At 42.5% G+C, this 130,278-nt stretch overlaps 3 protein-coding genes and 1 non-coding gene across 7 annotated transcripts; 2 read left to right on the forward strand and 2 right to left on the reverse strand.

Annotated features, from left to right (window-relative positions):
- Positions 1–751: 751 nt before the first annotated feature.
- trnar-ucg lies at positions 752–821 on the forward strand. The gene has a single exon. It is a non-coding gene; the product is annotated as a tRNA-Arg (tRNA).
- A 6,404-nt stretch (positions 822–7,225) lies between these two features.
- blvra (biliverdin reductase A) lies at positions 7,226–32,798 on the reverse strand. Of its 2 annotated transcripts, none has more exons than XM_007897620.2 (7): positions 32,740–32,798; positions 25,370–25,498; positions 15,249–15,368; positions 12,680–12,777; positions 11,701–11,808; positions 8,825–8,996; positions 7,226–8,237 (listed from the first exon to the last, which is right to left on the reverse strand). In XM_007897620.2, exons 1-7 carry the CDS (start codon positions 32,781–32,783, stop codon positions 7,979–7,981), a joined length of 930 nt encoding a protein of 309 aa, XP_007895811.1. In that variant the 5' UTR covers positions 32,784–32,798; the 3' UTR covers positions 7,226–7,978. The 2 variants fall into 2 exon arrangements, with proteins under 2 accessions (XP_007895811.1, XP_007895812.1); XM_007897621.2 differs by lacking the exon at positions 32,740–32,798 and adding an exon at positions 27,007–27,119.
- A 248-nt stretch (positions 32,799–33,046) lies between these two features.
- On the forward strand, positions 33,047–70,958 carry LOC103181266 (cytochrome c oxidase assembly factor 1 homolog). 3 transcript variants are annotated; one of them, XM_007897622.2, is made up of 6 exons: positions 33,047–33,209; positions 57,556–57,659; positions 63,404–63,522; positions 67,031–67,182; positions 67,845–67,921; positions 69,373–70,958. In XM_007897622.2, exons 3-6 carry the CDS (start codon positions 63,429–63,431, stop codon positions 69,458–69,460), a joined length of 411 nt encoding a protein of 136 aa, XP_007895813.1. In that variant the 5' UTR covers positions 33,047–33,209; positions 57,556–57,659; positions 63,404–63,428; the 3' UTR covers positions 69,461–70,958. The 3 variants fall into 3 exon arrangements, with proteins under 3 accessions (XP_007895813.1, XP_007895814.1, XP_042202725.1); XM_007897623.2 differs by lacking the exon at positions 57,556–57,659; XM_042346791.1 differs by lacking the exon at positions 57,556–57,659 and having other exon boundaries at positions 33,077–33,096.
- Positions 70,959–71,281: 323 nt separating this feature from the next.
- stk17a (serine/threonine kinase 17a) lies at positions 71,282–120,790 on the reverse strand. The gene is made up of 7 exons (XM_007897619.2): positions 120,665–120,790; positions 97,041–97,253; positions 85,537–85,681; positions 78,800–78,926; positions 75,906–75,954; positions 75,642–75,821; positions 71,282–73,488 (listed from the first exon to the last, which is right to left on the reverse strand). The coding sequence occupies exons 1-7, from the start codon at positions 120,766–120,768 to the stop codon at positions 73,191–73,193; spliced, it is 1,116 nt and encodes a 371-aa protein (XP_007895810.1). The 5' UTR covers positions 120,769–120,790; the 3' UTR covers positions 71,282–73,190.
- Between the last annotated feature and the right edge of the window lie 9,488 nt (positions 120,791–130,278).

A 130,278-nucleotide genomic window follows, 5' to 3' on the forward strand; every position in this document is an offset into this window, starting at 1 on the left:
CGAAATGTTAGGCAAGTTTCTGTACTCCACTCACCTCTGTTTACCTTGTATTAGGTCGGAACTCAGTTGTTTGTCCAGAATTGAAGAAAGGAGTAAATAATCCCTCAAAAAAGGTTGGTCAATGCACAATATATTCTGTGAAGCACTTTGAGGCATTTTAACGTTGTGATAAGACAGTATATCAAATGCAAATGCAAGGATTATTTCTTATTGTAAATCCTGTGAAGGGCATTGAGATGTCCTGCCGATATGACAGGTGGTCTACCAAATATAAATATTAGTACTAAAACGCCTCACCCCTTCACCAGGAACCATTTCAGTGGAAGAAAATAGTGTGACGGTACATATTTTCTCTTTAGTTTATAGATGCTGTTTCCAACAATATTAATAATTGCAATGTCGAATGTGCTGGAAAACTATATTTGCTTTCTCATTTCTGCAGCACACAGCTGATTCTCATAATTACGGTAAGTAAAATTACTCATCTGTACTGCTCATTATCCTGTGCTTGAACTGTTCTACATTAACTGTGTGCACTCATCCATCTTCATCTGCAGTTCCATGTACATCCAAAGCTTGGCCTTTACTGGCATTCTATTAATCAAATTCTATCTGTCGCTGCTAACTTCAGTACAGGATGACCAGAATAATATTGATGAATGAATGTTACCCACGGGCAGGACATTTAGCCTTTCTCTTTCTGCCTGAATGGTATTCCTAATATTACGGGTACCAAAGTGGATTTTTGTGGAGTCCTGTAGCTCAGTGGTTAGAGCGCTCACCTCGCAAGAGAGACCTGGGTTTGATTCCCAGCAGGGCAAAACCTTGGGCAGTTTCCTTACTCCACACGCCTGATAATAATCCTTCAAGAAAAAAAACATTAATAAATTGGTCACTTCAATCCACGACTGTTTGTGAGATACTGCTGTGCGCAATTGGCTGCCACATTTCGCCCACAACTGTACATTCAATTCTCTTAACAGTATGTTCTGTGAAGTGCTATGAGATGTTTAGAAGACGTTAAAAGTGCTATATCAAATGTAAGAATTATTATTATTATTACAGCATTTTACAGTTCATTTAGACTCTTAAGCATCCTAATCCTGTTTGAAAAGAGAAGAAAGTTTCTCCTAGTGTCCCACTAAATCATCCTTCCGATTCACTGGTTATTCACCACATGGCTGTTTATGGACATTGCTGATGCAAATGACTACATACAAATGCAGTCACTACACTCGACAGTAATTGACTGTGAATTGCATTTGGAATATATGATAAGGCATTACAAAAAGGCAAATTCTTCTTAAAATCCGTTATAATTAAATATACATGGCAATGCCCCATTGTTTATTTTCTGTAGTGGTAAGTTTAACAGCTAATACCAATAATTAATGCAGATCAGAATATTGTACAGCACACAGATAGGGACCAAAAATCATAGTACATAATGGTTGCAACAAGACTTTTAACAAGAACAGCAACAACTTGCATTTATATAGCCTTCTCACGCTGTCCCAGAATGCTTTAACACATACATCTAATACCAATAGTGATTCCAGCTCTGGATGGGAATTGTAAAAAAAAGTGGAAAACTAAAATAAAAATAGAAATTGCTGGAAATGGTGAATAAGTGAAAGCAACAGTAAAGTTTAACAATTGAGGTGTGACCTTTTATCAAAACTATATGGGTGAGTTAGAGGAGCCACTTATAGGACAAAGCAGATGGACCCTATTGGCAAAGCAAAGATATAGGACAAGGTTTAAACAATGAATTTATACACAAATATGTTGTCCCCTAAATGCACAGTTGTCCAACAGATAGATGATTTCTAATTTTAGATCTGTAAGAAATCAACAGATTGTGTGCTAATAATGATAATAATAATGCTTGCATTTGATATAGCACTTTTCAGGTCTTCGAGACGTCTCAAAGAGCTTCACAGAATATAATGTAAAGTAAATTGACTGTATATTTGTGGGCTAAACGTGGCAGCCAAATCTGCACAGCAGTGTCCCACAAACAGTCGTGGATTGAAGTGATCAATTTTATTATTGTTTTTTTTTTCTTGAGGGATTATTATCAGGCGTGTGGAGCAAGGAAACTTGCCCAAGGTTTCGCCCTGCCGGGAATCGAACCCAGGTCTCTCTCTTGCGAATAGAGTGCTCTAACCACTGAGCTACAGGACTCCACAAAACATGTAATAACATGCATTCCTTTGTGAAAGTCACCCAGGACAGAAAGTGGTTATTGTTGATGAAAATGTAACAGACCAAAAGTGACATTTTGATTTTTATTTCAGATTTCTCCTTCCTTGTACTTTAGAGATTTGTGGGAAATCTGAGGAATTCTACCTTGCTCTAAACTTCGACCATTCACCCATAAGGACTATTTGAAGGCACATGTTCACTGCACTATTATTTATTTATTAAAATAATGTGCAGACTGATAGGAAATATTCCTACATTACAATGGAATATTTGAATCATAGATACTTGGGAAAAAGGCAGGTAAATGGGTTTAAAAAATCTACCCCAATATGCCTGATGCGTAAAATTGCCTCCTCTTGTTTCTATGTTTCTAATAACATTTCAGAGATTGCACATTTTGGACAATTATTAAATTCAAAATGAAGAAGGAATTAAAAATTGTCCCAAATTTTCCCTCTAAAATGCGAAGAAAAAAGTCTTAAACCTAGGACTCGTGTGGAATTTTATCTCCCTGAAATGCAAAGTAAAATTGGTTATTCACTTCACGGCTGTTTGTCGGACAATGCTGTATGCAAATTGGCTTCCTTGTTCTCCTTCAAATACAGTCACTACATGTCACAGTAAAAAAAATCTTGTGAAGTGCTTTGACATGTCTCGATATGTTAAGGTGTTGCATCAAACACAAGGATTAATACATTATAATAATAATAATAATAATAATAATCCTTGCATTTGATATAGCGCTTTTCACGTCGGGAGGACGTCCCAAAGCGCTTCACAGAATATACTGTAAAGTGAATTGACTGTATATTTGTGGGCGAACGCGGCAGCCAATTGCGCACAGCAGTGTCCCACAAACAGTTGTGGATTGATTATATATTTATACTAATAAAAATGTAATGTCTGTATCTGTGCGTCCACTAAGAACTCCAAAATCGATTGGCGTAGATCATGATTTATACCTCATCGGAAAGGTCTTGCATGGGGGAGTGTCATGGACATATTTTTGAGGGATCTCCTATCGTTGATGAGCTATGACCTAAACAAGCTCATCACACATGTATGACGGTTCCATGTACACTGCAGTTACACACGGTGGCTGTGCTGACTCCCAGTGGCGCTGTGGCACACAGTACATGCGCCCTCAGACAAAGCCAAGCGGTGGGAACAAGATGGTGGCGGTGCGGTGGCTTTTCCTGCTGCTCCTGGCCAGTCCCGGGCTGGGCGGGGCCATGTCGGAGCTGGGCTGATGGTGGGTGACGGTTGGCTCGGTAAGGCCGCTGCGTTTCCGGGTTCTTCCGCAGCCTATCCGGGGAGGGTGAAGGCTGGGGCTCAAGTTGGGGCCTCACCTGGGCCTGGGGTTTAGCCCCTCCCTCCCCTTATGTATATAATTTTATATGATAATCTATCTATACTAATAAAGACAAAATGTCTGTCTGTGTACATTCCATGTTGGATCGTTTGGTTGTAAGCGAAGCTGCATCAAGTACAGTCAGTTATAATATAAATGGATTTTTTTTATTTGTCAAATGTTAGAATTGTACAGCAGGTGGATCAGCTTTTGAAACAACAACAACAAGTTTCCATTTATAGAGCGCCTTTCACGTCGGGAGGACGTCCCAAGGCGCTGTACAGTTGGGTCAGGACCCGAGCCTTGGGGGAAATGGTCAGGGTGAGGGGAGGGAAGGGAGGGAGTGAGGAGGGGGAAGAGAGTCGAGAGGGGAGCTGAAGGCACGGTCAAAGAGAAAGGTCTTGAGACCGGCCTTGAAGGAGGAAAGGGAGGAGGCGGCGAAGGCACTGGGGGATGGAGTTCCAGAGCATCGGGGCTGAGAGGCTGAAGGCCCGGCCACCGATGGTAGGACGATTAGGGCGGGGGATGTGGAGCAGACTGGAGCCGGAGGAACGGAGGGTACGGGCAGGTAGGTAGGGGGATAGTAGAGAAAGAGAAAGTATTGGTGTTAAGCATGACTTCAGCAATCACTGACTATGTTTTAGAAACCAATTTTGAGAAATTAACCACATATTGAAACTATCAACGACAAATTACATTCATACAGCGGCTCTCACGTTGGGAGGTTGACCCAAGCTGCTGGACAGTCAGGGATTTGGACCCGAGCAGGCGGTTGGATCAGGAGGAGTGGAGGGCAAGAAGGATAGGGGTAGGAGAGTGACCGAAGGCGCAGTTGAAGAGAGGGTCTTGAGACCTTGAAGGTGGGGTGGGGGGGGGGGCTGGTTAAGCACTATTCCAAGTTCTGCATTTCGCAAATTATCATAAGTGAATTTTAAATGTGTCATTTATATGTTAAAATGACTTTAATGTTATTTTAAGTGCACTGGTCAAGTTTGGTAAAAGTACTGAATGGAACAGAATGAACCGTAGTCCTCAGTAAAAATGATTAAGAGATTAGCAGGCTGCCAAAAACCCAAATCTACCATCTACATTTACAAAGAGGCATCAGCAGAATATGAAATGTTGGCACAAGGTATTGCAGTGCTGTCTGAAATACAAAATTGATCTCAAAAGAGAGTGGGTGGGAGGTATCAGATATGCAGGCATTTAGATATACGGGAGAAAAAAGAAAGCTAGTCCATGGGAAATTAATAATAATAAATAATAATCCTTGCATTTGATATAGTGCTTTTCACATCTTCGAGACATCTTAAAAGTACTTTACAGAATATACTGTTTAGTGAATTGACTGCATATTTGTGGGCGGAACGCGGCAGCCAAATGCGCACAGAAGTGTCCCACAAACAGTCATGGATTGAGTGACCAAATTATTATATATACTTTTTTTCTTGAGGGATTATTATCAGATTTTTGTAAGAGCTATGGAAAATCAATTGTAAAATTAAGAATGAACTATAGAATTTTCTATAATTCCATGAATTAAAATTGTGAGAAAAAATGATCTTGCAGTAAGTAATTAAGTACGGGAAGCAACTAAGATGTGACGTTAACATCCATATGCAGATCATGGTAATGGTAGTTATTTAGTCAGCTTTGCCCTTACTTGGCATCATCTGCACCTCAGTAGCACTGGTGAGCCAGCCAGGCTGTTAACCATCCACAGTGCCTAGGATTATTGTGGACCTGCCTGTTTTTTGTCAGATGTATCGCCTCAAAGCCAAATTCAGTCCCAGAGAGTTCCATTTACCTACCCACCACTTGTATAATTTTACACATGGTATTTCTAAGATCACGAGAGGTTTGGATGAAGAAGGTACTTTGCCTCATCGACCTTATCTTTCCAGAATGTACATCCTACCATTCTAGTGTTTGGTTTTCCCAAGATAGAAACTATAGCTTAAGCGATAAATAGGTATACATATGTAAGTCACTGTATCACAATGGAATGAGGGCCTACAGACAGCAGTGTGGGAAGGAATGAAGGGAGAGCCACTTGCTGTGAATGCAAGACAAAAGTATGTGCATCTGGCTGAGTTGGTAGCACATTTTCTTGCCAGAAGTTTTTTGGTTTGCATCCCAAGTTTGGATTTTGAACTCATAGTGTAGACTGACAAAATAACAAAAAATTGCATTTATATAGAGCCATTTGTGCAGGATAGTGTCTTGGGAGTGTGAAGTGCTGCTCCACCTTGAACTGAGGGTGTGCTGTATTGTTGGAGGTGGGTTCTTCAGATGAGATAAGATATTAAACTCAGACTTTAACCTCTTGGTGGGAAGTGCATTTCACCTTCCTGTTTTAAAGATAAACATTAATTTACAGCTCGGGCATATCCAATGTGGGTGTAAATAACTAATATTAAATGGAAAATGTTACAGTGTAGCCATAGTAAAGGGTTAAGAATTGAGGCCAGGACTGTATACAAGTTCGAAAAACATTTTTATTTTAAAATTCCACTTAGCAGCAATTGAATCTGCAAATTAAGGGAAGGCAAAAATATCATTACGTATTTTCTAATAAAATTAGAATGTTTTTCCTTTGAATATCTCCTATGCGTTAGTAGAAGAATGCCACTGAAATCTACTATGCATTAGACCATGATTAAAACAAGGCAAACATCTTTGTAAATTAAGTGATTATATGACTAAGTTTAGGGAGGCAGGAGAAAGACTACTGGAGTAGCAGGATATAGTCCCAACTCCCAAATAACCTGAAAGCAGTTTGCTAATGAGAATGTAAAACAAGTTCTCTATTTTTAAATAAAAAGAAGTGCTTCCGAACATCTGGCCCATCATACAAATACATTACATGCATTTCACTCCACTCCAGTGCTAATAAAAGTGGAACATTCAGACTTAACAGTCTGTTAACTGGTTTATCTTACGGAGTGTTTCATTTATAGCAGTGCTTATTCTGGACATAATGAATTTTCACAATAACAAAAGTAGAGAAAATAGGCAACTCCCAGATTAATAATGTCATGATCGTACTCAACAACAACAAGATTCCATTTATAGAGCGCCTTTCACATCGGGAGGACGTCCCAAGGCGCTGTACAGTGGGGTCAGGACCCGAGCAGGGGGGAAATGGTCAGGGTGAGGGGAGGGAAGGGAGGGAGCGAGGAGGGGGTACAGAGTCGAGAGGGGAGCTGAAGGCACGGTCAAGGAGAAAGGTCTTGAGACCGGCCTTGAAGGAGGAAAGGGAGGAGGCGGCGAAGGCACTGGGGGATAGAGTTCCAGAGCCTCGGGGCTGAGAGGCTGAAGGCCCGGCCACCGATGGTAGGGCGGTTGGGGCGGGGGATGTGGAGCAGACCGGAGCCAGAGGAACGGAGGGTACGGGCGGGTAGGTAGGGGGATAGTAGGTCGGAGAGGTAGGAGGGAGCAAGGCCGTGAATGGCCTTGTAGGGGAGGATGAGGATCTTGAATTCGATCCTCTGGGGGATGGGGAGCCAGTGGAGGCGAGCGAGGGTGGGAGTGATGTGGTCCCGAAGCCTGGTCCGGGACAGTACACGAGCTGCAGAGATCTAAATGACCTGCAGCTTGTGGAGGGAGGTCCCGGGAAGGCCGGCGAGGAGAGAGTTCCCATAGTCCAGCCTTGAGGTGACAAAGGCGTGGACCAGAGTTTCAGCAGCGTGAGGGGTGAGGTAGTGCCGTAGTCTGGCGATGTTCCGGAGGTGATGGAAGGCAGTACCAGTTGTGGCGCGGATGTGGGGAAGAAAGGACAGCTCAGGGTCGACAGAACATCGAACAGAACAGTTTCAGCATCACTATTAAGGCAGTTTGTGCATTAGGGGAGGGGGATTTTAGAATGCTCATTTACTGCTGGAAAGAAATGAACTCAGTCTCCTAGCATGCATATTGTCTAGCACAGCGACAGAAAACAGAGACAGGTCTGACTCAGTACTTTGTGCTACTATAGCAAAAGTCAGATGAATTCAAACTACAACAGTCAGAGAAGTATGCAGAGCCTTAGAAATAAGACTTAAAAATAATTCTGGAGGCATGCTTTTTTTAATAACTTTTCTCTCCAGTTAATTACTAGACCATTGTGAAAATTAGAAAAATTGCACGCATAAAAACAATCAAATTAATTCCAGTTACCTCCAGCTTGAATGATTAGTTGCACCAAATGTTAAAACAAAAATAATTGAAATCCCATTGAAATAAGGCAGCTTTGTACATCTGATTGCTTGCCAGAGACTGATTCATTTGGTTAGGATATTAATAATGTAAGGGGTGATAAGATTTGAAATAAGCAAGTGAATCAATTCTATTTCAAACACAAGCTCTAAAGAAAAAGCTCCTAAGCAACTATAACAATAAGCATTATTGTTTTCACAGGATAGAGTGCGATTGTTGGTGTTAATTTGCTTCACAGAATCCTCGGATCTTCTCTGCCAGATCCAGACAGAACAAGGTATGTTTCATTTCAGAGTTGACATGCTCCAAGGGTACTTCACCCAATAGCTTCTGGGCAAACAGATTGAGATCTTGCATGAAAATTCCAACATTCTCCTTAGGTGCATCAGGTATATGTTCCAAAATGCCACATTCAAAATGGAAATTAATATTTTTGCCCCGTTTTAAATCTGGTCCTCTCTCTTCAATCCAGGTTAAAGGCCTAAAAACAGAGAAAAATGTGAAATCTGTTTGTGGTTCTGTTGATTCATATCCCACCTCACAAATCCTTATGATATGTTGGATGAACAAATGTTACTCAACATGGAATCAGTTTTGTTCTGTTTACGGCCCCAGGCACAAAATTCCTCAAGATCTTAGCCTTAAAAATTTGACATTGTGCAGAATCTCAGTGGGGAAAAAAAATCTTCATTTTAAGTCGTTTTTNCATAATTGTTCAAAAAGAACTCACAGAAACCACTTCTAAATAAAGATCAAGTTGAAAAATTTTCCAAAAATTCTACAAGATTGTAAATTTTAAGGCAACTCTAAAGTTAAAACCAGATGAATTTCAGGTCTAAGGTTATCATTGTATACATATAACAGGATTTAAACACCAATATGGGAATACGTACAAGCAAGGGATGGAACAATTCCTACAGGAGAAAAACTCTTCCACTTCTCTCCAGTGAGAGAGAATAACGTCAATTCAGCACAATATAAATGCCGAGTTAAATTTAGACCCTTTATCAATCGACTTCAATCAGCAAAATAGTACACCATCATTTGAAGTGCAATACAATTACTCACCGGTTTGTTTTAGTTTGGAAATGTGCCGTCAGCTTTGAGTAGCGTTCATTTTGTTGCTCTTCCAATGTAGCAGACGTAACAGTGAGTTCCCCAAAGAGGTCTACGAGCCATGAAATACGAGCTATCCCACTGAAGGCAAGGAATCCAGTGCGTTGCTTATCGAGAGCACTCCCTAAAACACAACCAGAGCTACATGTATGGCCTATACCTTGGACTTTTTTCTATTGGCTCCCATTGTACTCCTTCAACATAAGTGGACAAAAGTAATTTGATTGGCATAGCACCAAAACACAGCTTTTAAAAGAGTATTAAACGTATATTTGAAAAGGAGATATATAAAAAGGTATGTGAATAAGGTGGGGATAGGACAAGCTCTTTCAGATATAAAAACAGTAATCGCTGGGAACACTCAACAAATCAGGCAGCATCTATGGCGAAAGGAAAGTTTTGGGTTCACGACTGGCACCTCCCTCCTGCTCGTCCCTCGTCCCACCATTGGAGGTCGAGCTTTCAGTGGAACTGGGGAATGTTGGGAGGGAGAGGTTTTAAGGGCTAACAGAGGGGGGGGGGGCCGGGCAAGGAAGACAAAGGAGAAAATGGGGTAGAGGACAGGGGGTGATGGGTTAAAGAGGTGTTAATTATGCAAAACAAAGAAGGGCAGCAGAGGCAGACCAAAGAGAGAAAAGGTGTGTCTGGGATGCAGATGATGTGCTAATGGTCACAGAAGAGGGGGAAGGGGAAAGTAAGCTGTTATGGGAGATGGGAAGATGGAAGCTGTTCTTATGGTATGAAATTGTTGAAATCAATATTGAGACCAGAGGGCAGTAAGGTCTCTAGCAGATAAATGAGGTGCTGTTCCTTGAGCTTGCGCTGTACTTCATTGGTACAGAGTAGGAGACCATGGATGGAGAGGTCAGAGTGGGAAGGAGAGTTTAAGTAGCAAGAAACCAGAAGCTCAGGGTTGTGCTTGTGACCAGAATGGAGGTGTTCGGCAAATCGATCAACCGATCTGCATTTGTTCTCCCCAATGTAGAGGAGACCATATCCTGTGCAGCGAATACAGTATACTACAACAACAACTTGCACTTATATAGCACCCTCCTCACAGGGCACTATATAGTGTCTCAGAGCGCTTAACAGTGGCAGAGCCATGGGTGGGGCTGGGGGGAGGTGGCCGCAAGCACTGTTGAAGAGGAAGGCTTTCAGGCGGGACTTGGAAAAGGGGAGGGGGCAAGGCGGAGAGATTCGGGGCATTGTGTCTAACAGTGCGACGAGGGATGGTGGGACGAGGGACGAGCAGGAGGTCGGTGCCAGAGAGGTAGGGAGGTGCCAGAGAGTGAAGGGATTTGAACACGAGAGTGATGATCCGTTTGGTGATGGGGAGCCAGTGGAGCCTGGGCCAGAACTGGTGAGATGTGGGCACGGAGTTTGGTTCGGGTCAGTATGCGGGCGGCAGAGTTCTGAATGAGCTGGAGCTTTTGAATAGTGGAACTGGGGAGACCGATAAGGAGTGCATTTGAATAATCCAGGTGGGAGGTAACAAACACATGTACTAGGGTTTCGGCTGCATTTAGGGTAAGGACGGAGGTGGGCAATGTGGCGGAGGTGGAAGAAGGCGTCCTGGTCCGGGACCGGATGTGGGGGAGGAAGGGTAGTTGGGGGGGGGTGGCAATCGAACCAGGCGCCTAAATTGCACATTGGTTCGGTGAGTCTGAGGGAGAGCTCAGGGAGGTTGAGGAGTTTAGATCCGCACGTTGACGGGAGCCAAGGAGTATTCAGCTGCAGGAAGTTGAAGGTTCTACTACATTGGTGGTAGTACACATAAATCATTTTCTCACTTGAAAACTGTGTTTGGGGCCCTGGACAATGGTATGGGAATGGTACCACCAACACCTGCTCTCCTCACCCTGACACATTCCCAAGCCAGCGCAGGAGATGCAATACCTGCCCTTTCACCTTCTTCCATACCATTGTCCAGGGCCCCAAACACACTTCTTTAACCCCAAAACATTTTTAAAAAATAAAATTGGTCACTTCAATCCACGAGTGTTTGTGGGACACTGCTGTGCGCAATTGGCTGCCACGTTTCGCCCACAAATATACAGTCAATTCACTTTAGAGTATATTCTGTGAAACGTTTTGAGATGTCTAGAAGACATGAACAGCCCGAATCAAATGCAAGGATTATTATTATTATCCTCGGTCCTCCACCCATTTTTCCTTTAGTCTTTCTTGCCCTGCCTCCCCCCTTCTCTGTTAGACCTTAAAAGCCTCTCTCCCAAACATCCCCAAGTTCTGATAGTTCAACTGTTTTCAAGGGTTGTGAGTAATTTTGATATTTTCTGGATTTGATAACAAAATATCATTCACAACTGGTTTAAGATTTAAATCACTTATATCACTCTAGTGGACTGACTTAATGTGCCTTTCCTAAGCTTCAAATGCCTGCTGTTGTTCATCTATGTAGCCTAGTTCCTATGCCTCTGTTTACCCAGCAGTAAATAGGAACCCAGTCGTTAGTCGATTAGCGGATCGTTTTTTCGGAGGAAATAGTTCCTTAAATTTTTTTTTAAAAAATCATAAATTGGTCACTCAATCCATGACTGTTTGTGGGACACTGCTGTGCATAATTGGCTGCCACGTTGTGCCCACAAAATATACAGTCAATTCACTTTACAGTATATTCTGTGAAGCGCTTTGAGATGTTTCAAAGATGTGATAAGGCTCTATATCAAATGCAAGGTTTATTATTATCATGATTATTATTACTGCCTTAACTGATTTTGGTCATATCATTCAGATGCAACTAAGGAGTTTTCACTTAACAGACAGGATTTTTGTCATTTACAGTCCAGGGGTTTAGCCGCTGCAATCACCTGTGAAATGAAGCGTTCCCTTCAACAGCTCTTTCCCACTCACTTCCCGCTTCAGTTGTTTGTAATCTGCTGTCAGTAGCTCTATGTGCTCCTCGTGCAGAATCTTTCCTGGGTTTTGTAAAGAGAAATAATATCATACACACAGCATACATTGCAAGCCACTCGTCTACGCCCTTATCCATATCGACTCATGTTACCAGAATGCAGCTGCCCCACTATTTGCCAGAGGAAATGGGAGGATTGAACGGGCTCCTAGAGCAATTCTTTAAACTCTAACTGAGACAGTGACTTGTTTGAAAGAAAAACAGATTGCATGGCATATGTCTGGTGGTAAGGTGCTGTTGTTTTTGGATGTTAGGTTTATATAAACACTTTTTAAATGTAAATCTATCAAATTAAAACTACTGAAGGAAAAAATGGCCAAATCAGATTTTAAAACCAGACTGATAGCATTTCTCCCTGTTTCACTGTCCTTTGCCTGAACTTTTATAGCCTTGAATAGCCATCAAGGCAACTCATCAATAATCACTATGACCTAGCATGTCTTGCATTGCGACTGTTATAGATTGAATTATTGGAATTCCCATGCAGATCTAAAGATCACAACTAGGAATAACTTGGCAATGGCAGCAAGTCATGAGCCTATCCTCCCCAGCTGCTTTGAACTGCAATTTGAAAAGAACAAAAACTCTGTGAGAATGGTTACAAAATGAAAACAGAAGCTGTAAAGCAAAATTATCTGAACCGTGACATGTTGGTTAAACGTGTAAAAATCGTCTCTGCAGTATCGTATTCAAGTCGAGATTTTTTGCAGCAAGGAACAAGGGGTCATGCAAGTCCAAGGTTAAGTTCCCTGGGTTAAGTTCCATGCTTGTAATGGCTACCATTAGCGCTGACATATTTTTAATTCTTAATCCACAGAGAAGCGGGGTGAGGCAGTTGTCATATGACTTTTTAGTCCATTACTTCATCCAATTACCTTTTGCAGCAGCAAGGTCCCACAGTTCATGGGCAGCAGCAGCTGACAGTGCCATGGGGTATTCCACACACACATGCTTCCCCGCTTCCAGGAATTTCCTTTTCAATAATAAGAAAACACTTTGGAATTAATTCATTTGTTAACAAACTGAAGCAGCTCAGCATTTCTGCGCTTTACTTCCACATGTGTAAGGTATTATTTTCTCCTTATTCGCTTTCTCTTGATCTCACCAAACCTCGCATCCTGACACAGTCAGGCAGGCCATCTGCTCCAAAGCCTCCGCTAATAACCAGTTGCTAGGAGACAGTCAGAGAAGCCTGAGGGCAACTTATTTTCCAACTCATCTCTCCAACCCTGCGACCCGCCCCCGCCCCCCGCGGGAAATTGCCAGATCTCAGTTTGTCGGCTCTTAAAAACAGCAAGGGCGGAGGGGGGGGCAAGGTGTCACCATGCGGAGATTTACAACGGGAATTCACGTCCTGTAATGTACTGTCATCCTGTCATCTACTGGGTATGCTAGAAATTCAAGTGCAATGGAGGCAATTTGTGGAGATTATCAGGAATATTAACCAATTACACGCATTAAAGTACCAATAGCAGATATTAAAGAAATTGATTTTAATTTAAACCGCTCCTCTTGTCAGTCTCTTGATTTTTTCCAGCTGAGAGGAAAGCCATATAATCCCTGGTTTCTACTTATTCTGCAAAAGAGCAGCCAAGGGAGGTATGAGAGGTCAGCCCAAGGAGGCTGATCAGCCAGTTTACTGGGCAAAAATTCAGCAAATGTCAACAGTACTTTGCCACCTTAAGACTTGATCTCTTTAATGCTTTCTGGGTCAGCTTTTCTAGATTATTCAGAACTCTGCAGCTTGTATGTCTTAATAATAATAATAATAATCCTTGCATTTTGATATAGCGCTTTTCACGTCTTCTAGACGTCCCAAAGCCCTTCACAGAATATACTGTAAAGTGAATTGACTGTATATTTGTGGTCTTCCCAGTATCTTCTTCCACTCTAAGCTCCCAACCCCATCACTTCAACCCCTCCTGGCTCCACTCCAGCACATCAACTTCAGGATTTCTCTTTCTGACTGTCAAATGTTTTCACCTTAACTCAGCAATCTCTTCTAGCTCCTATACCCTGTCCATTCGCTCTACCTTCAGCCACTATGGACCCCATTCTCAGGAACTAACCAAATCCTTCCACTTGCACCCTTCCTATTTGCCTTGAAAATTCAAATTTAAAAAATTGCGCCTTCAGTCAACTCCTTCTTTACTCCTCCTCGTTCCCACCTTGTTCAGGTTTCCACTCTGCCTCTGTAAAGTGCTTTAAAACGTTTCCTTATATTGAAGGATGCTACAAACATGTAAGTTGTTGTTGTTACAGGTTGGTAAATGAGGGAAGAATCTAGCCTTGGAGTCTTCCGCAGACAACCAGAGGACCATAACCCTTTGTTCTGGGATCAGAATTTGCAGGGTTAGAAATTTTGGTCAAGTTAAGTGTCGTCTTTTAACTCTGCTATGCTTGATTGAGAGAGGACAGCTGAGCAGGCCTATTTTGGGCAGGAAGAACTATCTCCAAGTGAACCTTGTTTATAAGCAGGTTATAACAGTTAATGGAGTTCTCCAATGGCTGAAGTAAGTGATCCAGTATCATGCATTCTGATAGATATTCTTTTAAATTCGGGAATAATTAATTATTATTATTATAACCAATGAGATACAAGAAGGAAGTATAAAATGGATTCTGGGAATGTAACTGGAGTTGTAGGGTTATGGCTGGAGCAATGGACTATTGGGAGCTGATAATAAAAGAGTTACTTAATATACCAGTGTTATGGATTGAGAATCACTCCATCTTAAAGTTATGGAGTTGTGGAGTCCTGTAGCTCAGTGGTTAGAGCACTTGCTTTGCAAGTGAGAGACCTGAGTTCAATTCCAGGCAGGGGGCGAAACCTTGGGCAAGTTTCCTTACTCCACACAGAGCCTAATAATAATCCCTCCAAAAACCCCAAACAATAATAAATTGGTCAATTTCCAATCTACGACTGTTTGTGGGACACTGCTGTGCGCAATTGGCTGCCGCGTTTTGCCCTCAGGATATACAGTCAATTCACTTTACAGTATATTCTGTGAGCACTTTGAGACGTCCTCCCGACGTGAAAAGCGCTATATCAAATGCAAGGATTATTATTATTATTATTATTATTATTATTATGAGGTTTTCAACTAGGTAGCAGCTGTGGTGATAGAAAGGAACCTTGGTATCAGGAAGAGCCTCCCCCTCTGGGTTTCCCTCATCCAGACTGTGCTCAGTGTTTCTCCTTTCCTCCGCTCCTGGATACCTAGGTTTGTGTGTAGAACTGTGGGCTAAAAACATGCTTTATCTAAAACACCTTACAGCGTATTAGGAAATATAAAAACAAATGGATGGGCTTAACTGCACTTCTATGTGGAAATAATTGTAATATCAATCAAAATTGAAGAGCCCATGTGGTCTCTTTAACAGCTTGTTTTGTTGGCTTGTGACCCACTGTAGCCCTATTAAAACAGGCCTGGTGCTCAGTACCTGACATACTCCTCATGCAGCTGGTTCTCCAGGCAGATGATGGCAGCCTGCACTTCACTGCTTTCGAGAGCTTCCCCCAATGAAATCTGCTTCAGCTGCAGGACACTGCTCAGCGTTTGCCTATTGATTGGGCGAAAAGATCACAGCAATATGGTTTAGTCTGATAAGACCACAGAACACAAACTGAGCTTCACCACAAACTTAGCAAAATAATAACTGTAAAGTGTTGATGAATAAGTCTAGTCACTGCGCTTCTCTGTAATTACTGTAAAGTTTTTAAGACACTAATATTATCGGAGCTAGATTAAATGCAAGGATTATTATATTTTCCTCCTCACATCCAGTTCCTTTCATACAATACATTTTACATTTATTTCGCACTTTTCATGTCAGGAGCATGTCCCAAAGCACTTAACAAGTATACCACAATAGGTTTCACCCACGAAATATACAAGTCACTACACTTTACAGTATATTCCATGAAGCACTTTGAGACATCTCAAATATGTGATAGGAAGCTATATCAAATGCAAGGAATATTATTATTATATAGATTACATTTGTATAGTGCCTTTCATGTCGGGAGGACATCTCATAGCGCTAGGTTGATCTTTTCTCCCATTAGTGCCATTAGTGGTGCCACCTTCCTGTCACTCACCCTGCTGTCTCACACCTCCCACTCCGCTACTGATTTCCACCGAATATTTTTTTAAGATTGATCTAAAAAAAATGTAACTTGCGACTGGTTTGCATATCTGGTGGGATAACCCAATGCATGAGCTGAATGTAGTTTCCAACACTAGACCAGCAACCCATTCAAGAGTCAAGGCAGATACTTAAGCTTTTTGATTACAAAACTCTCAGTCACTACAATTTGCAGTATATCCTTTGAAGTGCTTTGAGACATCCTCCTCATGTGAAAAGAGCTATATCAAAGACAAGGATTGTTTTTTTCTAGTACAGATAAAACACCCCAACCCTGGAAATCTGAACTAAAAGCAAAACATGTTGGAACTGCACAAGTGAAACATTATTGAAAGATGATATGCTGCCATTTTTGGCATAACCTTTCCTTACATTCTTGAGAGTCACTCCTGCAACATTAACTTATTTTTCTCTTAAAGTTTTTTCAGTCCAATTCTGTAGCGAGAGAAAACGAATAACAAATTTTCACTTGGGGAGTGCAATTTTTTTGAAAGGAGTATTGGAACATCAGTGACATTCTTTTTGAAAAAGATGCAAAGAAAGACATAGCTTATGTTTGAAATGTTGTATATAGGAATACAACCATAAAAGCAAGGGAGAGGAGAGAGGATGGAAGAACGGGGAATTTATTTGTTAACAGTAGTTACAATATAATAATTCTTGCATTTGATATAATAATAATAATCCTTGCATTTGATATAGCGCTTTTCACGTCGGGAGGACATCCCAAAGCGCTTCACAGAACACACTGTAAAGTGAATTGACTGTATATTTGTGGGCGTACGCGGCAGCCAATTGCGCACAGCAATGTCCCACAAACAGTCGTAGATTGAAAATGACCAATTTATTATTGTTTTTGGAGGGATTATTATTAGGCGTGTGGAGTAAGGAAACTTGCCCAAGGTTTCGCCCTGCCTGGAATTGAACTCAGGTCTCTCGCTTGCAAAACGAGTGCTCTAACCACTGAGCTGCAGGACTCCACATAGCGCCTTATCACAGCTTTGAGAGTCTCAAAGAATACACTGTGAATTGACTGTATATTTTGTGGGCGAAACACAAAATGGCTTAATTTTAGCATTTTTCTCCAGTCTTGGGAATTTGAACATATAAAATCCAGGCCAGGGTGGTCCAACATTTTGGTTGCTGAGGGCCAGATGCTAGTTTTAAGAAACATCTGCGGGCCGCATAAGCAATATTGTTGTTTCCCTTCCAGGAACAACAATAGCAAATTACATTATAGGGCCTTTCCCGTCAGGACATCCCAAGTTGCTGAATGCTACGTAATGACATGCTGTGCAAATTAGCTGCCATGCTTGCCTACAAATTATGCAGTTACTACTCTTTACAGTAGTTGCGTATATTCTGCAAAACACTGAGTTCTTCTGATGTGAAAGGCACTACATCAAATGTTATTATTATAATATATACCCATTGGAAGATTTCAGAAATCGGAATTAGCTCATATCATCCCGTCTGCTAATGTAGCTGCCGTTGGATATGGCTCACAGACAATAAATCAGGGTCCTGCAAGTTTTGCCTTGAACGAGAAGACCACTTAGGAAAAGAACATTGTGGTCTATCTACCTGGCTCCAAAGTAAAAATAACAAATTATCCTATACTTCTCTCTCATACTCTCTTATAGCCCTCAATTAATATTTGTTAACAAATAGCTATCTAATTCTACCTCATGTTTGCTGACAGGACATCCTTGCTATAATTAAGCATTTTTGGGGACAGATTGAAAGTTGTGCCATGACCTTTTGGCAACAGATTTGGTGTTAAGGCCATGAGTGGGTCCTGGGGGGGAGCAAGAGGAGGGATGCGGACCCATCTATGGCCTGATGCTATCAGTTTACGTGCAGGATGGAGAGATTCTGGGCTTGCTCGTAGCCTTTATACCTGCGGCTACTCCCTCACCACCTGACCTGGCTTCTCCTGGTTGGCCAGTGAATGCCTGCCAGGTTATACTCCCTGACAGTTACAGGTCAATCTGGTTTCTCTCTTTGGTTAACCTGTAGCAAATCATACAAGATGGAAGCAACCTTTGGTCTTCCCTTCACTAGCACGTGGCTGGGTCAACAGTCGGGGAAATGTCCTCTGTCATTAACAGTAGCAGTGAATATTAAACAGTATCACTGCAAGAGTCTGCATTGCGGGTTCATTCCAACATGTTTTGTGCCAAGACTGCTGTGCCAGCCTAGATTCAACCATTCATCCAAAGGAGAAAAACAAGATTGAGCGAGGATCTTGGTCAAACCTCTGTGAAGTGCTGCCCTCTGGTGCTCTTGTGTCCCTTTATTTATACAGCACTCATTGACTAAAAAAAACTTAAATAACAGCGTTGCCCCTTTATAAACGGAACATTTATTTTGCCTACAAATACAATCACTACATTTTGCAGTAAATCATGTAAGGTTCTTTGAGATATTTCAACGATGTCACAAGGTGCTCTATCAAAAGCAAGAGTGACGTTTTTTTTGGTTTATTTTTAGTGCAACATCCCAGTTGGAGTTTTTTTCTTTCTGACACAAAGTGGCTGAAATCAAATTGAATGCAATTTTCCCAGAGCATCTAGCAGCACATTTACCATCAGCAAAAATATCACCACCATTTATTGTCACAATTAACTTCAGGTTCAATGCAGTAGCAACTAAACGTGGGTGATTTAGTACAGGTTTATAAAGATTCCAGACAGAATGAAGCCTACTTATCAGCCAGACTGCCATCTCTTGTGGGCAAGATATAACTTTTATTTAATGATCACCCAGCAGAGGTTAGGTACTTATAATGGTGACTATTTCTCAGCTGCCACTGGTGTGTTGCCTTTGGGTTGGAAAAAGTCACTTCAGGATGTGGTTAAGAATTGCAATTTCACATGATTTGCTATTGGTTGGAAACAATTCCTAAACTGTACGGCTAGAGTCACTCTGCCGTGAGGCTGGATTAATGGCCAGAAAGCGACAGTCAGTGGCTGTGGAAGGGATAAAACAAGCTCATTTTCACTGGAGGCAGGGCTTTTTAACTGTATACTATAACCCAGGGTAGTCCAACTGGCGGCCTGCGGGCCACATCCGGCCTGGGGGATGGTTTCATCCGGCCCACATACCCAGTCGCAATACAGGCTTGGTCTGACCCAGGAGGAAAAACAGTGGCGCGAGGCACCAGTTAGCAGCAGAACCTGTCAATCACCTTCAAACCGGTAATGGGAGAGAGATGCACATAGACAGAGAGAGAGATTCAGAAACAGACAGAGAGATACAGAGATACACATAAATATAGATAGAGGGAGAGATACGGAGATGCGCACAGACAGACACCTTGCTGCTGGCTGTATCTTTGTTTCAAAATTTGAATTTTTGCATTGCCTATTTAACGTTTGCATTATAACTAAAATATAGTGAAATTAAGTAACGCAGTTACACAATTTAAAACATGGGATTTATATGATTGTTACCAGTCGGTTCTGGAAAGAAACAAAAATATTGCGTATGTGGCCTGCGGTCATTTCTCAAATCCGCCGTCTAGTCTTTAGCAGCCACAAGATGGATTAAACTGCTGTAATCAATGACATAACCGGAGAGGCATTTGTAATAGGCCTGGTTGCTAGGAGCCCGGAAATAACTGTTTGAATTACATTGCAGTAGGAATTGGCACATTACATATTAACTGCTAGGATTATATTACAAATTTCCTGGAATACAACACACCTTCCAAAAAGCCTGATTCAGGCACTCCACTTCGGAGACTAACTTGGAGCAGTCCTTCCTACCTTTCACACTGCCTCCACTTGGTCTCAGCAAACGGCTTCTCCTCTAGCCGCCACACCATCTCGTGCGGTGTTACTCAGGGCAACCCCAGGCTCCTATTCTCTACAATCAACCGGCTCCTCCTCGCTCCCCGCCACGCCTCTCAAATTCTTTCCTCCGACTCATACAGCAAGGAAATGCTGGATTTCCTCGTCCAAAATTGAGGGAATCCGGTCAGCTGCCACTGCCCTCCCAACTTCCACCCTCTCCCTACCCCCCACCACCCACACTCCGACCACTACCCGTCCCTCCTTCCACACCTTTGAACCTGTCATCCCTCCTCTATCATCACCACCATATCCTCCATGAAGCCCACCATCTGCTCTCTGGATCCCATTCCCATCCCCACCCCTCTCCTTAAATCCTGGCTCCACCTCCTTGCCACTTCCGGAAACTGCTCTGGTCAGGTGACAAATGACATCCTGACATGTGTGACCAGGGCTCCCTCTGCCTCCGCATCCTCCTCGACCTCTTTGCTGCTTTTGACACTGTGGACCATTCAATCCTCCTCCACCACCTCTCCTACCACCTCAACCTTCAAGGTTCTGTCCTTGACTGGTTCAGGTCCTACCTTTTACACCGCCTCCACTTTGTCTCAGCAAAACGCTTCTCCTCCAGTCCCTGCACCGTTTCATGCGGCGTTCTTCAGGGCTCTGTCCTTGGTTCCCTCCTCTTCACCCTCTACATGCTGCCCCTCGGTGCCATCATCCGCAGACATGGAGCAAATTTCCACATGTATGCGGATGACATCCAACTATACCTCTCTGCCTCCATCCTCAACTACAGGATTACTGGTGTCCTGACCGACTGTCTGTCCGACATCAAGTCCTGGACGAGGGACAACTTTCTCCAGCGGAACGTCAGCAAGACTGAGGCCCTCCTAATTGGCTCACGCCAGCGCCTCCACACCTCAGGCGCTGGCAGCATCAGCCTCCACGGCTGCACATTCAACCTCACTAAGCCAGTCAGGAACCTGGGTGTCTTGTTTGACCCTGAACTGTCCTTTCTCCCCCACAAACCCGCCATGACTGGCACTGCCTAACACCACCTCCGCAACACTGCCAGACTCCGCCACTGCCTCACCCCTCAGGCTGCCGAAACCCTCACCCAGGCATTCGTCACATCAAGGCTCGATTATGGAAATTCCCTCCTCATCGGCCTTCCCTCCTCATCGGACTTCCAAGCCGCAGAGCATCCAAAACTCTGCATCTCATGTACTCTTGCGCACCAGGCTCCGTGACCCCATCACTCCCACCCTCTCCCGACTCCACTGGCTGCCCATCCCTCAGAGGATCAAATTCAAGATCCTCATCCTCACATTCAAGGCCATCCATGTCCTTTCCCCATCCTACCTCTCTGTCTGACCTGCTGACTCCCTACCAACGTGCCCGCTCCCTCCGTTCAGTGGGCTCCGGCCTGCTCCATGTCTGCCACCCGACCTGTCCCCACACTCTGGAACTCCATCCCACAGTCCCTTCGCCTCGCTTCCTCTCTTGCCTCCTTCAAGGCCGGTCTCAAGACCCTCCTCTTCGATCGTGCCTTCGGTCGTCCTCCCACCTCTCTGCCTTCCCTCACTCCTACCCCACCCCTTCCCCATGCTCGGGTCCTGATCCCTGGCTATCCAGTGCCTTGAGACGTCCTCCCGACATGAAAGGCACTCTATAACTTTAATTTTGTTGTCGTCGTTGTTGTAACTTTGCATTTAGATTAATGCATAATGACTGTGGTTCAGGTAATAATGTTAACTGGGAGAGACCCCAACTGGCCAGAAAAGTGGACTATATGGCTTTGCTGTTGCCTTTATCCTGGATTTATAATCCTGCATTTATATATCAAAATGAAGGGACTCCGCAGTGACTGTAGGCTGCAGATACAACTTACATATATATATAGAGCCTTTTACATCAGGAAGACGTCTCAAACCACTTAATGCCGATTCTGTGGATTCATAATCACAAGATCGCAAGAAGGGTTCAGATGAAGGCCCTTCAGCCCTTGATCTCATCCTTCAAGAATACACTCTAGTATATGCAGCTTCAAGCTATTTCATAGGAACAGGAGTAGGCCATTCAGCCCCCCAAGCCTGTTCCGCCATTCTATTAGATCATAGCTGATAAATGATTTCATAAATGAGTCCAGGGTTCTGGCATTATCCACCCTTTCTGATAGTCATTGTTTACCCTCTGGGTCATCCCCCAACCCATCGCAATATTTCTGATTTGAAATTACCCTTCACTACCTTAACCAATGCCCTCTTGTTCTGCTGACTCGACATAACTAAACAGCTACAGCACTGGGGGAACACATAAGCTTGTGCTCACTGATAAACTCACCTTTTAGCCAGGGTGGGCAGAACACAAATCACAGCCAGACTTAGAGCTAAGGATAATTTCTGAAGTTAAGAGTATTGCATGAGTCACCTTTCTTCTTCAGAGAACTACAGAGAAGATCATGTAACTATTGATTTGGGGTCTTCACGGTATTACTTGAGAGGTTCTCAAAATATTATACAATAGAATCTAATGCTTTGGTCTGGCAGTCAAATGGGTTTCAATGCAGACAGTGCAAGGTTGAATCTGTCACAAATATCAAGTACTAACAGATATTGAAATTCAGTGGGAAAGCAAATATAATCAGCAGTTTTGCCCATGGGTCATGATTTCTTGGGAGAGGGAAAAGGGGGATGTTGAATGTGGATGGTAGAGGACTAGAATTGCTAGGTTAATGGGTATATTTTAGAGATTTTGTTTTAAGAGAGATTGGAATGCACGTCTGTAATAAGATAGAGGAGTGGAGTCCAAGATTGTTTGGGGTATGCACAATTTATGGAAGGAATAGGTTTGAAGCCCAAATGTACTTTTCTCCTTCAATGCTCGCTTGCATTCTTAATATTCGATTGTCGTGTTTTTCAGGTATGACATGAAATAAGATTTTGTTTCAAAAACTGTGAAAGCAGACTGGGTTACAGGCAACACCTAAAATGGTAACATAATCTAAGTAATTCAAGCACTTTGAAACAAAGCCAAAAATCTATTTCTCAATCAATTTTGTTCAAAGAGCTTTGACCAATATGAAAGACCACTACTGCATTATGCATTTTATTGCAGTGAGGTGAGTTTTGCTTTTTAATCACCTAAATAATAATAATAATCCTTGCATTTGATATAGCGCTTTTCACGTCGGGAGGACGTCCCAAGAAACAACAACAAATTGCAGTTATATAATGTCTTTCATGTTGGAAGGATGCCCCAAGGCACTGACCAGTCAAGGGTTTCCACCTGAGCTGGGGGTCGGAGTCGAGAAGCGTTGAGGACAAGTGGGGTTGGGGTGGCAGGGTGACTGAAGGCATGGTCAACGAGGAGGGTCTTGAGATGGGCCTTGAAGTAAGCAAGGGAGGGGGTGAAGCAAAGGGATTCTGCGATGGAGTTCCAGAGGGTAGCGGCAGAAAGGCTGAAGGCTTGATTGCCAATGGTGAGGGGGGCAAGGCGTGACTAGCTTTATTTTGGGGGGATTGTTGGCCAGGACACTAGAAGAAACTCTCTTCTCTTTTCAAATAGTACCGTGGAATCTTTAGCATCCACCTGAACAATCAATCGCGTCATCGTCTGAACTCATCTGAAGGACGGCGCCTCCAACAACGCAGCGCTACAATGAAGTATCATCTTAGATTATATGAGTTCCAAGTTCCATGGGGCTTGAACCCACAACCTTCTGATTCAGAGCATAAATTGCTACAAATCTTGCAGCCAGGCTGCAAGATCACTTGATATTGCAAAACGAATATTTGCAGCACACAATAAATCCTGTAACTAAAATATAGTTACCACTGTCATTTGAGCTGGATTGGTACATAGAAAATCTGTTTAGTCTGCATTTACACTTCGCCAAAATCATGATTTACTGCATTCATTCCTTATTGAATCCGAGGAAGTTAAAATGACTACAGTAAATCTTTTGTCCATGTCAGGACTCAGTTTAAAAACAGAACAGATTGATTTCCTGTATAACAGCTGTATACGTTCAAAAGACATTTGTGAAAATTTGATGAAAAGAAAGTGCAAAGGCTGGAAATAAACAGCAGATGGTTCAGCACCTCAAAAGAGAAAGTCAGGTCAGTGTTTTTGGTGAGGTTCCCCCCTTTTAGAGCAGAAATCTCTCTCTCACCAGAAATCTCTCTCAATTTGCTGTGCATTTCCATCATTTTCTAATTACATTTTAAAATTGAAAAATTATTGTTCATATATAGCAACTCACTAAAGCTAGGCTGAAGGGTTTAGAAACCAGTGTCTGTTTCTTTTCAATTTCTACCAAATGATACTGAGTAATTCCCAGATTTTTAAAATGATTTTAGTCTGCATTTCCTTATTCCCACTTGAAAGCTGACAGAATTATCAGGTTGTAGCATTTGTTGTTGTCTTGGATAAAGTTTGGGCTTAACAGAGGATTAAGTGCTATTGAGGGGTGAAGAAAGTGTTTGGCATGAAAAGGGAAAATTTGATTTCTTCGAGGCAGCTTTAAGATGGAAAAAGAGTGAAAACTCCATTTGAGGTTAGAGGAGATAGTGAGGTTAATAATAATCCTTGTTTTTGACGTAGAGCCTTATCACGTCTTCGAGACATCTCAAAGCGCTTCACAGAATATACTTTAAAGTGAATTGACTATAAATTTTGTGGGTGAAACAGAACGTCCGAGGATAAAGGATACAGGAGGATCAAAAAAAAAGCAACTGGTTAGACTCACAAGAGACGCAAAGAATCATGGAGATAATCCACCTACGTCTGCATGAACGTCCCCCACCTCCCCCACTCTATTCTCCCCCCCCATACTCTCCATACTCCATACTCCCCCCCCCATATTCTCCCTAATGATATACATTGAGGTTCCTCTTAAATGCATTATTACTTTTCGTTTTCACCACTGCATTTTGCAGTTTGTTCCACATTCTCACCCTCTGTGTAAAGAAGATCCTCCTAAACCCATTAAAATGTTGGAACTGATTCAATTGTCTGTGGCTGTGTCCAGTTCCTGAGCCAGGCAGGTATACAATACTCGAAGGCACTGTTGTGACCGATCAGACAGTCTGCCTCATCAGCAAAATTTGGAGGGAGCAGACCAGTCAGTGGGATTCTTGCCACTCAACTATATTAACCCTGCAAGTCAAAGCCTTAATGGGTAGAGTGGTGCTCGCTAGACAAGCGGTGGGAAGTTTGCAGCCAGTGTTCTTAATGGCAAGTTATGTGTTTTTTACTGGTTAAATTCTAGCAGTATCCCAATGCACCCTATAGGGGGCCGAACTTATGTCTATTACTCACTGGAATTAAGTAAGGAGGGTGCATCCCTCCAAGGAGAGCATGTGCATTCCATTCTAGACATAGAAATAGACAGGGAAATTCAATTCAGCAATTGTTGCATGAGGCTGGTGCTGTTCACTGCACCCTTTTTAGAGTCAGAGCTCATATTGCCTATGTAGTCGTTTGTGCTACCTCTAGAATGTAAGGATTGACCCTGGAGCAAATGGGCATGATAATTCCAGATACATACCTCACACAATTGAGACATTTATTTTCACTGCAGCAAACTACAGAAGCACAAGAGCATAGTTTTCATACCTGGAAACAAAGCCCAAAGGTTTGAGCTTTTCGACAGCACTTGATGGCAATGGATTCAGCAGATCCCGGATCCGAACTTTACCCACGATGCCAATCCCGACAACTACAATGCCCAACATCTTTGAAGTTCTGAAGGTAAACACAATAACATATTTAATATGTTATATCTTAATAATTTAATTCACGTTCCATTTTTCTCGAATGCATCAAGAGTAAAGCTAATCTCAGAAATGTGACTGATTTGATGTTCTATGATGAACAACAACAACAAGATTTCATTTATAGAGCGCCTTTCACGTCAGGAGGACGTCCCAAGGCGCTGGCCAATTGGGTCGGGACCCGAGCAGGGGGGAAAAGGATTGCATTGAACTGCCATTCTTCCAGCGCCTTGGGACGTCCTCCCGAAGTAAAAGGCGCTCTATAAATGGAATCTTGTTGTTGTTGAAATGGTCAGGGTGAGGGGAGAGAAGGGAGGGAGCGAGGAGGGGGTAGAGAGTCGAGAGGGGAGCTGAAGGCACAGTCAAAGAGAAAGGTCTTGAGACCGGCCTTGAAGGAGGAAAGGGAGGAGGCGGCGAAGGCACTGGGGGATAGAGTTCCAGAGCCTCGGGGCTGAGAGACTGAAGGCCCGGCCACCGATGGTAGGGCAGTTGGGACGGGGGATGTGGAGCAGACCGGAGCCAGAGGAACGGAGGGTACGGGCAGGTAGGTAGGGGGATAGTAGGTCGGAGAGGTAGGAGGGAGCGAGGCCGTGAATGGCCTTGTAGGTGAGGGTGAGGATCTTGAATTGGATCCTCTGGGGGATGGGGAGCCAGTGGAGGCGAGCGAGGGTGGGAGTGATGTGGTCCCGAAGCCTGGTGCGGGACAGTACACGAGCTGCAGAGTTCTGAATGACCTGTAGCTTGTGGAGGGAGGTGGCGGGAAGGCCGGCGAGGAGAGAGTTCCCATAGTCCAGCCTTGAGGTGGACCAGAGTTTCAGCAGCGTGAGGGGTGAGGTAGTGCTGTAGTCTGGCGATGTTTCGGAGGTGATGAAGACGGTGCCAGTTGAGGCGCAGATATGAGGAAGAAAGGACAGCTCAGGGTCGAACAGAACGCTGAGGTTCCTGACTGTCTTTGAGAGGTGGAGAGTGAAATATCCAAATATCACAAATAGGTTAATAAATACAACCTTCTTAAGTAAAACTGTTATTCAGCATTTCAGTTAATTTAGGTTTTAAATTTTCTGTTGATTTGGATTGAAGTAATTCCATTATGAACAAATGCTCATAAACCCAGGGCTTGGTATCCACCTTGCCTGGTATACAGAGAGGTAAGCAGCTGCTGAAGTTCCATGCAACAACAACAACAAAATTTCATTGGTATAGCACCTTTCACATTGGGAGGACGTCCCAAGGTGCTGGACGGACAGAGTTTCGGACCCGAGCTGGGGGTTGGACTCGGGGAGGGTGGAGGGCATGGGGGGGAAACAGGGAGATCGAAAGCACGGTCGAAGAGGAGGGTCTTGGGCAGCACAGAAACCCGATTGGAGGGGTTCGTGACGGGAGAGGAAGGAACGAAGCATGAGTGTTGATTCCAACTGATAGAATCAACACTCATGTTGAGGGTTGTGTATCCGAACTGTGGGCCTTATTGTAGCTTACACTTCACTCCTCTAACCGCCCCTTCGCTCTGGCCTCCTGCACGTCCCTCATCTCCTCAGCCCCATCGTCGGCAGCTGTGCTTTCATTCACTATGCCCCGAGATTCTGGAACTCTGCTTCAATCCCTCTGCCTTGCCCGTCTTCAGATCACATCTGAAGACCTTCTTCTTTGACTGTGCCTATGGTCAACCCCTCTCTCTCCCTGGCTTGGTGTCAAGCTCTGCCACTGTTAAATGCTTTGAGACACTAGCTGCGTAAGGGCACTGTATAAATCCAAGTTGTTGTAATACTTCCTGTAATTAGGTAAGCAAGGTTCCACTTTCACTCAGATTTTAATCCGTAGTTAATCTGCAGGATTCAGACAGACAGGACTTCAGTTTAACATCTCATTTGATAAACAACACAACTCTCTCCAAGGATTGCATTGAACTGCCATTCTTCACTATGAACTCATGTCCTAATGTGGGACCAGGCAGGTCCGCAGTGCTCCAGGGCACTGTTGATGACAGCACAGCCAGACTGGCTCATCAATAACAACTTTCAAAAGGGAATTGGATAGGTACTTGAAAAGGAAACATTTGCAAGGATATGGGGAAAGAGTGTGGGAGTGGGACTAATTGGGTAGCTCTTCCAAAGGGCCGACACAGGTACAATAGGCCGAATGGCCTCCTTCTGTGCTATAATGACCGAAATACTAACTCTCCAGTGCCTTGGGACATCCTCCCGACATGTAAGGTGCTATATAATGCATCCCTCTAGTAATACAGTATGCCTTCCATTCTAGACACAAAAACATTTCCATGCATCGCATGCATATGTGGAACTACCATGGCATGCATGTGTGGATATCTTAGACTGGTATGAATACTATTAAGCATGGCAATGGGTTTTCGCGAGTGTCAGGCATGCAGCTGGTCAAAAAAACTCAACCAAATTCACAAATCAAATGAAAATGATTCCTCATATCACATTTTTTAATAATGGATTGTTTCACTTCATCTGTTTCTGATCAGATTTTGAACACTTGTCATCGATAAAGAGAGACATTCAGACAAAGGGAACAAAGGGTTTTGACGTGATCACTGCAGGTTTATCAGTCACATTTCCTGGAAAAATCCTAGTTAATTTGGGGGAAAAACCAACAGGATCATTGGATCAATCATGGTGCGCATACTTCTGCCAAAAGATTACTGAGGTTTATACTTAGGAAAGTATAGTAATCTGATGAAGGCAATTACTGCAATCTCCAAATTGCTTCCAACTTATTAGGTTCCATGAAAGTAGCCAATATTACATAACCTGATTCCATTGCATCTGAGGCATTTCCATTAGATGTGAAAGGCGCTATATAAACATAATTGTATTCAATCTCTCCAAATTTCAAGGTACAACTTTCTTAAAAACAGCCTGAAAATAATGTACCTAAAAGACGAGGGTTTCCATCTTCTTCCAATAAATTGACATTGTTAAGGTTATAATAATAATCCTTGCATTTTGTCATGTCAAAACATCTTGAAAAGCGCTTCCAAGATTTTTTTTCCTATAAAGCATTATCTTCTTAACCTCATTCTTGTGTAATGAAATTCTGAGGAATTCCTGTTATAATAAACCTTGAATTTGATATAGCACTTTAGTCACAGAGCTTTTTTTTGTTGAGTATAGTGACTGCAGGTGAACGTGACAACCATTTTTTTTACACAGCAATGTAACACAAACAGCTAGGATGTAAATGACCAATTATGTGGAGTATGGTTGGCCAGAACAAGGGAGATGCTCTTTTTGAATAGGACCATGGGATCTTTAACGTCCATTTTAATACACAGATGGTGTTAAATATCGGTTTGACACTCGTTCCAACAATGCAGTACATCCCAGGGCCACTTTCTCAGAAGCAAACTACGTTAGCAGACAGTGGGCATCATTTAACAACAATTTTCAGAAGACACTGGAGACACGAGTAGAAAAGGAGAAAATGTGGTAAATGGAAAAAGCTCTATTTGGGTTTGGACAGCAATGATTAAAAGAACCGAGGGATTTATTCTAGGTTACTTGCTGGTCACACTATTTAGAAGGAGGAGATGTAGTACAATAGAATGGTGGTTAAGTGCTCCAGCATACTACCCTCCTCGAAGGGCGCTATATAAATGCAAGTTGTTGTTGTTATTTGCAAGCCAATTATCTGCATGTCTATTCATCCACATGAGGTGATGCTCCAGAAGTGAACTCAGGGTTTTACAAAGGATGTGCAGCAGGAATACAGGCCACTTGGCTCAACCAGTCCATGCTGGCATTTTATACTCCACACAAATCTTCACTCATTCCTTACACCCGCCTTATCCTGTCTTTGCGATGCATCAAAGCTCTTCACAGAATATACTGTAAAATTAATTGACTATATATTTTCTGGATGTTAAAGATCCCAAGGCACTACTTAAAGAGAAGGTAGATCTTCACTTCATGGTTGCTTGTGGGGCAATACCATGCACACGTACCCGTACTTGGCTGCCATGTTCACCCATAAAACATAGTCACTCCAGTTTACAGTATATCCTGTGAAACGCTTTTACATGTTTTCCAAGTGAAAGGCTCTATACCAAATGTAAGGATCGATATTCTTTCTTCTTTTTTTCATGTCCATGCCTTGATTCATTCAGCCTCTCCTGCACCAAGCTCCCGTGAGCCTATCAACCCCACCCTCGCCCAGCTTCACTGCCTTCCCATCCCCCAGAGGATTGACAAGATCCTCATTCTCACTTTTGAAGCCCTCCACGTCTTGCTCCTCCCTACCTCTGTGACCTGCTAAATCATTACCAACCCACCAACTCTCTCTGCTCGGTGGGCACTGGACTCTCCAAGGCCCCCGGCCTGCCTGCTTCACCATCGGCGGTTGGACCTTCAGCCTTCTTGTCACCATCCTCACCACCATCTCCATTCTAGAGTCCCTTTGTCTTGCCCCTTCCCTCCTTCTAGGTCCGTCTCAAGGCCTTCCTCTTCGACTGTGCCTTCAATCAGCTTTTCACCCCCACCCCACATGTCCCGTATCCCTCTTGCTCCACACATCCCTTGAATCCAACATCCAACTCCAAGCTCTGGTGCAAACCTCTACTGTCCAGCGTCTTGGGACATCCTCCCGATGTGAAAGGCACTATATAAATGCAAACTGTTGTTGTCGGTAAGGATGCCGAGTGTGTCTTATCATCCACACACTGACACAACAGTTGTGTGTGAAATGTCCGAGGCAATTCAGAGATAAAAGACCACTCTGCACATCAAAACATTCTGGGTTTGTGGCTACCATTTTCTCATCTGCAGCTCAGTTTCAGAGATTAATCATAAACATCTTAGGCATTCTCACTTATCAGGGGAACAGGACTAATAATAATAATCCTTGCATTTGATATAACGTTTTTCATGTCTTCTCGGCGTTTCAAAGCGCTTCACAGAATAGACTGTAAAGTGAATTGACCGTATATTTGTGGGCGAAACGCGGCAGCCAATTGCGCACAGCAGTGTCCCACAAACAGTCGTGGATTGAAAATGACCAATTTATTATTGTTTTTTGTTTTTGGAGGGATTATTATTAGGTGTGTGGAGTAAGGAAACTTGTCCAAGGTTTCATCCTTGAATTGAACCCAGGTGTCTCACTTGCAAGGCGAGTTCTCTAACCACTGAGCTACAGGACTAAAGACACAGTTCTTGGAGACCCAGCATAAGCAGTGACCGAAAGGTTCTATAATTCTATGACTCGTCCAAGCCATTTAAAACTACTTTCAGCAAGTTTGGATGTTTTTGATTGAAATTAATAGTTTGAGTGCTGTGAGAGCAATCCAGTCACACATTAGCCATTTATAGTTTCATTTTTACTAACAGGTTTCCTCATCTGACAACCAGTCTATTCTACTTGGTTCTTCTTTTGTTTCCAGATTGTCCCAGTAGTGTTGAAATGTGCTGACTATCACCTCAGAGTGCCTTGGTTATTTCAAACAGCAATCAAATGTTTCAGAAGGTTTGATAGTTAAATGCTTAAAAGTAGCTTTGCTGGACGGGCTGAGGTTAGCTTCTGATTACATTTCATATTTTTCTGGGAAGATGTTCACTCCGCTGAGGCAATGAGCAATCGGGTCCTTTAGCATAGAGGTAAGAACAATGGACCACAGAAAGAAAAGGCTGCAGCCTCAGGCACCTGCCTATATCAAGGGTGAGAAACAAGCAGGCTGTGGGAGGCTGCCCAGAAAATGTCCATATCTCTCTGTGCAAAGCAGCCTGCGAAGGGTGAGAGCTATCTCTGTGACCAGGGGAGGTGGAGTTAGAAACACATAAAAGGAAGTAACTTTGCAATATTTGGAGTTGTGTAGAGGGTCAGCACACTTCCCAGTGGAATCAATAGAGATTCTACTGTATCTATGTATATGTACAAGGGTGAGGGAATTTACCTCCAGTAAGAAAATGACCATTAAAAGTGAAAGAGGAGGAGCAGTGGGTAATATGTTTTCAGTTCTGTCTGCTAGGCATAGAAATAATAACAGTAGTAGTGGTTGGGCCATTTGAAACACAAAACTCAGGTTAGGCGGCACGTGTGAGGTGCTGGGCTAAGAGCTGATTGTTTCTGTTGGGTTTCCAGGAGCCACTCTGTGATTCTGTGTGATAGTTCTGTGATCTCTCCACTGTATATCAACAACAATAATAATAATAATCCTTGCATTTGATAATAGTGCTTTTCACGTCTTCTAGATGTCTCAAAGTATCAAGGTACGTGTTGTCGTCTCTATGTCGTCAGTACTAAGGGCTGTAAGGTACTGTGAGGATCAGCTATATCTGAGGGGCGATTCCAGAGGCTGAAATCTGTACCGGTGCCGGTTAAAAGATAGTACTGGGGATTGCCTGTCTTCCGAAGTTTTGTGTTACCGAATCAGTTGTCAATAATCAATAAATTCTATACTCTTACCACCACCTGTTGCATCATCAGAGGTGCCGTTCTTTGGATGAGACATTAAACCGAGGTCCCATCTGCCTGTTTAGCTAGATAGACACTGAAGATCTCATGGGCTTTCAAAAACTATTCAAAAAGGGAAGCAAGAAATCCCCCAAATAAAATTGGTCACTCACTCCATAACTCATTGTGGGACATTGCTATGTGCAACTTGCTGCCACATTTCGCCCACACAATAAATACACAGTCAATCCACTTTACAATATATCTTGTAATACACTTTGAGACGTCTCAACGACATGATAAGGCACTATATCAAATGCAAGGATTATTATTATAATAATCTTATGATCTTTTGTTCTGTTGGGCTGTGCTTTCACAAACCCCAGCAAAACATAATAATAATAATAATCTTGCAATTGATATAGTGCCTTCTTATTCTTATTACAAAGCAAAATCAAACAAAAATCCAAATCAATTTCAAATGTGAAGGGAGTTTCTCCCAGTGTCCTGGCCAACAGTCACCCAGATAAAATTGGTCATTCACTTCATAGCTGTATGTAGGACAGTGCTGTGCACATATTCATGGCTGCAATACATGTTCATCTACAAAATACAGTCACTACCCAGTGAAGCAACGGGGTGTTGTTGTTGCATTACATAAATTACAGAAGTAAAATTATATAAAATAAAATTATGTAATAGTATACAATGGGGGGGGCAATTTAAAAAGATTGCAACCGTTGCATTATCCTAAATTCCTAGAATGAACTCACTCAACACTGCAACAAGATGCTCACTCACCCTCTGCTGTGCTGCAGCGCCTCAACCCATCCACTGAGTGACATAACAGCTCCACACCCCCACCCCCCGGCACGTGATCAGGGCCGGACCAGCGGGTCCACTTGATGCCGCGCGGCCGCCATTACTGTGCCGCCGCCTCGCGGTCCCTCCCCCCCCCCGGCACGTGATCAGGGCCGGACCAGCGGGTCCACTTGATGCCGCGCGGCCGCCATTACTGTGCCGCCGCCTCGCGGTCCCTCCCCCCGGCACCAACCGTCAACCCGAGGCCGGGCACCGGGAGAGAGGGGCCGAGCACCGGGAGAGAGGGGCCGAGGCACCGGGAGAGAGGGGCCGAGGCACCGGGAGAGAGGGGCCGAGGCAGGTGGAGGCTTCACTGAGACGACTTGACCTTTCATCCTTTACTGAAATGATCAGAATGACGCTCCGCCCTCTTCACATGTCAGAGCAGCAGCTCTGATGGTCATAACACAGTGAGTGAGTGTGTGAGTGTGTGACAGCCCACATGTTGGTTGGTAATAACACAGTGAGTGTGTGTGTGTGTGTGTGGACACCTCCCTCCTGGCTCAGCCACTAGCACTCTGGCCTCTCGGTCACCAGGGCTGTGGCTTCACACCTGCCGTGGGCGGTACTCTGAGCCCACAGTCCAGGCTGACACTCTATTGCAGTGTTGGGGGAGCGCTCGGTCAGATGAGTTGTTGAACAAGATACCGTCTCTTGTGTGTTCAGGTGGTCCACCTCCTCCAAGTAGGACCACCGTATCCGTTAGGGCTTTGGATTGCAGGGTTAACAGGAGCTGGGTTTGATGCCTCCCCGCCCCCCTGACTGGTCTGCCGATGAGCCGGGCTGGTTGTGCTGTCATCAGCAGTGCCCTGGAATGACTGACTCAGGACCCGGACTACCGAGCCCGGCAATTTTAGGAGTCAGCCTGGTGTTTGACACGTGCAGAAACCCATTGTTATTGTTGAGTATCCAAACCATACCGGGTTGATTTTGTGCGGGCTGACCGTGTCCCCCTCAACACCTTGCTCACGGTCTCTGCGTGCGTGTTTTCGCTGCCGCTCCAACCCGAGCTGTGCCCTTCTGAAAAGGCTCCCCTTTCTACTCCGCACACTTTGCTACTCCTAATCAGTCCTTCTCTCCCACCGCCCTCCTCGCCTTCTCTCTCCTGGGCCCCAGTAGGGTTGATATTCTGGAAGGACCAGGATGAAGCTTATTTGACCAGTCACTGGGTGCAGGGAGTCATCCCACTCAGCTGTTAACTCTGCAAACCAAAGCCCTAATGGGTAGGATGGTCTAAGTTGGACAAGCAGCAGGAAACTTGCCAGACAGCGATATTAATGGCAAGCTATGAGGTTTTAGCTGGTTAGACCCAACTCACACTCTGTAGTCCCCAAACCTTGGCTCTTGCTAACCTATACCTAATACGATCCAGGATTAAATAATCAGGATGTGTCCCTCCAGGGAGAGTGTGTGCATTCCATTCCAACAATCTATCTCTGGGATTTCCATGTGTATTTGGGATGTATGGAACTCTCAGTTTGGTTTGGATACTCTTAAGCATGGAGATGGGTTTCCTCATGTGTCAGACACCCGGCTGACCAAAACAAATTGATCTCTTGTGATTGTCTGCTAGATTTCTGGGAAAGTTACAACTTTTGTCCATTTGTTCCATTCACTGTAATCAATATCATGGTCTCTTCAATGTAGACACCAACAACAACAACAACAAGATTCCATTTATAAAGCGCCTTTCACGTCAGGAGGACGTCCCAAGGCGCTGCACAGTTGGGTCATGACCCGAGCAGGGGGGAAATGGTCAGGGTGAGGGGAGGGAAGGGAGGGAGCGAGGAGGGGGAAGAGAGTCGAGAGGGGAGCTGAAGGCATATAGACACGCTCACAAATGACTGGAATCTTTTGAATTGGCTAAAGATGACACAGGCAACATAATTTAGGCAAGTTAGGTCATTATGTGGTTTTCTTTACCAAATACTTTTCCTTAAAGCTTCTAGATCCCCTTTTTAAATGTACTTTTTGAGAAGGTTTAGCTTTTCATATAAATTCTTATTCAGTCAGAGTGATGGCAGATAACTTCATTGCATGTTACTTCACTGTATAACCAACATTTTGGAGATCTCTTGCTGCAGTGTGGTAGGCCTGAGCCTGCTTTGTTTAAGTCTGCAAACTGCAGTATTTACAGGCAGACATACTGACTATACTCAATGAATGGGAACTGGTATAATTCTTGTAACAGTACAAATAAAAATATACATTTATATCCCTTTCATATCGGGAGGATGCCCCAAGGCGCTGGACAGTCCAGGATTTGCAACCAAGTCCAGGGTTTGAAAAAACAGGACAACTGAAGAGTTCCAGGAGAACAGCGTGGTAGAGAATGTAATCCTTACTCAATAGTAGCCAAGACTAACTTCATATTATTTTCAGCACCTTGCTTCTGAGGTACAAGACACTAATCCACTGTTCCACCAGGAGTACTGTGCCAGAGTTGCTTGTCGAACAATATTCCATTATACAACAGTAGATGTGGCACTGTTTTCACTAAAGGAGTTGTTTGGATGAGGTGCGGTTAGCAGCAGAGAGCATTGGTATTCTATCACAGCAACGTGAAAAAACAGGCTAGATTTTTTTTAGATTGCCTCCACCTTATTAATACTGTACAGTTCTTCCATATTTTCAATTTTGTGAATACACACTCTTATCCAGGAATTGGTATCCACCTTGATTGGTATGCAGAGAGCTATGGTTTGCAGACAGCAGGCAGCTACTGCTCAAGATACACATTTCCAACTAATGGAACCATCGTTCAATGGGTGAATGGGGTCTCCTTGTGGCTGAATACAGTCAACTCTCCAAAGAGGTCTTGGTAGTGGAATTTTTTGGAATTCATGAGGGGTGTCCAAGGCAAGGTTTGATGGCAGAACAGCCAGCCTGGCTTGTCAGCAGGACTTGGAGGTGGCAGACTAGCTACTGGGGGTAGGAATGTGCAGTATTCTTCAAGGCTGAATCCCAGTTCTCTCCTTTTTCTTTTACACATATTCCCACTGGGTCCCATATGGGGTCCATTTCCATATATTCCACTTCCCCCGCTCAGCTATCAGTGCCTACTACATGCCCCCTTCCTGATCCACCCCACCATCAGTGAATGGTCTTTCAGCAATTCTGTCCCCACTCTCAGGAATTCCATTCTGTCCCCAGTCTCAGGAATTCCATCCTGGAGTCCCTCTGCCTCACCTCCCCAACTTAACACAAAAAGGACTAGGTTCAGTCCAAAGATAGATACTTAAATCTCAGACTATTGGTAGCTCTTCCTTTCATTTTCAATATTTAGGGGTAGGAAAATGACAATACATTTCATAACAATACAATCCTGTAGCTCAGTGGTTAGAGCACTCTCCTTGCAAGCAAGACATCTGGCAGGGGGAAACCTTGAGCAACCTTCCTTACTCCACACGCCTAATAATAATCCCTCCCAAAAAAAAAAATTGGTCTTTTCAATCCACGTTGTTATACTGCTGTGTGCAATTGGCTGCTGAGTTTCGCCCATAAATATAGTCAATTCACTTTACAGCATATTCTGTGAAGCACTTTGAGACGTTGAGAAGACGTGAAAAACGCTATATCAAATGCAAGGATTATTATTAATACCCATTGTTTGCCTCCAAAATACGGTCACTCACTGTACTTTATAATAACAACAACAAAATTGCATTTATAGAGCGCCTTTCACGTCAGGAGGACGTCCCAAAGCACTGAACAGTCAGATGTCGGGGCCCGAGAAAGGGGGAGGGGCAGTGTAGAGGTGAGGGAAGGCGGAGAGGTGGGAGGGAGACCAAAGGCACGGTCGAAGAGAAGGGTCTTGAGACCAGCCTTGAAGGAGGTAAGGGAGGAAGTGAGGCGAAGGGACCGTGGGATGAAGTTCCAGAGTGTGGGGGCAGAGAGGCTGAAAGCCCGGCCACCGATGGTAGGGCAGGTCGGGCGGGAGTCATAGAGCAGCCTGGAGCCTGATGAACAGAGGGAGCGGGCAGGTTGATAGAGAGTCAGCAGGGCAGAGAGGTAGGAGGGGGCAAGGCTATGGATGGCCTTAAATGTGAGGACGAGGATCTTGAACTCAATCCTCTGGGGGATGGGGAGCCAGTGGAGTCGGGCGAGGATGGGAGTGATGGGGTCACGGAGCCTGGTGCGTGAGTGTACACGAGCTGCAGATTCTTGGATGATCTGCAGCTTGTGAAGGGAAGAGTTGGGAACGCCTATGAGGAGGGAGTTCCCGTAATCCAGCCTTGAGGTGATGAATGCGTGGGTGAGGGTTTCGGCAGCCTGAGGGGTGAGGCAGTGGCGGAGTCTGGCAATGTTGCGGCAGTGGTGGTAGGCAGTGCCGGTCATGGCGCGGATGTGGGGGAGAAAGGACAGTTCAGGGTCAAACAAGACACCCTGGTTCCTGACTGGCTTAGTGAGGTTGAGTGTGCAGCCGTGGAGGCTGATGCTGTCAGCGCCTGAGGTGTGGAGGCACTGGCGTGAGCCAATAAGGAGGGCCTCGGTCTTGCTGACATTGAGTTGGAGAAAGTTGTCCCTCGTCCAGGACTTGATGTCGGACAGACAGTCGGTCAGGACACCAGCAGTCCTGGAGTTGAGGATGGAGGCAGAGAGGTAGAGTTGGGTGTCATCTGCATATGTGTGGAAATTTACCCCATGTCTGCGGATGATGTGACCGAGAGGGAGCACGTAGAGAGTGAAGAGGAGGGTCCGAGGACAGAGCCCTGAGGAACACTGCACGAGATGGTACAGGGGCTGGAGGAAAAGCCATTTGCCGCGACGAAGTGGAGGTGGTGTGAAAGGTAGGACCTGCTACTGTCGTTGAGATGACTCAAAGCGCTTCACAGAATATACTGTTGTAAAGTGAATTGACTGTATATCTTGTGGGCGAAACCTGGCAGCCCGATAAGATGATCCAGGTAATATTCATTTCATGTTCATTTCACACAATACTATTTGTTGGATACTGCTGTGCACAATTGTCTGCCTCGTTTTGCTGACAAATTACAGACACTCCACTTTATCATGTATCCTGTGAAGTGCTTTGAGATGTCTCAACAACATGATAAGGTGTTATATCAAATGCAAGGATTATTATTATTTACCTCAACTGTTAGTAACTTTTTAAAAACATTTCCATTACTGGACTACATTGCACTGTTAGCGATTGGCATTCAATGCTGTGCTGTGAAATCGTCCACCGTGATGTGGTAAATATATTGTGCAATAGTTGTTGCCAGTCATTACCTGCAGATGTCACTGTTTAACCTATATCTCAAATGTTTGATGGAAGTGGCAAGTCCACGACTTCTGCAACAGTCTCAGCAGTTAATTCACAACTACACAATCGCATCCACTAAGAACTATTGAGTATTGAGTAATTATCCTTGCCAGAGGTATTCAATAATTATTAATTCAACTCTCTCATTAGATTCCTGTAGTTTCCCCTGTCTCCTATTCCTGTGGATGGTTCCCTACTTACTTTGCTCCCTAACTTATCTACTTGTGAGGTGACCGCCTCTCAAAGCATTTTAGGAACCTTTCCATTTCACATGTGTGACAGAGTGTCACCACCTGCCCTTCAAGATAGACATTTTAAGTTTGAGGGAAAGCAGCTAGAGACCACGCCTTGGACATAATAAGCATCTCAAGAGCTCCCACACTGTGCAGGTTCAACACAACAAAGACATCAGCCATTCTGCAATACTCAATAAATTAGCCTGAAATAAAAATCCACGAAAGCTTCATAGTGAACCAGAGTAGAAACCCCAAAATCATTCTGTTGCCTCTTGAAGTTTTTAAATATATGGTCTGTGATGTCCTAACTCTGGGCCAATCACTAAACTGTTGAAGTCCACTCTGCTAATACTAACATTGGGAGCCTGTTGGGAATGGCCCAGGGCTTCTAACGCTTTTCACATCCTGATTGGGTTCTTATTACTTTCGAGAAGGATCTAAACTGTTCGGTTACCCAGAACTTGCAGATATGGGTTCAGGCCCAGGTTGGACTGGGCAGAGGGCACATCTTACTACAGACTAAAGTGCAGTTCTACAAACGTATCATGGTAGTGTGATGTTACGAATGATATAATTTGCATTTGAAGGTTTAATGCTTTGTTGGAATAAAATAATTATCCATCATTCGTATAAAGGTGTCAAGGGTTTAAAAAGAATACCAGATTTGGATCCTGACCCTGATCTAATCCAATGACATGGATTCCTATATGGGTGGCCAGGTCACAATTGCACAGAAAAGTTCAAAATTTTAACTCTTATCATAGCATAGTGTACACCAATGTACACAATATTGTATCCTGAATACACAGTGTATTAATGCTCCAGCAATGATAATCATACAGTAGCTGTTACCATACACCGCCTTCAAGGGGCACTGCAGCTATAGGGTGAGTGTAACATGTCAACTTGTATTGTGCCTCAGCGTGATAGGACGAGGCCTGGATTCTGGATTCCACCACCTGTCGGGGATCCAGTCATGATCGTACCATCAGGTGAAACTGCTGAGCAGACATTAAGTACTTTGCACAAATCAGATACTGTATCACATGCCTATTAACATTTAACAATGAAAATCAGTATTAATTATCAGTGTGTGGTAGAGCTAACAGTGATGGGAGAATTTTTGGAAGGTTGAGATGAAAATGGCTGTCTTCTCAAGAACAATCATTTCATGCGATCCTCAGTTGTTTGTATCATCTAGTGTTTGGCTGCAAGCAGGATTTGAAGTAACATAGTGGATGTGGAAAAAGGTCTGTGTTAAAACATTTATTTATCAAGTATAATAAACCTTGCCTTTGATATAGCACCTTATCACATCTTTGAGACATCTCAAAGCGCTTCACAGAATATACTGTAAAGTGATTTGACTGTATATTTTGTGGGTGAAAGTATATACTTAATGTAGAGCAATGATATCTGGGTGGATTCATTACTTCAAGGCCCTATAGTCAATTCTTTATATAATGACCTTTAAATTAATATTTTAAAAATGTTAAATTAATTTACGATGACCTCATGCTTCCTTGGAAACATACCACTTAGCACCTGTTTCACGTTCCTCACCATCGGCAGCACAAAGAAAATTTGTGTTTCTCTGATAATAGGATTAAGAGATCTTGATAGGCTAATTGACTTTTTGTTCTATGTTCATAAAATGTTCTCTGTCATAGAAATTTACAGTGCAGAAGAAGCCCATTCAGCCCATTGAGTCTGCACTGACTCTCAGAGCAAGCTGTTCATTCAGTGCCATTGTCTCGCCCTATCCTGTTACTTCTTCCATCCTTTATCTTTCATGTACTTTTCTACTTTCTTCTTGAAGCCCACAAGGGACTCTGGCTCTACCACCTTTCTTGGCAGGGAATTCCTTATCCCAACAACTTTGTGTGGAATAAAAACTCCTAAATTCAACTTTCGCTCCCATGACTAGCTTATGTCTTCTAGTTACTCCCCTACCTTTCCCTATTTACCGTCAAACCCCTCATAATTTAGTATATTATTTGTTATATCCTTTCTCAATCTTCTCTGCTTCAATGAAAACAGTCCTAACTTCTCCTCATAACTATAGACCCTTTGAATCTTGTAAATCTCCTTTGCACCCCATCCAAAGCTCCTTCTAGACTATGTTCTCTTTATGATGAGGAATGCATTCCAAAAGGCAGGTTTCCATTTTGGGCAACTAGTGTCAGGATCAAACTTTCTGAGATCAAGTATGGTCCAGCATTATACCTAGTTCACCGCTTTGGGACATCCTCCCGACTTGAAAGGCACTCTATAAATGTAATTTTGTTGTTTTTTTACAATTAATGGGGACTGTTTTAGAGAGGAATGGACTTTGTGTGAGACATGATCAGGTTTAGAAATAGCCATATATTTTGAGGCACTGACCTTCACATTTAAAAAAGCAGCGAAACACGAATAAGGCCACATTGCAGCAGAGTGTAACCCAGGAATTCTGGTGCTAACTACCCTGAGTAGCGCTTCTGGATAATACAACGTTTCATGAGAGAGTGTGGAGTGTTCATGTTCAGAGTTGCAGCTGATGGTGAAGCTTGTGATAGAACTTTATTTTGCCACTTCTAGTCAACTGTCTTAACTTTTAATATTCATTGAACTGTATGTCACCTTTACTCACCCCACCTGGATTTTGTTCTAAACAGATATTTCTGTCAATTCTGTGGTTGACACCCCATATACATTTGAGGGGATGTGGAACAGCTCAGATTAACTGAAGACTACACAGCCCAGTTTTGAAATTCTCATTTCTTACTTTTTGATAGTGTTATGGAATTTAATTGTTCTTGCCAACTTCCTGTTCTTGGGTGTGTTGTTGCTTAACTCATATTTAAATACTGTATTACTTTCAACCAGGAAGGGGCTGTTCTGTCATTTTGGAAAAGGTATCTTTTCTGAACCCGCCCATGTTAAATACAAAGGATCACTTGTTAGGGTTACAGATAACAGATGCTTCGGAATGTAGTTGTGATGTGAGTGGACTTCATTCTGTATGTTATGCTTTGAATTTGTTGGGAGTGTCTTAGCAGTTCACTGGAATTAATGTTTCAGATTAATTGCATGACCTGATGCTGGACAGAAAGAGTAGTGATTAAATTAACATGATAGCTACTATTATTGCTTTTAGGTATAAGAATGTTCATTGTTAAAATCTGTGAAATGTTTTGAGTATTTGAAATTGCAGTTTTGGGCTTGGTTAAGAATCCATCTTTGATTCTAAATTTTCTCCAATTTTTTTAAAAATAGAGGGTGTAAGAGGTCTGTAATGATGGCTTGTAGTAATATAAAATCCCTCTCCACATTTAATGCCCAACTTAAACCTTTCCTTATAATTGGGCTTTAGATCACATTTCCTCTTCACCTTCCTCAGCTCCCCCCACCCAGTGTACACACACACTACCTCCTTGGCCTCTTCTTAATTATGTGCCAAATGTGCCAAATGCATAATGTGAGTTGGTACTCTCTCCACTCATTCCTTTTGTCCTACCAGACAGTACCATGGATATTCTAAATAGGACAGCTGAGATTACAGCTTTCGTATGAAAGAAATAGAGGATTAACCCATGGAATCTTACACCTTAGTGTACCCATACACTACTCACTAAACCAGTCCTCCTCCAATATACCCGTACACCACCTCACAGAACCATGTCTTCTCCAATTTATCCATACAGTACTTCACCACTTAGCCACTGAGTCAGTCTACCATCAGTGCATCCATACACAATCCCTAAAATCCCACCTTTTGCCCTTTCCAGCAATTTTAAGAGTGGTTGAAGACGTGTTTCGTAGCTATTAATTATATTTTGTTTCAGTCAATGGGAGGCACTCCTCTGACACCAAATGTGCAAAAGACCAAACCATAACCCTGAGGCAGTCAGCCTCCTTTCTGGTAGATCATAAGCACTAAGTGTAAGGCTGTAGATGTATATGTTTTAAATTTATGTAAAAAAATCAGCATTAAAGTAAGACTCATCAATCTCATGACATATTACAGGAAAGACTAGGGGAAGACATCTGCCCAGTATTAGCAGTATAAAGTATAGGGAGTTCCTGTTGAGTCACCAGATATATTACATTAATTTTGATGGCTACAGTAACCTCTCTGTCTTGAGCCAAATGACATCTTGAATTTCGCCCTATGGTACTATTGGCAGTGATCTGTGGGAGATGAGGCCTGAACACAGCAGCTACTGTGCTTCCCTCATGATAACCAGCGCAGCTCTACTGAAGCAATTGGTTAGAAAATGATGCTTAAAATAAACCATGGCCTCTGTTCTGCACAATATATTTGTTGAAAGGGGAATCAGACAAATATTTGAAAAGAAAAACTCCAAAAGAGGTACGGGGAAAAAGAGGGGAGGGGGAATAAATAGATATCTCTTACCAGAGAGCACATACTGGTACGATGGGTTGAATGGCTGCATTCAGCACTTTATCCTTTTCTACTGAAAAAATCTGATTCTGGGATGCATGGCAGACTATGTAACAGCTTATTTTGGTTCATAGTGGAATTATAGAGTACTCTTTTGGGCATCGAGCCCATGCTTGATGCTGATCTGACCTTTTGATTGAGAGAATTATTTTTACTTATCTATAGTGGAATTAATGATTGATATTGTTAGATTCAACAATAATCAACTACCATCCAGAGCTCTGCAGCTCATGTCTTCTTCTGGACTAGGCTACATTACTTTAGCACCCCTATCCTTGCCCAATTCCACTGGCTCGCCATCCCCCAGAGGATTGAGTTCAAGATCCTCGCCCTCACTTTTAAATTCCTCTTGCCTCTGCGACTTTCTTAAACACTACCAACCAGCCTGCTGCCTCTGCTCGGCAGGCCCTGGCTTGCTTTACATTACCCCACCCTGCATGCCCCACCATCGGTTGTCAGGCTTTCAGCCTAACAGTCCCACTCTCTGGAACTCTCATCCACAAAATTTACAGAATATTCTATGAAGCTCTTTGAGATGTCTTGAAGAGGTGATAAGGTGCTATATCAAATGCAACGACTATTATTATTATTATATTATATATAACTGCATCCCAGAGTCACTTTGCTTCACCCCTTCCCTCATCTACTTCAAAGATTGTCTCAAGACCTTCCTCTTGGACTGCACGTTCAGTCATCTTATCCCACTGCCCCATGGCCCCCATCGCTCCTGAATTCAACCCCCCGTTTGGGTGAGAACTCTCAACTGTCCAGAGACTCAGGATGACCTCGCGATGTAATAGCCGATATAAATGCAATTTGTTGTTGCATAATACGGCAAGGAGGCTGATAAAACTAACCCTGGTGCTTGATGCATGCTTAGAAAGACTTGGAAAAATTGTACAGCAAGTCAAGAATTGTGACAACCTTATCTACGCTCCAGCAAATCCCATTATTTGTGCTTTACTCTGCATGCTAACGTCTGCATCAAGCGACAATAAGGCATTATTGCATTATCGACCAAAAGGCAGGACAATTCAATACAACAACAAGATTACATTTGTATAGCGCCTTTCACGTCGGGAGGACGTCCCAAGGCGCTGGACAGTGTACAGCATTTCAGACCCGAGCTGGGGTCAGAGGGGAGAAGGGAGGGGAAGGGAAGGGAGGTGACCAATGGCATGGTTGAAGAGGACGGTTTTGAGGCGGGACTTGGAGGAGGCTAAGGAGGGGGCGAGGCAGAGGGATTGGGGGATGGAGTTTCAGAGGTTGGGGGCAGAGTGGCTGAAGGCTCTCCCACCAGTGGTGGGGCGGATGGGTCGGGGGACGTGGAACAGACCGGAGCCGGCTGAGCGGAGGGAGCGGGTGGGTTGGTAGGAGGTAAGGAGGTCACAGAGGTAGGGTGGGGCGAGGCCATGGAGGGCTTTGTAGGTGAGGACCAAGATTTTGAACTGGATCCTCTGAAGGATAGGGAGCCAATGGAGTTGGGCGAGAGTGGGGGAGATGGGGTCACGGAATTTGGTGCGGGAGAGGACACGGGCTGCAGAGTTTTGGATTATCTGCAGCCTGTGGAGGGAGGAGTTGGGAAGGTCGACAAGCAGGGCATTTGCATAGTCGAGCCTGGAGATGATGAAGGCATGAACAAGAGTTTCAGTGGCCTGAGGGGTGAGGTAGTGGCAGAGTTGGGCGATGTTATGAAGGTGAGGGAAGGCAGAGCGGGTCATGGCTTGGATGTGGGGAAGAAAATACAGTTGAGGGTCGAACGAGACAACTAGGTTCCTGACTGGCTTGGTGAGTTGAGGTTTGCAACCATGGAGGTTGATGCTGCCAGAGCCTGAGGTGCTGAGGCGTTGGCGCATTCAACAACAACTTGGATTCATATAGTGCCCTGCACGCTAGACGGCATCTCAGAGCGCTTTGTTTCAACTGTAGGAAGTTTGCCCTCATCCAGGACTTGATGTCTGATAGGCAGTCTGTCAGGACAGCAGTGGTCCTGGAGTTGAGGATGGAGATAGAAAGATAGAGTTGGGTGTCATCCGCATACATATGGAAGTTGACCCCATGTCTGCGGATGATGTCACCAAGGGGGAGCATATAGATATTAAAGAGGAGAGGGCCAAGGACAGAGCCCTGGGGGACGCCAGAAGTGACAATGCGGGGGCTGGAGGAGAAAACATTAGAGGTAACAAACAATATAGCCGGAAAGTCAGCAACAGGCCTGGTCACATATTAGCATGAATTAGACGCAAAGTAAATCTCCCCCTACTCAGCCCCCAAGAGATCTACTCATCTCATTACTCTGGGTATTAAAATAATAAATAATAATTCTTGCATTTGATATAGCACCTTTAAGGTCATTAGGATCTCTCAATGTGTTGCAGAATTCATTGCAGTGACTCTACTTTTGTTGGAGAATGCGGCCGCCAATTGTGCACAGTAACGTCCCCCAAACAGCCAAGAAGTTAATGACTAATTTTATGTGGAGGATTGTTGGCAGATACATCTGGATAAGCTCACTTCTCTTTTCGAATGGGGCAATGGGATTTTTAATATCCACCAGAAAAGATCTTGGTTTGATGTCTCATCTGAAGGATGGCACATCCAATAATGCAGCACAGCATTGTTTTGTAATATCAGCCTAGACTTTCAGTTCAAAGTCTCAACATGGGACTTAAATGCACAACCTGGCTCACAGGCAAGATGGCTGCCAAGTGAGCTAAGCAGGTGATGGCAATGTGTTAATCCACTGCCCCTTGTACCTTATTAATGCATTGTTTTGTACCTATTCTAGTCCAGGTTTCACCTTCTGTTTATATAGTTTGCAATAGTTAACTTAAAATATGAAGATTCTCAGATTTCCAGTAATTACTTCTAAAGGACAAAATTTCCATTGAAGTATGGATCCACTTCCAATTTTGGAAGCTAACTTTTTCAAAATACTTTTGTGAGGGAAATTCAACTCGTAACCTCAGGCATCTTTGGAAATATGATCATTTGAGCTGCGGTGCTGGGAAACTGCAATACGGTATATTAAGAACCAGTGTTTCCAATGGATCTGTAAACCTCAGCCTCTCCAAGGGACATTTTTGCCATTCCTGGAATGCCATAAGCATGTGTGGGATCTTGACACTCTGGCTGTACTGATGTCTGCCTGGCTCTCTTGGCGGCCCTCTTGCCTGTTTATTTTTGTTCCTGGTTATGTTTTATTGCCCTTCTCAGCTGATATGAGCTCAATGAAGATCTGGTAATAACAATGACTGTTAATTTGTTTGTAGGGTTCCTGCTGTTTCCCCTGTTCCTGATGTAAATGATTTAAAAAGAAAATTGCCCTTATTGTACTAACAGGGGATTACGATGTGGGCTCTATACCACATCTCAAGTGTAATGAGAAGTGTGCCACATGCAATGAATAATAAGGTTCTTGTAGCTCAAGCACTGTGTGTACATCTTGTAGCCTGAAGTCCAGACTTCATGTTCTCTGGATCATAAATATGTGATCTTGGCCAACAATCTCCCATATAAAATTGGTCATTCATTTAACGACTGTTTGTGGAACATTGCCGTGCGCAAATTGGATTCCGCATTTGCCTAGAAATACAGTCAATACACTTGACAGTAAATCTTGTGAAGCACTTTGAGATATCTCAATGATTTGATGAGGTACTGTATCAGATACAAATATTATTATCTCACTGGTCTCCCTCAAATTAATTTACTCTTAATTTTAAACTGTGACAGAGAGCTTGAGTGGGAGGCTTCCTCTTGCATGTAAATACTTCCTTCATTCCTTTAGTGGATGAGAAACCTGTAATTATTCTTGAGAAGGTCATGAGGCAAAAGGAAGAATTTGTGCAATCAGATTATCTTCCTCTTACACTCAAAAAACTACTTAGAAATAATAATTATTGCTTTGATAAAGCACCTTATCATTACCGAAACATCTTCAAAGTGCTTTATAGAATTGAACAGTGAAATGAACAACCAATTATGTCTGGAGACTTGTTGGCCAGGCCACCGGGAGAAACTTACTTCTCCAAAATACTGAAATCCACAACCTTCTTACCTAGAGGCAGTGATATTAACTGAATCAACTGACCTGGTTATAGTTAGGATTAAGATAGCAATCAATGGCAAGCTATACGCTTTTAGTTGTTTAGACTGAAGCAGTACCCAATAAGACTCTGGGGTCCCCCAGCCTTGGCTCTTGCCAACCTGCACCTGATGCTTTCTGGAATTAGGTGAGCAGGATACCTCCCGCCAGGGAAAGTGCACATTCCATTCCACAATCTATCTGGAATTTCCATGTGTAGGTGAGGTCCATGAACATCTCAGTTTGGTTTGGATATTCTTAAGCATGGTGATGGATTTCCGCATGTGTCAGACACCTGGCTGAGCAAACAAAAATCAGTGTTGTATGAGCTCTGTGAAGAGGAGTTAACCACATCCCCAACAGTGGAATAGACTGAAAAGTATTTCATATAGTTGTGAGTGGAGTATATGTGTGATGTGGTATTAATACAAATTTTCTTGTAGTTCGGCTCATCTTCTGAAAGAAGTGTCTGTTGGCAAATGCCATACCTTACCCATATGGTTAACACCTGCATATTCTTGTAGAGACTGGATCATAAAAAGCTCCAAAATGAATTTATTTTCTAGTTTAAATGAAACTTGATTGAATCTTTCGTCCCCTTCCGCACTAATTTTGGAAAATTCCTGATAGTGAAACAGCTTTGGGTAGTTTGCATGGTTTCTGGAACAATGTATCACAGGCAGAGAGGTTTCATAATCCAAGTAATGTGGTTCCACAGTCACAGTTTTGATGGTAAGTTGTTTTGCCATCTTTTGGTCTGAGGCTATGGATTGCTTTTCTTGTTTCCTGGAGCAGTGATTCCTTGATCACGTATCATGTAGCGCACACCATGCTTGGATCCAAGGGCTGTATATTGGTGAGGGTGGAGTACATATGAAGATATGAGTGCAATGTCAAGAACAAGGGTAATCTTATGGTTGTGAACCCAGTTGAACTAACTGTAACTACAGGGTTTATAATTCACAAAATTATACATATAATAAGCCAAAAAGTTAACTGCAGTATAAAAAGGGGTTTAACCCATACAAGCTTTATAGGATTAGAAGTAAACTTCTGTTAAATTGTGATTTACAAAAATGCATGTCAATGCCAACCATGGATTTCAATATTTGACTCCCTGCAATTGCTTTAAACTTGAACACTTAGTTCTGCCACAATACTGCAGGAGACTTGCCGTTAATCCCAGTCCTTAAATTTATGCAAGGTACGAACCTTGCTGCTTTCTTTTCTATTAATAAATTAGGACATCTGCTGGATTAAAGTGGTTGAAGCAGTCATCTGAAATGTATTCCATGTGGGCCACATTTCATTGGTGTACAGTGGTGAGAGAAATATTTTGTGTGTTTGTATACCAACAGGGGACCTGGAATAGCAATGGATAAAACCAATGCATGCCATTGACTGAATAACAGCTGGGACTAATATCTTTCCTATCCACCCCTGCATTAAAAGGCAACATACTGTCACTAATGTGGGCCTAATGGCCTCTTTTTGTGCTGTACGATTCTATGATTATATGATTCTAACCTTGGTGTTGATCCCAGTTCGATCCCAGGCTGTCCTTCCTGGATAGCACAGGACTGAAATCCACATGCTGTTTCAGTTACTGTTGATTATTCAAATCTAATACATTACAAAATATAACTAAGAGGAAAATGTTATCTTTTATCAATGGAAATTGGCTGGCATTTTCTATTCTGCACTGTTATTATGGAGAGCTACCCTCAGTTAGCAAGTTATTAATTGCACTGGTCCTGACATGAGGGAGATAATACGGTACTGTATAGCCTCAAAATCCTGCAGACGTACTAATCTGTCTGATAATATGATGTGGAGGGATTCTTGTTCTGCACAATGGCAGAAAGAAGTGTAAATGTGCGAGACATAAATTTCTTCCCAGCTAGTTCTGTGGCCTCACAGTCGGCTCTGCCAAATGGATTATAACTATCTCACCTAATCCTACTAGACAGATGTATAGTGCAGGTGGCTGTGGCAAAATGGAATGAAGCACGCCAACAGCTAGCACCATAATCGCCTTAAGGCGCTAGCAAATTAGACTGGGATGTTGATTTTAATCTGATGTACAGTAACAAAAATAGACTTAACTGACAACTTAATTGAAACTGGCTGGAACAATTGATTCTACTGTTCTGATAACCAAGTGAGCAATTCCAACTGGAAAATAGCAAGGGTCTGAATACATATTATTAACTGAAAACTGTGACAAAGGGGGCTTATTAAGAATAAGGTCATAACGTGTATCGTGTTTCTACCAAGACGTAGCTAGTATTTTGCAGTGTTAAATGTTGATGGTTGTTGGTTTTTGGCCAGGACATCAGGAAATTTTCTCTTTTTCGAATAGTGTCATGGGATCTTTAACACCCAGCAGTCAGGTTTTCAGCCCATCTGTCCTCACTATCTGGAACACCATCCCGAGTCCCTTCATCTCTCCCATTCCTTAACCTCTTTCAAGGTCAAGATAGTCTGCAGCCTAAATAGGTAAGAGCTGGTGAGTCTGGCGAGCAGCCATTGGCCTAGTCAAGCCAGTATGAGATAAAAGCCTGAATCAACAGCCCAAAGGAATAGGTGGTGACAGAGACGAATAGTGTTATGGAGTTGAAGGAAAGCTGAGTGGGAAAGAGGACAGATGAGGGGTTCAAAGAACAGTTGGAATTGAACCACCAAGGTGCCTCACAGCTCCACAAGGTGAAGTGCACATCTGTGCAGGTTGATGCTGTCGGTCTGCATGGGGAGAGGAGGCGCTGACAGGATCCTAGCAGGATAACTTTAGCCTTATCTATGTTTAACTGAAGGAAGTCAGGGCTCATCCAGGACTTGATGTCTGACAGACTTGACGACTTGATCAGTTAGAACAGCAGTAGTTTTGGACCCGAGGGTAGAGGCAGAGATATTTGGATGTCATCTGCACGTGTGGAAGTATCTCAAAGTGTTTTACAGGATATACTGTAAAGTGCTATGACTGTGTGTTTTGTGGGCAAAATGGCCCACAACGAAGAGATGTTTTGAATAGAGCTGAGGGAAGTTGGGAGGGAGTAGATGTTCTGAAGAAATATTCAGCAAGTTTGGGGGGGTGGGGGGACAGCTTCTTGGAAGAATGGAAGAGTCGAGGAAGGGTTTTTGAGAAGGGTTAATGTCAGCCCTTGATGACCAAATTGCCCCTTTTGTTGGTTATGCTGCCTTGAATCCCTTGAAATGCCTTCTCCTGAACAGATCTAACGTATTGGGTAATACTATTCGTAAGTTTGCTTCAACCTTATTCCCCTTTTCAAAAACAATTTCCCATCTCATTTTAGCTACAGTACAGTAGAGCTCTGCAGTGGGGCAATCTCAGAACTTCAGACGACTTCTAGTGTCAGCCCATAAGAAATGAACAATCTGGTTGTAATGAATAGTAAAGATCATATAATATCTTATATTTGATGTATATAGTGTGTTCCTCGAACTTGAGGGTGATGGTGCCAACAATGAAGAGATAATAAGTTCATGGCAGATGGATCCATTGATGACCATGCAGGCTGCTAATACATGACAGACATTGTCTGCCACAGGCTGCACACAACCACATAATGAGGATTTCTCCTGTTCATTCCTCTGATGTTGCTGATCCTTCTGTCACTTGTGTTTTTCCTCTACACTGACTCCCTGTTGTTCTTCAAAGCTCTTCACTCCTTCTCTCACTTCAATACGCCATTGTCGTACGTTCGTGGCCAGGGTTTTCCAAGAGTCAATACCATGTTGCATTGTTTCAGGTGTATCTTCAGTGTGTTATTATAGCTCCTTTGTTGTCCGCCCTGCTTTCTTCTGCCACCTGCCGGTTCTCCATAGAACACCTGCTTCATCCACTGTATATCATCCATCGTAACAATATGTCCGGCCCAACTGTGCTGAATGTTGATGATCATAGCCTCAATGCTGGTGCAATTACCATGTTCCAGTACTCTGTTTTTAGTGTCCTTCCACCTAAGTTCAACCTTAGTCACCTGAGTAATATGAAAACATGTCATTGGTGAAACCTTTCCAGCTGTTGAGTATGACTTGTATAAAGTGTCCATGTGTCATATCCATTCAGGAGATTGGTAAGGAGCACTGCTCTATAAATCTTCAGTTTAGCAGCAACCTTGATTCTGCACTGATTCCAAACATAATTAGACAATCTACCAAAGCCATGCTTACTCTCTGTATGCGAGCCATTACTTTCTTATCGATCTTTGCATCATCAGATAGTTCACTTCCAAGATAGGTGGACTCCTTGACCCAGTTCAATTCAGTTTCGCCAATAGAGGTCGATGGTCTAATATATGGCTTCCCAGGAACTGGTTGATACATTACTTCAGTCTTCCTAAGCCCATAACAACAACAAGAACAAAATTACACTTGTATAGTGCCTTTCACGTTGGGAGGATGTCCCAAGGCGCTGGACAGACAGAGTTTCAGACCCGAGCTGGCGGTCGGGATTGGGGAGGGTGGAGGGCAAGCCAGTGGATTGGGTGAAGATGGGGGTGATAGGGTCATGGAACCTGGTGAGGGAGAGGACACGGGCTACAGAGTTCTGTATAATCTGCAGGCTATGGAGGGAGGAGTTGGGGAGGCCGACAAGCAAGAAGTTTGCATAGTCAAACCTGGATGTTATGAATGCGTGCATGAGGGTTTCGGTGGCCTGCGGTGTGAGACAGTAGTGGAGCTAGGCGATGTTGCGAAGGTGGGGGAAGGCAGAGCGGGTCATGCACGGATGTGGGGTATAAAGGATAGTTGAGGGTCAAACAAGATGCCAAGGTTCCGGACTGGCTTAGTAAGGTGGAGTGTGCATCCATGGATGGTGGTGCCATAGCTGCTAGAGAAAGCTGCAAATCTATTCATCATCAAATGAAGGTCTTCTTCAGAATGCGCCACGAGTGCACAGTCATCAGCTTGCCATCAATATCTCTGTCCGTCAAGCTTTCCCGTTGCTTGTCCAGCGAGGACCACCCTACCTGTTGGAGATTTGGCTTCCAAACTTAACGAGCTGAGTGGGAAGAGTCCCAACAGCAACAACAACTTGCATTTATATAGTGCACTTCACGCGTGGTAGTGCTCGACAGTGGCGTAGTCTGATACTGAGCCAGTAGGAGAGGGAGGTGATCATAAGCACAATCAAAAAGGAAGGTCTTTAGGTCGGATTTGAAAGTGGGGAGGGAGGAGGCAAAGCGGTGGGATTGAGGGAGAGAGTTCCATAGTTTTGGAGTTCCCCAGTGACCGGTCTGCCCTTCCAAGTCCTGTCGATGAGCCAAGTGGGTAGAATCCCTACTGCCAGTTACCAGCCCATCTCCCAATCCAAGTCCCACTGAGCCAGGCTGGCTGGGCTGTCATCAGCAGTGCCCTAGAGTAATGTGGACCTGCCTGGCTGAGACCACCACAGAGGGTTGGCTTGAATCCAATATTCCGTTGACAAACATATCACTTTGGAGCCAGTTCAGCTACAAGGAGACCCTGCTTACCTTCCCCTGAAGGAGGATAGTCATAAGTTGGTCATTTGACATCCGACAAGCATGGGTTTGAGCCCTCACTAGGTGGATGGTGATGTTTTGTGATGGGTGTGGTTCAGTGGTAGGTGTAGGGACTGAACAACTAATCCCAGATTTAAGTCACACTGAAGGATAAGCAGGATCCAGAATATGACTCTAAGGTTCTCCCTGAAACTAAAGGACGAGGAGTGTCCTTATGTTTGTGGTTGTTTGAGTCCCTTTGAGGAGAGCACCTGGTGATGAGCAAAAGTGACTCATTTTTGATGCAGGTTATAATTAAACGGGAAAGTGGATAATTTAAAATAATATTTGTTTGAATTGTGCAGTGCAAATCTGTCTGTACATAATAAGAGGTGAATCAGCAAGAACATTGCTAAACAAATGCTTACAGCAGGTGGGATTCTATACAAATGTCTTGATTTAAAAGAACTACTATCCTCCGCGATGGGAGAGAGAATTGGTTCTTCTTGGAGCTGAATTGGCTCCAAGGTGAGATGCTTGGCACGAAATGTCAGAATCAAGTTAATCCTCTGCGGAGGTTGTGGTAGTCCGGTTGCTGAGCCAGTCAGGTTCACAGTACAATACAATACAAAGTACAAACTTTGTATTTTGTATTGTATTGTCCAAGGCACTGTCAGCGATTTGGACCCGAGCAGGGGGGTGGTTTGGGGTAAAGGAGGGTGGAGGGCAGGGAGGGTAGGATGGTGGCCGAAGGCACAGTCGAAGAGGAGGGTCTTAAGACGTGCCTTGAAGGAGGCAAGGGAGGGAGTGAGGCAAAAGGAATGTGGGATGGAGTTCCGAAGGGTGGGTGGAGAGGCTGAAGACCTGACTGCTGATGGTGGGCTGAGTGGGGGATGTGGAGCAGGCTGGAGCTCGCTGAGCAGAGGGAGTGGGCAGGTTGGTGGGGGGGGGGGGGTTAATAGGTCACTGAGGTAGGAAGGGACAAGCCCATGGAGGGCCTTGAAGGCGAACACAAGAATTTTGAACTCTTCTGAAGGATGGGGAGCCAGTGGAGCCGGGCGACAGTGCTGGTGATAGGGTCACGGAGCCTGGTGCAGAAGAGGACACAAGCTGCAGAGTTCTGGATGATACTCCCGGGCATTGCTAATGGCAAACCAGCCAGCCTGGCTCAGTGGGACTTGGAGGAGAGTCGGGTCGGTCACTGGGAGCAGGGATTCTTCCCACTTGGCCTTGTTAACCCTGAAAGACAAAACACTAACAAGTAGCGAGATCCTAGCTGGATAGGCAACAGGAAGCTTGACAGACAATGCTTTCCTTGGAAGGCTGTACAGTTTTAACTCTGGGATTCTCAAGCCTTGGTTCCTACCAACCTGTGCCTAGTACTCTCATTATTAGGTAAACAGGATGTGTCCCCTTCGGGGAGAGAGTAGGCATTCGATTCCAAATATGAAAATTTCCATGTGTAGGCGGCATGTATTTGTGTGTTACTTTGATTCAGTTGGTAGCACTTTCACCTCTGAATCAGAAGGCTGTGGGTTCAAGGTCCATGTCAAGATTTTCATATATTCTAAGCTGACATTCCCAATGCAGTGCTGGGGATGTGCTGCATTGTTGGAGGTGTCATCCTTCGTATGAGACATTAAACTGAGGGCCCTGTCTACCTGCTCAGGTGAACGTTAAAGATCCCATAGCACTATTCAAAAAGAGAAGGAAGTTTCTCCAGATATCCTGGTTAACAATTTACCAAATACAATTGGTCATTTGGCTCCTTGGGTATTCGTAGAACATTGGTGTGCGCAAATTGGCTGCCAGGTTAGTCCATCAAATATACAGTCACAATACTTTAAGGTGCATCTTGTGAAGCGCTTTCAGACATCCTTCCAACATGAAAGGTGTTGTATCAAATGTAAGGATTATTATTTTTATTATTATACATGGAACCCTATGTAGTTTGGATATTCTTAAGCATGATGATGGGTTTCTGTGCATATGTCACAGACATCTGGATGACCCAAACAAAAAATACTGTGTACAATTGGTATAACCACTTTCACACCGGGAGGAAGTCTCAAAGTACTTCACACGATATACTCTTAAAGTGCAGTATATTGTAAGCGAAATGTAACAGCTAATTTGCGCGTAGGAATGCCCTACAAACAGCCATGAAATGAATGACCAAGTTTATCTGGGGGATTGTTGACCATGACACAAGGAGAAACTGCCTTCTCTTTTCAAATAGTGTCATGGGATCTTAAATGTCCACTTGAACAGATGGGATGTCGGTTAACGTCTCGTCCGAAAGACGGAACTTTCAACAATGCAGTACACTCCCAGCGCTGCATTGGAGTGTCAGCTTAGACGATGTGATGCCAAGACCTGACATGAGGCTTGAACCTCCAACCTTCTGACTTAGACGAGAGTGCTAACAACTGAGCCTTGGCCGATTAGATAGGCAGGAAGCATCCCTCCCGGGGGAGAGTGCGCACTCCATTCCAACAATCTATCTCTGGGATTTCCATACGTCGGTGGGATGCATAAAGATCTCAGCCTGGTTTGGATACTCTGAAGTGTTGTGATGGGTTTGTGCGTGTGTCAGACACCTGGCTAACCCAAAAAAAGGAATCAGACTGACACCTAAATTAAAAGGATGCAGTTAAAATGAAGTACTGTATATACCACGCCTCACAATGTTGTTTGCATTGCTGAGATTTGGCTGCCCAGGTAGTGTTTCTTTTTCTCTCTTCATCGCTCAGAGCTACTTATCCAGTGCTTTGCAGGAAAGGGTCAGGTGCATCACACACAAAAATAATTTATTGAATCATCTTGTTTTCAAATGATTATCACTTGCTTAGTATTTTGAAGGGATGGTCATGATGGCTTCATTCCAAGAGCAAAGTCACAATTGAAGGTTTCTGAACTATGCCACATTGTTTCTGGGCATAAGTGTAACAACATCAGGGGGTTTCACTGAGTAGCTGAGCACAAAGAAAGCCACAAAAAGATCAACAGCGCACACTGTCTACTTAAAGTTTTATATTTCAAAACCCCTCCAGTCTAGATTTTTTGTTGAAAATATGATAAATGGGAGCTCATTTGGCAAGGCAGCCTTTTGCAGTCATGCACTTTGACTTATGGGCAGCAATATTTTACACAGATGTTGGCATTACCGGAGACTTGGCTGTTTGCAGACCTGGGTGGTTCAGCTTTCTGTTTTTAGTGCTTTGAAAATCTTTTGTTCATTTGTAAGATAGATTGGGTTCCATTTGAAGAAGATGGTTAATGTTCTTTGAGTTACCCGTTTGTCATTGAGAGATTGTTTGTAATTTACTACTGCCAGGTGTGCTGTCCAGCGCTGCCTTTGGTTGCAGGAATCAGCCATTTGGTGACACTAGTGAGTCTGCCTAAGATTGATACAACTATCAGCATTGCAAAGATGACTTTTAAACCCAAATCATTTTTTAAAACAAATACCCAGATCCCACAACAATATTTTTCAGTTTCTAATAGATAAAAAGAGATGAACATCCTGCTCCCTCTTTCAATCACTTGTTAGCAGTTGGAGATTATTCCCAAGCTTTTACTTGTAGGACCTTGCCAGCGCAAATAGCTGTCGTATTGTTTTACAAATATAGTCACCAAACTTGACAGAATTACCTGTGAAGCTCTTTGAGATGCTTCCATGCGATGTAGTACAGGTCCTACCTTTCATACTCCTCCACTTCGTCTCAGAAAACGGCTTCTCCTCCAGCCCCCGGTCTCTTCAACCGTGCCTTCAGCTCCCCTCTCGACTCTCTATCCCCTCCTCGCTCCCTCCCCTCAACCTGACCATTTCCCCCCTGCTAGGGTCCCGACCCAACTGTCCAACGCCTTGGGACGTCCTCCCGATGTGAAAGGCGCTCTATAAATGCAATCTTGTTGTTGTTATTTTTGTCTTGTGCGGCATTCCTCAGGGCTCTGTCCTCGGTCCCCTCCTCTTCACTCTCTACATGCTCCCCCTTGGTGACGTCATCCGCAGACATGGGGTAAATTTCCACACATATGCAGATGATACCCAACTCTACCTCTCTGCCCCCACCCTCAACTCCAGGACTACTGGTGTCCTGACCGACTGTCTGTCCAACATCAAGTCCTGGACGAGAGACAGCTTCCTCCAACTAAACGTCAGCAAGACCGAGGCCCTCCTGATTGGCTCACGCCAGCGCCTCCGCACCTCAGGCGCTGGCAGCATCAGCCTCCACGGCTGCACACTCAACCTCACTAAGCCAGTCATGAACCTGGGTATCTTGTTTGTCCCTGAACTGTCCTTTCTCCCCCACATCCGCACCTGACCGGCACCGCCTACCACCACCTCCGCAACATTGCCAGACTCCACCACTGCCTCACCCCTCAGGCTGCCGAAACCCTCACCCACGCATTCATCACCTCAAGGCTCGATTATGGAAATTCCCTCCTCATTGGCCTTCCAAACTCTTTCCTTCACAAGCTGCAGATCATCCAAAACTCTGCAGCTCGTGTACGCTCGCACACCAGGCTTCGTGACCCCATCACTCCTACCCTCGCCCGACCACTGGCTCCCCATCCCTCAGAGGATCGAATTCAAGATCCTCGTCCTCACTTTCAGGGCCATCCATGGCCTTGCCCCCTCCTACCTCTCTGACCTGTTGACTCCCTACCAACCCGCCCGCTCCCTCCATTGAGCGGGCTCCGGCCTGCTCCATGTCTCCCGCCCTACCATCGGGGGCCGGGCTTTCAGCCTCTCTGCCCCCCCTACACTCTGGAACTCCATCCCACGGTCCCTTCGCCTCACTTCCTCCCTTGCCTCCTTCAAGGCCAGTCTCAAGAACCTTCTCCCATCGTGCTTTTGGCCGTCCTCCCACCTCTCCTTCTTCCCTCACCCCTACACCACCCCTCCCCCATGCTCGGGTCCTGACCCCTGGCTGTCCAGAGCCTTGGGTCGTCCTCCCAACGTGAAAGGCACTCTATAAATGTAATTTTGTTGTTGTTGTTCTATAAAAACACAAGCTCTTTTCTTTCTCAACAACAGATGCATAGTCCCGACATTATTAGTCCAGCAACAGACTTTACTGGGTTCTGGAGCCAAGCCAGCTTGTTCTGCTTTACAAAAGCTTTGTGGCTAATCCCTCGACCAAAAAGTTTACTTTGCATGTCATTTTTATACTTTGTTACATCAGGTTCTGTATGATCTAACGAAAAGCATTTTCTGTTTTATGTAGGTACAGAGTCTGGTGGGGAAGAGAGAAGCCTTGATAAGAAACGGCTGGGCTAGATTTTCGTTTACTGTCTGAAGATAGTTAGTACTTTGAACCAAAAGTCTGAGGTCAGTGACTTGAAATGACTTGGATTTATTTGCATTACTGGCAGCTGAATACAATGACTGATGTTTTTAAAGCAGATTGACTGCCAACATCAGGGTGTTGTAGATCAGGTCTCCGAATTAATCCGCATATAATGCAGACACAAATTGTTTCCTAACTTGAAAGTTTGGTTGGTGAATTGGATTCAAATATTCACTTTATTTATCGTTTATTAACAAGCCAGTGCCAGTATCCTTTTTGGTTTTTTTAAAAATAGTTTTACCAAAACATTTTGATTATTATTCTAATAACGAGCTATAAACTTTAACATAAGCTAAAATGTGAACTATTGTAGCTGTTTTTGTTGTATTTTCCAAAGATGGACAATGTAACTTGTAGAATGTTTTATAGAGCAAAGGTGGGTAGATATCAGGAGCCTTTCATGCTGCATTTGTACAGCTGAGAGTGAAGCAACATCATTCTCAGGGATCTAGCTCTATGAAGCTCACTGAATACCTTGAATTTTTTGGTTCAATGCTATTGACTTAAAATGGAAGATTATACATAATGTTGGAAAGCAATCTTATATTCGGTGTTATTTGGCTCCGGTATCCTGCATGTCCCTTGTGTCCTCTGTTCCACCATCGGTGGCTTTCAGTCACTCCCCCCTGAAACTCTGGAGCACTCTTCCTCTAGCCCACTGCCTTGCCCCTTCCTTCCCCACCTTCAGAAGACCTTCCTCTTCGACCATGCCTACGGTCACCTCCCCCCAGTTCAGTGTCATGCCCCGCGACTGTCAAGTGTTCTTGGACGCTACCCTGCGTGAGCAACACTATTGGTTATGGTTGGTGGCGTTAATTTAGATGCTGATATTCCAGAGATTCCAAATTGAGACTGAATTTAAAGCTGTTCTCTAAAATTCCACAAAATCTTTAATTTTAAGATATTGGTTTTAAGCCTAAGGAGGTGACAAATTTGGGATCTATATTTCTGTTTCACACATTGCATAATGTCAGGGTTAAAACACCTGATTTGGGGGTTCACAACTTAGGATGTGTGGAACTCTTTAAAATAAAATGTAAGTTCTTCCTATATAAAAAACCTTGTTTTGAAAGGAAAGATCTCATGTTGCTACATAATAAAAAATACTAATTCTTGCATATGATATAGCGCCAATCATATCAGGATGATATCTTTTTAAATGCTCTTTACATTCAACAATATCGTACTGAACAAGTTAAACATTGATACCATTATGTTCTTACAACAACAGTAACAAAATTACATTTGTATAGCGCCTTTCACATCGGGAGGATGTCCCAAGGTGCTGGACAGTTTGAGTTTCAGACCTGAGCTGGGGGTTGGGATTGGGGAGGGTGGCAGGTAGGGGGGGAAGGAGGGTGATCAAAAGCACGGTCGAAGAGGAGGGTCTTGAGATGGGTTTTGAAGGAGGCAAGGGAGGGGGAGAGGCGGAGGAATTGCAGGATGGGGTTCCAGAGGGTGGGGGTAGAGTGGCAGAAGGCCCGCCCGTCAATGGTGGGGCTCGCGAGGCGGGGTACATGACGCAGGCCAGAACCCACTGAGCAGAGGGGGTGGGCAGGATGATAGGGGGTTAGGAGGTCGCAGAACGCTTCAGAGTAACGGATCCCGGGGCTGAGCCGGGGGAGGGGGAGGAAGGTGACCAAAGGTAGAAAAGAAAGGCCTTCAGCCAAGACCTGAAAATAGGAAGAGAGGGTCAAGGTGAAGGGAGTGAGGAAGGGAGTTCCAGAGCCTTGAGGCGTAGTGGCTGAAAGCACGGCCGCCAAGGGTTGAGCGGAGGACTCGGGGGACAAGGAGGAGGCCAGACCCGGTGGAACGAAGGAACAGGCACTGTTGTGAGGAGAGAGGAGGTCAGAGAGTTAGGGGGGTGCAGAGGAGTGGAGGGATTTGAAGACAAGGGTGAGGATCTTGAAGTCGATCCTCTCTGGGACAGGCAGCCAGTGCAGTGTGGCAAGGACGGGTAATCGGGGAGCGGAGTTTGGTGCGGGTAAGAATGTGGGCGGCAGAGTTTTGTATGACCTGGAATTTATGGATGGTAGTAGAGGGGAGGCTGGCGAGGAGGGCACTTGAATAGTCCAGCCGAGAGGTGACAAAGGCATGGACCAGGGTTTCAGCAGCTTTTGGAGTGAGGTATTGGCGGAGACGGGCGATGCGTCAGAGGTGAAAGAAAGTGGTGCTGGTGAGGGAACGGATGTGGGGGAGGAAGGATAATTGGGCGTCGAACCTGACTCATAGGTTGCGTACGGATTCGGAGAGTTTTAGGGGGAGGTCGGGTAGGTGGAGGAGGTAAGAGCCGTGTGATTTTAGACGTTGACGAGAGCCAAAGAGTATGGCTTCCGTCTTGTAAACGTTCAACTGAAGGAAATTTGCGCTTATCCAGCTCCTGATGTCTGACAGGCAGGCTGACAGAACATCAGGGGACTGGGGGTCGCAAAGAGAGGTGGAAAAATAGAGTTGGATGTCATCTGCATACATGTGGAAATGTACCCCATGTCTGCGGATGACATCCCCAAGAGGGAGCATGTAGATCGGAAAGAGGAGGGGGCCAAGGATGGATCCTTGGGGTACCTCGCAGGTGACCGGGTGAGAGCGGGAGGAGAAGCCGTTTGTGCAGATGTACTGCTGGCGGCTGACCAGAGCCTGGTCACAGATAGAGAGGATGTCACTTGTGACTTTCACAAGTGCAGTCTCTGTACTGTGGGCGCAGTCTCTGTACTGTGTAAGTGTAAAGCTTTAGTGCTAGGAGATGGCATGTTGCAGCTTCTAAAACTAATTCTACAGATTGGGTTGCTATCCCTCTCCAGGTCCCTACATATGTAGCGATCTAAAACTATGCTGATCATTTACATCCCCACAGAGAAGTACATTTACAGTCAAAGTGTCACCTGGCTGTTTGACAGTATAATCCTTTGCTCCTCTAATATATATTTAAATTTCTTCACTTTCTCTACTGCATGTATTTTGATGGACAAATGTAAATAAATAGGTATAACATTTCTGATCTGAGCCATAAGAACTGAACAAAGTCTGATAAATGGTCTCACTGGTGAGTTTTTTTNCGCCTTCAGTTGATCGATTGATGGGAAGGTTCTGCAATATTTCTTCCATTGGAGCTCAACCAAAACCCTAGAATATCTATCTGACTTTTCATCTTGCATTGGTCTAAGTTCATCCTGCACCATTCTGCCTTGGTAAACTATTTTCATTGTCCTAGTAGCTCAGAATTGATTATGTTCCAGACCATATTTCATTATTTGAATCCTCGTTTCCACCTTCAAATCCTTCCATGTCCTGACCCAACTGTACAGCGCCTTGGGACGTCCTCCCGACGTGAAAGGCGCTCAATAAATGGAATCTTGTTGTTGTTGTTGTACCCTCTGTGACCTCCTTCAACCTGCCTTCTCTCTTCGCCTGCTTCAATGTCTCTCGCCCACCATCAATGGACAATATTTCAGCCATTATGCCCCCTGCGCTCTGGAACTCCATCCCAGGGTCCCTCCAACTCATTCGCTCCCTTCCCTCTTCAAGGTCCTTCTCAAGATGTCCCTCTTTGCCCACGCTTTCAGTCATCTTTCCCCTCCCCACCCCTTTGGCTCCCATCCCCCAGCTCAGGTTCTCAAGTAGCCGTGTCAAGTCCTTTGAAACATTGTTCTAGCAATGTGAAAGATGCTATTTAAATGTAAATTATATTATATCTATTAATCTATTGCAGGGAGAGATCTCATTTGTACTCTTCAAATAATTAATTACTTGTGTTCTCCAATTTTGTACTTGTATTGTCAGTTATTCTTCCTCACAACATTTTACAAACTTGGCTTACATTTGTTTTCAAATGAAAGCAAGGTCAACTTTGTGAAACTCTTTTCATAACTTAAAGCTCCAAATCCTGGAGTCTTCCTTTTTGCTCTTTTGTGAACCCTCTTCAAAAGTTTAATATCCTTTTGAAGATAGGATGCCCAAACTGTGGCAAATATAACCTTTTCAGTGATCTATACAAGCTTACAGTAACGTCCTTTGACTTGCAGTCAATTGCCCTTGAGATTTATCCCAGTATGTGATTAACTTTGTTGACAGCAGCTTCACATTGACTGGATGCTTGTAGTGAATGGTGGGTAATCACCCTCAGACCCTTTTCCTTTGCTTATGGACATCCCTTCATTGTGTGCAGATTTCCTGTTTCCTGTTCCAATATACTTAAATTGCCTTTACTCTCTGCATAGTTCTAGGTTTTCTGCTGTTTGTGATCAATACATAATATAATGATTTGCATGTACGGCTTTGAGGATGTCGGAGTGGCCAGAATGAACTGTCTGCTTGCAAGCTTTATTCTTCTTCCTCCATCCCCGAAGCTGGTTCTTGTTTTCACATGCACTTCGACTTTTCCCAGACAATAAGTGGATTGTTGGTGAGGGGTTTTATTTGATGCAGGGAGAGAGGGTTACAAATAATACAGAGAAAACATATTACTCTAGTGCTGTTCCTCCTTGGTAACCAGTATGATTATGCAGGATGCGGTTTTAATTCTCTTAAGTAATTTATTGGCTAATGCTTTTGCTAATCCAGTAATGCTTACTGAGTCAGGCCTGATGTCATTTTGAAGAGATTAAAAATGCAACATGTTCAAATAGTATAGTGAATTCTATCAGTCATTCATTGTTTTGTCCCGTAAACTTTACTGACTTCCAGTAAAATTTCTCACTCTGGATTATTGAGTTCCCTTAACTCTCAGTAATGTAAGGCACTGTCTTTATGAACAAGTTTTCTAATTTCTTTACAACTGCAAAATACAATGGGATGAATTGCATTGAACAGCATTATGTCATTTCTGTGGATCACCCTGCACTCATGACTTACTCAAACAAAATAAACCATTGGCATACATGTTTGCTCAAGACCATGCCCTTCTAACCACAAAGTGCTGCCTCTGAAGGCAGTTCCTAGCCTGCGTTGGAATCCAACATCCTTGTCATCAAGTTGAAATTCTTCCACAGCCTCGCCTTCCCCACCTTCTGCACCTTTTTGAAACCCTACCACCCTGGCCGCTCCCTCTGCACTGCTGATATCATCCTACTCTGTGTCCTCCACCCTATCCGTCACACTATGGGTGGGTGAGTTTTCAGCCATTCTGCACCTGATCTTTGGCGCTTTATCCTGAAGTCCCTCTACTTCGGCCTTTCATCCCCACTTGGAAAGTACACCTTAAGACTTATCTTTTTGACCACACTTTTGGTATCCATCACTTCTTCCCCTTCTCCTTCAACCAACCCTGCTGCTCAATTAGCTGTGTGAAGCACACTGAGATAAAAGTACCGTATAAATTGTTGATGTTGAGTTGTGCAGAATGACAGGTTGGCTTGGCTCACTTGCTGATTTGGAAGATGCTTTTCTTTGCAGTACTTATATTAAAAAATGCTTGTACTGTGCAACAAAAAATTGTATTGTGGCTTCCTTCTCCCCCCGCACCCCTGATACCAGTTTGGCTTGGCACTAGCCAAAATAAAATAAATCCCAGACTTGCCCTTCAATATCTGTAGCAAAATTCCAGGACATGAAACAATCATGAGTGCACTTCACAAATTTCTTCCAGAGCTTTGTTTGTATGGAAATATATTCAATACATCCATGCAACTTATTAAAATTGAGATGAAGGTTAGCTTAAAAAGTGCTTTTCGTGAGGCCAGTTCTATATGAACGATATTTGACGTTGTACAATCTTTATTTTCACTAGGTTTTGCCTTTGTGAAGTTTGAACAATGCCAGTTTCTACGAGTGCCTTACAGCAGATGGCTGTTTACTTGGGAATAGTGTCCGGAGGAGGGTGTGCAGTAATGTATTACCTTATACAAAGTAAGTACATGGGAACTTAACTTGTTCAACCAATCTAATACCAAGATTATTTATAGTGTGCAGTAGAATATACCTGTCACATCAAAAAGATTTTCTTGTACATTTTCCCATTGGCACAAGGCTACAAATGGCTATAAATATGCATGGAAAAGAATTGAGGCGCTGACAGCAACAACAACAAAATTACATTTATAGAGCGCCTTTCATGTCGAGAGGACGTCCTAAAGTGCTGAACAGTCAGGTGTCGGGGCCCAAGCATGGGGGAGGGGTGGGGCAGGGGTGAGGGAAGGCAGAGAGGTGGGAGGGAGACCAAAGGCACAGTCGAAGAGAAAGGTCTTGAGAACGGCCTTGAAGGATGCAAGGGAGGAAGCGAGGAGAAGGGACCGTGGGATGGAGTTCCAGAGTGTGGGGGCAGGGAGGCTGAAAGCCCGGCCACCGATGGTAGGGCGGGTCGGGTGGGAGACATGGAGCGAGCAGGTTGGTAGCACGGAGGAAGCGAGCAGGTTGGTAGGGAGTCAGCAGGGCAGAGAGGTAGGAGGCGGCAAGGCCATGGATGGCCTTAAAGGTGAGGACGAGGATCTTGAACTCGATCCTCTGGGGGATGGGGAGCCAGTGGAGTCGGGCGAGGGTGGGAGTGATGGGGTCACGGAGCCTGGTGCGTGAGAGTACACGAGCTGCAGAGTTTTGGATGATCTGCAGCTTGTGAAGGGAAGAGTTGGGAAGGCCGATAAAGGAGTTCCCGTAATCGAGCCTTGATGTGACGAATGCGTGGGTGAGGGTTTCGGCAGCCTGAGGGGTGAGGCAGTGGCGGAGTCTGGCAATGTTGAGGAGTTGATGGTAGGCCATGCTGGTTATGGTGCGGATGTGGGAGAGAAAGGACAGTTCAGGGTCAAACAAGACACCAGGTTCCTGACTGGCTTAGTGAGGTTGAGTGTGCAGCCGTGGGGGCTGATGCTGTCAGCGCCTGAGGTGTGGAGGTGCTGGCGCGAGCCAATCAGGAGGGCCTCGGTCTTACTGACGTTGAGTTGGAGAAAGTTGGCCCTCGTCCAGGGCTTGATGTCCAGGACTTGGAGTCCTGTTACTCAGTGGTTAGAGCACTCGCCTTGCAAGTGAGAGACCTGAGTTCAATTCCAGGCAGGGCGAAATCTTGGGCAAGTTTCCTTACTCCATACGCCTAATAATAATCCCTCCAAAACAAGAAAACAATAATAAATTGGTAATTTTCAATCTATGACTGTTTGTGGGACATTGCTGTGCGCAATTGGCTGCCACGTTCGCCCACAAATATACAGTCAATTCACTTTACAGTGTGTTCTGTGAAGCACTTTGGGATGTCCTCTCGACGTGAAAAGCGCTATATCAAATGCAAGGATTATTATTATTATTATTATTGATGTCGGACAGGCAGTTGGTCAGGACCTCAGTAGTCCTGGAGTTGAGAATGGGAGCAGAGAGGTAGAGTTGGGTGTCATCCGTGTATATGTGGAAATTTACCCCACGTCTGCGGATGACGTCACCAAGGGGGAGCATGTAGAGGGTGAAGAGGAGGGAACCGAGGACAGAGCCCTGAGGAACACCGCATGAGACAGTGCGGGGGCTAGAGGAGAAATTGTTTGCCGCGACGAAGTGGAGGCGGTGTGAAAGGTAGGACCTGAACCATTCAAGCATTACCATTCGTGGATGCACTCTACACCTCAATGAGCCAGTAAGGAACCTTGGCATCTTGTTCGACCCTCAACTGCCCTTTATACCCTTTATACCCCACGTCCATGCCATGACCCGTTCTGTCTTCCCCCACTTCTGCAACATTACCCGGCTGTGCCACTGCCACTTCCCTCAGGCCGCCGAGATTATTACTAATAAACCTTCCATTTGATATAGCACTTTATCACACCTTCAATAGCACTTCACGGAATATACTGTAAAGTGAATTGACTATATTTTGTGGGCGAAACATGGCAGCCAATTGCACATGGCAATGGATTGAATGAACAAATTATTATTTTTAAAAAAGTAATTTTTGAAGGGATTATTACCCCCGGAAATGCAATGTGTCAATCAACTAACAGCAGGGGTTACTATTTACTGCTAGGTAAACAGAGGTATGTGGAATAAGGAAACTTGCTTCACATTTCGCCCTGCTCGGGAATCAAACCGAGACGAGTGCTTTAATCACTAAGCTACAAGACTCCAAATTGATTGTGCCAATTCCTGCTTGTCGGTTTTCCCAACTCTTCTTCCATTTCTGCAATATTACCCACCTCTGCCACTGCCTCAGTAATAATCTTTGCATTTCCTTGCAGTTGGAATTTGATATAACATCTTTCCTGTTAGGAAGACATCTCAAAGTGCTTCACAGGATTCACTGTTATATGGAGTGATTGCGTATATAGCAGCCTTATCCCAAAGTAGCCCAATGTCTTTACCATCTTTGGCTTTGTCACTTCCAGGCATTTTCCAATGCCCTATGTACCTTCCACAAGTTCCAGATCATCCAGAACTCTGTAGTCCACATTCTCTCCCTCACCCGCCTCCGTGAGCTAATCATCCCCATACTCCCCATCCCCCAGTTGGTCAACTTTAAGATCCTCATTCTCACCTTCAAATGCCTTCCACCACTGTATGTCTGTGATCTCCTATGACCCTATTCACTTCACTCTGACAGCGCTGACCTGCTTCATTCACCTCACCCATTCTGCACCGCCATTGACTGGCCAGGTTTCAACCGCATTGTCTCCGCAATCTGGTACTCTCTTCTGAAATCCTTCCATCTCTCCCTGTCTGCTATCTCTTTGTCTGTGCCTTTGGCTACCTTACAACCCCCATCTCCCTCCCCCAGTTTGGGTCCCTACATGAAAGATGTTATATATATGCAAATTGGTGGTGGTGTTGTTGACCTGGTAGCAGCATGTGCTATAGGAGCAGGTAACAACAGAATGACAGAATGTAGGTTCACACTCCTGACTACCCATCATTCTGCATTACTCCACTGTGTTGTCATATTGAGGTCAGGCAATGTACTACATGAGTCACGATAAGTAAAATCCATTGTGACTGCTACCTTTCCCTACCTTCAAATCCTCTTAAAAATGTATCTGTTAGATCTTGCCTTTGGTCTCTGGCTGCACCTTTGGTCAACATCCTCAGATTTCTCCTCCTTTCCTCCCTGCTCAGTGACTCTCATCAGTGTTGTGAGGTGCTTTGAGACTGCATCCTACATGAAAAGCACTATAAAAGTGTACCTTGTTTTCTGACTGCCAATAACTGTCTTGTACAGTGACTAAAAATGGGACATTTCTGAACCAGTTGGGTATACTTCGGTTATTTTGATGCTAAATTTTCACCCACAAATATACAGTCAATTCACTTTACAGTATATTCTGTGAAGCGCTTTGAGACGTCTAGAAAACGTGGAAACCGCTATATCAAATGCAAGTATTATTATTATTATAAATTAAACTATGCATTTAGTGAAAATTCTCTTACGAATACATTTTTGATTCCACAGAAGGCTTTTCAAAATCAGAATACTACAAGTTGGGACTCGAACAACTTAACAAACATAACAAAGCGTTAGAGATTCTGGGAGCTCCACCGCTGCAGGTCCGAAATATCAGACTCTTTGACAAGAGTAATTGTGTGGATGGAAACAGTGCAAAGGTAAAGTGCACTAGATAGAAGCTTACTTTTTTTGCAAATGTTTCCCCTTCCTCACCTGGGTTGCTGGATATTACTGTCCTAACTGAGATCAGCTAACTCACAGCACACACCAAGGGTTGACCTGGGATTTTCTCAACAACAAATTACATTTTTATATCACCTTTCATGTCGGGAGGAAGTCCCAAGGCATCATATTGGTTCAGCAACTCACAAAGCATCAATAAGCAACTGGTTACTTAATTCTGGATTAAAGATGACTTGTAGGTTATTTATGTGCATATTAGAAATCTCATGAAAGATCCCTTACAAGTGAATATTTCATACAAGCTTTTCTTTGCTGCACGCATTAATATAACATTACATTTGATATAGGGTATAATATGATTGCTCAGTACATAAATGTAAGAATGTGCTGTAAGAAGGTTGATGTTACAGATCTCATGGTACCATTTAAAACATGAGGGGAGTTTCTCCTGGTGTCCTGGCCAGAAATCCTCCAGATGAAAAATTGGTCACTCACTTCGTGGCTGTTTGTGGGACATTGCAAATTGACTGGCATGTTCACCTACAAAATACAATCACTACAACTTTGAGATGTTTCATTGTGAGAAGGTGTTATTATCAATGTAAAGATTATTATTATAGTTTGCTTTGTTTTGCAGATTAAAATCCCAGTAGGTGGAACAAAATCGGCTGGATATCTCCACACTTTTTCTGTCAGAGACACAGCACAGAAAAGGTAATTGTATGAATATAATTAAGTTCATTGGAATTTTAAGATTTTCGTTGGAGGGCGGGTGAGGAGAAACCTGGAAAAGTACAAAATGAATTTAACAAAAATCTTAGACCTAAATTTTCACCCTTGAATACACAAACACAATGAAGATGATTTGTCCTAATGGTAATGAAATATTTAAATAACTGGCTTGAATAAGCACAGATCAGGATTAAGGTACTGATTTATATGAAACAGGTTTTGCAGTTTCCAGAACTGTAGGCATCTCACTAATTCATGATTTGTATTATTCTAGTTTTAATAATAATAATCCTTGCATTTGATATAGTGCTTTTCACTTCTTCTCGACGTCTCAAAGCGCTTCACAGACTGTAAAGTGAATTGACTGTATATTTGTGAGCGAAACGCGGCAGCCAATTGCGCACAGCAGTGTCCCACAAACAGTCGTGGATTGAAAATGACTAATTTATTATTGTTTTGTTTTTTTGGAGAGATTATTATTAGGTGTGTGGAGTAAGGAAACTTGCCCAAGGTTTTGCCCTGCCTGGAATTGAACTCAGGTCTCTCGCTTGCAAGGCGAGTGCTCTAACCACTGAGCTACAAGACTAGTTTTGACCACTGCTGACCAGCACTCAATATAACTAGAGGAGCACCTCCTTACTTTTATATTCCAATTCCATTTGCCTTATTGACCACTTTCCATTCCTGCACACTCAGTTTGGCTGATCTATGGACTTGATTCCTGGACCTCTCTGCTCAACCAACCCTCGAGTACTACTTCATTCAGAACACACTCCCAAATGCTATTCTTCCATCCAATGTGTACTATCTCAGATCTGCAATGTTAAACTCTGACTGATCTACTTCTACTCGCTCACTTAATCTGTCTGTCTCTTTTCATTTTCACCTGTCCTCACAATTTACAACACCTCATAGTTTAGTGTCATTTGCAAATTTAGAAATAGTCTCCTCTATCCAAATCATTGCTATATAGAGTGACAAGCCAGGACTGCAGCACCAATCCCTGGGGGACACCATTTGTCAAAGCCTGTCAATCAGAAGGTCATTTTTATACCAACGCAGCCTTCTGCTTCCCAACCAATTTGATACAATACTCCACTTCAGCTCCATGTGTCAGGAACTGACTGGGAAGTGGTGCAAATTTGCTTTGACTAAGGTAAAATCACATTTGTAAACAAAAGTGACAATAATGGCAGAGAAAACAGCAATGTGCTTATACAAACTCTGAAATTCTTGAATTCCCACAAGCTGTATTTTGTAAAAATCAAAGATCTTAACTGTAGATTAAAATGGGAACAACTTTCAATATTAGCTCTTCTCTTACCAATGTTAAAGTAACTGATCAGAACAAATTCCGAGAAAGGAGAAAATATGTTTTGGTGATGAATTGGCTATTCAAAATTTATCTGTTATTCTTTCATTTTATTCACTAGGTGGTCGTTACAAGAAGCTGTACTGCAACTGAACAGTGGGCAGCATGTTTTGATTTACCCGTCAACCAAAGATGATGATCACCAATGAAGCAGGTGTGTGCCGACCCTTTGAGAATACCAGAGACAATATCAGAATTAAACCCAATGGGCCTGAGATCAAAAGCAGTATTCCTCCCATGCAACTAAAACACCAATGTGCTTTGAAAATGCCTGAACGAGCCTGTAATTGTTCAGCAATACAAGGCTGAATTATGACAATAATGAAATGAGAAGAAATGTTTTGAAAGACCATGAGAATGTTGATAATGTGTAAATGAAGAAAGTACACAGCTTTGGAATATTTGCCTATAGTGAATAAACTGCCTTTAGATATGACCCAACAACTTTCTGTGATTGTAGTTATCCCTACAAGCATCAGTCCCTTAAAAGCTTTCCCTTCACAGGTAGATAAGGCTATAAAAAGGCTGAAGGGGTCTTGGGCTTTATATCCAGAATGATAGAATATAAAAGTGAGGAGATGATGCTATCTATATAAAACCTTGGTAAGACCACATAGTAGTTTACCTGACAGACTCTGGAATTTGAACCTAGCAGATCGGGCCTAACATCAAAAATGTTTTTAAACAATTCCACACTGGAAACCTCCCACCGGACCAACTCTCCCAAGCGTGTGCCAATGCCACCGTCCTCGCTGGCCTTCCCAGTTGCCAGGGATATCTACTTTGACTCAAATTGTTTTGAGCAGAAAGTAGCTTATTCACTTAAATAACTATTTTTGAAAAATGGCAGTACTGCATTATAATTACACTTCACCAGAAATTCTGTCTCCCCGGACCAGATCTCCCGGCATTAGTCCGACAAGCTGGGGTTTGGAAATACAGTGTCTCCAATTCTGGTCTCCATACAATCAAAGGGATATAGCAATGATGGAAAGAGTACAACATAGGTTTACTTAGATGATACCAGGGCTGGCAGGTTACTGCTATCAGGATAGACTGAATAGGTTAGGCTTTTTTTTGCTAGAGAAGAGACCTTTAAGGAAAGAACGTAATAGAAGCATTTAAATTATAAAAGAGGTTGATAAGATTAATAGAAATAGGCTGTTTCCATTGGTTGGGGAGTCTGTAACTGGGGGTCCAAGTATAAGATAGTGACCAGGGGATCTAAAATTTAGGAGGAACTACTTGAAGCAGAGGGTAGTAAGATTATGGAACATGCTGCCTGAAGTGATGGTTGAATCAGATAACGTAGATACATTCAAGAGGAAGCTGGACCACCTGAGAGAAAGGACAATACAAGGATATGGGAAGGAGTAAAGGAAAGGTTGGAGACCCATATGGTGATAAATACTGGCACCAGATGATTTGGCTGAGTGGCCTGTTTCTGTATTGTACATTCTTTGCAAATCTTCTCTTAGTAAACATGCATTTTTCCAACAGCCTACATTCATCTGTATGACATTTCCCATTCCAAAGACTGAAAAAATGCTATTTTAGCAGTGTAAAACTGTGTAAAACTGAATGTGTATTTTGTTTTCCTTTTGTAGGTGGAACCGAAAATACTTGAATAAATTAGTATAATGTAAAGCGAGACTAGCATTTATTTTACACTGCTACACATTACAGGGCTTCTTCAATGCCTTGTCAGGAACAGCACTTCCCAATGTATAATATAGATTGTGTCAACTCTTCAGGAGAAGGGAGAAACCTAGAAGAAATGGTGACATTTCATAAGCAGGTCACTGAAGGTAAAATCTAGAACGCAATTACACCCGTTTACTAAAACTTTGGTAAATAAGCCACACACGCAAGTTTGAAGATAGATAAAAAAATGTGTAACGTACATCTGATTTCACATGACAAACCTTCATTTTTAATTGCTTAGTAAATTACCAAACCATGTATAGAAACAAGCAAGTATCCAGATATGTTTATTAAAAGAAATTTACATCTTCATAATAGATATTTAAAAGGATACAAAAACATAGATGTGCAATTTTTCCCTAGTGAAATGAGGTGTGCAGTGCTGTAGATAAAAGATACTGACTAGTAGTTAGTTTTACAGCATAGTCCCCAAAACAATGGCAATACTGTACTGCCAAAATTCAGTTTACTAAAAGGAGATTTAAACAGATTGATTTCTAAGAGATTTAGGGAAACATGGCCACCACAAACCTCGCAAATGGTGATTTACACCAAGAATACAATACTGTCTACATTTTTTCATGCAGAAACAGTCTTCAGCAGCTTCAGGAAATGGGATGGTTTTATAACTGAGGCTTTATTCCATTTAGCACCATTGCTTTAGAGGTGAACGCTACAGGCTTTTCATTTGAAAACCATCAGATACTGCTTCGAGGTCTATTAAACATTTAGGCATCATTGCAGTCAAACCCTCCCTTTTTATCTCTTAAAAGTCTGGAACTTTCTTGTGCCTACCCCATGAAATTGCTCATTTCAAATAAAGTTAAGGCTTGATACTTTAATTAACTTTTACAGTAATGGGGAGAAAGATTAAAAAAACTGTTTGCAGGACAAACTCAATACTTTTTTTAAAAAAACTAAGAAAATCTCTGGAAACATTGTATCTAACCTATTGGAGGCAATATTCCCTGAGCTCATTAAAGGAAAAGCACATTTGTCCTACAAAAATGATGCTTTTATTCTGTAGATTTTACAAACTGGTATTAAACTGAAAGCATCACTTGGCGTGAGCACCAGTTACTGTCTGGCTCCAAGCATTTTGAATAAGTTGTCATTTAGTGACTCAGTAAAACAAAATTGCTCATTCATTCTGGGGCCTGTAGACTGCGGTATAGAAAGCAGTATACCAGCATTCTCTCTTTTGCAAACTCCTACCCGGAGAATTTACAAACATTTCACACCAAAGTGGCTTAAAATGAGTTGGAAAGCTAACAGAATCTACTTACCCCAAGAAAACATTAATCAGCATTTAGCGCTTTGTTCTGTCAAAAAAAAACAATTCCTATACACTCAACTAAATTAATTCTGCAGTCCTTTGCATATCTACTATTATATACATGTCTAGTCTGTAAGGCACAAAAGGAATAACAGAACCCTTGCTGTCTGTGCAGCAAATGGACATTGAAATGGGACCACCCCCATTCTGGGCTTGGTAAGCAGTCATGTCCAGTCACAGAAATTTTAATTATGCATCATACAAATACAATAATTATTTCAACATGTCAAAATAAATCAAGATGCTTTCATAAACAATTTAACATAAGCTATCTAAAATAAAACTTGTGCCTTCATATTTCAAACATGCATATAAAGGAGGAATGTTATAATACCAGAGATAATAAACTCAAATGAGTGTATTATTTGTGAGTAACAAGTGTTGTCATTAGTTTGGGAACAGATACATCAAGTCTAAACTAAATGCCAAAGTGCATTGTTCACTGGTGTTGCATATCTGAAGTTTATTGCCTACAGATCACTGACATTAAAGAATTAGTGCACTTCTGTTCCACCCATTGTGCAAAAGCTAAGATATTGCCCAATAATACACAGCCCCTCACATTTTGTGAAACTGCTGCTGAACTGTACAATGAAGAAACATCCTTAGAACAGTGACTATTACTGCTCTACATGGCTAGGTTTGATGCATTAAATCCAGGAGACATGGCAAAACAGTTCTTGGCATTCAGACATTATGCTCCTACTTGGAGAATAACTGCAGCGGAAACAGGCTCACAGAACAAATGTTTTCATGTCCAGTCAATTACTCAACAAAAGCTACCAATCAGAGCCACCTTGTTAGCAGATGTAAAGTCTAGAATAGTATCAGTCATTTGCTTAGTAGATAAATTCTCCAGAAATCTCTTGGAGTGTGCTGAAGGGCTCTTCAAATTTGAAGCGTTTGGAGATGGCCTTTTGATCAGTTTTTAGGGTTTCTTTCTCTGACTGCCTGCACTGTGCCACTGTGTATGAAGCCATGACGATTAGCTCCTCCGTCTCTTGGCTCTGCTTCTCAGAGTCTTCTGGCGCTGCACTTTCAAGTTTTCCGCACGAGGCTTCAGGAACGAGTGCAGTTTCATCACTTTCGTGTGCCAACCACGGGTGCATGAGACACTCGTCGGCCACAGCTCGATCCCTGCCAAAGAAAATAGGCAAACACTGGTTGACAAGAGTGTGTCTAAAACATTTCAAAATAGATTTAATCGTCCAAAAAAAAACGTAAAATTCCTACAAACACAGGATACATAAATGAACTTCAATTGCACAACTAGGCATTCAAACATTCTTGTAGGAATTAAAACCTTAAGATACAACATACCAATGGCCCAGGTCGAATTTCCTGGTCTGCTGTTATGCTGGGATATTAAAGCACATAGTCTAACAAAGGGAAAATCTTTTATTTTCGTTCAGCCGGGTATCGTGTCTGACATGTGCAGAAACCTTTCACTTTGCTTAAGAGCATCCAAACCAGAGTGCTACATATGTAAATTTAGAATCATTAGAATGGAATGTCTCCCCCTGGAGGGATGCACCCGCTCGGCTAATGCGGAGCATATTAGACTTAGGTTCATGAGAGCCAAGGCTTGGGGGCCTCAAGAGTGTGGAGTTCAACCAGCTAAAATTGTATAGCTTGTCATTGAGAGCACTGTCTGTTAGGACCAGCCTACCCGTTAGGGCTCTGACTTGCTGGGTTAACAGTAGCTGAGTGGGAGTAATCCGTGCACACAGTCTCTCCTCCAATTCTTGCTGAAGAGCTAGGCTGGCTGGTCTGTCACTAGCAATGCCTTTAAGTACTGCAGATCCACCTGGCTCAGGAATTAGATGACCAAGACTCCTAGAGAGCTGACTCAATTCCCACACTCCATTGCCAAGCTCCAAGGAGACCCTGCTTACCTCCCCTCCCTCCCGGATAGTGGAAAATCATTCAGGGTTTCTTTTATTTAACACTAATCTCTGGAGCGATAGTCACTGTATACAGTGAGCAGGACTCACATGAATAACATCAAGGTCACTTGGGGCAAGATATAAAAGACAGCACAGTGCCTGTGAAACTGTACCCCAGAAGGAAAGTAAAAAGGAGTTAAACATCTTTAGCAGAAGAAGTGTGAGAAAATTGGTGAGAAAAAAGATATTACTATATCTTTCCTGACATTCAAAGGTTTACCTCCATGTTGATTTGTATTCTCATCCCAGGTTTGTATTCATGCTATTTGAACCACCCATAATTAATGTACAATTTTTTATAGCCAGGTTTAGCGGACAGGTTGATAAGGGATTAGCAGGTCAGAGAGGTAGAAGGAGGCAAGGCCATGAAGGGCCTTGCAGATGAGGGCAAGAATTTTGAACTTGATCCTCTGAGGGATGGGGAGCCAGTGGAGCTGGACGATGGTGAGTGCGATAGGGTCATGGAGTCTGGTGCGGGAGAGGACACGAGCTGCAGAGTTCTGGATGATCTGCAGCTTTTGGAGGGAAGAGTTAGGAAGGCCGACAAGCAACAACAACAGTGGCCTGAGGGATTAGTCGGGCAATGTTGTGGAAATGGGGGAAGGCAGAGCAGGTCATAGCACGGATGTGGGCGGGAGAAGGACAGTTGAGGGTCAAACAAGACGCCCAGGCTCAATGAGGTGGAATGTGCATCTTTGGATGTTGATGATGCCAGTGCCTGAGGTGCAGAGGCACTGGCGCGAGCCAATCAGGAGGGCCTCGGTCTTCCTGTCATTCAACTGTAAAAAGTTAGCTCTCATCCAGGACTTGATGTCTGACAAGCAGTCTATCAGGACATCAGTGATCCTGGAGTTCAAGGGTGGAGGCAGAGAGATAGAGTTGGGTGTCATCCACGTACATGTGGAAGTTTGCCCCATATCTGCGGATGATGTCACCAAAAGGGAGCATGTACAGGTTGAAGAGGAGAGGACCAAGGACAGAGCCCTGAGGAACACCGCATGAGACAGTGCGGGGGCTGGAGGAGAAGCCGTTTGTGGAGACACAGTGGAGCCGGCATAGGTAATGATTTACTTACACAGGCCAAAGAAGTTAATTTAACATGAGCCCTCCCCATTGATGTATGTTTGTACAAGATCCATAGAAGTTGAAAATGTTTGGTGCATTTTGAACTTGTCTCAAAGCAACAGACATATAGATAATCTATGGTTTTATTATTTAAAGTATAATTTCTTATTGACTGAGATCAGGTTTTTCAATAAGCATCAGAGAGTTGCTAACGTTCAGGACATGGCACAGCTTTGTAACATAAGCAGATGAATAAGAAATAGCTCGTCAGCAACTTACTCAGGTTCCTTAACAAGAAGGCCATTAATAAAATCTATGGCTAAGTTGGAGATGCTTTCAAAGTCTTCCTTTGCAAAGCTGACGTTCAGTTGAGAAATATTGAGAAATGTTTCTTGTTTGTCGTCTCCCAGGAAAGGAGATATCCCTGTCAGCATGACGTAGGTAAGAACGCCTATACTCCTAACGAGAAAAGAAAGTGGAATAAGTAGCTACTCAAACTAATTTCATTTAAATACTGATTTTGAAAGATTCCCGTTTACTTACCACATGTCTGTTGCTGTGCTGATTGGTTCATAATTGAGAATTTCAGGAGCTAAAAGAGAAAATAATTATTTAGCCAACATTAGATTTTATTGACCTATCAGACTGTTCCACGTTAGTGACTGTCAGAGAATGTTCGATAGAGACCAACAGCAGGTTTGGAAGATAATTGATCAACATTTGAAAGTGACGAGTCTAATCCTTCATCAGGATTGGAATGGTTTAGCTGCAGATGTCCCTTTATAAAGGCAGAGAAAATGGGAAATTAAATATTCAAATCTATCACTACATTCCCATTGCATATTCAAGAAGGGAGTTTCTCCCAGTATCCTGGCCAACAATCACACAAATAAAATTAGTCACTAACTTCATTGTTATTTGTGGGACATTCATCATTGTTTGTGGCAGCTGTGAATGCCTATAAATACAGTCACTACACTTCACAGTAAAATCCTGTGAATGTCTTTGAGATGTCTTGACAACATAAGGCTCTATACCAGTGGTGACCAACCTTTTGGCCATCAAGGTCAGCCACCAAAATACATTTTCTTGATTGAATATTTCTTGTGACGTCCTCCCGACATGAAAGGCGCAGTACAGGTGCAATTTGTTATTGTTGATTGATGGCATAAATCTGTCATCAATGAGATGGGCACTTCCAGCCAGCAGGCCACAGGTTGGCCACCACTGGACTATACTAAATACAAGCATTATTAATTCACCAAGAGGCAGGCAACTAATGGGTTATTAAACTAACAAATACTGTGAAGAGTTAAAAGTGCTGCACAATACAGAATGGCAAATCCTGGTAACCTTGATCCTGTAGTATCGAGAGCAGTTAGGATATGGAATGCCCTGCTGGGTTAAGGCAGAATACATATTGTCCTTCAAGAGAGAACTAGATAAATACCTTAAAAAGAATCAGCTACAGGGATGGGTGGGACTGAGGGGATTGCTCTTGAGAACCGACACAGATATGTGGGTGAGTGGCCTTCTTCTGTGTCCTCTCCCAAAAATTAAAGTACTAACATTTATCTCATTGGCTTTCACATTTGCAGGCGTGATGTATAAATAAATGAGTGTCAAATGCCTCCTTTGTGCTCAGTGCCCATCTCATTCATGACAGTATTATTATTATTTTATGGGAAGAAAACCTGCATGAATATAAATTGTTGTTTTCCTATGTCTTAGCTTTCTTTCCGTTTTATCCACTGGTTTCCCCAGTTAGCAATTCTGTTTCTACGTTCAACTTAAGCTCATGCGATTAAAAGCCTTTGTCTTTCTAAAGCCTGCATACCAACTCATTTTTGAGATTAATGATTAAAAAATGTATTCAGTTTATGTTTTCTTCTACGATTCAGTAGCAGGACAAGAGGACAGGCACAGTTTGAAGACTGCAAAGGGCAATTTTAAGACTAACACCAAAAGTAATTCTGTACACAGAAATGGGCAACTTGACGAGTAAATGAGGTCAAAGCATTGACTCAGTTAGGAAACAGCTCCATAATGAAATGGAAAGATGGTAGTTGGTATTCTGTAAGCATGAGATCAAATGGTCTTAAGAGCCTCCTTCATCCATTCTTCTTCTGTAATCCAACATTTCACATTGCTCATTAGCTGTTTACTAACTGTAATTTAGTTGATTCAGGTTTTGAACTTCTTGTTATTTTCTCTGCCTATAAAGTAGCTGCTTTAACGCAGTGTTTTCTCTTTTTATTTTGGGTTTCTAGCATTCAAGATTTTCTTTGTTGCTTCGGCTTATATAAAAGAAATAAACTCAAAACTCCCACAAAATGCCCGGACAGCACTTTTCAATAACTTGAATTGAAAAGCACTGAGGGTAATACAATAGAGCATTGCAAGATGTCGGGAAATCTGCAGGTCAAGCACGGTGTCGAAAACAATTATTAGTCTATTGCTTTTGTCTTTCAGATGGATTGCCTAGAAACTGGGTCAGTCTGTTTGTGTGTATGTTTGGTATGAGACTGTGCTGCCACAGTTCTCTCAGACCACCAGCAATGAAAAAGGACCACCTGCTAACGGAGCTGTGGGCACTGTGCAGCTTTGAAGGGAGCCCGTAAGAAAATGCAGTGGAAAACCCATAAAAATGTAGCAGGCTGCTGAAATCACAAGATTAATAATTCTACTGTTAAATGAAAGCTTGCATACAATAGAGCATTCCTTTAACACAAATTGTATGGATTCTAAAAGCAGCAATGGAATAAAGAGTGGGTGGTTACTAAACATAGTGCAAGCAATCTTGTGTTTAAGTAATGGGTTCCTTAAATGTGAATGATACCATTGACTGCCAGGCCGAGTCAACTGAAAAGCCATGCACAGGCAGCTTGTTAGCGGTCGCAGTGGGATAGTTTGAAAGTCTGAATTCCAGCCTTGATCAACATTTAAACTAGTCATCGCATTTGCTTTCAGTTGAGCTGCAAGCCAGAGCTCCATGTGGCACAAGCAGTCCTGGCCTGTAAAAGAACACCTCTGCTCTGTGAGCAGCAATGATTCCCTGGCCCAGTCTCTTGCAGCCTAGCCCATGTTTGTATGAAGAAGCGAGAATGAAAGGAGCAAAGGATTTAGAAAGACAGACAAAAACAAAATCACACACAATAGAACAATAATAAGAAATTCAGAAAGTTATAATGAAAATAGATTTAGAGATTTCAGATCCCAGGGACTTAAACACTAAATAAAGCCACTGAGACAGCTTTGGGATGTAGAACGAGATAAACAAGCAAAACTGTCCATTTGAAAACAGTCCTGTGGTTTTTAAGTGCATGTTGAAGAGGGGAAAAGAGTTAAGTTATTGACTTCCTGCAGTATCCACCATTGAGATCTTTGTAAATTCTCCCGCTGCAAATAAGAAGAATTATAAATGGGTCACGACTTACCCACATATTCAGGTGTTCCCATGATTTCTCTTAGCTCTTCGTTGTTGTTCACTTTTCTTGAAAGCCCAAAGTCAACAATCTTAATATCCCCCAGAGGTGATTCACTTGTCAGAAGAACGTTCTGTGGCTAGAATGATAGCAATGCAGAAACTTAATAGCCAAATTTTGTCCCCCTCCTTGCTCATCAGATTAAGATGACAGTTTTGACCATTGACCTGTTCCAAAATATAAACTAATAATATAAGCAGGGTTTCCCACTTAACTCAGGCAAAGGATTACAGGCTCACTCAAGCAAACAAGCACTTTAGATGTTTGAGAAGGAGGAATATTATATAGAGTATAGGGAGCGAGCGAGCAGGAAAGTAGGGATTAGTGGAGAAACGACCGCATGACACAAGCAGGCCAGATTAAGGACACAGTATGCTACAGCACACATTGACTCTAGCGCCTTTCATGTCAGGAGGATGTCTCAAAGAGCTTCATGGGATTTACTGTAAAGTGTATTGCATGTATATTTTGTGAACATGGCAGCTCACTTGTGCACAGCAATGTCCCACAAACGGCCATGAAGTGAATGTCCAATTGTATCTCAGGAACTTTTGGCCAGGAGGCCAGGCGAAATTCCCTTCTCTTTTTGAATAGTGTCATTTGATCTTTTCTCCACTCATCTCCACTTTCCTACTCGTTTCCTATACCCTATAATATTCCTACTTCTCAAGCATCTAATTGCCTTGTGAAAGAATTTATGGCCTCTGCCTCAACAACAGCAGGGAATTCTACATTCCAGCCAGTCTCTGTGGAAAGAAGTTATTTTCTAACATTTCTCTTAATTGTTTGAGTGGTTATCTTAAATCTGTCTTCTTGTTTCAGACGGTGACCAGTGGAAGTAACTAGCATAACTCTTCAATTCCTAACTCTACTATCCATTTCACACAAAAGCCACCACAAAAATTTGATACAAATTTAGATACAATACAAAATTACATTTGTACAGCGCCTTTCGCGTCGGGAGGATGTCCCAAGACCCCACACATTTATATAGTTCTTTTCATGCCAGGAGAAAATCCCAAGGCAATTGAGAGTCCTGGTGTGGCATCTGGGCATGAGGTGGGAGCTAAGGGGGTGGGAAAGGAAAAGGTGACCAAAGGGGCGGAAAAAGGTCTTGAATTGGACTTTAAAAAAGGTGAGGGGGAGATACTTACTCAGAATGGTTGGAATTCCAAAGTGGGGGCGGATAATAATAATGCTTGCATTTGATACCGCGCCTTATCACGTCTTTGAGATATCCCAAAGCACTTCACAAGATACACCATAAAGTGTAGTGACTGTGTGTTTTGTGGGAGAAACATGGCAGTCAACTGCGCACAGCAGTGTACCACAAACGTGAAAGCACTGATGTTAGGGTGTGTAGGGCGGGGGGCATGAAGCAGGCCGGTGCCTCCTGAGTGCCGGGAGTGGCTGGGTTGGTACTGTTTGAGGAATTCGCAGAGGTAGAGTGGGGCAAGATTGGCCTTAATCAACTTACTGTTGGTTGACACAAGAACAAAAAACAAACAACTTGCACCATTGGCAACAGAGACATCCCATTACAGAGGAAATGCTCCAAAAAGCATGACCAGAGTACAAATGTTTTTCCAAAATCAACATTAGTGGGTTTTTCTCAGAACTTATAACATATGCCACTAACTTCCACCACGCCATTCCATTAAGGGCTTGAGCGAATCACTGGTTTAATATCTAAATACCAAATATTTTCTCAGTTCTCAGGCTTCACTTCAGTTGTGACCACAAGAGATAGACCGACAACAAATGCCAATAGCAACCAAGTTTAGGTTTACCTTGGAATGTATTGTTGATGTGGCTTTTACTGCTTTCATGTGAGATTAGGCTGTTGTCTGAAGTTAAATAAATTTGAAACCAGAAATTTTACAATTTGTAGGTTTCACATAACTACAATGCAAGTTTACGTTTATATAGCGCCTTTCATGGACATTCCAAGGCACTTAACAATATGGCTTGGCACCCAAGCTGGGGGTGGCAAGGGGAAAGATGACCGAAAGTGCAATCAAAGAAGAAGTTTCAGATGGATCTTAAAAGAGGTGAGGGAAGCAACGAGTCACAGGGAATCCGGGATGAAATTCTACGGAATAGCAGATAGGCTGAAAAGGCCTCAGTTAACCCTAGCCTCAAATCCCCTCTCCTAAATTAACCTTTTACTTCTCGAAGTTGTTAAGCTTTTCTCCACAAATTTCCACCTACCATTTATCATTGTTCCTTGACAACCAACACCGGTGTTCAGATAGTTTCCACTTTTGTATTTAAACTCCTGCTTTAAGCCTCCATTTGGCCTGGTTTTAATTACGCACACATGATTCACTATCAAATGTGCAAAGATGAGTACAAGAAAACACTCAGAAAATATTCTGAAGTCAGTGTAAATAAATGCATCATATTTTATGAACAAGGGAAGGATCAGTATTACATCTTAGAGTAGTCCAGTTGATTAATTCATTTGCCCAGCAACAAGCCATGTGAAATAGCAAATGGGAGGTGCATTTTCAGCTAAATTGACATGGATAAACCCAATTGCAGTAGATATCAGTTGAAAATTAGTGTCAGGATCTCTCAACATTAAGGGTAGCATTGAATCAATTAAAGATGCAATAATCTAAAACAAAGTAGAGACATTTTAAAAGGAACCAAATTAAAATAATCTGTCTACCAAAACAGGCAAATGAACCTCGAGCTGGCTTTTACACATTAAGTTTTGCTACCTATTTTTTGCTACCAAGAAAATTAAAATTGTAAATCTGGTATTTTGATTCATCTTGTGAAATAATGCAAAGCCCTTGTTTGTTCATGTGTGCATAATTAAAACCAGGCCAAATGGAAGCTTAAGCAGTAGCTTAAATACAGAAGTGGAAACTATCTGAACACCAGTGTCAGTTGTCAAGGAACAGTGATAAATGGTAGGTGGAAATTTGTGGAGAAAAGCTTAACAGCTTCCAGAAGTAAAGGGTTAATTTAGGAGAGGGGATTTGAGGCACTGGGAGAGGGAGCCAACTTGGGAAGTCCAAGAATAATTAAAAGTAGTTTCAATAAAAGAAATATGATGTACACAGCAACACATTTCAGCAGCACCAAAGTTCTCAAGTAATACAAAACAGGCAGATATTAAGATAATGGGCAGAGCTGGTAATAGTGGTGAGATAGGGCCTTTCACCATTGAGAGGGTGGCCTGGGTTAAATCACTCATCAGGGTGTGCATGATGGCACATTTGTATTGTATTTGTTCTATAAGATACTTTAGAGCCAGTTTAAATCAGTTTGCTCTGAAGTGCCTGAGGCTGTTGCTGCAAGGATCCCAGCTGTTGTACTTATTGGAGCAGAATCCAAAGCACTGGCAACAGCATCCAAACTACTCATGAGGAACAAATGTTTTGCCCATAGCTGGCACATCAGGGATAACTAGCACATTTATCCTTAGGTGCTGAGTTCTCTGGTAAATGGATGAAGACTCATCAGTAATAATAATAATAATTCTTGCATTTGATATAGCGCTTTTCACGTCTTCTCGATGTCTCAAAGCGCTTCACAGAATAGACTGTAAAGTGAATTGAACGTATATTTGTGGGTGAAACGCGGCAGCCAATTGCGCACAGCAGTGTTCCACAAACAGTCGTGGATTGAAAATGACCAATTTATTATTGTTTTGTTTTGGAGGGATTATTATTAGGTGTGTGGAGTTAGGAAACTTGCCCAAGATTTTGCCCTGCCTGGATTTGAACTTAGGTATCTTGCTTGCAAGGTGAGTGCTCTAACCACTGAGCTACAGGACTCCATGGGGTAGTATGCGGTAGACAACAAACTCAGGAGGCAACAGAACCACTTGGTTCATATTACAGCCCTGTCAGACACTACCTAGTAGTAGCTCTGCAAGGAAATGTAACAAGAAACGAAAGAAAGTAATAGTCATAGTTTGATCTTGTCTCAGCTCCGAGACACTACCCTACGAGAGGGCTGCTGTATAAATTCAGGTCGGTGTTGTTGATCTGCAATTTAAAACTGAAGTTTAAAATGTTAAAAAAAACTTTTTTTTCTTGCTCAGTTACTACTGTTCGACAGGAAGATGGTGACAATGCTCTCACGCATTTCATGCTGAGATGTGTTGCCCACCGGGAAGCTCCCAGGGAGTTCCTTGTACCTATCATCGATCTAGTGAGTCAAGGCTCAAACTCGCACTTGTCGGATGTTGAACGACCAATTCGTGACTATTCTCCTGGGTGGGGGGAGGTAAGCAGGTTCTCCTTGGAGCTGAACTGGCTCCCAGGTGACATGCCTGGCAATGGAAAGTCGGCATCAATTCAGCCCTCTGTGGCGGTCTCACTCGTCCGGTTCCTGGGCCAGTCGGGTCCAGCAAGCAGCAGAAAAGCTTGCCAGACAGCGATAATAATGCCAAGCTATGAGGTTTTAGCTGGTTTTAGCTCCAGGAGTACCCCAAGCCTCGTCTCTTGCCAATCTGTGCCTAATACTTACCAGATGGAATTAGGTAAACAGGATGCATCTCTCAAGGGAGAGAGTGTGCATTCCATTCCAACAATCTATCTCTGGGATTTCCATGTGTAGGTGGGATGCATGGAAATCTCAGCTTGGTTTGGATACTCTCAAGCACAGTAATAGGTTTCCACATTTGTCAGACACCCGGCTGACCCTCCCCCCACCCAACCCCCACCCCAAACAAAAATATTTGTAAGAAGTTGCTGGAGTGGTGGAGTGACATTAATACTTTTGGGATACAAGAAGGTGAGGTCATTGAGCTCAGGAGGGGAATGTGACTGTGCCGCAGGAGAGAAACGAGTACAGGCCACAAGGCAATACTGGAATGAAAGAGTTAGTCAAACATCACACAGAATTTTTTTTTAATCAATTTAACATTATTTTAGAAATCTAAAATACACTGTACAATGTGAAAGTCCAATGTGGAATCTGTATGGAATTGAAAATGTGCTTGAGGTATCAGAACAGGAAAGCGATCTGGGACTTTTGGTGGTCAGGTTGGAACAGTGTGCAACCAGATTTAATAAAACACACAAAATATTGGATAGCTAAATCCTTCCATTTGATGTAGCACATTATTGATACAGTGCAAAATGCATTACAGTAATTACCGTTAAGGGTAATTAATAATAATAATCCTTACAAGTGAATTGACCGTATAACTGTGGGCAAAACGCGGCAGCCAAACAAACACAGCAGTGTCCCACGAACAGCCGTGGATCGAAAATGACCAATTTATTATTGTTTTGTTTTGGAGGGATTATTATTAGGAGTGTGGAGTAAGGAAACTTGCCCAATGTTTCGTCCTGTCTGGAACTGAACCCAGGTGTCTCGCTTGCAAAGCGAGCGCTCTAACCACTGAGCTACAGGACTCCACAAAAGTACGGTCGAAGAGGAAGTTCTTGAGGTGGTCTTGAAGGTGGCAAGGGAGGAAGCGAGACGGAGGGACTGCGGGATGGAGTTCCAGAGAGTGGCGGAAGGTAGTGGGACGAGCAAGGCAGGGGACGTGAAGCAGGCCAGAGCCCGCTGAGTGGAGGGAGGGAACAGGGTGGTGGGGGTTAGGATGTCAGAGAGATAGGGGGGAGCAAGATCGTGGAGGGCTTTGAAGGTGAGGACTAGGATCTTGAACTGTATCCTCTGTGTGATGGAAAGCCAGTGGAGTTGGGGGATGATAGGGTCACGGAGCCTAGTGCGTGAGAAGACACGGGCTGCAGAGTTCTGGATCTTTCTGGATAATTGTAATCAATTACAAGATTGTGCACTTGTGGGCAAACACAACAGCCTAATTGCTTATAGCAATGTCCTGTATCTTTAACAAAGTGCCAAGGACATGTTGGCAAGTGGGCGTTCTTTATGGGTGAACCTGGATAACACATGTCTGGCAAACAATGCAGGCAAACCCGTTTCGTCCTCACCCAAATAACATATACAAACACTTTCTAGCCAAGGTCAGTGGATAATATAATTTGATTTTGATTATAGCTGCCTATCACATCGTCAAGATGTCTCAAAGAACTTCAAAGGATAGAATATAAAGTGATACTGTGTATTTTGTGGGCCAACACGGCAGCCAATTTACACAAGTAATGTCCCATGGAGTTGATGACTAATTTTATTTGGGGGGACTGTTAGCCAGGATACTGGGAGAAGCTTACTTTTCTTTTCCAATAATGCCATGGGATCTTTAATGTCCACCTGAAAGGAGATAAGACTTGGTTTAAGGTCTTATCCAAAGGATATAAAAGATACAAGTAAGAACTTGCATATTTATAGCACCTTGGTAACATTCTCACCTCTGGTCAGAAGGTTATGGGTTCAAGCCCCACATTGAGATTTTAACTCACGTAGTCTAGTCTAACACACCAGTGCAGTTTGTTGCAGTGCTGAAGACACCGTCTTTCAGATGAGATGGATGTCTCCTTGTTTAGATGGATGTTAAAGATCCCATGGCACTAATCAAAAAGAAAAGGCAGTTTCTCTCTGTGTCATGGCCAACAATCCCTCAAATAAACTTGGTCACTCACTCCATGGCTGTTTGTGAGACATCGCTGTGTCACTGGGACATCCTCCTAACGTGAAAGGCGCTATACCAAATGTAAGGATTGTTATTAGTCTCCACACGGCAATTCTTAGGACTAAAGGCGTGTTAGACAAAATAGACAAGAACATTTGCTACTTACTTTTAGGTCAAGGTGGACAATGTTATTTCTGTGTAAGAAACAAACTCCCTCTAAAATCTGCTTCATGAGACGTTTGACCTCTTTTTCTTTAAAGGCTTCTTCTCGGTCAGCGACACACTGGTTGAAAATTTCGCCACCAGCAGCACTGTACAGGAAAAACAGAAGGAAATGCAATGTAAGTGTATGCAACACCATTCCAAATCTTTTAATTTGCCCTATCCTGTGTGAGGGGCACTGTATAAATACAAGTTGTAAAAAATAATAGAAGTAAATCCAGGAATTGCATGCAATCTCTTAATTCTGAATCTCAAAAAAAAAACATCACAGGAAAAAGCCCCAACATGTCCTCATTAAATTTTTTACACATGAAACATTTGTTCTGGGTTATTATACTCTGTATATTAATAAAAATGTGCGGTTAGCAGTTCTCCCGACTCAGCCCTTTATCACTGCGGGAATGAAACATCCCTCCTTAGGTTCAGCCCACTTCGACAAGACAAATCACACTAAACACAAACAGACAGCTATACATTAATAACCCTTGCCTTTGACTGTAGTATGATTAGGTGTCAGCCTGCCCTCAATTGAAAGCATTTTCATCTCTGAAGGTTATGGGCTTCAGGCGGGACTTGAAAAAGGGGAGGGGGCAAGGCGGAGGGATTGAGGGAGAGTGTTCCAGAGTTTCGGAGTGTAGTGGCTGAAAAAGCAACTTCTGATGGTGTGGCGGAGTGTGCAAGGGACGAGCATTACTAACAATAATACTATTATTAATAATGAGAATAATTATGTGCGAAACAATTATAATTACAATGAAAGACGCTATACAAATGTAATTTGTTGTGAAAACTTCTCAAAGAGCTTTACAAATAATTGCTGTTTAGTGTAGTGATTGTGCAATTGTTGGCAAACACCAAAAGTGTACTGTACTTCACACAATAGCAGGTCCAAAGGGCACCTGATTTCCAAACAAACCTGGCTCCAGTGAGATGCTCAATAACAAGATTGCCCTGTAATAACAGCATCATTTAAAACAGCTCAAACAAATACATCTGCCTTCAGATCAAATCTCCCTAGAATATTATTTATAAATCCAGTTAAAAAAAATCCCTTTATAACATTAAACCTGCTCAAGACATGTGGCTTTTCAAATTATTAATTTTTTTAAAAAAATTAAAGATTCCAAACTTCAAAACTTGTGCTTTATAAGAGCTTTGTCTTTGATTTCAAATAAGATTTCAAAACTGAGCCCCGAGGAAAGAAAGGCAACCAGCACGTTTCAATACCGTCACCGGCTTTCAATCTGAAAACGTAGTTATCAACGTTTGAGGCACTCGGTCCTTTGTTAGTCTTGATCTGAAAGGCAGAATCCTGCTTTCCAAAAGGGATTCACACAATGATTAGTCACGGCATGGCTACGTAACTGCTGGAGACCACAGAATGGTCAGGCGACATTCAAAACCATTGTGACAATGCCAACTACTTTTAGTTTCACAAAAGCAGCCATGAATATACTGAATGTACTGTACAGCCACTGGAGATCCCTCTGCTTGTTTAGATATAGACATAGACCATTAATATGGCAAGACTTTCACCATAGCCCTATTTTCAAAGATTAAACAAATAAAGATTACCAATACATTTGGCCAGTACAGATTATTGGACCCAGGATTCTGTGAAAGCTTCTTATTAATCTATGAACCTGTCTGAAAACTGAAGAAAAACAATCAGTTATAATTGTCAGTTATCTATTCATCTTAATAATAATAGTTGCATTTGATAAAGTCTTTTGTTGTGTCTCGGAATGCTTGGTGACGCATAGGCAGACTTCTAACTCTGTGCACTTGACAGATATTAATGGTTCTATGACTAAAACTATTGGCTTCTTCAGTAATCTCCTGAAGGGAGCCAGGATAGGAATACTGTTTCTTTTTACATATAAATTTTCTTAAAAATGCTTTGGTGAAAGATTTTAATTTCTGCAGTTTAATTTGCAAGTCAGAGAAATTTCATCTGGATTTTCCCGTGGGTTTGCGGTTAACTACTCAGACCTAATTTCATGCTGACCAAAGCAGCAAAAATGTAAACCAGCCAATTTCCATATGAGTCTCATAAAATCTGCCAAAAAAAACCCTGAAGAATTTCACAACATGGACTATTTAAATGCAACATTTATGAAATTCACATGAAGCAGATAAAAGCAAAATCCAATTTATGTCAATGAGTCAAACTTGCAGGTTTAGTTCATTTTATATTTTCATTGTTATTCAACATTAGTCTGTTATCAAAGCAGGACACATTTTTCACATATGCACTGAGAATTCACAAAGCCAAAGTCTCTTTAATCATTGAATGCAGAAGTTAACTAGGCAAAGCAAAACCTGGATCATATTCATAATTTGTCATTGAACAGCAATGTTGACGTGTCCTGGCACAATGAGAGGCAGTGGAGGAACAGATGAGCTTTCCGTTCCCACTTGCAGTCTCACCACATCTCCAGTTGTTCCCTCCTTCCAACACCGAAAACAGCAGGACTGGTGTGGTGGAAGGAGCACCACTCGACAAAGAATTTTAATAATTTATTAACCCAGCAACATCGCTCAGAGCTGCCACTGTCTTGCACCACAGGCCACCGAGACCCTCATACACACATTCATAACATCCAGGCTTGACTATGCAAACTCCTTGCTTGTCGGGCTCCCCAACTCTCCCTCCATAGGCTGCAGATCATCCAGAACTTTGCAGCCCGTATCCCCTCCCGTACCAGGCTCCGTGCCCCTATCACCCCCATCCTCGCATGACTCCACTGTCTTCCCAGCACACAGAGGATACAGTTCAAGATCCTGGTCCTCATCTTCAAAGCCCTCCATGGCCTTGCTCCCCCTACCTCTGAGACCTCTTAACCCCTACCAACCCGCCCACTCCCTCCGTTCAGCAGGCACTGGTTGTCTGATTGTCCAGCACCTTGGAACGTCCTCCCGATGTGAAGAGAGCTATACAAATGTAATTTTGGTGGTGGTGTTTTGAAGAACATACTCTTCTCCCTAATCTCTTGATATGTAAATCTACCACCAATTATTCTTAAAGTGTAAAACGAAACATTCTCCTCGTGCAAGTGTCATGGGCCTAATAATGACCAAGTGATGATTTTACTTCTCTTTGTTGTGGAGAGTCACTAAGTAAAGCCTGGGCATTGGTTCGGGTATGGTTGAGGTCAGGAACTGAGAACACATGACAATTGAACCAGTATTGGAGCATTGGAGCCCCAACACATCATTCTTCTTGCAGTATTGCTTTTTAAAAGTTTAGCATTCAAAACGTCCTGTGCTCCTCAAAGGGAATAATAACAAAACTGCACATCACAAAAGAGAAATGCCAATTATGATCTGAGAGACAAACATTTACACAGAAAATATGATGTTTAGTTTGTAATGAGAGCATTTGTGTGTTGGGGGGGTGCAAACTATTATTTCCTTCAGTAAAGCTTCTAACTTTAGGATAACAAAATTGTCTTACTATAAATCTATGAATAATTTTATTTTGTTTCGATATGAATGAGTGCTGCTTTTTACTGTATGCTTAGTAGATGTTGATTTGAATTAGCATGTATAAGTTTCATGCGAGCTGCTCAGTCAAATGGAATAAAGGTCATGACCATGTGCTTATCTTTGTGGTGCAGAAACAGTTACAGTGAATATAGTAGGCACGACTTTAAAGGGATGTGACCATTTCAATACCGGGTTTGAATAGGCTCACTGAGCTGTACAATTACTATATCCATGAATTTTGTTCGGTTTTTGACGGAAAGATGGTTCCCAAAGTTAATTTACAAATATATAGTGCCTTTCACATCTGGAGGATGTCTCAAATTGCTTGACACAGGAATCCGACTCCAATCTTGTGGAGATAGGGGGTGGCGGGAAAGGGAGATAGCCAAAAACATGGCCAGAAAGATAGGTCTTACAGCGGTTTTGAAGACAGGGAGGGAGAGGGACTCCAAGACAGAGTTCCAGAAAGTAAGGGCAGAATGATTGAGAGTTCCCCCACCGATGGTGGAGTGGATAGCATGGGGGAACATGAAGTAATCTGGTATTTGCTAAACAAAATGAAAAGCTCATGCAATCCTGACAAGAGTAAAGTCAAACTAATGCTCATTCCATTTACACTGCAGAGTCAACATCGATTCAATAGTGTGCACTCACAGCTTTAGGATCATTGATTTGATTCAGAGCACCCCAACTATGAAGTAGAATCAATGCCCATCAGCTGGTGTAGAAATTGGGCTTGGGTTTAAAAGTTCTGGTCCAGTCCAATGGATTGTCACCAACCTTGTTAAATGTATTAAAAACAAGTTGCACTAACCATCACCCTGCATTGCTAACTGGAATTCTATGTATGGGCATGTGTGTAGATCTCTCCTCTCTCTGACAGCAACAGGTCTGTATAAATCAGGTTTCCCTACTCTGAACTCCTCTGCTGCTGAAAGCCATGTCAAAGTTCAACAGCCATATATAAAAGGGACACATGTACATCTCATGTCAAACAGGAGTTCAGAACCTTAGCTCAAGCTTTGAGAGATTCAAATTCTCTGAATGCTATTGATAATACTTGGTGACTGAGGAATCAATGAATTGCACGGCATAGAAGATTTAACCGGGCAATTGATTATGCTCCTTTGCTTTGAAAAAAATGCACGATTATTTTGAACATTTGAAGTCAAGTCAGTGCAAAAAAATGTTTGAAGCTACTCTTGACCATTGTAAGAAAATTCCATATTCTGATTGCATATTTATTCTGTTTGAAAAGCCAAAATCCCAGCTCACTGTCGTTCATATAAAGATGGCAGAACTGCGGGAATCTACTGTCCATTGCTGTGAAACTGGAATCGCACGGAAAAACAACCCCACTAATTCTAATTCAATTAAAGCTACTCATGGGAGTGCATTTCAAGGGCAGCAACATATTTCAGGATTGATATTAAAGTAATAAACGTGAAAGAGAAGTTCAAGTAGTTTATTTTGTTAACAGAAAGTCTGCATTCTATATTCTGGTGATATAATCTTTTCTTTCCCTTCATTGAAAACCTTAGCAAAGGCCATAACCCATATTGCAGAACAGTATCGAGGCTAAAAAGAACAGAGAATCAAGACATGCTAAACAGTGATTAGTTTCTCAAGGTTGTTTTTTAAATGCTTGTCAATCATATGGTGATGGCAGACTCGGGGATGTAAGCAGTTCTACAGTCTTGAGAAAGAGTGAGAAAGATTAACAACAACAAGATTACATTTGTATAGCACCTTTCACGTCGGGAGGATAGTGCTATGAATTTCGCTCTCAATACCAAGTGAGAACTGACCATTAAGCTATGTTAAAGTGTGTTATATCTGTACCTTTTGACTTGCAAACGAGAAAGATGTCACTGGAAACATGCATATCCAAAAATAGCAGTCTCTGATCCTGCCACTCAATGGTTGGGATTGTTTAACCTGTGCTACAAGATTTGAAGAACAATATACATTCTGACAGAAAAATATAAAAAGTAAGATAAGGAAGCAGGAAATGGGATTAGAATATTTAGCCAACACCAAATTAGGCTCAACGGACTGGATTAAAAAATTTAAATTACCATTTTATAAAGTGAAACTACATTGCAGTTTTCCCCATCACTAAATATACACACCAGCCAGAATCACACTGATCCCATTTGCTACTCAAATCCCATCATAGTAGAGCAACTCAAGGGTAAAATACTTTACAGTCTCTCATCACATTCCCATAGAATCAAGGCATACGTCATTTCAATCTTAAACTGTGAATGTATAAATAAAATATACCCAGGAATGTAAAGGTTTACTAAATAAACAACCGGACTGGGACTGGACTGTTCACTTTATGTTTGGAGAGTGTGAGTTATGCACACACACCCTCTACTTTGAGTGTCCTTTGTGCAAGGCATCACAGCCCATGAACAATGTATGTTAGGTACTTTCCACGAACAGACTGTCAAGAGAGCAGAGGAAACAATAACAGGGTTACAAATAAAAAATGCAAAGGAAAATATTTCCTCTGAACTTTAGCTTCAGCTTTCAATATTCATCTGAAGCCAGAGAGGAGATTACAACATCAATCTCACAAATACTCATATTGAAAACATCAGACACTTCAACCACATGACAGACACAGCGGCAGATAATTTGAGGGGATATGATATTCTCTGTCCAGAAACTGAACTTTTAAGAATCTGCCAACGTGAACTGTTTAACTGCTCCCATACTGCCCCTCAATTGCTGCTTCAACAGGAAAAATAATCAAGAAATACCCCATGCAAAGCTACTTTAACAATGTGTTACTGTTAAATTCATAAATCACTAAATCATCTTCCACAAACACACATCCAATCTAATTAGAATTCAGTGCAGTGCTGGGGGCATGTTGCACTGTCCTTCAGACGAGATGTTAAACTGAGTCCCTGACTGCCGGTTCAGATGGGCATTAAAGATCCTGTGGCATTTACTCGAAAAGAGAAGGGATTTTCTCACAATGTTCGGCCTAACAATCCTCCAAATAAAAATAGGTCATTCATTTCATGGCTGTTTGTAGGACATTACTGTGTGCAATTGAGCTGCTTGTTCGTGTAAAAATACACTTTACAGTAAATCCTGTGAAGCACTTTCGGATGTCCTCTTGACATGAAAGGCACTATACCAAATACAACGGTTATTATTATTATATTAACCCTGACTTTGGTTGATTCTATAGAAATGTGACTTTTCTCATCCAAAAGCACATTTAGTTTGATAAACGAGCGTTGGAAGGAAACTTTTTTTTTTTGAAGTGCAGTTCTGATTTTTAGAATATCAGAGTTAAATTTAATATTCTCTCAATTGTGTCCACTTGCCCCTCACAAGGTAGACCAGGTGCTCAGCAGCTTAAGTGAAATATTGGAACTTAACTTTTTAAAAAAATTCAATTCTTAAATGGCATTTTACTACACAATGATGAACAACAACAACAACATTACATTTGTAAAGCTCCTTTCACGTTGGGTGGACGTCCCAAGTCGCTGGACAGTGTACAACATTTCAGACAGCATTTCAGCCAATTTTACACCTTTAACCAAGACTTCGTTAACAGGAGGTTCAAAAAGTAATAATCCTTGCATTTGATTTAGTGCCTTACATGTCAGATGGACATCTCAAAGTGCTTCACAGGATTGACTGTAAAAGGTGCAATGACTATATTGCGGGTGAATGCAGCAGCAAATTTGTGCACAACAATGTCTTGCAAACAACTATGTTGTTTTATCTGGGGTATTGCTGGCCAGGACAGTGGGAGAAACTCTATGGTGCTATGGGATTTTTAACCTAACCTTAACAGGTAGATGGGACCTCAATTTAACATCTCATTGCATTTCTGACAATGCAGCACATCCCAGCAGTGCATTGCATGTTAGCTTGGAACTGTGTGAGTTATAACACTGGGCTTGAACCTACAACTTTCTATCTTAGAGGCCAGTGAGCTACCAACTGAGACCGGCTGAATCCACTACACAGGTTTAAAGGCAAAATGAAAACTAAACTGGATTGTATGTCCTAATTTTGACTGACACTGCTCAAAGAGAGAAGGGGGTTTCTCCCAGTGTTATGGAGAGTTGCCGGTATATTCATTATGTGAGTTTTGACATTGTCATTAACAGATTATTCCAATGTGAGGATTGCTACAATCAAACCCGACATCTACACATTTCTTTCAGAAATAGTAGCAAATTGTGGCAATTAATGCTTTAAACAGTCACTACATTTTACAGTATATCCTGTGAAAGACTCCAAGACCGATGGGCGATGTGATAAGGTGCTATATCAAATGCAACGATTATTATTATTAGTAGTAATTCTGCTTCCTCCCCTGCTCCAAAAGTCTGAGATGCTCCAATTTCAGTGACCCCACCATTACTTGGTTGCACTTGACAGCGAGTACATACAGCAATCAAACCTGTTATTGCTTAAGCACCACACCATCTGTTGCACTTATCCATTGAGCAAGCCGATAGTGCTTCTGTTAAAATATATTACTAACCTATTATTCAGAATTGTATAGTTAAAACCTTGGAATCAGGTTATATAAAAATTATAGATGAAGAACTTACATGTTTAAAGACGACACGCACACAAATTAGTATGCCACAAAATGTAGATACACACATGAAACATTAATGACAGAAATGTACAGAAGTTTAGGAGTTGAGATCTGTGCTGGATAAGTCGCGATCTCAAACTTTACATAATCTTTTCACAACGAAATACAGTCAGAGAGATAAAGCCAGAGATGTACACAATGCAAGCAATTTCAGAAATAAAAAAGGCTCCATTCTCTAAAACCTCTGCCATGAATCGCACTGAAATATATTGAAAACTTTCCCCTTTCCATTGGTTATGTTGCTGTTTATTATGCATCTGAAGAGAATCATGTGATGGATCATTGACATACATATATTGCTCAACTACTGGTGAAGACTGTTTGGCAGACGTAAATGCAAGCAGCCGTCAAAGTGATGGGGGAAATTCTGCATTTGATCACAGAATATAAAAATGAATCATTCAGTTTGGCTGAAATCAAATTTGAACAAGGATGAGTGAGTGTTTGTTGGCCAGGGCTGGAAGGGTGGACAGTCAACAATTGTCAGATGATAACCTACGTCATTATGTCAGTGGAGAATTCTAACAATAAAAAAACCTTTCACTTGATGTACACCTTTCCCGTCAGGAGGATATCTCACATTACTTCACAGGACACTTACTGTTAAGTGTAGTGACTGTATTTTCTGGCAAAATACAATAGATTTATAGACATTATATAAAAATAAAAGTAGTCTGATTTCATTAAATCTTCAGCATATCTAAATACAGTGATACAAGTGACTGAATGGTAGGGTTACTCATCTGTAGATAACACCAAGGAATTACAGATGAAAGGTGACTGAAAAGCTCAATCTGTTGTCTCGGTTTATTTATTCTGTCTGAGGATATGGGCGTTGCGGGCAATTTGCTGATAATGTATTGCCCATTTCTAGTTACCCTGAGAACTTGATGGGCCCTCTCTAAACTCCTGCAGTCCTTGTGGTGATGGTGTAGTCAGTGTTGTTTGGCAGGGAGTTCCAGAATTTTGGCCCAGCAACGATACAGGAGCTGTGATTATACATCCAAGTCAGAATGGCATGTGACTTGGAGCCAATGTTCATTTGATGCTACTTCTTTTTTTCTTCTGATCTAAGTGTCTACTGCTCTGTGAAGCCAATCTCTATTATCACAAAGCAAACATATGAGGAATGAGGATGTCACTGAAAGCATCTTCAGGAAAAAACACCAGCAAATGATTGCTTACAGATCCCCATCACAATTGCAGATGCAATTTGTTTTTGCAATTTCACCAGTCTCCATTTGACATAATTAGCTGCCTATTATTCATTTTGCTACAAACTTTACATTGCAATGTTGGAGCAGAGTCCTCCTCAAACAACAAACATGACCTAAATGGGAGTACGAGCAAATATGTGCAAAGAGACAAATAGCCCAGTATGCCAAAAGCCTGAAAACCAAGCCAAACTTTTTTTTTACTGCCCACACTGAAATGATTCTTTACTCAGTATGGCTTGATCCAGAAACAATGCTAATGCAAGGCTGATTCAAAACAGAATTTTTTATATATTTTGGTGCAAACTCAATCAATGTAGCTTCTTTTTAATTCTGCAAAAGTGGCACACATTGTGGAAAAACAAAATCTAACTTCTCCTTATGAAAGGGATTTTCACTCAACTGGAAAGTTTTTGCTATGAATAGCATCCTGCCCTAACTAAACACTAGCTCCTGGTAACTGAAGGGTCTCCTTCAGTAAAGCTGCTTTAGGCCATGGACAAGGGTCGTCCCGTGCAGCTGAAAGCATGGTGACATTAATGAATTCACAGCAGGAAACCAGTGAGCAATGAGGCCAGGTTTACATGCCAGATGTAATGGTATTTTTGATCTGCACACAGTCATTAAACTACATGACTGTGCCCTCGAATGGCTCTATAAAAATCCATCACAAGTCAAGTAGACGAAATGTCAAACCAGAAGATTTTTTTTCCATACTCTCAAATGTTAGATTTTTTTAAAATATAAAAAAGAAGTTTGTGTTGAGTTCTGCATACACAGCCATTGCATTGTTCCCATCAACAGCTATAGACTATCAAACTGCCTTTTCCATTAACCAGCATAAACTAGGTTAACAAAATCTACACCCCCACACTTTAGTACCCTTATAAGGATTGTCAATTAAATTACACACTTTAGTGTGAATGTTGTATGTTCTTCACCAACACTTTTACAGGACCAACTCCGAAAGGGCATGAAATGAAAGTAAAGTAAATAAAGTGGTAACATGCAGCCTTCATTCAAAATCAATGATGATAGTAACCTGCCTCTTCCCTACGTTCTCAAAAAAATAATCAGCTGTGTACCAAGTGCTAGAATCGCTTTGGGACACTAAAGAAATGAGGAAACACTGCCCACAGTACTCACACAATGAACACATTCACAGTGTGTTGCCCCATCTCCCTGGGAGAGGAGCGCTAACAGTAAAACATACAAGTGAGCACAAACAAAAACGGAGCAGAAGAATCTCATGCAAACATGTTATGACTATGAAACATTTTCAGATAAATGGGTCATGTTTGTACTGGGGAGCACTGCAGGAGAATGGTCAGGAATTGATGTTTGTGCAATGAAATGTTATTCAGTGAAGTAGGCCCATCAGCAGCAGGCACAATGTTGTGTTTTTTTAAAACTACTCTCCCTTCACTTGGGATCTGGTTTTGCCACGTTTTATACATTTTGTGTCTGTTTATACATCTTATATCTGTTTTTCAACACTGTAAAGGTTTTGAGACTTTTTTTCTATGTGAAAGGCGCTGTTATGAGTTCAGGTTTTTAACCATACTAATGAAACAAACATTTCCTATTTGCAGCTAAACTCTTTTCCTTAACCACCTGTTAATATTTAATCTCCTCCAAAGCCTTTCATCTTGTGAGGCTGTCTCAAAGCTCTATAGAGCTCTGCATCAAATGATGATTGCTATTGCAGTTATGACAGTTTTGGTAAAACAAACAGCATCCTGTGATAATATGAAAGTGCTGACCAGTGATTCAGGCAACTGGAGATCAAACCCCTTTATAGACTGATTGGGATTTTATGGATCCCAACTAGCGTGTTTGGGATTCTACTGTATTTTCTTAATTGGTCGAGTTACATCACATTTTCACTGTGCTGAAGATAACAAAGATAACATTAAGTGTCAGCCTGCACTCTCGCCTCTGCAGTGCAATCCTGTGAAGTGCTTTGAGACATTGATGACCTAATAGAAGGCAATACATAAAATGCAAGGATTGTTATATTAAGAGGTGTGGCCTTGGATGTAAAACGCTCAGTTAGAAAATGCAAGAAATCAGAGAAGGAAAACGATAATAACTTACTATTCCAAAACTAGGATCATTTCTGATGGCGTCTCATACACCTCATACAGGTTGATGACCCAAGGATTGGATTTAGCCATTTCCAGCACTGCAATCTCGTGAATAATTTCCATTCTGGAGTCTTGACCTTTTCTTCTTTTCCTCATAAATTTGGCAGCATACTCTTTTCCTGTAGCCTTTTCCGTGCATTTTTTAACGACTGCAAATTTACCCCTGAATAAAACAAAACATATACGTTTTTAATTATTTTACCAGACAAACTAATGTTTTGGAACTTTACTGTACCCACAGATATTTCAAACAGTCAATGGTACCTCAAGTGGTTTCATTCACCTGAAGAACTTAAAGCAGGCACTAAGTGTCTGTCAAACAATAGTTAGTCAGCGATGTTCAGTGGGCAAATCTTGTTCCTGAAATGCCAGGTTCAAATTCAACAATTCAAAGAAAATATGAGGTGATAATTATTAAAGATCATAGTTAAAGTCCGTTTGGTTTACCATTTTGTTCCTAGTAGATGTACATACAGTAAATTCCAGATAACTTGTTGCTCCAAGAGAAAATGGCTCAATGACTTGTTATCTGTGGCGAATTAGGCATAGGTCTTCCTGGGCCACAAGGGGACACTGCGACTGGTGCAGGCACTCGCAGAGGCCTCTGGTCGATTGGAGGGCCATGCCTTGGCTTAACACCCATCCTCCCGCCCTATCCTCTGACCTATTAAGAGTGTGGGAGGCCACAGTGCGGCCTTCCAATAGACTGGAGACGTCTGCGATGCATATGAGCTTGCGCGCTCAACCACCACCGAGCCTCTGCACCATTCACAGGAAAGGGCGGGAGACTTCTGAGATGCAAAATGCCATCTTATAGGTTGAGTTATCCAATCCATCTGACATTGTATGTACTTACAAGAATTTTTAGAATGTGGTGAGTTATGTGTTAAGCAGAGTGACAAGGGAAGCTATGTCCCCTATTAATATTTTGCAGCCGGGATATTGACAGCATGGCGAATGATGCGGAATTTACTGCAATTGCAAATTAAAGTATCCAATGCTTAATTTTATTTAGCAATTGCAGACCCAAGTCTAAGCACAAAAAACAGAAACAGCATCACCTATAGCACATTGGTGCTGGTATTTGCATTAAAACTGCAATAACGAAGCAACAGCCAGGTTCAGTAATGTCAACTGCAGCTACCAAATGAAAGAGATACAAATATTTGTTTTGTTCAATAAATTTATCCTGTGCCTTAAAATACACCCTGATTTAGCCACATACAAACTTAAGGTATACATTTAGAATTATAACAAATTGCATTTAAAGTATTTGTGCCAGTAATTTAGTTTGAGTTTAAACATAACTTTGTGCTAAAGTGTACTATATACAGCTTTTAAGTCTGTTCTAGAACTAAAATGACCAAGTATGTAACTCCTATTATCAAGTGCCCATAATTGTTCCAGCCTATATTATATTAGTGGGTGGTGTCTATGAGGAAATAGGCCTGTTGAGAGAAGAGGGAGGGACATATATGAGATTAAAAATGTTTTAAATATAATGGCTGTTCAATTTAAAGATTAATGCGGCCATTCAGTTGCCTTTCAACACTTAAAAGAACCATTACCGAAATGGAAGAAAAACAGTTTAGTTGCAGCTGAATAGTTAGGATCTGTCTGTCTAAAGTCTGACCAGCAAGAAGTTTTGTAAACATTGCACACCAACAGAGATATGACAAACCTCAATATGCGCTTGACTTTTTATTGAAAATTCTTGTTTTAAACCGAGACTTCCGATTACATCATTGCAAGTGTTTGCCTGAAGCAGTTACTGATTCAGAGTTTATAGAAGTGAATTATCAATTTTCATGATCATGAACACTATAGGGAATTTTAGCTTTAGCTGTCAAAATTCACTTCTGTCATGGCATTGTGCTCCATTACACAATGCAGATGCAAGAACATGATTCAATTTGGGAGTTTAAAACCAGAACTGGAGAACAATTGCATAAAATTCATAAGTTTCTACTACAGCTAAAGATTATATGGATTTTTTTTCCTGAAGAGTAGTGCATGCACAAAACAGAAATCAAGTCAGAAGGAGTCAATGCTGTATTAACGTTAATAATTGGATGAACATCTAATTAGGAATTGAATTGAGGGTTACAGGGTACAGACAGAAGTGGCCAAATGCTGTATGGAACATGACAGGCATGCCACAAACGACAACTAGACAAGGATGAAAGGTTAATTGGTAATTTGCTCAATTTATTTTCAGTAATAATAAAGGCCAGACTTTATAAAATATTTCCTCAGATTTTGACACAAGCTTGATACAGTTCACAGTGGGGTCAATTTAGCACTGCATTCAATATTTACAAAAGGGATGGGAAAGAGGAAAAACAAGGATTGGATTACATAACGAGCTACAAACTGGTGTTTGAATCTAGCGCATACTGACAACTGAAAATAGTCGCTCAGGTCAATTACATGGGTTCCCTTCACCAGGTCCCTGATTGTGTCCATTTTCTACAATATTGCCCATCTCAGTCACTCGATCACCTAAGTACAGCCAAAACTTCATCCTGACCTTGGTCACCTCCAGGGTTTACTTCTCTAATGGATGCACTCTAGCCTCCGGAAGCTCTACCCTTCACAAGCTCTGGACCATCCAGAATTTGGTTGCCCACATTTTCTTTTGCACAAGGCTTCACAAACCCATCACTTCCATCTCCCCAGACTCCACTGGCTCCCTTTCCCCTGTTAGCAAAGAAGAAGGGCGTAAGATGAAGGGTTTCAGAAGAAAATTGCAAAGGGTGGGACAAAATGGCTCTTGATATGCAGACATACTCTTCCCTCTACACCCTTCTCTCGCCTCCATTAACTTGCCCCACCATCAGCAGAGCTTCGCCCACAAATATAGAGTCAATTCACTTTACAGTTTATTCTGCTCTATCAAATGCTAAAAATATTATTTATTTTATCATACACAAGACAAATATCAAACTAAAATCCACATTAAAACTATAGCTATATCAAATGCAAGAATTATTATTATTATATCAAGTTGGATTTTGAGGCGGCATCGATTCAATATGAAGTCCTGTCCCTTCAATGAACTCCAGGAGGTGGTTTCAGAATTGAATCAATGCCATTAGCATGAAGTATGAATCCAGCTTTGCTGCAGCCAAAGTTCTAAATTTAAAAAGTTCAAAGGATCCATAGTCTTTCATTCTTTAAAGATATTATTGAATAGCTACCGCACCCCTGACTAACAGATTACCAAAAAAACTAATGAGTGCGGATCTCTACACGGGCCTTGGTGAAGTCATTTCAGAACAAATAAGTATGTCTCAAGTTTCCACTGTTAAATTCTACACTGATAGAAAAGAGGGCAATTAGGCCCTAACACAAATATCCACCAAAGTTGGAACCCTCACTTGGAGAAATACCGAGCATATCTATCTGTGAGAAATGGAAAGACTCACAGTTGTGCTGTAAGGAGTGGTCAAGCACATTGTTGGGTGACTTCCAGCGAGCTATAGTGGGTAACTGATGAAGACTTAATTTACCTCTATATAGGTTCTGTGCAGCCTGAGAATGCTTGAAGCACACCATGGGTGCTAAAACTAGAAAGTCTTTATTCCCTAGGACAGACAACCCTCAATTTGTTAACACAAAACTCACATAAGGTTGTTAGAATATGGAATGCCTCCCTATAAATGCCTCTTGAAAGGGAAGTATCAAAGGGTATTGGATAAATACTCAAAATATTTAGTATAGGGAAAGAGCATGAAAATGGGATTGGTGTAAGAACATCCAGTGGAGAAACCCAGCAACAGTTTGGGCACTTTAGGTCAAATGCTCTCTTCAGTGCTGTAAACTTCCAATGGATTTGATAGTGATTTTTTTCCAAAGCAAATTTTTGTTCTATCCAGCCTATTTATATCAAACAAGTACAAAAAAAATCACAGTTTTCAAAGACGTACTAAGTCTTACTCTACAAGAACTAAATATAGATGGCATTACTGAACATCTTGGATTTTTTCCAAGCTGTTGTGACTCCTTCACGTAAAATAACTTACAGCCACATTTGAGTAGCAAGAAAAATATCTTCTGTATTACTTAGTCGCAGCTTCTGGAAATGAAGTCAGTGGTGCTTGCATTACACTACTGAATTTTCCAGGTCTTCATCACATCACTTTACTTGCCCAGAACGGTCTCCGAATGCAAATCAAGAATAGCTGGATAGTGTGGTGCCTCAGGCACGACAGGATGTCACTATGTTATCATAATGAAGGAATTTCCCATCGTGGCACACATGTCAATGTGGACAGAGACTACTTTTAGAATATAGACCCATAGAAATTTACAGCACAGAAGAATGCCATTCACATATCAATCTGAGCGTGGAGTAATTTCATTTTTCTCTGTCACATCAGGACTTAAGTTAGAAACCACACGGAGGACATTAATGAGGTGCAATAATGGTCCTTTCATTTCTGAGACGTTATTGTCGGCAAATGTCAGACCGACAGAAACTTGGATCCTGAATAATCCTTTGTTTGCTTGGCTAGATGTCCTTTTGAACCAAACTCTTTTCTATTTTTAAAATTAGAAAAGTGCTGAGAGTATTACCAATGGAATATAAATATTTCCGTCTTCAATAAAATTGGCAAAGTTAGACCTTACAATTGCATTACTCATGCTAAGAATGATACTTTGTTTGAAATACCAACTTGTAAGGAACAAAGAATATATATAGCTCCTTATATCGAAAGCTCTTAAACAATTACGATCAAGAACAGTGACTTGTTTTTGTCGGCCATTTCGGCCAGCACGGTCTTTTGAACCACCCCACATTGAATGGCCAATTAATCTATAGGATTGTTCTTTGCTTTTAATAGTCTCAGGGATCTTTAACTTCACCCGAGCAAGCAGACAGAACCTCGCTTTAATGTCTCATCTGAAAGATAGCACCTCTGACAATGCAGCAATTCCCCAGCACTGACTATTCAGTGTTAGCCTAGAGTACAAATGCAAAACCCAACATTGGGCTATTTTCATTACAATTCGGACCCAGAATTGAGAATGGTATCAACTGATCTGAGCTGATAGATATGAAGTTTGAGGTCCCCATGGTTCTTTTAGAGTTAAACTGATTATCATTTATATCAGGCTGGCTGGGTCATAGAGGGCATGTCCAAACGTTTGTGTTGGGGCTTAAGTGTTGAGAGGTCCTTATTTCCCCCTCAAAAAAAAGCAAACCAAAAGCAGTTTACAAGCAAAATGAGCTAACAACTGCACTGTTCAGAGTTTCCTGATGTAAAGACAACCCATTTCCTGGCCTGTTGTGAACTTGAGGCCACCAGCTGTCTGTGGAGACGTGCCGTTGCTCTGAATCTAATTTTGTTTCTCTTCTCCCAAATAAATCGAAATGAATTCTTTTGTGGGACTACATAGCTGACAGATGAAGTCATCCTTACACAGTGCTCATTCTCTCTCCTTGCGCCCCTCTCTCTCCCCTCGCCCCTCTCAACCCCTCCAGCACACCAGATACAGTGACACACTTTGTGCATGTAAATGGTCCCAAGCAATGTGAGAAGATTCAGTGACAAAAACAAAGTTTATTTTTCTACCACCAAAACTTGCGAGAGTGGGAAGGAATCCTTTGCCATTAATTAATTCAGGTTTGGATTCACAAATTACTTCACCAGTCTGTGTAACGTATACTCTTAACTTGCAGCGGAGATAGCAAAGCAATCCACACCACATCAAACCTGTTTTCACAAAACTCCTTAGACCTAGTTCCACATCCTGAATTTGAAGCTACTCCACGGCCACTTTAGTTGATGACTTATAGTCTAGGTTGACACTTCAGTGCCTCACCTGCCTAAATGGATATTGAAGATCCCATAATATCATTCCAAATGACAAGGGAGTTTCTCTCTGCCCAACAATTTTTCAAGATTAATTACAACAGCAACAACTTGCACATATATCGCTCTTCACGCAGGGTAGTGTCTCAGAGGTCTTAACAGTGGCAGAGCCTGACTCTGAGCAGGGAGAGGGGGGGAGGTGGCCATAAGCATTGTTGAACAGGAAAGTCTTCAGTTGGGACTTGAAAGAGGGGAGAGAGGGGGCAAGGCGGAGGGATTGAACGAGAGTGTTCCAGAGTTTTGGAGCATAATGTCTGACCTCCAATGGTGGGGTGGAGGGTGCGAGGGATGAGCAGGAGGCCGGCGCCAGTCGAGCGGAGACACCGGGTGGCAGATTGGTGAGTGAGGAGGTTGGAGAGGTAGGGAGGTGCCAGGGAGTGAATGTATTTGAACACGAGTGTGAGGATCTGGGAAGTCGATCCGTTCGGTGATGGGGAGCCAGTGGAGCCTGGGCCAGAACTGGTGAGATGGGGGTATGGAGTTTGGTCTGGGTCAGTATGTGGGCGGCAGAGTTCTGAATGAGCTGGATCTTGTGAATGCTGGAGCTGGGGAGACCAGCGAGGAGTGCATTGGAGTAATCCAAGCGGGAGGTGACAAACAAATGCACAAGGGTTTCGGCTGCATTTGGGGTAAGGTACAGCAATGTGGTGGAGGTGGAAGAAGGCGGTCCTGGCCAGGGACCAGATGTGGGGGAGGAAAGACAGTTGGGAGTCGAACCGGATGCCTCGTTTGCACACTGGTTCAGTGAGTCTGAGGGAGAGCCCAGGGAGGTTGAGGAGTTTAGATCCACAAGAGTGAAGACGTTGATGAAAGCCAAGGAGTATGGCTTCCGTCTTGTCCATATTCAGCTGCAGGAAGCTTACACTCATTCAGGCCCATACAGGGGCTCGAGGAGGAAGAGGAGGGAGAGGTGTGACTGAAGTTGACCTGCAACAATGCCAGAACTTTGGCAAGGAAGAGTAGGTTGGAGATGGGATGGTAGTGTGAGAGATTAGAGGGATCGAGGGTGGGTTTTTTGAGGAGGGGTGTGATGACAGCGGTTTTCAGGGGAAGTGGAACAGAACCTGAGGTGAGAGACTGATTGACCGTATCAACCAGCAGAGGGGAGAGAAGGGGGAGTTGAGTGACCAATAGCTAAGTGGGGAGGGGGTCCAGGCAGCAGGTGGTGAATTTCATTCGGATGATTGTGGTTGAGAGGGAGGAGGGAGAAATGGGGGCAAAGGAGTGTAAGGAGGGGTGAGTGGCAGGATATTAGGGTCGTTCATGGGACCTTGCTACAGGCAAAATATTATTATGTGCATCTTCACGTCACTATACTGAACAACTATTGTAAAGTGCTTTGAGCGTTTTGACATATAACATGCTAATATCAAATTAATAGCAATCAGCACAGAATGAATCACATTTCTACTCTCCAGAAGGGAGGTGTGGGTGATGAAATCTTAAAGAAACCCCGGAACTGACTATGAATGAATAAACGGGGTCTCACTTTTGTGATATTTCCATTCTGTAAACAGGTGAAGAAAGAACCACTACCCCAAAGTGTGTGTGTGTGTGTGGGTGAGGCGGGGGGTGTCGTGGATGTTCAGTGCCAACCCATCCATTATGCGCAAGTTTTAGGGAAAAGATTTTAATTTCACCTGAACGGGATCAAATGTTCTTCTACTGAAGAAAATTTTGATTTTTGTGATACTGAGATCAATAAACCCATGCAGATTCTCTTCTAATTTGGGGGAAGGTCTGCAAAGCCTGCTGGCTGAGACCAGATGGCCTGTTTGATTTGCATACGAATCAAAGAGCCAATAATGGGGAACAGAATCTTTGAAGAATACTACAGACACAGCTCACAAACATTAGCTATGTGAGCTTTATCCAGTAGTTCAGTGTTGCATGGACCCTGTTGCTGTCAAGAGCCCTGGACAGGACACAAGGCACAGAGAACCACCTCAAATCATAGCAAGCTAGAAAGGTCTTTTCTTGCTCCCTCCACTGGTGTCTGCCCCCATCGTATCTTGTATTGTGCAGCCGTATATTATCCAATGCATCCTTGACCTCCACAGATCTTTTGGATTACCCTCCCTTCCTTAATCCACCCATAGCAGGAAAAGTCTGTGGCCAGAAAAGCAGAGTTGTGGACAAGCAAACTATGAGAGCTATGTGCACAGTTTGTTTGTCTGGTATACAGAAGCATGGATGCTCTCTCCAGAGAGAGACACATCCCGCTGGCTTATTATCCAAAGGTGCAAGTTGGGAAGAGACAAAGGTAGGAAACCCTAGAATATGTTTTGAGTGTTTAAGTGAAGTTTAACCAGCTAAACATATGCAACTTATTATTACGGAGCACTGGTAAACTGCTGCTTATCCAACTAGGATCACTTTACCCATTGGGGCTTTGGCTTGCAAGGTTATCTGGAAGTCCAATAACTGGTCTACTCTTCCAATTTCCACCAACTAAGCCGGGTTGGCTGATAAATCATCAACATTGTTCTGGAGTATCAGATGTACTGGTCAAGTGTAAGACTTGTAATTTAGAGGAAATTAGCTTATTAGATGGAAAACTCAATAGGAATCTGACTGCAATAACTGGGATCAAAAAATTTACCAGTCACTGACTAATTAAGATCCTAAGAGATATGTTCTAGTGTAGAACTAACCTGCTTTTTATAACACCTTTTCATGTTGAACAGTAATTACTGTCAAGTGAAGGGAGTAATTTTAGGTAAACACAACCACTGTATTTTGTACATAGCAACAACTCTCAACAAACAGAATGAGCAATTTATCAAGAGGTTGTTGGCCACTTCACTGGGAGAAACTTGTTTTTGAATAGCACTGAGGGAACTGTAAAGTCCACCTGAAGGACAGGCAGTTAGGTGCTCTGCAGATTGTAGTTTTCTTGAATGTTTGAAGGACGGAGCCTCCTTTTCTTAAACTAATACTTGTAAGGTACTGAATTAGCTGCCAAACGAGAACTAGAACCGGCACAAAATTTAGGGCACAAAAAGCGGCCTTTCAACCCATTGTGTCTGTGCTAGATAAACAGCATTCAGAGAGACCCGAGAGACCTATCAAGCATATGGGTTAAAGAGAGACAGATGGGTCTTAATGTAAGATGTACTATTCTGGGAGATCAGCAATTGGTGGGATCAGGCAAAGTCCAATATGACCATAAACTATTAACACATGTCTTCCCATAGAGGAGAATCTCACCTAAACTCAGATACAAAACCCCCACAATCTAATTACGGAACTGAAATCATGGAAGTCACTCTTACTGTTCTCAGCAGTCCATTTTGAACAAGCGACGCAGTGAGTCGAGGCAAAAACATTAATGTTCCAGCCTGCTGGCAACAAACTCCCACATGTCTGAGGTTGAAGGCAATCATTACAAACGAGGACAAACCTGGAAACATAGTGCATCCGATAAGCTGATGGAAGGCAGACAAAGACGAGCATTAATTGTCCTGGTAAACCAGTTTTGAATCCCACTAAATGGAACATCTCGTAGAATATAAACGGCACCAATCACTATAATCCGCTGACAATTTACAAATTGAATGGATTCTGTCGCTATCAAAAACATATTCCAATATTGAAACATCAACCATTTCCAAAGCACTAAATCAGTTATTTGCCAACAGATTTGCCTGAAAGGCTGTTATGAATAATTTGTCTGCAATAAGTGTCCACTGCTTCATAATCTTAAAACTTTAAAAGCTCCAGCTTTAGATATTCTGGTTCCTTCTGCAGAAAGATAGCAGTTATTTTACATTTATTAAAATTACAATGGCTTGGAAATGACAAAATAATCCTTGGAATGATGGGAACACACAAAAAGAAGCATTGATGGTTTTGTGCAGGCCTCACTCAAGCAATGGATGACAAATGTTTAAATCATCTCAAGCAAACACTAATGATGTACTGCGGTTAAATTCCTCACCACATGTCACAGAGGAGGAAATAAATGCCTGATCTGTGATCTGGAAACTCCATTCATTCCATGTTGATCATTTTAATTGGTAGCCTCCAGTAAGTAATGAGCAGTGATCTGGAAACCAGTTTGTTCTATAATGAAGCAGTGTAGTGCTAAAAGCAAAATATGAGATTTTAGGGCAGTGAAAGGCAGATCTGATAAACGCTGACTCCAACAACTCCCTGTGGCTGTGATGCAGCACAATAACCCATTGCTACAAAGTCTTTCTCTCAAACCAAGGTCATATGTCAGGTTAGGTTGGGATGCTTTCCATTAATAGCTGTTTGACATATTATATATAAAATATACAAAAAATTAAACAAACTTACTGAATGTAGAATATTGGCCTTAGGAATGTATCTAAAGAGGTGAACAAGAGTACACTATACTGCCACTGTTGTTAATCATCCCTTTATGATAGGATTTTCCATATTTAATGTTCCCATATATATTATATACATCTATAAACGTGTTCCCAGCGCCGGAGTTCTGCATGGATCATATTTCAATAAAAGCTTTTGTCTTATTGTAAAATTGTTCGACTTAAGCAAACAGTTATAGGTGAGTCCTCAGAGATAACAGATCTCATGGTGTCTTTAACAAAGTGTCATGGACATCTAGGCAAGTGGGTATTCTTTACATGTGAACCTGCATAGCACAGGTCTAGTGAACAACACAGACAAACCGGTTCGTCCTCACACAAATAATATACCCATACACTTTCCAGCCAAGGTCACTGGATAATATAATGTGCCTTGCATTTTGATATAGTGTCTTATCAAATCGTTGAGGTATCGCAAAGTGCTTCACAGAATATATTGTAAAGTGATGATACTGTGTAGTTTGAGGGTGAACGAAGCAGCAAATTTGCACACAGCAATACTCCACAAACAACCATGGAGTTAATGCCAAATTTTATTTGGGGAATGTTGGTCAGAACACCAGGAGAAACTCCCTAATCTTTTTGAATAATACCTTGTGATCTTTAACATCCAGCTGAACAAGTAGGCAGGACCTTGGCACCTTCGACAATGTAGTACATCCCCAACAAAGTATTGAAGTGTCCATATAGACAATATGGATTTTAAGTCCTGATTTGAACCCACAACCTCTGACTCAGAGGCAAGAGCACTACCAAATGAACCAGGCTGACACACACCAATAGCGATCAGAAGAGGAAACCTTGGCTGAGATTTCTCCCTACCCTTGCTTGGGGGTTCGAGTCCCAGCTGAGATCAAACAGGAATCAAACCTGCAGCTTTCGGTCTGCATAGCTCAGTGATACGGGAAGGGTGGCTTTACCCAATGGACAATATACAACAATTTGCATTTATATAGTGCTCTTCATGTAGGATAATGCTTTGCAGCGCATCGCAGTGACAGAGTTGGATGTCAAGCTAGAAGGAGGGAGGAAGAGTGGGGGGGTAGGGGAAAGAAAGTGACCATACACACTGACAAAGAGGTTGGGTTTAAATTGGTATTTGGGCACATTCACCCACCAATACACAAACACTCCACGTTGCGGTATATCACGTGAAGCGATTTGGGACGTCCTCCCAATGTGAAAGGCGTTATTAGATAGAGAGAGGACAAGGTGTAGGATAGGACCTTAGAAGAAAGTATTTTAACATTTTTAGGCACACATTTGTTACGCCTTAAATACCTTTAGCAGTACTATGGCAGGGTTGGTGAAGGCGTTCTATTATTACAGCAATGACACAACGGATTGGAATGTGGATTTAATGAGTTGAAACCATAGTCTGATCTAAGTCAGCACAGCCAAAATAATCCAGCTAAAATGAACCTGAAATAAGAGCCCAATTTCTTGGGATGTAGGGCACAGTCATGTTAAATCTCTATAAATGGATCAGTGACCTACTCAAGCTACTTTATTGGCTTTTGTGACGATCATGATGATGTACAAGAACAAGTGACCCAAGGAGTGTTTTCATTAAGCTGATCCTCTGGTTTCTCAATCACAGGAGGTTTGTGACCTGGAGTCACCTGAAAAAAGGACTTTTTCCACTGGAACAATGAAGGTCGAGGGGTGACCTGATAGAGCAGCATACAAACTTGAGGGATTTTGATAATTCAATAACAAGAAATTATTTCTACTGGTTGGTGAATCAGTAACTAGAGGACATCAATTTAAGATAGTGAATAAGAATTGTTGTCATGCATATTATTCAAGAAATGGAATGCCCTGCCTGGAGCATTAGCTGAGGCAGAATCCATATTGGCCTTTAAGAGGCAACCAGACAAATACCTTAAAAAGAGTCAGGTACAGGGGTATGGGAAAGGGAGCAGATAAATAATAATAATAATCCTTGCATTTGATATAGCGCTTTTCACGTCGGGAGGACGTCCCAAAGCGCTTCAAATGGGACTGAAAGGAGTGCTCTTGAAGGAGCCGGCACAGATAAGATGGTCTGAATGGCCTCCTTCTGAGACGTAAACTTTTATGGTTCTATGGCATCACTCCACCAAGAAGCATGTGGTGAATAATGATCCCTTTTCTCTAAACTCTCCACTAGGATCGCATATTGCCTGCACTTACAACAAAGGAGTTACACTGCCAATTGAGATTTGCGCACTAACATTGGGCACCTGTGCAAAAACTACAGATTAATCTCATGAAATTGGGATTTTTAAAGTAGGTTTGGGATTTCATTTTTTTATATAAATGAACACTTGGGTAGAATAATAGGTCACCCCCGTGAAAGGCGCTATATAAATGCAATTTGTTGTTGTACACATTTTCTCACATGACAACAGTCAGTTTAGTAGGGAAGTCATTTGGCCCAGTCAGCATTTTGGTGTCAAAATTCCACCGCCTTTCTCTCCAGAAGGTATTGACCCAGATACAATTCCACAGTATTGCCCAGCCAGCTATTCTTCATTGATGAACTAAGACAGCTTTAACAGTTTACATAGTTGCAAGTTTTAGGCAAGAGTATAATTCTATTTTCACCTCTCACACACACACATGCATACACACACGCATGCACTCGTGCGCGCGCATGCGCATGCGCACACACACACACACCAGGATCATTGGATAACTATCAGGAATGGAAATACTGATCAATATTTCCGGTTCTTGGCCCAGGGACATCCACCCAAATTGTAGAACCCCACCTGAGACCAACTAACTCATCAGTCAACCACGCTCCTTCTAGCTGTTCAGTTTTGAGCTGGATCGTGCATTTCATACACCTATTGGAGAAGCCCTCATGCCTTACTATTTTTAATTAAATAGAAATTAATCTTCAAATGTACTGTAGCACAAAAGATTATGAACAGATCAGCAAACAGATGGGAAGTAAAGCACATTATTCAAGCACTGCCGTAACAACTGGCATTCTAAAGCAGTGGGGAAATCTATTACAGTAACTCACAATTAACAAAATAACCTGCAGTACTATTTTACAGATTGACGTGATAATACAGTACGAGTGAGTGCAGCCAAGCATAGTGGTGCAGCTGTATTCACCATCAGTACTCTTTCTGGGCTGCACAGATTCTCCAAACAGATAAGCAAGGCTTCTTTGCTCGTGATCTCATTGCTACAGTCCTCCGGATGTGAAAGGCGCTATACAAATGTAATTTTGTTGTTGTTGTACAGAGGATCAAGCAGAGGTTTTCTATGGTAAACATAATTTCATAAAAAGCCAGAAAATATATTACCTTATATTAATCCTTATTTGATATGGCGCCTTATTACGTCTTCGAAAAGTCTCAAAGCGCTTCACAGAGTATACTGTAAAGTAAATTGACTGCATATTTTGTGGGGGGAACCCGGCAACCAATTGGGCACAGCAGTGTCCCACAAACAGTCATGGATTGAGTGACCAAACTATTTTTATTTATTTTGAAGGAATTATTACCTCCGGAAAAGCAATCCGCCAATCGACTAACAGCCGGGTTCCTACTTACTGCTAGGTAAACAGAAACGTGTGGAGTAAGGAAACTTACCCAACATTTCGCCCTGCTACATTAACCCTATTAAAGTATAACAAATTCATCTGATCTGACATTGGAAAACCTTCATTTAAGAACAATTAAAGCCTTTTTTTTTTAAATCAATTTTTACCGATAAATGCCCCATCTATTTTTTGATGAAAATCAAAAGCTTCTTTCTACCCGAATATTATTTTTAAAAACCTGAATTATACCTTTTTTCAGCATCTTTGCTAGTGTACATAGATCATGAAAATCTCCTCTCTGCACTTCGTGTTCTAGGAATGTATACACAATGGAATATGTGTACAAGCACACAGGTAAGCCAGTTGTGGGCTTGTGGGAGCATTATTCTTGTTATTACTATCATCATCTATGCATTTGGTGTAGTGCCTTTCACGTCAGGAGGACATCTCAAAGAGCTTCACAGGATATATACTGTAAAGTGTAGACCTAAATGGAGGAAAGTTCCAAAATAAGCTCCAATTTTCAACACGTTTTCTTTTGTGTCAACACACCCTTCCACAAACCCGAATATATTCTCCCGATATTTGAAAATAATAAACCCTGAAAGAAACACAGGTTTTTCATTTTATGAATAACTTTAATTGTCGTTCCCTACAGGAATGAGGTTTTATACCTACAGGAATGAGAGAGTTTTTGGAGGATCGGTGGGTGGGGGAGGCTACATTAAAGTTACAACATTGCCATGTATGCATGATTCTATAAGGTAATCAATCCACAGGAATAGAAACCTTATACCTAAATAATCACATTAACATTCCTCCAGTATTTTTCCTACACAACACTGAACTGGACCAGTAAATTTAAAGCATTCAACTCTAATCTAAAGATGCATAAAGTAAACTCAATGTTTTTTAAATAAAAAAAAGAAACTAGATTGAGGCATTTTTTAAGGCTGAAGGATTTTCAAGTCTGTGACCTAAGTGGATTAAATGAAGCTTTCAGTCTCAGATTTGAAAAATATTTAATAAAACATCTGTGGTTTCTCTGAATACAAATGACGCAAAATCCTATGATGTCTCTTCAGTTACCCGTGTGAAACAAAGACTGCAGAGATGCTATTCTATTTCTCGTAGCTAACCCTCAAAGCATTAACTCCATTTGCAACAGAAGAAGGTTAAAATGAGAAAATTTGATTTAAACTCTTTTTAGAAAGATTATTCTTGACTGAAATATATTTTTTCAATATCCTGGTGCTGAACATAGGTGTTCATTGACAGCTACAGTGAATATAGTAAACACTGCACCCTTAATCCTATTTTTCCATCATCTACAGGTGAAGCACACTTGAAGGACAGATATGTTTGGATATTTACCTGCTGCCTGGCCCGTCAGAAATTCTGATGAGACAATTGCTGGGAACAAAGGTGTGCAAGGCTGGGCAAGCTCTTCTGAATAATTTTAACAATCCACCCTGAGCCAGATTAAATGATGCAGCACAATAGATTTAGTCCAGGGGCCTAATTTTATATAACATTGTTTTAAAGAGATGAGCTAATCAGAATCTCGCTTGCAACATTTATTTAAATTGTTTTCAGCGATCAGGCCTGAGGTGGCTGAATCCCGACTGGATTTATTAAAGTATTGGATGATACATCAGAATGCTTCATAGCAAATAATAATCCATGCATATGATATTGCACCTTTCACATCGAGAGGACATGTCCCAAGGACATGTACTCTCGATGTGGATAGGATACACAGGATACACTGCAAATACATTGACTAATATTTATAGGCAAAACTACTGCATTTATGCAAAGCATTACCAGTTCAAAGACCCATTTCAGGGATAACAAATGGATCTAGACTTGGCACATTCACCCACAAAATACATGGTCACTACATTTTACAATAAAATCCTGGAAACTGTATTCAGATGTCCTATGGATGTATTTAATAGGTTATTTGGTCAAACCTTACCATTGCTGGAACAACTTTCATAAAGTAAATAGAACACAGTAGGTTGTGTGCATGTTAGCAGCTTACTAGCACTAAAATACTTGTTGTTTGTAGATTGCAGTTTACCACCAATGCTAATAATTCAGAATGCAGAAATCCAGAGTGCAATCAAAAGGCAAAAAAAACACTTCCTCATTTTACCTGTCCCAACAACAACAACAAAATTACATTTATAGACCGCCTTTCACATCAGGAGGACGTCACAAAGCGCTGAACAGTCAGGTGTCGGGGCCCGAGCATGGGGGAGGGTGGTGTAGGGGTGAGGGAAGGCAGAGAGGTGGGAGGGAGACCAAAGGCACGGTCGAAGAGAAGGGTCTTGAGACCGGCCTTGAAGGAGGCAAGGGAGGAAGCGAGGCGAAGGGACCGTGGGATGGAGTTCCGTAGTGTGGAGGCAGAGAAGCTGAAAGCCCGGCCACCGATGGCAGGGCGGGTCGGGCAGGAGACATGGAGCAGACCGGAGCCCGATGTCACAGTGCAAAGTGACTCATTAATTAAACAATACACAGGCAAAATAATTTTCCCCTCTTTCCCCAGCCCCACCTCCCTTAAGAAAATACTTTAGGAGGAATGTTATGATAAATATGTTCTTGCCAATAGGATATTCGTATCTTAGTCTGTAAGAACCAGCCATAATGAGATTTACCTCTACCTATCATCAACTCTGCTGATAGACAGATGTCCAGCTGTGTAAAGCAGCATTGACATTCTGGAACACTGTTTAATTCCTCGACTGTACTCAGCTTTTCAGTTGTGGTTCAACAGCCTGTTTCAGCATTCAAGCCACAATATTATACCAATCAATGCTCAACAGCCTCCTAGAGATGGATTCTGATCTTTCTCAGTTGAATATCTAACCGAGTGATTCTCACATCAATGCAATCACATTGAAACCGTTATGACACTTAATATTTTTCTCATGCATTTGTGAACTGACCCTACACCCCTCTCCAAACCTCGACCCGGCAGAGTGAATTGGTCCCATGCTCAATTTCAGGAGGTTTTAGCTGCCGCTTTAGCAGTTTCATTGTGGAGCCAGCACGTGAGGCTGCTTCACAGAAACGCAGACATGTTCAACACATAGCGAGGCAATTTTTGTCCCTTTTGGTATGGACAAATAATACTTGTATTTTGCTTAGCCTCTACTCACTGTCCAATGTAGAACTATATAGATTACCCACATCCTAGAAGACAACCTTTAACTGATACCACTTTTAACTCATGAATTTGTTATAGTATAGTGACGTAGATGACTATATTTTGAAGTTTTCATCCAAGTTTTTAATATCTAAATACTGATGTGTTTTCCCCCAGATCAAAGCCCCATACCTGCCTGAGGGGGTAAACAGCAACTTGCTCAAAGCTCTTGACAATATGCTTCTATTATCAGACCACATACTGGGAGGAGCTCCATTTTGCTATGGTAACCCAATGTAGACACCAAACACAAGCCCTTGCCACTCCTGCATGTTGTCAAAAACAAACATAACTGAATACTTGTCGCACAAAAAAACACACAGGAATGCAAATGCATAACAATAGTAAATTCCTAGGAGGATTCCAAGCCGTACCACAAAGAAATAAAATACCAGTGAGTAATATTTTCATCACCATCATCATTGCAGTTAGGGTAGCGACTTTCACCTCGAATGTTCATGATCTGATCATAGAGGAGGTATTATTGTGAGATAAATCAACCACCGATTTAATACAGAGATCAAGATAAATTGCATAAAACTCTAATCCCGGACCAGTACATAATATTCCAAAATATGTTAAGGTTATATATTGTACAGTCAAAGCATCTGTCCAGAGCCTTGGGACGTCCTCCTGACGTGAAAGGCGCTATACAAATATAATCTTGTTGTTGTTGCCTCAAGTTACCAGGGCAAGTTACTGCACTTCCCAGCATGCGGGCGGTTAGAGAACATTTTTGGCAGTAAGTCAAGAGCAGATTGTGGGTTCACGCTCAGGCAGGTATTGGGCTTTGATCTTTGAGAACCACATCTGTAATTAGATATTTAAACATTTATATGTTTAATTATTGATGTGGCAATATTAATGTAAACATGATATTGATTCTCTGAAGGCTGAACACAATTTGTACCTTTGCTACCATGCCAGAGTTCTTCTTACTGCCTACCTCCCTCACCTTGTTCAAGGTCAATCTCAAGACCTACCTCTTTGACTATACTTTTGGTCAGCTCCCCGCCCCCACCACCTTGGCTCCCATCAACAGCTCTGGTGCCAAGCCAGTATTGTTAAGTGTCTTGGGAAGTCCACTCGATGTGAAAGGCACTATATAAATGTAAATTTGTATCGTTACCTGTACATTTGTAATGTCGGAAATATGAGATTTCTGAAAGAGAGAAGCCTGAAACAAGCAGTAATTTAAGTTTCAGATTGATTGCCAAAAATGGATTGCTTCATGCAATGAATTCTGGTGTAATTGAAAGACTCCCCCCCCCCACCGCACCATCCCCCCAACCCCATTTCAAAATTCCACCACCTTCTCTTGAGGGACAATTCTGTGTCAAGAGATTATGGGTTCAAGCCCAACATTGGAATTTCACTCACATGCTAAACTAACAGTACTGTGCCACCCTCGGGTAATACTGCATTGTCGTCTGTACCATCCTTCAGCCGAGACATTAAACCAAGGTCTTGAGTGTCTGTCCTCAACTGGTCACTACAGATCCCGTGCCACTTTGCAAAGACAAGGAAGTTTATCCTTATGACTTTAGCAACAATCCTTCAGATTAATTGGTCACGGGCTGCTGTACGTGGGGCCTTGCTGTATGCAAATGAGTGTACTGTGCTCATTTAAGCAAAACAGTCACTACAGTAGACAGTGGACAGTAATTACAATAGTGTCTAGAGACTATTGGACCTAAAAGGCAAATCTCTTTCTATCACCCAGAAAGAAACCCAACACTCACTTTACAGATTCTGTCAGCCCTCTACTGTTCATCAATAACATGAATACTGGATTCATATCAGGATCCTGATCAAGTTAAAGTTGGTATACTGTCTTTGCTGCACTCAAACATTGATCTCAAGTGATTGGTAGCTGTGACAGACATTTCAACTCCACTCAGCTACAGGGAAACCTTTTTTTAAAAATCTACCAGGCAATCCTAGAAGCTGCTTTAAACTTCTCATTCCTTGACTTGACTCTCACACCTAAGGAAAAATTAAACTAGTCCTGGTCGAGTTACATTCCACCACCTTTTGGTATAGCTCTGAGATGGTGGCAGAGCAGGAAACAGAACACTGAAATAAATCTCCCCCCACCTTCCCCCTCCCCACCTCCACCACCCAGGGAGGGGTGAGAACAAAGTGTTAAAACAACACACAAAAGTATCTTTGGCACGACAGAAAATTCTTGAAAATAACCCACTCCGCCCAACCTGGCAAAAAGCCCTATTACAATCAAGGGGCTTCACATTACCTAGAAATGACAGATACAGCAGTGCAACTGCTCTCTACCCAGGGTACATTTACCTCATTCGTAAACGTGAAGGTCCCGTCTCAATTCCAAAGCCCTGTGAATGTTGGAACAAGTCCAGGAGTCTAATACATTATTAAATTTACTGGGCTTGACCTCAGGGTAAAATGTGCAGGCGGAAAATTAAGTGATGTATAATTAAAAATTGTGTGACTACGGTATCAAGAACTGAATAAGGATTTGGTTAGTTACTAATAACTCAATGAGACATAAATGCTTTGCCCACTAAAGTGGCAAAATGAGCCCTCATTCCCCCTACACTTTGCTAAATACTCCCAATCAGTGCCTCACTTCCCCTCCAGAAAAAAGGATTTCAGCAACATTCTCTTTCTGATGTCCTCATGGTTTCTTAAACAGCAGTCAATGGATAGACCCACTAGCTCCTCTCTCTCTAAATATATATATAAATGATCTGGACATGGGTATAGGTGCATAATACATTTACAAACCACACAAAAGTAGGGGAAAGTGACTAAATATGAAGAAGACTGTAAAAGGAACCTCAAGAGTACACAAGACAGGGTAGTGGGTTGGGCAGATGGATGGCAGATGAAGTTTAATGCAGAATATTGTGAATATATACATTTGGGGAGGAAGAACAAGAAATGGAAAAAATCTTTAAAGTGAAAGGGCAAGTTGAGCAACCTGTAAAGAATAGCTAATAGGATACTAGGTTTTATAAATAAGACATTCAATACAAAAGTAGAGATAATAATAAACTGCACAAATCATTAGTTAAGCTGCAGTTAGAGTATTGTGTTCAGTTTTAGGTGCCCCTTATTAAAAGGTTGATTGCTGTCAAACATATTGACTGGATCCTTATCCTTCAGAGGATCCAGTTCAAGATCCTGGTCCTCACCTACAAAGCCCTCCTGGCCTCCCCCACCCTAACTCTGTGATCTCTTAACCCTCTACCAACCTGCTCGCTTCCTCTGTTCAGCCGGCTCTGGCCTGCTCCACATCCCCCGCCCCACCCGCCCCACCGTTGGCGGGAGAGCCTTCAGCCACTCTGCTCCCAACCTCTGGAATTCCATCCCCAGTCACTCCGCTTCGCCCCCTCTTTAGCCTCCTTCAAGTCCCGCCTCAAAACCCTCCTCTCCGACCATGCCATCGGCCACCCCCCTTCCCCTCCCTTCTCCCTCCCTGACCCCAGCTCGGGTCTAAAATGCTGTACACTGTCCAGCATCTTGGGGCATCCTCCCGACATGAAAGGTGCTATACAAATGTAATCTTGTTGTTGTTGACTGTTTATCGGTGCCAAATTGCATATAGCAATATACCACAAAAAGCTGTGAGGTCATCTGAACAGGCAACCAGGACATTGGTTGAATGTCTCATCCAAAGACCAGCACCTTCAGCAATGCAATGCTCCTTCACCACTGTACTTTATCAACCAGAAAATGGGCTCAAAATTCTCACAACCTTCTGAACTGGAGACAAGAGTGCTACCAACTAAGCCAAGTGGACATCTTGAATATTTGAATATGGATCTACCCTAACCTAATGGAAGATAAAGAAGCAAGGACCAAGTACATTTCTCTAATACACGTCATGACTCTGATAAAATCTCAATATTTGATGGTAAACTATTGAGTAAAATCCATTCCAGTTACTGGTAGGACCCAGATACTGCGTCCAGTTCCCCTTCATGCATATATCCTGTCTTGAATAATTTCCTAGTGAGAATCCTCTCTGAATGAACTAATTAAAACCAGAAGACAACAGAAATAATCAATCAAATCAACTTAATAGATAAAGTATATTTAGCAGAAGTGCTACTCACAAATCGATTAGTACTGTATCAGTGAAAGTCTAGTTATTTAACCACAACTTTTCACTAGACTCTGGTCAACTGGTCATTTACATAAGACTGAGCCAAGTTAAGATTCTCAGAATAAAGTATTCACAATAAATTGTCAAAAGAGTTACTCAAAAGATCCCTCTAGTCATAATGGGTTAGAGATCAATTGATGGGTACAAAGAGGTTTAAAACATGAAGTGAGAAAAGGTGTTAATTTTACAATATTTGTTGAGTCCTGCGATTCAAACCTCAGAAAAAGAGTAAAAATAGCAGAATATATCTGCATTATAAGTATTTGACCAAAATTGTGAAGACCCTTGCAACAGTTTACCACAAACCACTAACACATTTTAATGTGTTAATACGTCATACACATGCCATATTCAAATGGTCACAACAGTTTCAAGGTTAAGTACGGTAATCATGACCATACTGAATGACAGATAAAGTATTTCTTTTCTTCCAAAGAGACGTATTTGTAATATGGTTTCATGGGATTCAACAAGGAGAATAAGAGGGTCAAAAATATATGGAGAGTAACAGCAGTACAAGCACGGTACTGACCAACACATCAGATGCTATTCTTCAAACCTTGCTTTGATGAAAGCGCACCACTAAAAATACATGAAGGTGAGTTGTTGGCCTTTAGTTTAACAACTGTTGGTTTAATAAAAAAATGTTTTGAATGAACCGAGATCATTTTATATATCTATCTTTTTGACTGTGTCTTTAGTCATCTTTCTCCCCCAGCTTAGGTGACCAGTCAGCCACCTCAAGTGCTTTGAGACATCTCCCTGACTTGACAAGCACTATATATACACATTGTTGTCATATAGAAAATGAACTTTATCAGTTATAACTAATAATCTTTTGATGGAATCGATCATCATTCAGCTGAACTTCCCAACTCACATCACCAATTTTAACATGTTTGGATGTACAGTATTCAGATTTACTAACCGCTGTATGTGAACACAGCATATTAATGAGTTCACCAGAAAAAAAATCCATTCCTGAAAGCTCAGTTTTCACGCCAATACTTTATGTGCCACCTGTTATCTCACAACAGGAATAAGCAAGGCAGGCAGGACAGTTACAGCACTTTTAAAAAAAAGTGTCATGGTACAACCCCCCCCACCCCACACACTTTTTACCTACTACAGTAATAATCCGTCAACGTCAAGACAATTTATAGGATTTACTTTTCCATTCATTTGAAATGCATTTAAATGCAGTCACTGTAACTAATCCCATCTCATGGTTACGTAACCTACAAAAGTGCAATGGAGTCCTTTTCCATGCAATAGGCTGAGGCAGCCCAAATCGTTTCTTAGAAGCTAACTGTGCAGAGGAACCACTGTGTTGGTATTGCATCAGGACTTAGATAGGGCTGAATTAGAGCAACATGTCTAACATGAGGAATCCCTTCTGGTTTCCACCAGCCAAAGTTTTGCAAGATGTTGACATAAAACAATCCCATCACCACGAGGAAGGCGGAATATTCTTCTTAAAGCTTCAGAGTAAGCTCACCAGTCTTTATTTGCAAAACAAAATGAAGTGTTGTTGTGAGGAGCCAAGGAATTCATTTACAGGATATGCAAAACGGCAAAATAACGTTGTTAAAAATAAAATAAAAGCACAAGCATTACAATCAAAAGCACAGACAGTAGATGATTCCTGGAAGGGATGCAAAACAGTGCTCCAGTCCAACTTGCAATGGATCATTCAATGCAGTCAATGCAACAGTCTCAGAATGTCCGTCAGTGCCCTCATCTCTGCGGCCACCAAACACTCGGCGTCTTTCTCTCTCCCTTTAATTCTATGACTGTCTGTGCCTCATTGACAGGACACCCCTGAGAATCTGTCAGTCAGTCAGTCAGTCAGTCGGTTACTTCTTTCACTCAGACGGTGTATGGATCTGTGTGTCTGGGTCTGTGTCTCTGTGTGTGAATCTGTCTGTGTGTCTGTATCTGTGTCTGTATCTGTGTCTGTGTCTGTATCTACCTGTCTGTGTGTATCTGTCTATCTGTGTATCTAGTGTGTGTGTACCTGTCTGTGGGTGTGTGTCTGTGTGTACCTCTGTGTGTGTGTATCTGTGTGTGTGCGTGTACCTGTGTGTGTGTGTACGTACCTGTGTGTGTGTGTGTATCTCTGTGTGTGTGTGTGTGTACCTGTGTGTGTGTGTACCTGTGTGTGTATCTGTGTGTGTGTATCTGTGTGTGTACCTGTGTGTGTGTATCTGTGTGTGTGTGTACCTGTCTGTGGGTGTGTGTCTGTGTGTACCTCTGTGTGTGTGTATCTGTGTGTATCTGTGTGTGTGTGTACCTGTGTGTGTGTGTACCTGTGTGTGTGTGTGTGTACCTGTGTGTGTGTGTGTACCTGTGTGTGTGTATGTGTGTGTGTGTGTGTGTGTGTGTCCTGGTCAGTCAGTCAGTGTAAGTGGGGCTGGTCCCAGTCTGACAGCCTTTACCTGCCCAGTTCTCTGCCCAGGAGCGTGTAGTAGTTGTTGAAGTTGTCGGTGCAGATGCGAGTGTGGATGTGGGACAGCAAACCGCTCCGGGGCTGGGTCATCATGGTCAGGGCTGGCAGGGCAGGGCTGGCAGGGCGGGCAGGGCAGGGCAGGGCAGCCCGGCTGGGCTCTGCTCCTGTCGGCAACGGGAGGGAAGCAGCTCCTTATACCAACACTAACCCCAAACAGGGCTGCCTGCTGCCTCTCTGCTCTCCCCCTACTGCCTGGTGTCTCTGCTCTCCCCCTACTGCCTGCTCTCCCCCTACTGCCTGCTGTCCCTGCTCTCCCCCTACTGCCTACTCTCCCTCTACTGCCTGGTGTCTCTGCTCTCCCCCTACTGCCTGCTCTCCCCCTACTGCCTGCTCTCCCTCTACTGCCTGCTGTCCCTGCTCTCCCCCTACTGCCTGCTCTCCCTCTACTGCCTGGTGTCTCTGCTCTCCCCCTACTGCCTGCTGTCCCTGCTCTTTCTCTATTGCCTGCTCTCTATCCCTACTGGCTTCTCTCTCTCTCTCTCCCTGCTGCCTGCTCTCTGGTGCAGCCTGCCCTGCTATAGCATCACCATGGTGATAAGCAGCTGATTGACAGCCAAGGGAGGCAGGAAAGGCGTCCCCACTGGCTGTTTCATTTAAAAAGGCAATGTCTGTCCTCCACTTTGGAAGAACGTTGTAATAATAATAATCCTTGTACAAGTATTTGCTGTAGCGCCTATCACTTCAGGAGGCCATCTCAATGAGCTTCACCTGATATACTGGGTGGAGGGTGGGAGTAGGAGGGTGACTGCACATTTTGTAGGTGAACAAGCCAATTTGCGCACAGCAATATTCCACAATTAGCCATGAAATAAATGGCTAATTTTATTTTGAGCATCGTTTCACCCATTCCCATTCAACGGTAAATTCAGTGTTTATAAATATATAATCCTTGCACTTGATAGAGCACCTTATCATGTCGTCGAGACGTCTCAAAGCGCTTCATTTTGTTTTCATTGCCACAAAGCAGGACACCAGGACACCAGAAACTCTCTTCACTTTTCAAACAGTGCAATGGAATCTTTAGTGTCCTCCTGAACAAGCAGAACCTACTTCAGTTTACAACAACAAGTTACATTTGTATGTCGCCTTTCAGGTTGGGAGGGTGTCCCAAAGTGCTGGACAGTCAGAGATTTGATTAGGATGGAGGATGGGAGTAGAAGGGAGAAGGGTGACTGAAGGCGTGGTCGAAGAGGAGGGTCTTAATATGGGCCTTGATAGAGGCAAGGGAGGGAGCAAAGCAAAGGGAATGTGGGATGGAGTTCCAAAGGATGGGGGCAGAGAAGCTGAAGTCCCGACCGCTGATGGTGGAGCAGGGATCACGGAGGAAACCGGAGCCCACTGAGTGGAGGGAGTGGACAGGTTGATATGGGGTTAGCAGGTTCCAGAGGTAGGGTGGAGCAAGGCCGTGGAGGGTTTAGAAGGAGAAGACAAGGATTTTGAACTCTATCCTCTGAGGGATGGGGATCCAATGGAGCCGGGCAAGGATGGGGGAGATGGAGTCACAGAGCCTGGTGTGGGAGAGGATACGAGCTGCAGAGGTCTGGATAATCTGCAGTTTGTGGAGGGAAGAATTGGGAGGCCAACAAGCAGGGAGTTAGTTAGTGGAGCCTAGATGTAATGAATGCATGTTTAATGTAATCCAAAGGACAACACCTCCAACAATGCACTATTATCAATACAATGGAATGATTCCCCTCTGATTGTTAACCAGGAGAATATTAGATGTTTCCTTACACCAAGGATTGAAATGTTTCCAAGTGGAGGATCATGCCCGGAAAGTTCTCAATCTTATTCAATGTCAAGAGGAGACAGAGGGTTTAATTTGCAATATTTCCAAAAGGAGTGAAAGTGTGATTTCCATTTTGTCATGTTTTATCCTGCAAATCAAAGCTCTAATGCGTAGGGTGGTCCTTGTTGGATAAACAAAGGGAAGCTTGCCAGATAATGCTCTCAATGGCAAGCTATGTGATTTTAGCTGGTTAAACTTCAACAGTACCCCCAACACATGCTCTGTCCCCAAGCCATGGCTCTTGTCAGCTTGCGCCTAATACTCTCCGGGATTAGGTGAGCAGGATGCATCCCTCCAGGGAGAGTATGCATTCCATTCCTTCATCCATGTATAAATCAGATGTATGAAACTCTCAGTTTGGTATGCATGCTCTGAAGCACAGTGATGGGTTTCCAGACATGTCAGACACCTCCCAAAAAGGTCAAAATAAAACCAAGTTGAATGAATTTGCCTTTTTCTGTCCTGTCCTGCAATTGACATTGATAGTGGATTACCTTCAGTTTAGATGATGTTGATTTGCACCAAGCAGGGGATTGGGATCAGGTGCGGTGAAGGGCAGGGAGGGTAAGGGTGGGAGGGTGACAGAAGGGTGGGGTCTTGAGATGGGCCTTGAAGGAGGCAAGGGAAGGTACAAAGCAAGGAGAATGTGGGATGGAATTCCAAAGGGTGTGACAGAAAGCTGAAGGCTGACCGCCGATGGTGGGCCAGATTGGGTGGCGGATGTGAAACAGGAAAGCGGAGGCAGCGGGCAGCTCGGTATATTGTTAGCAGGTCACAGAGGTAGGGATCAAGGCTGTGGAGGGTTTTGAAGGCATGAATATAAAAAATAACATTGTCTGAAACTCAACTGTGAAACAATATACTTTTTGTAAGATTATGATTTATAATTTGTTTCCTTATAAAATATGCATTGTTAAAACCATTGAGGTTACTGAGATCTTAATAGATGTGCTCAGTGCAATTCTATGAAAAATATTAATAGCCCAACACTCGACTTTTGTGAGGAGAGATCCTATCCTTTGCTGCTTTTCTTCTTTCCCTGACAACGTGTGTAAGACTGGGAAAATTACCTCCTGCAAACCAAAGCACAAAGGTCAGTTAAGATTACAACTTGAACTTTACTTTAGTGACGTAGACAATAGCCTGGGTCATCCAAACACATGTCCTTGTCCTTTTGTGCTAAGTGTTACTCAATGGGAAACACTTTAGAAAAAAAGATGTGAATGAATGCTCCTAAGGAAACTGTTAGTAGTCAAAAAGCACTTGAATCTGTCTTGGTTGACCTTTTGAATCAATCTTAGTCACTGACAGTGTATAAGTATATGGTATAACCTTGTAACATGCCATGAAGCACAAACAGGTTTATTTCCCCTTAAGAAATGCTGAGAACAGTAAATCAATCGAGTCAGTCCTCAGTGTTGGTCTTGATCCTGTTACTGAGCCAGATGAGCCCATAGAGCTCCACAGCTCAGCAACCGGACTGGGGTGGCCCTGCTGATTGCAGACCAACTAGTTTGGCTCATTGGTAGGACATGTAGGGGCAGACTGGGGGCAAGGATTCTTCCCTCTCCACTCCCATTAACCCTGCAAGTTAAAGCCCTAGTGGGTAGGGTGGTCCTAGCTGGACAAGCAGTGGCAGCCTCTCAGTTAGAGCTTTCAATGGCAAGCTGTATGGTTTTAGATGCTGAATCTTAAGCGTGCATGCTCTGGGGTCCCCAAGCCTTGGGTTTTGCCACTCTGCACCTAACACAATCTCAGAATTAGGTAAGCAGGATGTGTTCCTCCAGGGAGAGAGTTTGCATTCCATTAGAGACACAGGAAAATTTCCATGTGTAGGCGATATACATACATAGAACTCAGCTTAGTTTGGATACTCATAAGAAAATTGATATGTTTCTGCATATCTTAGGCACCGGGCTGACAATAAAAGGCTACGGGGGGAGAAGGAGTGTGAAAGGGGTGAAAGATGTCCAAAACCCAATGTCAAGGTGCTAGGTGTTAAGGCCGGCTTTAAAAGTGGAAAGCGGACACGTTGGAAGGGCTCCCAGCTGGAGTTCCAGAGAGGAGACAGAATGACTGAAAATGATAGATCGGAGTTGGGGGAGACATGAAGCAGATCTCTGTTAGCTGAGCAAAGGGAGCAGCCAGGTCACTAAGTAGTTCACAGAGGCTGGATAGGAGACAGTCAAGAGATTGGAACGTGAAGATGATCTTGAATTTGATCTGCTGCACGTGGGGAAGCAGTAGAGTTGGGTGAGGATGAGGATGATAGGTTCACAGAACCTGATGTGGAAAGGACAAGTTCTGAGTTCTGGATGGTTCTAACATATAGCACAGGTATAACGTTATTTCACCCCCAGCTCGGATGTCCAGTCAGCAATGTCCAACGCTTTGAGACGTCCTCCTGACGTCTATAGTGTTAGTCCCATGGTGAATATTACGCATCCAAAGAAAAAAAGTGATTTTATATGTACATGCCAACTAACAGCTGGAGGTTTACTTAATTATACATCTTTCTTGAGCTTCTTGACAGATCAGCCAACAACTAGTGGAAACCCAGTCTGAAACCACCCACCCCAAGGATAAAACGCAGCTGACAATTATTCATTAAAGCACCACATACTGAATGAGTTACGACAGACTCCCTCCAGACCTCAGTGAATTCAAAGTCATACAATCTCCACTTCAATATTCAATATTTTCTTCTGAGAGGGATGTATTAAACAGGTGAGAGACCATTTTTATTTACCTGGCAACGTGACTAAAGGCCGCCCAATTCTCCTGATGTTTGATGCTGGAACAATGCTGTCGCAAAAGGAGAATAAAATTCAAAAAAGGCCTATATTCAGATTTATTGCTGCCAAGGTAATTTGAACAGTAACTCACATCAGAGAGTCTAAAAAAACTGCCACAGGAACACATCATCATAGGCACAGATTATGGCCTTCAAAAACTCACACCAAGAGAAAAGAACAATAACGTGAGTTTTTGCAGTGACTTTCACGTCAAGGAATGTCTCAAGGTGCTTGGCAATTACAACAGCGGATACTAAACAGAAATAAAAGATTTGCAGATGTCAATTTTTTTTGGTCAGCCAGGTGTCTGACACATGCAGAAACCCACGGTGGAGTCCTGTAGCTTAGAGGTTAGAACACTCGCCTTGCAAGTGAGAGACCTGGGTTCGATTCCCAGCAGGGTGAAATGTTAGGCAAGTTTCCGTATTCCACATGCCTCTGTTTACCTAGCAGATCGCTTTTCTGGTGGAAATAATTCCTTAAAAAAAATTGGTCATTTCAATCCACGACTGCTTTGCACAATTGGCTGTTACGTTTCGCCCACAAATATATGGTCAATTCACTTTACAGTATAATCTGTGAAGTGCTTTGAGACATCTCAAAGACTCGATAAAGTGCTACATCACATGTAAGGATTATTATTATTATCATCATCACCATGTTTAAGAGTATCCAAACTACTAAGACCTCCACATAAACATGGAAATTTCTGTTTGTCTGGAATGGAATGTGTACTCTCTCACCACAGTGATGCATCCTGCTCACCTTATCCTGGAAAGTAATAGGCATAGGTTGGCAAGAGCCAAAGTTTGGGGACTCAATTGTGTACATTGGGGGTACTACTGGAGTCCAAGCAGCTAAAACTGTCCATTTCAAACACTGACAGAAAGCTTCCCACTGCTTGTCCAGCTAGGATCATGTTACCAATTAGGGCTTTGGCTTGCAGGGTTAACAGAAGTAGAGTGGGAAAAATGCCTGTATGTTACCTACTGTCATGATGATGAAGGGATGATTTTAAGTTGTTGTTAAAGCCAGGGAGAAAGGTATCATAGCATGGGATCATGGCATTGGAAGAAAGTGCCAAATGATCCACTTAGTAGCCACTCGTTAAAATGAATTTCTTTTGCTATTGGGCCAAGAACATCCTCAGACAAAATTGGTCATTCATTTAATGGCTGTTAGTGAGACATTCTGTTAGCAAATTGGCTGCAATAATCACTGCATTTTACCAGTGAATCCTGAGAAAAGCATTGAGATATCCTCCCAATGTGAAAATGGCTATTTCATGTACAAGCACTATTGTTATTACTCAATTAAAAATGTAAATATCCACACAAAAATGCATTTATTACAGAAAATGCATCACTGGGCCATACAGTCAAGAGCATCGTAGGTTCAAATCAATCTGCTGACCCAGCAGAGCTGTAATTGGCCAGGATAAAAGAGAGGAAAATAAGTCAGGTGTTCTTGCCTGATCATTAACATAGATTCTTTTTGGAAGATGGAACATGTGTGGACAGCATTGGTTTCAGCTGTGATGTTCCAACCCTCCCCAATTGAATAACCTACCAAGAACTCTTGTTGTCAAGACAATGCATGAATAATGGTCAATCGTGCAAGATATTAGAGGACGCTGAGTGATCATTGAACCATGCACCAATAGAAGGAAGTCAAACACCTTAAAAATGATGCTATTCACGATCCTTTCATTTGCTATAGTGCCTTTCACAACAGGAGAATTCACAAGATTCACTGAAATGTGTAGTGACTGTATATTTTGTAGACAAACACAGAAGACAATTTTCGCACAGCAATTTCTATAAACAGTCATGAAGTGAACGACTAATTTTATCTGGGGTATTGTTTTTCAGGACACCAGAAGAAACTCCTTTCTCTTCGAATTCTGCCATGTGATCTTTAACTTTAACATCCACCTGAACAGGAAATATGGCCTTGGTTTAAGTTCTCATCCAAAGGGCAGCATCTCCAACAATGCAGTGCATCCCCACCACTGCAAACGCAGTGTCAGCCTAGACCATGCAAGTTCAAAGTCCCATAACCAGTTGAGCTAAGAAAAAACCCCTGAGAATTATTGTTGATATATACTTATTTTAAAACATTATCCTGTGAAGTTGTTTATCCTGTGGTCCGAAACATTGACTGGGACCTCATCCAGACGTGAAAGGCGCCATACAAATGTAATTTTGTTATTGTTGTTTACTTACTTGATTATTTGCTTTAACACTTTTTGTCCTGTAACTCTTTGGATCTACCACAGCAGTAGTCCTTCACGATTTCATACTGTAGAAAGAAATTTGCAGGATGTGACCACTCTTCTTACAATTTCTGGAATATCTGTCACGTGTGATGTTCTTTTATTCTCCCCCACCTGCACTCAGTAATACATTACATTGACAGTGATCTGGCTGATAACAATGGAAGTTATTTTCCCAACAAAAATGATTGAAAATGCAAGTCTTACCTTCAGAACACTGCAAAAACAGAATGTAATATTATAATAATAATCCTTGCATTTGATATAGCACTTTTCAAAGTGCTTCATCGAATATATTATAAAACGAATTGACTATATATTTATGGGTGAAACGCGGCAGCTAATTGTGCACAGCAGTGTCCCACAAACAATCGTGGATTGAAGTGACCAATTTATTATTGATTTTTTTTCTTGAGGGATTATTATCAGGCGTGTAGAGTAAGGAAACTTGCCCAAGGTTTCGTCTGCTGTGAATCGAACCCAGGTCTCTCGCTTGCGAGCCGAGAGCTCTAACCACTGAACAACAACAACAAAATATACATTTTAAAGTGCCTTTCACATTGGGAGGACATCCCAAGGCACTGTCCTTCTGACGTGAATCTCACAAGTTCAATAACAACGACAACAAGATTACATTTGTATAGCGCCTTTCATGTCGGGAGGACGTCCCAAGGCGCTGGACAGAGTACAGCATTTCAGACCCAAGCTGGGGTCGGAGGGGGAGAAGGGAGGGGAGGGGAAGGGGGTGGCCGATGGCATGGTTGAAGAGGAGGTTCTTAAGGCGGGACTTGAAGGAGGCTAAGGAGGGGGTGAGGCGGAGTGACTGGGGAATGGAATTCCAGAGGTTGGGGGCAGAGTGGCTGAAGGCTCTCTTGCCAATGGTGGGGTGGGTGGGTCGGGGGACGTGGAGCAGGCCAGAGCCGGCTGAGCGGAGGGAACGGGCGGGTTGGTAGGGGGTTAGGAGGTCGCAGAGGTAGGGTGGGGCGAGGCCATGGAGGGCTTTGTATGTGAGGACCAGGATCTTAACTGGATCCTCTGAAGGATAGGGAGCCAATGGAGTCGGGCGAGAGTGGGGAAGATGGGGTCACGGAGTTTGGTGCGGGAGAGGACACGGGCTGCAGAGGTCTGGATTATCTGCAGCCTGTGGAGGGAGGAGTTGGGAAGGCCGACAAGCAGGGCGTGTGCATAGTCGAGCCTGGAGGTGATGAAGGCATGAAGGCACAATAAATGTGTTGAACTGAGCAGGGATGTTGAAAACAACCATGAGCATTACTTCGTAATGCATTTTAATACATAACAACTTACATTTACACAGTGCCTTTCATCTAAAATGACATCAGAAAGTCTTTGCGAAATGAGAATAATTTGGAATTAAGTGAATAGTGTTATGGCAGGCAAACTTGATATCTAATGTGTGCTAGCAATGTGCCATTGCACAAAAAACAATGAGTAACCAGTTAAAGTGAATATAGGGGGTGAAGTTGGACATTGGTCAGAACAAACAGAAGTATTTAAGACACTCCTGAAATATGACATGGGATCTTTTACCATTGACCATGATCATCGAGCATGAAACACGAGCTAGAGTGAACCTTGGTTTAATGACTCATTCAAAAAGAGATGATGATCTGGAATAAATAATAAATAATTCTTGCATTTAACGTAACAGCTTACCACATCAAAATGTCTCGAAGTTCTTAACAAAAAGAGTTACTTTGAAGTACATTGAGTGTTTTTTATGTAGGCAACTAGGCCAGATAGAATTGAGGTCCTAAATCCAGCCAGTTCAGTTTAAACTTATTTTATATTGCAAAGTTGTCACATATTAAAGATGCTGACGTTAAATATATTAACCCAAGACTCTTGGTGCTAATAAAATGTGGTTGAGCTTGACTTATAGGACTGATGACATAAGGGTTTTAACTTTTAGACTGCTGACAGTTCCAGGAAAATCACTGTCTTTGTGTGCCAACTGGTCTTATTTGTTTTAGCTTAAATACCGTGATACTAACAGCAACACCAATATTACAGTAATATGGTTATGCAAACATCAAGATCAGCTTTATTCAGTAATATGAACAATTGGCATTCCAAGGCTGAATTTACCGCGTAATGTCAGATTTTCTGCCAATATAAAGTTTTTTGTATGACCTAACACTTAGATGCAAACTCCATGTCAGAGATCGATTTTATTGCATCAAATGCTTGGTAAAAGTGACACGTAAAGCCAGTTTTCACCGAAAAAAGGTTTTCAACAGAAAGGTTCCCATTTTTGAATGAATAGGGAGTAAGAAAATATTGTATAATTAATAAGAGGGCAAGCACAGTTAAAGACTTTAAATGTTTCATTTTAAATTGTTTGCTTTATTTATTGTAGCAGATTAGGGTTAATCTTACACAATGAAGCGTTTCTAATATTTGAGTAGTTTTATTTCTGCAATGCTTTATCTTATCATTTTATTGGGGTCTTAGCAAGTGAGCTAAAAGAAATTACAGAACCAATCAGCCCAGAGGAACAGGAGTGTTGGAGGAATGAGTTATGCGCTATGAGTGAACAAACTAGAGCTTTCAGTTTTGAAAGGTGACATCTCAGAGGGAATCTGAGGTATGCTCTTTAAGCACTGCAAATTAGCAGCAGTAAGTGACTGACGGCCAAGACATGAAGGAAAGAAACCATATGTCTC

Source organism: Callorhinchus milii, unplaced genomic scaffold (assembly GCF_018977255.1).
Source record: "Callorhinchus milii isolate IMCB2004 unplaced genomic scaffold, IMCB_Cmil_1.0 Scaffold2, whole genome shotgun sequence".
NCBI lineage: Eukaryota > Metazoa > Chordata > Chondrichthyes > Chimaeriformes > Callorhinchidae > Callorhinchus > Callorhinchus milii.

Bases quoted from the DNA above. Each gene is read 5' to 3' on its own strand.
- blvra (XM_007897620.2), bottom strand. From the start codon at position 32,783: ATGTCACTCAGTGGATGGGTTGAGGCGCTGCAGCACAGCAGAGG. The intron at 15,369-25,369 runs GTATGAAAACTA...CCCAATCAATAG, and splicing joins CCTTTGGGCTTTGTTTCCAG to GCAAACGCTGAGCAGTGTCC. The intron at 12,778-15,248 runs GTACTGAGCACC...ATTATTGAAAAG, and splicing joins CTGCATGAGGAGTATGTCAG to GAAATTCCTGGAAGCGGGGA.
- LOC103181266 (XM_007897622.2), top strand. From the start codon at position 63,429: ATGCCAGTTTCTACGAGTGCCTTACAGCAGATGGCTGTTTACTTGGGA. The intron at 63,523-67,030 runs GTAAGTACATGG...TTGATTCCACAG, and splicing joins AATGTATTACCTTATACAAA to AAGGCTTTTCAAAATCAGAA. The intron at 67,922-69,372 runs GTAATTGTATGA...TTTATTCACTAG, and splicing joins AGAGACACAGCACAGAAAAG to GTGGTCGTTACAAGAAGCTG.
- stk17a (XM_007897619.2), bottom strand. From the start codon at position 120,768: ATGATGACCCAGCCCCGGAGCGGTTTGCTGTCCCACATCCACACTCGC. The intron at 97,254-120,664 runs GTAAAGGCTGTC...TGTTTTATTCAG, and splicing joins CTGGGCAGAGAACTGGGCAG to GGGTAAATTTGCAGTCGTTA. The intron at 85,682-97,040 runs GTAAGTTATTAT...TTTCCTGTACAG, and splicing joins ATGATCCTAGTTTTGGAATA to TGCTGCTGGTGGCGAAATTT.